General features: G+C 42.0%; 1 protein-coding gene and 1 long non-coding RNA gene across 2 annotated transcripts; both read left to right on the top strand.

Moving 5' to 3' along the window:
• Positions 1 to 40,444: 40,444 nt before the first annotated feature.
• LOC144328009 (uncharacterized) lies at positions 40,445 to 125,178 on the top strand. Its single transcript, XR_013393215.1, has 2 exons — positions 40,445 to 40,529; positions 125,024 to 125,178. It is a non-coding gene; the product is annotated as an uncharacterized LOC144328009 (long non-coding RNA).
• On the top strand, positions 54,727 to 125,178 carry CPXM2 (carboxypeptidase X, M14 family member 2). The gene is made up of 14 exons (XM_028730011.2): positions 54,727 to 55,374; positions 64,278 to 64,379; positions 81,648 to 81,757; positions 86,283 to 86,422; positions 99,219 to 99,303; positions 100,368 to 100,518; positions 102,249 to 102,337; positions 106,803 to 106,926; positions 109,204 to 109,400; positions 110,841 to 111,020; positions 111,348 to 111,645; positions 116,138 to 116,277; positions 118,487 to 118,586; positions 123,042 to 125,178. Exons 1-14 carry the CDS (start codon positions 55,050 to 55,052, stop codon positions 123,311 to 123,313), a joined length of 2,313 nt encoding a protein of 770 aa, XP_028585844.2. The 5' UTR covers positions 54,727 to 55,049; the 3' UTR covers positions 123,314 to 125,178.
• Positions 125,179 to 144,179: the final 19,001 nt, after the last annotated feature.

The following is a 144,179-nucleotide window of genomic DNA, read 5'->3' as shown; positions in this document are numbered from 1 at the left end:
AGTTAAAGTTGTAAGCTAGAAGAAGCATATGGCTAATTGTAGAAGATGTTTACAGCTCACATGACATTAAAGTTAAGGTCTTTACTTGCTGTTTCCATATTCTTTGGAGCATGAATGATCACGTTCTTTTGCTCTTCTCTGAAGAGCTTTTGAATTTTAGAATAATACTAATGCAAACATGCTCGATCTTTTCTACAATTAATTCAGAGTGGAAGAGTTGCAATGTGTATACAGCTCCTGCAGTCAATATATTAGTAGTGGGAATTCCCCCCCCCCCCCCCCCCCGTTGAAGGCCACATTCAGGCAGTAAGTGGGATCACAGCTGACTGTGTGTGTGAAACTACTAAGCAAAGATTACAAAACCCATACCATTGGAGATGGTACTTGGAAGCATCTCAGCAATTTCTCCATATTTGAGGACTTCCACATTCCCAGGTTAGTATGACTGATATCCCTTTTTGCTTGTTTAAACTTTGGGCACATGTGGCCTGGTTTCATCTATGCAGCAATTTTTATTTTATTTTATTTATTTTACTTTAAATGAAACTTGCTTGGGGCATAGTACGCTTTGCTTGTTCCTACTTACACTGAATGATATCACCTACACTGAATACAGGAGTGCAGTAGGGAAATAGACAGGATGGTTAAAAATTCTCCTGGACCCTAGGAATAAATGAATGGTAAGCACACTTCCAAAGCTAGAATTTAAAGGAAAAACGCAGCACTTTTCTTAGGACTTAAGGAAACTATTTTCTTGAAGTTCAGAGACTGGAGATCAAATCTGGGGCAGCGATAACCGCTGCAAGCTAGGTATCCAGTTTTGACACTCTGCAGCCACACTTTAATTGCCTGCCATAAGTTGCTGTCACCTGCTGCCATGTCGATTACCAGGGAGCAAAAAACATGTGCGTGACAGCACAATGTGCCATTCTGTTGCCGCGTTCCTCCTTCCCACCTCCATTCTCACCTACCTAAGACCAAGATAATTACGTGCAGAACAGTTTTGGTTTGCTGTGGAAAGTTCGGGTGATACAGATGGCAATGTTTTTTTAAAAATGATTCCATTCAGTCCCGTGAAAGATATTTCTTTTGCACTCATCCTTTGGTGAATTCGTTTAATGGTTCAAGTAATTTCCTCTCAGTGAGGATAAGCTGTCAGACTCAGAGTATCCCTAACACAAGTTTGGCGCCAATGAAAAGATTATTTGATCACCCAGGCAAGATGGTTGTTTTATAGATTCTCAAAAGGAAGCCACAGTGGACTGTCCTCATGCTGCACATACCCCCCCAAACAACAACAACAACAACAACAACAACAACAACAACAGGCATACAAAAACTGCCTTAGAATGGAATAGTAGTTGTGATGTTCTAGTCAAGCACTTTTGTACTTGAATAATGTATCCCTTGAATCAAGCAGGCCTCCCTGCCTTAGGGAACCTTTCTAGCTTTCGCTTTATAATACACCATGCTCATCATGAGGTGGAATGGGAACGTCCAAGAATGTTTGGAGGAATCTGCCTGAGGGAAGAGGTTGCGTTAAACAATCTTCGGGGACCTTCCTGGCCTGTGAACCGTTCCATAGCATTGACAGGATAATTTGAGAGGAAGCGAAAGATCTTCAAGGAGCTGACCAAAATCGCAAGGAAATATCAGCCCTGTGTATTTGGGATTTCAGAGTGCTATAGCCGACTACAGCATCTTTGTGACAAATTGGTTTTAATTTAGCATGAGATTTCATGGGCAACAGCCGACACAAGCAGTTTTGTCTTCAAAGCATCTAAGCAAGAAAGTTAACCTTGTTCTGTTTGCTTCCCCAAGGGACTGCGCTACTGCTTTAAGGAGCTTCTTAACTAATGCTGCCGTGTTTAGAATGTGCCCAAGGAACAAAATTCATAATTTACTTATGGTCTGCAACTTACAGAAGTGGAAAAAAACCATCACCTCTAAAAGAGATTGCCAAATCTTGATTTCTGCTTATGCGCATTTTGTTCATGATACTTTTCTCCTAATTTTCTTCAAAGAGTCCAGAGATAAAACCTGCTCTTACTATTTTTTAGGTTTTTAGATTTCAAAGTACATTGCGTTATCTTGGAAAGATCCTTCACACTGACCTAAGGCTAATGAGCAAAACACATCCAGATAACAAACTGTCAGGCTTACAAAAACAGGCTTGCAAACAGTTGCAGAGCAGAGTGTTAATCAATAGTTCTCTCTGGTTGAACTCAGAAATTGCTCAGTTAAAGAACCTGGAAAACTTTGGTTAAGCCACACTTTTTAAATGTATTTCCCGGTGCTTCCAGGTGGGTGTTTCTTGTGGGATAGGCACACCTCATGCAAATTTTTTTTGTAGGCTTCACATGACATCATTGTCATCAAAATGCCAGCCTGGATTTCTCCCATTTAATCTGGATTTACTCTTTCTGCAGATAATGCAACGCTAACACCACACCCCTCTAGCTACTGTTGTGATGACATTTGAACAACCCATTTGCAATATGAAACCCCCACCTGGAAATGCCCTGGGACAGATGACATAGGTATAGTCATATTTCCACCAGGCCTTTGATCAGGGCACAGCCTGACCCCCTCCTCTGGCAATCTGCACAGAATGTTGCTTAATGGTTGCCATTAATTTGATTTTAATTAATTTTATAATGAATGTTTTTAGAATGTTGGATTATTTTGATTGTTGTTAGCCGCCCTGAGCCCAGCTTCGGCTGGGGAGGGCGGGATATAAATAAAAATTTATTATTATTATTATTATTTTCAAATTTATTGAACATTTAACATTTCTGTTTTGGTTTTCGTGTATTTCATAAGGCTAGTCGCCTGGGGAAAAACGGGATAGGTATATATATATATATATATATATATATATATATATATATATATATGTAACTAGCTGAGGGCAAGAGAGTTCTGGGCAGTCATGGCAACTGTTGCCAAGGGAATCAGAATGTTGGGAAAGTGACAATGGGGCAGTTAGGCAGGGGAAGGGGGAAGAGAAGAGAAGAGCAGGAAGGGTGGGCTAGGAAGGAAGAAGAAAGTGTTGCTGTGAGTTTGTGAAGCACATTCAGTGAGGGGACCCTGCAGCCAAGTGGTAGATAGAGGCAGGGAGGAAAAATAATGACGAGAGAGAGAAGAGCTGTAAGGTGAATTGGGATTTGGCTAGCAGCAATGCCAAGGAGCAACATAACATTCACAGGAACAGCCAGGGAACTTCTCAACATCCTAAGGAATTGGACTGGGGGAAATGACTGCAGTATTAGTTTATTGCACACGACAGGATTTGGTATTGTAAGGGCATTTTATGCTGGAGAAAAGTTATTCTGTTCCTCCTTTATAATAAAAGTCATTTTAACAGAAGTGGCTTTCGTCGGCTTCCAAACGCCTTTCTCCGAGTGTGAATTTGGAGCGTGGTCTCCCACTCACCATCTCTTCCTGTCAGATTCTGACAATGAGATGAACGCTTGCTCTCTCACACTCATTCACACATGATTGGACCAGGCTCCCCATTGATAGGAGAAATAAAATATATTGCAGTAAAGTCATGCCTTTACCTCAGTGATGGCCAAACTTGGCCCTCCAGCTGTTTCGGGACTACAACTCCCATCATCCCTAGCTAACAGGACCAGTGGTCAGGGATGATGGGAATTGTAGTCCCAAAACACCTAGTTTAAAAAGGTGTCTATTTTAGAGGTGTGGACTTTGAAAGACGCATCTTTTGCTGTTTTGACAATGTGCTGTACACAGGCTAGTGTACCAATATGGCAAGAAGCACAATAAAAATGAATTTATAAATATTTGGGGTTTGAAACTTGAAATAACAATCATAGAATGAGTCAAGCATTATTTTGAGAGAGATCATATTTGCCAGATTGCTATTTCTAGTTCATCTGGTCTGCATGTGAAAGCTATAAATTTCAGTGGAACATACATTTTATCAAAGAAGTCTACCTTTCAAACATATAAACGTATCATCATCTTGTAGGCATTAGCAAAGAAAAGGATGCTGGTAGAAGGGGAGCTTATTTCCAGCTGTCCAGCTGCAAATAATCTGATTTACACTTTCACCCTGAGCAAGGTGGAAAATGCAACCCCAAATAATCAGCTTTTTTCATTTGCAGACTTACAACACTTGTTCAGCTTGGAAACAACTTTGCAGAGAAATGATGTTTGGAAGGGACAAGCTTCTTCTCTATAGGATCTTTGATGAGTCAACTGACAGCACATTCTTTGCCATAATCTCCAAGGACCCTAAGAAACCTGTCTGGTTGCATGACAATATTCATGTGACTTGATTAACCAAGATCTATTGGATTCAAGAAGTCTGCTCAAGAACATAGAACATATAATAACTTTCAGCATAAATGGTCAAGGTCACACCAGTAAGTCCTAAAACTGATCCATTACATGCATGCCCTAGTGCAGTGCTTGGGAACCTGTTGTCGCCAGTCTAATTTAATGCAGTTCTCTGGGACATTGCAGGTTCACTATAGCTGCCCAGTTCACCTCCTTGGGGTCATTTCTTCTCCTGTTTTGTGAATGTGAGAGATAGGGGTAGAGAGGTAGAGAAGATGTTGCTGCTACAGAATAAGGCTGGGCGAAAAAAACTTGGCAGGAAACTGGAGGGTTGGGGAAGCCTGGGGTGGGGAGGGGGGCAGTAGAGAGGGGGAAATGGAAATGGACGAAACAATGGAAGGAAAGCCAACTGCAAGCAGTCACTTGTAATCTGTGTTAGTGGAGGAGGGCAAGGCAGTATGAGAATGCAAACTGGATGGAGAGAGGGAGGGGGAGCAGAGAAAGGAGGAGAGATATGGGGTGTCAGTGAGCAAGTTTGCTATGCAATCCTGCAAACTGCCCACTTTGGGCTCTCATCCTGTACAAGTGGCATGTGGCCTTTGACAGATTACTTCTGAAGGAATAGGTGACCAGTAATATAAGACCAACCATGAGCAGCTACCTCTGACTCTCTGGGAAGTAACTGGGATCAAGCCTGGATCTTCCAGGATCAGATCCTGATAACCTAGTTTTCAAGTAGTGCACAAACTACAGTTTCTTGGTTCAGACCTCACAAGGTACTGCAACTTAACAAACCACAATATAGATGTCAACATCAAGCAGCTTGAATAGAAAATATTTTCATGAAACACCTTGATTGAAGACACAGCACGGTTGGCCAAAACTTCTATTTATAAGTTACTGTTTTTCAGACTTCTGTTTTAAAGGTGAACTGTGGAATCATTTTACTCCCATGGGCTCACAAAACCTCATAAAATGTTAATATAGCCTTGGGAGACTGGTATTTCTAACAACAACAACAAAATCACTTGGTTGCAGCCACACAAATGGCATCAGAGAGAGAAAGAGGTAAAATATAATGGGAAGTACAGTATGAAGATCTGAAAAAGCATATTCCACAGAAACTGAGAAGCACACAATTTTTTTTTTTTTTGCTATTGATCTTCACCCTGCTGCAGCTGTCCTTTTGATTCCTGCTTTCTTCTTGTCGTCCAGGAATGTATCATGTGGTGGTGTGTTTACAGAATACTTTTGCCCTTTTGTATTGGTTCAGATAAGTGCTGCACAAACAATTCTTCATAGTTACACCAGTATTACAACATAATGCTAGAACTCTGACTTCTCAGAAAATTTTCGTGCAACTTTTGTTCATTAGTGATATATTGCAACACCTTCCATTTTGAACAAAGAGTTATGGGACACATTAAAGATCTTTTTATTATTATTGTGGCATAAGCCAGAGGTAGTCAATGTGATGCCCTCCAGATATTTTTGGGACTCCCACCATCCCCAACACTGACCATAGTGACTGAGGCTGATGGGAATTATAGTCTACTGCTAGCATAAGCTTTCATGGATGAGATTTCTTGGCACCAGATGGACTCAAGCCTACAAAATCTTGTATCATTTAAAATAGTTGGTCTTTAAGGTGCCAAAATATCCTTTATTGATTTTGTTGTAACTAGGGATGGACAAATATGTCAATTTTGGTTCCCCCAGTTTCACATTTTTCCAATCTTAAATTCTGTTTTAAGGGATGCAGTTCCCTTTCCCCTTGGGCAGGAATTTAGTGCTTAGGTGCAGTGAGTCAGACATGGAATCACTAGGATCTTATCAGTGCTGTTGGCACTTCTGTTTGTATTCAGATGAACACAAGTATTGGTTCTCCTGAGAAGATAGCTGCTAAGGTGGCTGCGCTAACAAGCTTGCCCTTCATTAATGCTCAAAACAAATCTGAAGCCCTTGTTCCTCTCATGGTGCCCTAGTTGACCTGAGTGTGGCAATGAATTCTGTGACTTGCAGGCTGATGAAGATAGCTAAAGACATCCGTTTTCTGGGTTCTGGACCATGGTCTGGTCTAGGGCATCTAATATTGCCTGAAAATGAAACTGGAAGCGGCATTATGCCAGAAAAAGTGAACCCTACTCAATGTGAAGCCATAACCATGGTGGCATCTCAGGTAGAAGAAGAAGAAGAAGAGTTTGGATTTGATATCCCGCCTTTCACTCCCCTTCAGGAGTCTCAAAGCGGCTAACAATCTCCTTTCCCTTCCTCCCCCACAACAAACACTCTGTGAGGTGAGTGGGGCTGAGAGACTTCAAAGAAGTGTGACTGGCCCAAGGTCACCCAGCAGCTGCATGTGGAGGAGCGGGGACACGAACCCGGTTCCCCAGATTACGTGACTACTGCTCTTAACCACTACACCACACTGATGGGAAATCATGTTGCTGTTACAGTAGAGGCAGCTCTGGCCACCTTGAGTTGCATATCTTTAAGCCCATGATTAGTGTTGCTCTTTTAGAGGCATATGCTGTTGCAGCCCTGCCTCAGCTTGACTTGTTATGCTTGATTTGTTTTGCATGTTGATTATTGATGTGGCTCCCCCTCAGATGAACCGATTTAGAGATCTCTGACTGTCCTGCTGGATGAATGCATCACAATTGGCAGCCTTCTTCGATGCTTTTCATTAAGTTCCTTCTTGCTGTGCTTTTCAAGGATAGGCCGTGCCAGCTTCCAGCAACACAGGCCCACCTAAGGCACATTATCATAAGGATGGTCTTGTAATCAAATCAGAACTTCCCCAAGTCAATTTACACAAATCAGAAGAAAAGAAGGATACAAAAACTTGCCAAGTTTTCTCAAATGAGCATGCCATATTTTTTGTTCCAAATTTCTATATGTAGCAATCAGTGGGTTTCAGTACACTTTGATTCCCTGCAATAAACAATATATTCAGTACTATTAACAGTTCCTGGAAGCAGAAAACTTGTTTTGGCCACGGTATCTCCTAAGTGAGCTATAGAAAATAGATCTCTTTCAAAAAGGCCTGTCAGATATTAAACCAGAAATAGGACAGAGGGAGGGAAAAAGAAAAAAAAAAACATTTGACATCCTTTGGATTTTGATCCAAAGCTTTTGGCCTATGAAAAGATTTCTAGGATTTTGTCTAGACTAGGAGTTAGAGACACATTCTTAGAGATATGCAGTTCCAGATGCTAAGTAATATGTTCTAAAAGAACAATATATGAAATGTGATCTTTTACATTTTGTATAAAACATACTAATGTTCTCTTTCCAAAAACAGTAGAGGCCAAAGCAGACATAAGAGATAAAGCAGATCAAGGGGAGCATGATTGGTGAGGTGGGTGCAGAGCTTCTGGAATGCCACAGGGGGCGTCGCAATTGTGACATCAAATGGTAGGTGAGAGCTGAGGCATGGGGTGCTGGTTTTGAGCATCACACAGGGCACCACTGAAATTTGAGACGTCAACGTCCACCACTGATGACAATGTGGAAATGTGTGAACATCTATTGAAAACAAGCTAGTTTTTCAAGATACGTGTGTCATGGTATATGAGTATTTTTTTTAAAAAAAACACATTTTTGGTTTTTTTTTTTTTTAAGGATCACAAAAAACCTTCTGGCAGCCATATGTAGCCCATGGGTCCCAAATTAGTCACCTCTGTTATAAATTATTGCTCTTTCTGAGAAACAGTTTCCTGAAAATCACATTTTAATTTTAGAATGGTTAAAGCTCCATAACACGCAGTATGTTTTCCAGACCCTGCTGACTAACTTTACATTGCTATAAAAAGTTTAGAGACAGATGAACTAGAAAAATCTAGATGAGCCTAGAAAATCATGGCCACACTACATGTTATGGTAGCTATATAGCTCTGTCTTTAATATTTCACCTCCCAAGAAAATCCTCTCCCCAAAGATTTTGCAATTTATCATTAAAAATGACAGTGTATTATTGCTTTTGGCTTTTCGTTCCTTTACCCATTCCTATGATGCCATTCTGCACTGTGATGCCAAAAGGGTTTTTGTGTAAATAAATAAAATAAAAACCTAAAAACACAACAATTCAAATAGGATACACACAGATAATAAAAAAGCAGGACTATAAATCTCACTCCTTTAAAATAGGCCACAATATCTTTCAGAAGAAGGCCAAAATCCTGGGGGGGGGACTGAAGTTTTTGTCTGGTACTTATAACAGGATAAAAATGGTTCTGGGCATGCCTCCCTGGTGAGAGCATTCTACAAGCTGTGGTAGGGAGCACCAATGAAAAGGCCTCTTCTCATCTGTCACCCTCCAAACCTCTCATGGAGTGGGTGGATGAAGAAGGGCCTCAGATGAAGAACACAGGATCCAGGCTGGTTCATGTGGAGAGAGGTGGTCCTTGAGGTACAGGGTTCCTGAGCAGCTTAAGGCTTTATAGGCCAAATCCAACTCTTTGACCTGAGCCTGGAAACTAATTGGTATCCAATGCAGTCTTGCCACAATTGGCGTTATAGGTTCTGATCATCTGACCCCGATCAACAATCTGACTGCCGAATTCTGCACCAGCGGCAGTTTCCAAACAGCCTTCAAAGGCCAACATATGACCTATTAAAGGATAATTGTCTTCCACCAAATAGTTGAAATGTTATTATCTAGAGTTCTAGACGTACAGTGGTACCTCGGGTTACATACACTTCAGGTTACATATGCTTCAGGTTACAGACTCCGCTAACCCAGAAATAGTGCTTCAAGTTAAGAACTTTGCTTCAGGATAAGAACAGAAATTGTGCTCCGGCGGCGCAGTGGCAGCAGGAGGCCCCATTAGCTAAAGTGGTGCTTCAGGTTATGAACAGCTTCAGGTTAAATACGGACCTCCAGAACGAATTAAGTACTTAACATGAGGTACCACTGTACTTACTGTACTTAACCCGAGGTACCACTGTATTTATAATTTCAAGTTGTTTATTTAGTTGGGGTATTTTTTTAATCATCCACAAAACACCATCTTTTCTTTGCTAGGAAGAAGCTGCATTTTCCACTTTTGCTTCAGCGAAAGTGTCTGTTGCTGCTTATAGCGTATATGGTCGTTTTCCTCCTAGGGTTATACTTTCCATACTGCAACACCATGCTGAGAGGCTGATTGAAGATCCAGCCTCTAACTTTATCACCCCCAGATGATAGAAAATGGAAGTAGAATTTTAAACAGTTGAGGCAATTTTTTCCTCGGCTCTTTCTTGCACAAAAGATCACCCTTGTTCAATGCCTCATCCTCTTTCCTATTGTGCACTGCAGCCCCCTTTGCACACAGTTATCACAGTTACCCCCTTCATCCTCTCTCCTTTTTTCAACTTTCCCTTGCACTCAGATCACCCCCATTTCCATGCATCCTTCTCTCTCCTATTCTGCAGTCCCCTTTGCGCACGCGCACCCCCCATACTGATAAATGTTGCTGTATATTTAAGATGAATAGAGTCTGAAGAGCAACGTTGCCAGTTAGCTTAGAGAAGGTTAAGTTCAGCTTATGTGTATTTTACAGTGTTCCATATTGTTCCATATTGTAACCATGGAAAAATTGCAAATAAATAAATAAATCCTAACCTCATGTTGAGAAATATCAATAAAATTGAACAAATTAACTCAAGTTTTATAAATAAATAAATAAATAAATAAATAAATATCTTATTTCTATGCCAGCAACTTAATTTGGAAATAATTTGTATATACTGCATATATTGTTTACATTTTTAGTTTTGTGCTGTTGTTAGAAGCTGGCTAGTGATTCTGGTGTTTTATGTGTTTGTTTCTGCAAAATGGGTCATACTAAATCTTGCATTCTATACAGTATTTCTTTGCCATTTGTTTATATCTACAGTTCCCTCACAGTGGGCTGCATCTGATTAAGCCATAGCCGGAGCAGATTCATTGAAATCAATGGACTTAATGGTCCACTCTTGATTATGACTTATGATGGTCTGATTTGCAATTCAAAATATACATATTCTGCTAGCTTGAACAATGAAGGCTCAAAAACCACAGTTAATCAACATATATCAAATAAATGAGCCTCAAAAGATAGTATTCTGGCATATTTTAATTTAATATATTTACCACATTTATATTTTGTTGTAGTAGATATATCTGCATGGTCCAGAATTGCAGAATGAGCATTTTGTGGCAATACCAGACAGCTAAGTTTTCCTTAGGACATCCCTCATTGGATAAATGTTGGAGGGTATGGTAGGACGTCCCAGGAAATTTTTGGAAGGTATGAAGGTATGAAGTTATGTGACCTCTGAGCCAAGCAGATAAGACAAGACACAACCTTTAGAAGACCTTTGAAGGCAGACCTGTATAGGGAAGTTTTTAAATGATTAATGTCTTACTATGTTTTGTATATGTTGGAAGCCACCCAGAGTGGTTGGGGCAACCCATCAGATGGGTTGTTGTTGTTGTTCATAGAAATGTTGGAGGGTATGCAAGTTTGCAGTTTTGTTTACATGGAGGGAATTCTCTCTAGAGTTTACAGAGATCTCTCAGGGCTCAGTGAAGTACAAGGCGATGTACTCGGCTATTCTTGTTTGGGCCTCTCCTGCACCAAACATCCTGCTGTTTCCCTGGCCCCAGGTGCAGAGGTTGCACCTCAGAGAATTGCACATATGCTGCACACCAGGGGCTTGGAAAGAATCAGGCTGATGGATAGCTATAAGAGAGAACTGTCAGAGGCCTGAGGAGAGCACATTGCGTTGCATACAATGATGTGCTCTCAAGATAATTCATGCATAGTCATTCTTGAACTGCAAAGCGTTAGTCTGCGATGACATTCATCTGAAAACCCTTTTGACCAATTCAGATGGGCCTTACACAGTAAGTTTTGCTTCTTGGGCTCACACTATGTGCAATGCATCAAGCTTTGGAAGCTGCGCAGTCAGGAAATGCTTTAAACTTTACTGCGGTTCTGAGTCTTTGTGGCACCGTGTGAGAGAACCGGAGCTTGCAGCTGTGTTTTTGTTCCTCTTTTATCTCTTTCCAAATGGCGTTATGTCTCTTCCCAGCTGCTCAGTGAGGGACAGTTTGAGGAAAGATGACAGCCATTACTAAAGGCTCTGGCAACAGTTGAAAAATGAATTGAGATAGATCTTCAGAGCCCAACTACAAGCTTATATGATTCTCTTCCGGAAGGCTTTAGTTGCAGTGGCACTAACACTGGCATGAGACACTGACTGGAGAAGGGCTGTAGCTTAGTGGTCCCAACTAGCAGGTCCCAGGTTCAAGTATGAGAGCTGCCTGTCTGAAACACTGAAAAGTCACTACCAACCAGTGTAGACCAGGCATAGGCAAACTCAGCCCTGCAGATGTTTTGGGACTACAACTCCCATCATCCCTAGCTAAGAGGACCAGTGGTCAGGGATGATGGGAGTTGTAGTCCCAAAACATCTGGAGGGTGGAGTTTGCCTATGCCTGGTGTAGACAATACTGAGCTAGATGGACCAAGGGTCTAACTTGGTAGAAAGCAGCTTTCTATGTTCCTATGACTTGCAGGTAGGGTAAACCTCTCTAGCTGCACCCTACTTGCCAGAAAACCACATCCCCAGCGGCATAGCGTGGGGGGCATAGCCCTGGATACACAATTTTGAGGGGGCATGAACCAGACACCCCGACACAGGGATGCCCACAAACAAACATAGAATGGGACAAAACGGGACAGAACAGCACCCAATGGATTGATGATTAAAGGCCAGTGAGACTGAAATGGGAAAGAATGAGCTCCTTAGCCCATCTCTCCTTTTCCACCACTATAACTGTCGTATTTACTGCCAAATCATGTAGTTTAGTAAGACACTGTTAGAGATTTATAGTCCCCCGCTCCCTGAATTGCAGCTCAAGGTATTCTCTGCAGAAAGGGAATCTCCCCTGTATTAGTTAATGCCTGTGGTGTGGATCTTCCCAAAGTCATTTTCCCCCTTTAAATATTTTAATATCACAATGGCTTAAAAGGACCCACTGAAATTACCGGTAATTAGGCAAAGTTGTGCACTGTAGACCCATAGATTCCAAGGGGACATAAAAACAGTCAAGGTCCCCTAGATCCCATTGTGTAAATAAAGAGGGCGAAATGTCTTGACCAGATTCTCTCATATGGCTAGAATCTACTCCAAACAATTTGCTGCAGAAAATAATCTCAACCTCATGTCAACACAATTAAGACAGAGAACATATATACTTCTACTTGTATTCAAGCTTTCACTTTTTATTACAGTATTTGTTACCAGTACAATAAATAGCCCTATAGACCCAGGTTATAAAAATATTACTGCAGAGGGCTGAGAATTGAAACTGTAGGCATTATCATTACCCTTGCTTGTTCTAATAATTACCATGTTACTGATGTGGTAATTACTTTTTAAGTAAGATAAATCTCATGTTCTTGACACTGAAACAGCTATAAAATTCCACAGCCTGTTCACACTGTATAATGTAAAAAGAAAATAATTCCATTAGATCTTGGGAATATAGATTCTGGGCTCCTAGTTAACTCTTCCTCAATTGAAATCAATGAAACATAGTGCTTAACTTTTACTGGATCATGCCCTTTATTTGATCCACATATAGTCAATTTACCACTCACACATCTCAGAAAATTGTTTTCTTGATGAAGTCATCCAACCTAGTATCAATGAGTCCAGGTATATATGCATTTTTCTGATGTGAAAGCATACTATTTTCCTCCATTGGATATAATATTATGCCTTATACTGCAAGGCTATATGTCTGTACTCAAAAGGAAGCAGCACTTTGTTTAATGGGACTTACTCCCAGGCAAGTGGTTATAGGATTGCACCTTTAATCTTCCCTTCTAGATTGTACAACATCTGCTGACTGCCAGTAAGTTTAAACTTTAGATTTATGTAGCACATTTCAAGTGTTTAAAGTATTTCACATCTAGTGATTTATTACACCAAATTTCAAAGCAAATGCTTGGTTCTGTTACTGCTGTTGTTTATCTGGTTGCCCAATGCATGGATCTATAAAAGTGTTCTGATGCAGATCACTAAAGTTCAATTCTGTTTAGTATCAGCAAAAAGGAACAAAGAAAAAATTGCTTGAAATGAACATATGCCTGGAACTCTTAGGAACAGGAATCTAGATGAAGAATAGTTATTTACCATTTAATAGTTATTTAATAGTTATTTTCCCCACTCTTCAGTCAAAGGGGAAAAAAAGGTCTCCCAGACACTGGCGGAAGAACAGGGGTGTGGGGGGAGCGCACCGCCCCCCCGGCGGCATGATCTTGGTGGTGTGCCATTGCGGCTGCCCCCCGCACTGGGCACCACACCCCCGCAGGTGGCCCACTACGCCCCCAGGACACATACCATGCCCCTGTGGGTGGCGCCCCATGCCCCGCCTACTCTCCGCCCCCCCCAGAGCTTGAAGCTCCGCCACTGCTCCCAGAGTGTCTTCCGAAAGTCAGTAATAAGACCATCTCTGTCCTGAAGCTTACACAAAAGGAGAAGGGTTTGGGAGGGAGGACAAAACAAACCAACCAAACAAACATGCAAAGGCAATCATTAGTTCTTTGCTACAGAGTTCTTGTAATGATCAGCTGGAATAGGCTTAGTAGATGTCTAATTTAACATTCAAGTTCTAACTCTGCATATACTTTGTTCCTCCTCCTAGAATGCTCTCCTCATTCTAATGTAAGTTTTGGAACAGATTGACATAACTCAAACATTTTGGATCAAGGAATGGCTCTGCTACAAACATTCATTCACACACTATCCTCTTAATGATGGAGCACATATATCTAAGCCCTTCCTTCACCTACATCATTCTCCAAAAGAAGTAAGACTATTTCCAGAATTCAGTTATTCTCTTTCCACTTCCCACACATCCAGCCAATATTGCTACCATTCCTCCCATCTGCGCATAGCTGCCTTCAGTTAGCTGCAGATTTGGTGTAAGAGACAGAAAGGAAAAAATAAAACAGGGCTGAGTGAAAATAGCCTTCTAAAATTCTCCACACAATCTGTGGGTGGTGGCAAAATTGGAAGCAGCAGGGCGGGGGCATCATGCTAAATATTTTCAGCAGTGGGAGGTGAAATTCTTTCAAACATTTCCTCCAGAAAGTATCCTTATGAGAAATGATTGGCTCACTCGATGCTGAATAAAGCTCTCTTCTTAGTTAATATTTGGTGGCTTAAAAAAGCAATGGGCTAAAAGAGGAGGATTGCAAGACGAAGAGCCCATGGTTTTCTTGCAATGATAACAAATAATATTAGACAGTGTTAAACGTTGACCCACAATGATCAGCTTTTGCCCAAAATTCATGGGTGGTGAAACTGAGGGTGCCATTTCACTGAATATTCTCCAAGGGAGAACTGAGATTCTCCAGAAGTTTAGCTAGTTTAGACCTTTAAAATATTTTTTTAATGATCAGAAGATTATTTACCGAACAATTTCAGCTCAGCCCTAGAATAAAGTTAATGTTACAGTAATGTGACACACACTGTTTGTTTAGCTGCTGTATTAGGCAGTAAAGGAATGTGGGGAACTGGGAGTCCGCTCCTTTCTGCAAGCCAGTATCGGCAAGACAAAGCTTGAGAACATGCATTTCTTCATTAAGAGGTTCAGATGGCTTTATGAAAATTGGATGACTGTGGTTTCAATTTGCTGCAGCCACTGAACATTTTGTTTTGTTTTGTTTTGTTTTACTCAGGAAATATTCGGGTCACTTGAGGGAAGCACAAGATGGTTTTTGTTGAGATGGATCCTTCTGGCCCTCAAAGACAAATGGGCAAATCATTCTTTTTGAAACGGAGACGCTAAAGACTCTAAATTTAATATGGTTTGGGTTGTTTCTCACTAGGGGTCCTCAAGGGTTGCTGTTGTTGTTTTTCTTCCCCCAATGGTTGTTTATTTATATACTGTCAGGGACCAGGCAGAGGAGGAATGGTGGAGAACGCCTCCCCAGCCTGACCCTTCCAGAGAAGAAGAAGACAGTTCAGAATTACAACAGGGGTTTGAGGGAGATCACAGCTCAGAGGAAGATGAGGGGGAAAACTGGGAGATAATGGGAGAGGAGGAAGAAGCACCGGGGGAGGGGCAACAGCTGGTGGACACAGTGTCTTTAGAAAGCATTCCAGACCCCCCCTCCCAGAATCCAGCGAGCCTTAAAAGTAGGAGAGCAAAGAGCTCAAAGGCAGAGGGCCCTTCTCAGCACCCATAACGATGATGCATGAGGAAGAGACAGAGTGGGTGGAGAGTCACTCAGGACAACACAATCATTCCAAGAGGCTGCATTCCCAAGCATCTCTCTGTGACTATTGAATAAAAAGCAGATGGTAAGGCCTTTTCCTTGTCTTGTCCATTCCTGGCAAGCTGTTGTGGGGGTTGGCTCCTCTGCTGCCTAACATACACTGACCTCTCGGGGAAGTATACAACAACATATATGCAATCAGATGTAAAAAACCATTAAAACAGAACAAACTAATTATTTGGAGGGGTAGGCAGGGGTCGGGGTGGTGACCAAAGCAAGCAGGGGTGTCGGCCCCTACTAATGTCATATGGAGAGCAGGAACTTTCCACTGCAGCTGCACCCAGGCATGGTGCAGGAGTGCTGATGCTCCTCCCTCTGATGGCCTTAGCAGTGGCAGCCAGTAGATAGAAACGGGAGGCAACCTGCTTATGATATATTCCTGCTACTGGATTAGAGTTATACTTGCTAGGACATCTTGTTTCTTTTTGTGAAGGAAGTTCTTTTAGCTCACAGTAACTCAACCGGGGGTGTCCCTCCTCCCCGCCTGGCCGGCAATTGTACTCCTTCAGTCTCCCTTCTAGCCAAAGACAAACTTGTGGCTCTCCTTTGGTTTCTTGTTTAGTTTGCTGGAGTGAACTGAAAGGAATGAAGAATGTTTGGCAGTCAGTGGGAGAAATATAAGCTCAAATGCTAGATTTTATAGCTTCAGTCAAACTGTTCTCTCTGCCAAATGCATGCATAACTATAAAAGGACTTTGGGGGATAGAGATATATTCTTCCCTCTCACTGGGTACTCTGTAAGGAGCTGTCAGATGACGCTAAAAGCGTTCTGTACAAATAACACCTATTTGTACAAGTCTGAGCCTGTGGCAGCGGCTTTCTTTTGTCTATCCTTGATGACTTCCAACTAGGGATGAGTGAACTGCCATGGTTCTGTTACTTTATCTTCTTGCGCATTTGTTATGCCCTGTGTTTTTACTTGTCTTGGATTTTGGACCATGTCTCATTAGTTCTGGAACTGGAGTATATATAGCTTCCTATAGCTTTCAGTTCTTTGGGCTAATTTGCATCTATTCTGTACCTTTAGAGTACCAAAAAGGCATATATTTTAGCATGCCTTGCTAAAATATTGCCAGGGTGTGAGGGGGAAGCAATCTTGGTACATGTGATCACGCGCATCATGGCATACAAATTTTGTATGTGTAGCATTTTACTAATGAGTAGATGTGAATTTGTGAAATGCCATAAAAAAGAATCGTAACAGTATGGAGTAAAGAACAGAATCGTTTTGGACCCTAAAGCACAGTTGTGAAGGGTTTGAGAAGTGGTCCTTTGGAATCAGTCATCCAAGGAGGAGTGGAGCCATCTCCAAGTAGTGTCACTGCCTACAACACCCAGCTTAGATAACCTCCAGGAGGACACCATGGTCAATGGTATTGAAAACTGCCATCAGCTCAGATAATCAACAGGGTCATACTCCCCTCATCTCTTTCAGCAGTGGTTATCTCACAGAGAGGCCAAGGCGATATCTGCTACAGAACAAGGTCTGAAGCCCAACTGAACAGAATCTAGAAAGGAAGTTCATCTAGTAGCAGCTGGAGTTGGCCAGCTAGTATTCTCTTGAGCACCTTGCTCAAAAAGCAGGTGTTGACCACCAACCTGAAATTATTGATGTCTCTCAGGTCCAAAACAAGTTTCTCCAAGACCAGTGAAATGAATACTCCCCCCCCCCCAAAGCTGGGGTTGCTGCATCTATCAACAGGGTATTTACAGCCTCTTGGACCCAATCAGATATCCTTTCCCTGTACAGTTTAATAAGCCATGGGGCCAAGGGTTGAGCATAAGAATAGTTGATGGGAACAAGGAGCTTGATCAAATCCAATCTTCAGACATCAATAGCTGGAAATGTTCCAACATAGCTGGACCAGATATTGCTCTGGACACCTCTGACAATGACATTGCATTGAACAGAGAGTCCAAGCCAGGATGGATGTGAGGGACTTTATCCTCAAAGTTTCTTGCAAACATTTCACAACAGGCTATATAAAGCCTGCAACATACTGCTGTTTGGTCATGCTGGCCCACTCCACAAAAGTTTTCCCAGGGCTTTCTGGTACTATTATATCTGATGAAGTCCTGATACTTAGATTATTAATGTCTGGCGATTATTCCCATATGGATGGACTGGCAGATAGACAGACAGGGAGACTGACAGAATCTGCCTGCAGGAGAGAAAGCAATGAAACCAGTTTGTGGGACTCTCTCGGCTGCTCAGTGCCTTTAGCTTTCTCTGGTGTTGGGATAAATGGGAGATTGTCAGCAGCCCCTGGAGGACACACTATATTTTGAAGAAACTAAACTAAACAAGGGGGGCGGGAGGGAGAGAGAGACCCGCTGGTTAAAAAACAAGTGATATGCTCCATTAAACAGCTTTATGGAAGAAAAGTTTATTACAAATGTATTGAAGTTAGCTTTTTTAAAAAAAAATTCCAGGTTTGTTCTCTCTCTCCCAATTAAAACAACTTTCTCCCCCATCTAAGATATTTCAGACCCCTGCAAAAGGAAAGACTAGACAATGCCCCAGGTAGTGTCAAGGAGCAGCATGTGCAGTGCTCTTGAAGAATTTTGTCTGAGCCAGACCCAAAGCCCAAGAGTCTAAGCAGTGTTTACTGACAGGAGTCTTTATTAGAGCACTCTCTGCTCTTGTGGTTTCCACTAACTGGTACTCAGAAGCACACTGCCTTTCTCTAATGCTTAAAAACCCCCCAATCAGTTTACAATTTCATTTTAGGGTTTCAAAGCTGTCAGAGAAAGTCCAACAGGTAGAAAGTCTCAGATTCATTCCAAGGTACCTGCAGTTAAAAGGCTTTTAGGTAGCATGGATAGTCATAAGGTTGTGCAATAGGGATTATAAGTGTTCAGTGCATTTGTTCTATTCTATCATTCTATTTATGATACGATAATCTTTATTGTCATTGTCCCATACAGAACAACGAAACATGTTACCAACATGTTTTTTTGGCAGGACTTCATTTCCACTTCGATTTCAAGGGAGACCAGTGTCAGATTAAGGAGACTGGGGACTCCGGTACAGTTCACAAAATAGGACCCCCCCTCCAAAAAAAGGGTTTGCAGAAAATAAGATACCAGTAAATATAACTTGAGATATCTTACAAATGAACATATTTATTATTTCATAAGCTAAAAAACAAAACACTGAATATTCTGAGCATGTGCAGTTGTACAACTCTTAACCAAATTACAAACCAGAAACATGTTGGCAACCTTAAGAAAACAAAAAAGAAAATGATTTAAGCACGTGCAGTTTCCTCTTTTAAACTAACTTCTAATTGATTTTGCTCACTTCCAAATTTGGGTCAGTCATCAACTCTCTGCTGTTTTTCCCCACCAGGTGACTCCTCTTCTGAAGAGGATCTGGTGGACAAGAATAAGGCTCCAGCAGAAATTTGGAAACAGAACATCAGCCGGGGGAGACTGGCAGGGTTCCCTCCCCATAGAAGGGGAACTTGGCCTCTGAAGCAGAGGTAGAACAACACATGCCTCTAGGAACAACAGCACCTCGAGAGGCAGGTCGAGACTCTCACAGTCAGGAGGAGTGTTCAGTTGCAGAAGTGGACTCTTCATGAATAAAAGATTATTTAGGAGTAAAGGTAAAGGCGACCCCTGACCATTAGGTCCAGTCGTGACCGACTCTGGGGTTTGCGGCACTCATCTCGCTTTACAGTGGTACCTCCAGTTACATACGCTTCAGGTTACATACGATTCAGGTTGCAGACTCCGCTAACCCAGAAATATTGCTTCAGGTTAAGAACTTTGCTTCAGGATGAGAACAGAAATTGTGGTCTGGCGGCGCGGCAGCAGCAGGAGGCCCCATTAGCTAAAGTGGTGCTTCAGGTTAAGAACAGTTTCAGGTTAAATACGGACCTCCGGAATGAATTAAGTATTTAACCTGAGGTACCACTGTATTGGCCAAGGGAGCCAGTGTACAGCTTCTGGGTCATGTGGCCAACATGACTAAGCCACTTCTGGTGAACTAGAGCAGCACACGGAAATGCCGTTCACCTTCCCGCTGAAGCGGTACCTATTTATCTACTTGCACTTTGACGTGCTTTCGAACTGCTAGGTTGGCAGGAGCTGGGACCGAGCAGCGGGAGCTCACCCCATCACGGGGATTCGAACTGCCAACCTTCTGATCAGCAAGTCCTAGGCTCTGTGGTTTAACCCACAGCGCTACCTGCGTCCCATCTGGGAGTACGGCCCTTCTAATGAGGAGGACATTCTGCAGAAATATCTGGGAAGCTGCAACTGAGGCCAGTGTGGGGTTTTGGCAGCTCTGGCTTAAAAACCTAATTCCAAGACTGAGGAACTAGCTGGAACAATGTGTCACATTTGAACCCGAGTGTGTGTTTACTTGGAGTTTGGCATACTCCTTAACCTGACTTCTGCTGGAACTTCTTCTGACCTGGAGTGCCTCTTGACTGAGACTGAGCCCTTGTTGGAACTGCTGCTTCCCTGGGACTGGACCTTGGATGGACTTGGATGTTGTTGTTACCAATGTTCAAGAATAGCCAGGCTGGTTTAACCGACAGAAATTCCTAAGAAGTCTGCTTCCTTTTCTTAAAATGAAAGCTCAGAGTCTGGCCCCTTAGCAGGCATTGGCCCTGGTGCAACTGAACCATTTGCACCATTATAAATCCATCCAGGAGGGAGACTCCTCTGGTTGTCTACTCTCTGTAATGCTGGCATTTTCATCCAAACGGCGTGACATTTGCACACTTCATCTTATTCCCTGAGGGGATAATGCCTGGCAACTTTCAGGCATGCTTGACATACAAAGGATGTGACAAAAGAAGACCAACATGAAAACCAAAGTGCCCACCTTTGTTTTTCACATTGGTTGCTATTACATTAAAACAAATGTCTATTTAATTTTTCAGTCACTTCAGACTATTTGTGTGTGGAGCCTATGTACACAGAGCAGGTTTCCAGACCTTTTGGCACCAGTGTGTGAAAAGCAGCCAGGCTGGACATCAGGGACATGATATATGTGTGTGGGAGGGGATGTATGTATGATGTATGTATGTATGTATGTATGTATGTATGTATGTATGTATTATTTGCATATCTATAAACCACTTCACAACCAAAAGCCACCAAAGTGGTGTAAACAAGATAAAATATAAAAGATTACTCAATAAATCAAAAACAATAAAACAAATTCTACAGCTGTGCAATTAATATTCTATAAGATAACTGGGTCACACTTCAGGAAACACCTTCTTAAACATAAATGTCTTTAATGGTTACTGAAATGTCAGTTGATAACCGATTCCAGAGGGCTGGAGCTGCAACGCTAAAATCCCAATTTATAGCACATAATAAAGCATACCTCTGGGGCCTGCAATTATCTCAACAAGGCCCGCTCTGAGGAGTGCAATTGTCAGGCAGTAATACCTAGAACAAGGTGGTTCCTGAATAACAACAGGATTCTGATAAGTAGATGAGTGGTTTTAAACTTAGGGAATGCCATTGCTAACAGGTTGCATGTACGCAACACAATGAAAACATTAGGCGATGAATTATGTACTCAGAATTTTTATTTTAAAAATCAACGATTTTATGGTGTTTTCTGTCAAATCACATTTATTAATAACGTATGTTTACTATTTTCCCTTGGTTATTTCCCATTATGATATATAATGAAATTTTAATACGAATTGGTGGAAGAATCTCCTAATTTAAAACACATTGAATATCTCACCCACCCTAAAAATCCATTAATTTGAAATGTTTGGCAGTACTGGGAATTCATTCCAAAGAATTAACCTCTAGTTTAAACGCTGTCACACATGACAAGAGCAAATCCAGCCCGTTCATTATTTGCTTTAGAAATGTAAATTCAAACAGTTGAGGTGATTACAGTTTAGAACAATTCAAAATGCTTTTCTTTTTAAAAAAGGTTGACTCCCACATGTTGGGCAATAGTGCTAATATAGTTCACAGAGATTCTGTAATGTGTTTTCATTCTGAGAGTGACTCTTACAAAGGAAGGAAGTCTCCAGCTTCTGTGAAGAACTTAGGAGCACATTTCAAAAGGATAAAAGGTTTTCCTGGGGCATATGATCAGCTGGAAGTGATTTTTTTGCTTCTTCTTAAACTTCGTGCACAGATCAAGGAGAGGCAAGAGAAGGTGCAGGCCCCAGGTTTCAGGTTAGGGGTGGCAGCGCAACATCAGATAAAAGATGCAGCCACAAAGGAAAAAGGAAAAGCTTTGAGTGAGCGCCCCACTGGGGAGTTGGCTCACTTTATCCATTTAGAAGAAGCATTTTAGATTCAGCTGATTGGTGGTTACACTAACCTTTCTGACACATGTGCCAATCACTTGGTGTCAGTATGGATTGCCCCACCCACCTGTCAAAGTTGGCCCATGGGGTTATGTACATGAAACAACTAGGGGTCGAGTTTCCTGCCCATTTTCCCACCTCTGGCAGAGAAAAGTGGCTCCCAGGATTTCAGACAAGATTTCTTTCAACAAAGGATGGAGAATAAATTTGATTCAGTATGCATTTAGAGCTGAAACTATCACATCTGCATTTTCCAAAACAAAATGTGAACCAAAACACAGTTATCCTTAGCTGAATTTTGCAATGCAGTTCTCTAACCAAACCATGCTTACAAAAATGCAGATATTAAGTTAAAAAGTGCATGGAAATAAAGATATTAGTGAAACAAACAAACAAAAATGAGTTGAATTAGGGGGAAATGCTTGCAAAAATGTGTACTTGAGTCAAAATGGTATATAAAATGTGTTTAGGGGAAATTCACACTAAAATGCTTATGAATTTTCATGTGTTGTTTTTTTAAAAATCACAAATTTCTGCAAAATGTGGGGAACTGAATTTAAGATTGGAAAAATGAGAAACAGGGGGAACTGCAATCGACAGATTCTTGCAACCCTAGCTGGAAAGTAGCAAACTTAAGTTTGATCCTTCATGTCATGTTGCAGCACAGTATATTTTGATACCCTTTACAACAGGACAGGTAGAAATACTTTCTGTCTAAGATGAGCTTTGACTATAAAGCAAAGTAACTTTAAAACTGTAAGAAAAAAATTACACATTCAAAAACATCATGTGGTACAATCCCTCCTGGGATCTTTGAGGTACAGAAGTATGCAATCATGTTTTGTTCCTTCGTGTCAAAAACACCTTCCTTGAGCCAAATTAGCACAATAGGGAGATTTTTTTTCTAGGTGTCGCTTTTGCCCTGACACTGTTGTTGTGGATATGCAGTGAGGTTGTTTTAACTGGTGTGGCCATTCAAGCATACAACATCAAGTCTGCATTTTGAAGCATTCTGATCCCAGGAGATGGGTTGCTATTATTTGTTATATAGCAAGTTATTGCAGAGTTTCTTTTCTATCTCAAAATTGAAGATAAACTGAGGTTTCTGTTAATATGCAATGAATCATTTAAACAATCAGATGTTTGCAAACTAAGGCTGGAATCCTAACTTTTCTTCTTGTTGTTGTTTAGTCATTTAGTAGTGTCCAACTCTTCGTGACCCCATGAACCAGAGCATGCCAGGCACTCCTGTCTTCCACTGCCTCCCGCAGTTTGGTCAAACTCATGTTAGTAGCTTCAAGAACACTGTCCAACCATCTTGTCCTCTGTCGTCCCCTTCTCCTTGTGCCCTCAATCTTTCCAACATCAGGGTCTTTTCCAGGGAGTCTTCTCTTCTCATGAGGTAGCCAAAGTATTGGAGCCTAAGCTTCAGGATCTGTCCTTCCAGTGAGCACTCAGGGCTGATTTCCTTCAGAATGGATAGGTTTGATCTTCTTGCAGTCCATGAGACTCTCAAAAGCATGAATTCTTCGACGATCAGCCTTCTTTATGGTCCAGCTCTCACTTCCATACATCACTACTGGGAAAACCATAGCTTTAATTATATGGACCTTTGTTGGCAAGGTGATGTCTCTGCTTACCTGTAAATAAGCCCCACTGAACTCAATGGAGCTTACATTTGGGTAGGCATGGTTAGCATTAGGAATATTGAGGTCTTGTGATAGGGCAACTCTTACCAGGGACTGAGCTATTAGTGTGGCTGGCCTTAACCTTTGACACTCGTTGTGGGAGTCACTCTTTCTTGTGTTTAGATCAGTGTTTCCCAACCTTGGGCCTCCAGCTGTTTTTGGACTACAACTCCCATCATCCCTAGCTAGCAAGACCAGTGGTCAGGGATGATGGGAATTGTAGTTCAAAAACAGCTGGAGGCCCAAGGTTGGGAAACACTGGTTTAGATGTCTCCTAAAATTTATCATTCAGACAGACCTTTCACACCTGAGATTCTTCGTGGACCAGCTTTTACTCGTTTGAAATTTTAAAATTGAGTTTCCCGGGGGAATGGTTGGGCTGTAATGCCAACTTGTGGCATTTCAAACAAAAGAACAATTTATAAATATTCATTTGAATAAATAATGCCATAATTCACCTAATCAGCCTTGCACAACAGAACAAGGGATTGTGTTGAAATGGATACAGGCTGGATCTTGACACATCAAAGAAGCTTTCAGTTTAAAGTAATGTAAATTTAAACAGGGAAAACAGGTAGAGAAAAACGGGACTCCACATCGCCATCTGGTAGTACAATGTTATACCACACATACAATGTCTATAAATCGCTTTTTCTTTACCAGTCTAGCTGAGTTATACAATCTAATACAAATCTGTGCATTTAAAAGCGGCAGTCAGTGCATTCACCTGCACACCTGATGAAAACCAATGCAAATACAAATTGTTGAAATGTGCAATTAAGGAAAAACAGAAGGATATGGAAATGCTGCAAAACATCAAGGTTTGTTATAATGATTTGGGGTGAGGGTGCCAGAGAGCAGAATTACTACTGGATGAGGCTAAAAATATCATCACATTATTTCTGGAGGTTTAGACTTCACTTTCGTACAAAATCCCATACAAGAAACAAACTGTAATTGCTTTTGACGTTTCCCTTGGTATGTGAAGTGGAAATTCACAAGGAACTGCCAAAAGACAGAAATGATAAGGAGCCAATCTTTGTAGATTCTCTCCTTCAGTAACCTAGTTTACCGCCTCCTCCCCCCTTTTTAAATGACCTGGAGGAAGGAGGCAGACAGAGAGCTAATTTTATTAGAAGAAGGCACAACAGTGGGAGACTTCAGATTATTGAGTGAATGGACTGTGGACTATCTCAGCCTTCTGCTTGCACAAGTGAGAAGAGAGATCAGGGATAAGCATGCTAACTCTGCCACCCATCACTAACCCCATTGCCCTCCAACTTGTGGATTTGGATTTAGAAAGATGCATAACTGGGATTCAAAATCACACGTGGAGCCTTCACAATTAGAGGCTCCTTGCTTCAGACCTTCACCCTCTACGTGCTGGAGGGCAATAGGGTGGTGCTGATAACTGGGGTGTGTGGGAAGGGGAAATCAGTCCTTCAGTCCCCAGCCACAGGCTCTCCAGCCAAGGTTCCCAAGCCATAAATAGGCTTGCATGTGTGGGTTTGTAAAGGGGGAGGGGAGTATTACACTGCCTCCAATGGAAGGATTTTGTTCAGATCTAATTGCAGCAGGGGAAGAGTGGGCCAAGGAATCCAGATGTGGAGGCCCAAGGCTTACATCTCACCCAGTTTCCTATCTCTGAGGTAAAAAAAGGGAAAGCTAAACCCAAACAGGATCTGCTGCAGCAAGAGTTTATGCATGTCTGAAGCGTGAGTGGACAATTCCACTAGCGCTTGCACAAGCATTTCTGGAACAGCAGCACAAGTGGCCATTTACCAGATTATTTATTCAAAACACTCAGTTTTTACATGGAAAATCTCTTTCATCTTACATTTGAAAAGACTGTATAATTATATTGAAAATGCTTCTAATTAATTTCTTCCCTTTTGTTTCTTTCAGTTGCATCTGTGGTTAATATAACACATAGCCACAGATGATGAAAGAAGATTAAAAAACATAACATAATGCATTAGAAACAAAATTTATTGGGCCTGTTGCTCATAAAAAGGCTTATGCTTTTACGAAGTGTAAAAATATGACAGGAAATATAGTAATACCACATGTTATCGGTAAAAAGGCAACAGCTGTATTTTAAGCCAGTTTTGCTTTGGGATCCAGATGGAAATCCAAAGATCTAGGCTTGTTTATGGGTTTGTGTGTGTGTGTGTGTACGCACGCACGCATGTGTGTGAGAATGAGAATAAGAATGTATTTCTTAAAGGGGAAGCAATTATATGACCTTAGTCTTTTGCAGATCCATCTGGATAATTTTAATCACTCAGACAGCATGAACGAGTCTAGTCAAATCTTTTTACAGTCAACCAGCCCCTTAAGAGTATATGTAGTTTCTTCACTCAGCCTGAGCTGCTTAAGAAGACATACTGAGAGAAGCCATAATTGCATATGCTCAGGTTGTTATTAGCATAATTTTGATTTGAATTCCTACTTCTTTTTCTTCCTTGTTCAGAGAGCTGGAGGAGTCGCAAGTCTAAGCTGCAGGTGGGCACCACAATAAACCCTTTTCACAAAAGTAGAAATTGTTGATACTGATAACCTCCCCCCTCCCAAAAAAAAACCCAGGCAAGGTTCTTACACCTCTAAAAAATTGATTAAAAAATGTAAACTACCCCCCCAACCATGCATCCCTCAGCCAAATTACATGCCCCCTCAGAACTCAATTTAAATAAAAATAAAAATGGGATGGGCAGGTGCCAAAGGTTCTGAGGGAGTCATGGCGCCTACCTGAACCATGGTGTGAAGACTAGAGGCCTAATAGCTGAAGGTGAGCTGCTGCTGCTGCTGTTAGCCTGATGGCTGCATATTTAAACTTTTGATGCACACCCGTTTGGGTTTTTTTGGGGGGGGGGGTCGTATGCCTTGGTATTCTCTCTCATTCACAGGCACTCTCAATGGCTCTGACACTTTCCTCAGCTAACTAGCAAACCTCTACAGGGGACTCCCATCTTACAGGTAGGGGAAAGAGAATGTGACTTCCAGGTCCATGTAAAATTGTTCCACCAATCATTCTCCTGAAAAGCTCTTTATACCAGCTTATTCTGCCTTGGCAACCACTATAGTCACTCGAGAGTATTGAATCCTAGTGGGAATCCTATTATAGAACAGGAAAGGTGTCTCCTGTGATCCTAGAGATTTCCTTTCTTTCTGTGTTCTGTGCTGTTTGTGTTATAGAGGAACCGGAACAAAAGGTGTCTTAAGGTAAATTGTCAGCATAGATGTTTTGCCAGGAGTATCGTTGATTTAAGTAGCACAGGAACAGGGGCTCCCTTGCTGAATTTGGTGGGAGTGACAATGCACAGAGAGATGCAAATTCAAAATGTAGAGGAACGTAGTGTAATTGAATGAGTATTTTTTTTTAAAATGACAAAATAAAATAATAAACTGATGCCATTATAGCACGGGCAATTTACTGCAGAGGTAAGCATACATAAGCCCCTTTATTTCAGTGAGATTCAAACATTCCTAACAGTGCGCTGGATTGAGCCATTGGATATGTACTTTAGCTTCTCCCTGAAACTCTAAATACATCAACTGAACCTACTGATCTTCTCAACAAACCCCCTCACCCTACACACCTCTTTGGATTCGGCTTCATAGATTCTTCCCAAGAGCTTCTTCAGCCATCTTTCTTTTTTTTTTTTTTTTTTTTTTTTTTTTTTGCTTTATTTACGAAGAAATACACAGTTTACATATTACAGACATATACATATACGTATACAAATACATGTTACAAACATATACATATACAAATAAAGAAAAAAGAAAAAGAAAAACAGAAACAAAAAATAGAAGAAACAAACAAGACATATACAGTTACGAATAACAAAAACTTCAGTCCAGCTTAGTCTTGGAATTATCAATTCTTATATTATTTCTACAGTATTTCTAAAACAGTCTACTTCGATGATATTAATTATCGTCTACTGATAAATTATTTATTCCCTGGATCGACTCAAAATAAATTAAAAATTTGTTCCATTCATCTTTATGTTTAACTGTATTGTTTGGACTTATTTTCCGTGTTAATCTCGCTAATTCAATATATTGATATAGCCTTATTTGCCAATCTCCGATTGTGGGTAGGTCCGGGGTTTTCCATTTTTGGGCGATTTGGATTCTTGCCGCGGCCATAGCATACTGAACAAAGGTTTGATCTATTCTCTTTATTTCTTTTCCAATCATGCCTAACAGAAACAGCTCGGGATTCTTGGGAAAATTATACTTCAAAATTTTTTTCAGTTCCTCGTAGATTTGTGTCCAGAATTCCTTCACTATTTCGCAAGTCCACCAAGTATGAAAAAAAGTCCCGACCTTGTCCCTGCATCTCCAACATATATTATCCACACTTTTATACATCTTTGCTAGCTTTGCCGGAGTTAAATACCAGCGATATGCCATTTTCTCTAGGTTTTCACGAAGGGCTACACAGGCTGTGAATTTTACACCTTTCATCCAGAGTGTCTGCCACTTATTATACTCTATATTATAACCAAGATCTTTTTCCCATTTTAACATCGCTCCCTTCACCAGATCTTCTTTGGTGTCCCACTCTAATAATTGTTTATACATTTTCGACAGGATTTTGTCATTGCTTTCCAGAATTTCTACCTGATACCTTGATTTTTTCTCACTCATCCCCACTCTCTTATGTTCCCCCCATAAGGCATTGATCTGGTGAAAACGTAACCATTCTTTTATTTTATTTTTCAATTCCTCATAGGGCTTCAACTTCCATCCTTCCTCAGTCTTCACCAGAAGGTCCTCATATGTGTATCTTTCCTCATTCATATTAATTTTCTTTATTTCAGTTATTTCCGTTGGGGAGAGCCACCATGGAATACCTCTTTCAATCAGATTTCTATACCTCTTCCACACTTCTAGTAGTGGGCCTCTAATTATATGACTGGAAAAGCCTCTGTGAATCTCCCCTTTTTCTTGCCAGAGATAGGCGTGCCACCCGAATCTAATATTAAATCCCTCCAAATCCAAAAGGTCTGTATTTCTGAGGGTGGCCCACTCCTTTAGCCAACACAAACAGGCTGCTTCATAATAGAGCCTGATGTTCGGGACCGCGAATCCAAACCTGTCTCTTGAGTCTGTTAGATATTTAAACTTAATTCTGGCTTTCTTTCCCTGCCAGATAAACCTGGACAGGGTTTTTTGCCAGTTCTTAAAGAGGGAGGTATTCTTCAGCCATCTTTCTGTCATTTCCTTTCTTAAATTAGGTAAGGGTATTGTCTCAGGTTTTTCGTTCTATAATTTATACTCTGTTTTCAACATATTGACAGTATTGCTTCTACCAATAAACCCTCAAATGCACTTGAGTAATCCCCCCATTCTGTTGACACTCCTTGTGATTTTTCTAATCTCTCTCTCTCTCCCTCCCCCATTTTCTCCTATTTTTGCCCGCCCCCAAGTGCTCAACTGCTTGACTGCATTGCAAAGAAAGATAATTTAATCCCTGGGCAGTTAATGAATTTTTGATTTGTCTCCTAAGTAATGTATTGTTTCACATACATATTTTCTCCCAGTATAATTACACTCTGTGATTTTTCTAATCTGTCCTTTTTTCAACACCCCCTCCACCAATCCTGCTCCAACACTTAATAGCGCAATCCTATATGTACATACCAACTGAATAGTAACTTGTACTAAATCCAAAGGGATTTAAGGTGGTATTCAACTAATTTTTACTTAGAGTAGACCCACTGAAATTAATGGATCTAAATTAGTCATGGCTATTCACACGATAGCAAGGTTATGCTTAAAATTCTACAAGGAAGGCTCAAGCAGTATGTGGACCGAGAACTCCCAGAAGTGCATGCTGGATTTAGAAGAGGCAGAGAAACCAGAGACCAAATTGCAAACATGCGTTGGATTATGGAGAAGGCTAGAGAGTTCCAGAAAGACATCTACTTCTGCTTCATTGACTATGCAAAAGACTTTGACTGTGTCAACCACAGCAAACTATGGCAAGTTCTTAAAGAAATGGGAGTGCCTGATCACCTCATCTGTCTCCTGAGAAATCTCTATGTGGGACAAGAAGCTACAGTTAGAACTGGATATGGAACAACTGATTGGTTCAAAATTGGGAAAGGGGTACGACAAGGCTGTATATTGTCCCCCTGCTTATTTAACTTATATACACAATTCATCATGTGAATGGCTGGGCTGGATGAATCCCTAGCCGGAATTAAGATTGACCGAAGAAATATCAACAACTTCAGATATGGAGATGACACAACCTTGATGGCAGAAAGTGAGGAGGAATTAGAGAACCTTTTATTGAGGGTGAAAGAGGAGAGTGCAAAATATGGTCTGAAGCTCAACATCAAAAAAACGAAGATCATGGCCACTGGTCCCATCACCTCTTGGCAAATAGAAGAGGAAGAAATGGAGGCAGTGAGAGATTTTACTTTCTTGGGCTCCATGATCACTGCAGATGGTGACAGCAGCCACGAAATTAAAAGACCACTGCAGATGGTGACAGCAGCCACGAAATTAAAAGACGCCTGCTTCTTGGGAGAAAAGTGATGACAACCCTAGACAGCATCTTAAAAAGCAGAGACATCACCTTGCCAACAAAGGTCCATCTAGTAAAAGCTATGGTTTTCCCAGTAGTGAAGTATAGAAGTGAGAGCTGGACCATAAAGAAGGCTGATTGCCGAAGAATTGATGCTTTTGAATTATGGTGCTGGAGGAGACTCTTGAGAGTCCCATGGACTGCAAGAAGATCAAACCTATCTATTCTGAAGGAAATCAGCCCTCAGTGCTCACTGGAAGGACAGATAATGAAGCTGAGGCTCCAATACTTTGGCCACCTCATGAGAAGAGAAGACTCCCTGGAAAAGACCCTGATGTTGGGAAAGATGGAGGGCACAAGGAGAAGGGGACGGCAAAGGACAAGATGGTTGGACAGTGTTCTCGAAGCTACCAGCATGAATTTGACCAAACTGCGGGAGGCGGTGGAAGACAGGAGTGCCTGGCGTGCTCTGGTCCATGGGGTCACGAAGAGTCGGACACGACTAAACGACTAAACAACAACAAAAAATTCATTTCAGTGGCTCAACTCTGAACAAATGACAGTTGACTACAAACCTTAATTTCAAGTAAATGTGCATAGTTGCATCTTTAAGCTACTATAAGAAGATAGAATTTAAAAGTGAACATCTGTTTATTGTTTTCACATTCACATCTGTTGGAACTCCAAGTGGTTATTGGTATTTTCAGAGTGTTGACACTGAAATACAATAGGGGTTTTATGACATGTTTTAGAACAATAAATTCTGCTTCGATATATAGGGAGCGAGGAAATAGTTCTTGCCAACACAAATGCTTATCCAAACATATTTTCAAGGGTGCACTGAAATAAAGTTAGTGGCCCCTGAATTATTGGTGTGTTTCCTTTAAGATCAGCAGCATAACATTTTGCCCTGGGGAGAACTGTGCTTTGGGGTCAGTGTCCCCCATTTGTGTAAAAATGGTAGTGATATTTTAAGTTGGCTGTCCTCCAAACTAGATTCCCTCTGAACGTTTTACAAGTCACTTCCACTTAGGAACAGAGAATGTGTCTCTGCTGTAGCATTTGTGATGCAATTCATCATAACACACAACCTAACTTTAGTATCTTTGCTTTTGAGTTTTCTTGTTTGGTAGACAATATAAATCTGAGATTGGCATTCCCAGGGCTAATGCTAAGAATGAGTGCACTGAAAGGATGAGGCCATGATGCTTTCTTTTTCATTCTGTGCTGTCATGTCGTTAAACAACGTTTGGAACAATGTCCAGTGTAAAATGCTGCCTTTTGGTGGGGGAAGGATTCAGGGAGAAGCCATGATACCAGTTGTAGCTCACCTGTACTTATCTTGACCTTTAAAGGACAATATAGGGCTGGTTGTGACTTTTAAAAATGCAACAGGCCTAAATGGCCTGCACCCACCATCACACGGAAAGGAGATCCTCTAAAGTGGCTATGTGGAATATTCCATTATCACTGAGTGATGAAACTATTGACTACTATTGACTACATACGCTGTGGAAGTAGTACCACCACTGTGGAATATCCTCTCCCTAAAGAATCCCTGGGATCATCTCTTTTTATTATTAGATGCCAAGTTAAAACCTGTTTTTAATTTTTACACTTTCAGACATTTCATTGCATTCCCTTTTGTGCATTTTTTAAACACTGTGGGGGATATGACAGGCAGAACCGTGGTAAAAAAAGGTAAAGGTAAAGGACCCCTGGACGGTTAAGTCCATTCAAAGGCGACTATGGGGTTGCAGCACTCATCTCACTTCAGGTCAAGAGAGCCGGTGTTTGTCCACAGACAGCTTTCTGGGTCATGTGGTCAGCATGACTAAACCATTTCTGGCGCACGGAACACCATGACAGAAACCAGAGTGCACAAAAACACTGTTTACCTTCCCACCACAGCGGTACCTATTTATCTACTTGCACTTTGACGTGCTTTCAAACTGCTAGGTTGGCAGGAGCTGGGAAAGAGCAATAGGAGCTCACCCCATCACGGGGATTCAAACCACCAACCTTCTGACTGGCAAGCCCAAGAGGCTCAATGGTTAGACCACAGCACCACCAGGGTAAGAGGGAGTAAAACCCTTGCCCTTTCCCATCAAATATCACCCACCTGAAGCTGCTGTTAGCCCTCAAGGGAAGCTCCTGTTGGTGCCCTCAAGAGCAGCTGGTGTGGTTTGGTGGTTCCATTGAGCTTCTCTCCCAGCTGCAGCATTACTGCTGCTTCCCTGGATGATACATGGGCGGGTCAGAGCAGGAACGAGGACAGAGCTGCAGGGGTGCAAAGATGGGAGTGAGCCCCCATAGCCCTGGCCTTGCCTCTGCCCTTCCCTGCCCCTGCATCAGCTAGGTAAAAGGCAGCAAAGCCACAGTCAGGAGGGCAGCTCTACAGCATCTCCTTCTAGCTGCTGCTTGGTGGGAGGAACAGAGCTGAACCTGCACACCATGTTCCTGATTGGGTTTTCCCACTGTAGCTACTTTTTTTTTAAAAAACAACAACATGTTAATTGCTTTTAAATTAACATCACATATAGTTTGACCCCATGACCTCAGCTGAAGGGGCACTTTATGATATTCCAATACATGGATCTCATGTGTGTGTGGTTTTGTGTGAAGTGCTCAGCTGCTGATATCAGAAAGGCACTAAAGAAAACTCAAAAATGCACATAGAGAAAAGTTAACCGAAGACACTCTGAGAGGAGACCCAGATGGCAACTGTCTATAGTCTACAGTACTGCCTGGGGCAGTGTCATAATTTCCTTGAGGGCATTCTTGCACATGAAGCAGCAACACAGCAGACAACACATAGCCTTTGCTGGGGTTGCAATGTTAAACACATGGCTCCTCAGTATACAAAATAAAATAAAAACATGCATAATTCCTGGCCCACCTTGAGTTTACCCAGGGCATTGTATGTATTATGTGTTTTATCTATCTATCATCTATCCATCAATCCACACACACAACTTTTCACCACGTAGGCTTCAAAGCAGCTTACAACAACAAAACATAGAAATTTAAAACACAGACCTCCAAAATGCTAAGGGTAAAATATTAAAAGAGCCCACTGGATCATCCTCTTCTCACAATGGCCAACCACATGCCTATGGGAAGCCAACCCCACAAGCAGGACCCTCAAGTACAAGAGCTCTCTCCCCTTCTGTGTAAGCCAGGAGCTCCATATCATGAATCAAACTGATAGGAATATGCCCAAAAAGTACCTATTCCACCCTCAAATGCCAGTTGATAATTATTATTTAAAACTTGGAGGGGGGGAGGGTTGATGAAAGAAATAATGTGACAGATGGCTGATCAAAGAGCTGTCACTGAATAATGTAGCCCAGGAAATTGCTATGAAGGCCCTTCATTTGATCATAGGAGGTCAAATGCATTATTAAATGCTATGATGAAAGAACCACCTGATTGGTACCTAAGAGCAAGTACCATGAAATCATTTAATGACAAACTGGTCTTTGTTCTTTTAGCTTAAATAAAAAGCAGGCACACCATGTTTGACCTGTAATATTTCCCACTGGAATTCTTTCAGGTCACCTACCCAGGTGCTTGCTATTTTGTTCAGATTTCATTCCTAACACATGTTAACGGGAAGTGAATAGTGACCATGTGTACAGGACTGTGGGTTTAATTCTTAGTGGCCTGATCTTGTGTAGTTTCTTCGCTATCTTAAATAACCATAAACTCTGATTCGTTTTTGTTTTAAGAATTCCAAAAGTTCTACCTTGGAAAGCTACTACTAACTGTAGTAAGGTGCTTGGCTTCTGAATAAATCCATGAATGTGATTAATAACACATTGTTTCTTGTGTCAAATAACTTGATTGGATTCCATTTAAAAGCACAACAAAGGCTCAATGGCCTCTGGCTGCTAATACATAATCACACACATTTAAAAGCCTAAGGGATTTCCTATAAAGTGCCTTATGTTTCAAATGGCCTAGTCCTATAAAGAGAAATGCTGATTGCTGAAGCTCCCTGAAATCGCGGAATTTCTGTATGCCTAGGTCAGTGTCAGATTGGTCTGTAAATATACAATCTATTATTGTCTCATCCTCAGTACAAATAATACACATATTTCTTTAACAACTGTAAAGTCCATGGGGGCTGGTGCCCATTGAGACTGATAGGGAAGACTCAGGGAGACCAACAGAGCCAAGAACAGAGCCTAATAATTCTGGTTTTGTTCCACCACTGCCACCCCAACCATCTTCCTCTTTGCTGAGTTCTAGAAGGGGTACAGGCATTGATGGCCCCTAGAATGGTTGTAAGTAAGAAGACAGCTGGTGGGGACAGGGTGAAGAACAGCCTCCATTGCAGCAGCAGCTTTTCTCCAGGGCCAGCCCAAGATGCCATTAAAACTCAGCACTTCCAGGCCACAAACTGCATCTGGCACATGGAGAACCTTTCAGATAAGTTTAAAATTAATCACCATTCAGCTGAGACAGGGAAACATCTGGACAACATTTATGATCACTTACCTCATGTTGTATGAATGGCATTTGGCAAAGGGATGCACACCAGGCAACAGCTGAAACTTTAAATATGTTTGTTCAACTATTTTTTGATTTTTACAAAATTGTCTTATTTTGTCACAAAGTGTATGTTGACATGGTTATCCATTTGGAAAGCTGTGTTCACTGGAAGATCAGCGCACAAGACTTGGACAACTTCCTGAAATTAATTGAGAAAGTACATCTTTCCTCAGATGCAATGGCTGCTGAAAAATGCACTAGAATGAAAATAAATGTATTTTTCCTGCAATTTCATTGCCACTTTTCTGCCAGAAGATGCCCAAAGCAGTGTACAACCACAGCTCCCTTGAGAAATCATATGCTTGTAATAGGAATATGAAACACAGTAATATTAGATCATAAAGAATGCATCGGACAAGGAGCTCAGGGAACAACTTTAATGTATTAATTTGGAATTAATTGGTATTGTATCGTTGGGTTACAATTGAAAAACTAATAAAAGGAGTTACTGAGTGTGGCCATTTGGCAAAGAGAGTGAGAGAGAAATCATATCCTTGAAGAAAGACTTGGCACACAACAAGGTTCATGGTCCCTGCCCACAAAACCACATGGGTGGCATATCCTCTACCCACCCTGATGCCCACACACTGAGCTGCTCATAGGTAGAGGTTCAGACATGTCATCAGCATCTACTACTTCATGTGTGGGCTAGGGCTACCTAATTCCCACTTCTCAAACCAACGCACAAGCTGAAACACAGCTATTCTTCAAAACTCACACCCCTCTGAATTTTGCAATGCTGTTCTCCGACCAAAAAATGTCTACAAAAGTGCATATAAAAGTGCACAGAATGCAGATATAGCCCAAACAAACAAACAAACAAACAAACAAACAAAAACACATTATATTAGGGGGAATTGCTTGCAAAATAATGCATCATTGTCAATGCTGCATACAAAAAAATTGTTTATTGGGAGAAATTCGCTCTGAAATGCTGACAGATTCTCATCAAGATTTAAAAAAAAAAGATTCACAAGTTGAGGAAATCTGAATTTAAGATTGGAAAAATGAGAAATGGGGAGAACCGAAATTGTCTGATTTGTCCATCTGTATTGTAGACCCCCTTCACCCATGTAATGCACAATGGGGGCTTAAACTTTAAACAGTGAAAATATTGGGATAATAATAAATAATAATCCGTGGGGTAAAAGGTTTTGCAAGTTTTCTAAATTGTAAAATGGAAGCTTCCCTGGGGAGGAGTGTATTCTACAACTGCCCTGTTGTCGTGGAAAAGATCCTGACAGGATGACAAGGCCTTTTGCTCTTCCCTGCTAAGTGGCACTCTGAGTGAAATAGGACTCCGCTGCAAGAACTTTCCCTCATCAACCTGGCAACTATTGGGTTCTGACCTCCATGTCACTGCTAGAACCTGACAAAGTTGACTGGCAATTATAACCTTCCCAATTGCACATCCTCTCATATCAACCGCTCTGTGAATATGAGAAGCCTCCCTTTTCCCCTGCTGCAAGAGAAGATTGTCTGAGCAATCAAGCGTCTCAGTCCTATCACTGTCAGCATACTGTCATCTTTTGTGTTCTGTACTAAAATACTCTTCTGACAGGATATAACCCTGAATTGAGCAGCATTCAAGCATTTGCCTGAATGTGGGAGCTATAAAACTAGGGGACACTAGCCCCCCCAATTTCCCTGGGTGTGCAGTCTGCTCTTTAGACCTTCACAGGACTAGCATGAAGGCCTGAAGAAGGCTTTTAAGGGTGCTTGACTGAATGCAAGAAACCCTCCACTGAGAATCCTTGGTGCTCTAAAGAGCACATTCAAGAGTTTAAATTGTATTTGAAGTTATGTAAGTAGAGGCTCCCTTATTTACATAGTCCTCTCACTCAGGAAGAGCAGAAGAATGGCTAAAGTAGACATGCCAGAGGCTTGCCAGCATCCCTTTCTCACTGTAGCATGTATGTTTACATGTGAGTAGTATAAGACCTTATCCATACCACACTATACATTTTAAGCAGCATCATGTCACTTTAACAGTACAGGATTCCTATTGGTGTACCGACCTCCCCGCTGCACCAAGGATTCCCTGCCCGAGCTGCTTCAGGTCGTGGCGGATATGCTCCTGGAGACACCTAGCTTGGTTGTCCTGGGGGATTTTAACATCCATGCCGACACGACCTTACAAGGGGCCGCTCGGGACTTCGTGGAAAGCATGGCCTCCATGGGGCTGTCCCTGAATAAGTTTGGCCCAACTCATAGCCGCGGACATGCCTTAGACTTGGTGTTTACCTCTACAGATGTTGGTGATCCGACATTATCTAAAAGCGAAACAAAAGAAGTGCCATGGTCAGATCACTTCCTGGTGCAACTGGACTTCTCCGCGACCCTTCCCCTCTGCAGGGAGGTGGGACCGATTCGGATGGTCCGCCCCCGCCACTTAATGGATCCAATTGGCTTCCAGAGAGTGGTAGGGGATGTTTTATCCCAAGTTGATGGCCTTTCAGCTGATTCCCTGGTGGCCCGCTGGAATGCGGAGTTAACCAGGGCTATTGACTGTCTGGCTCCGAAGCGCCCTCTCCGATTGCATGGAGCCCGGACAGCCCCGTGGTTTTCCCCGGAGCTGAGGGTGATGAAACAATCGTTGAGACGGCTAGAGCGCCGGTGGCGGAAAACTCATTCTGAATCAGACCGGACACGGGCTAGAGCTCAACGTCGAGCCTACCAAGTGGCAATGGCGACGGCGAAGAGGGCCTTCTTCACCGCCTCCATTGCATCTGCAGAAAACAGCAGCAGGAGACTTTTTCAGGTAGTTCGCAATCTATCGGAACCACCTGCACCACCGGGGCCTGGTAGGGACCCCAAGATCTCCTGCAATGCTTTTGCAAAGTTTTTTGCAGATAAAGTCGCTCAGATTCAGAAGGAGGTAGACTCCACCGTGGGAGCAGGGCCAGGGTGGGAAAGTGCTAGAGTTCTGTCTGGTCCTGTTACATGGGATCAATTCCAATCTGTTACCTCCGAGGATGTGGACAGGCTGCTTGGACAAGTGAAACCGACCACCTGTCTCCTGGATCCTTGCCCATCCTGGCTGATAAAAGCGAGCCGGGAAGGGCTGGGCGATGGGCTCTGCGGGGTGGTGAATGCTTCCCTCTATGAGGGAGCCTTCCCAGACCCGCTGAAAGAGGCGGTCATTAAACCGCTTCTTAAAAAAACATCTTTAGACCCAGCCAATTTGGCCAACTATCGCCCAGTCTCAAATTTACCATTCTTGGGCAAGGTGATTGAGCGGGTGGTTGCCAGACAACTCCAAGCACGCCTGGAGGATGCGGACCATTTGGATCCCTTCCAATCGGGATTCAGGCCTCACCATGGGACTGAAACTGCCTTGGTCGCGCTGGTTGATGATCTCCGGCGGGCTAGGGACAAAGGTGAGAGCTGTTTCCTAGTTCTGCTGGATCTCTCAGCGGCCTTTGACACCATCGACCATAACATCCTTCTGGACCGTCTAGACGGGCTGGGAGCTGGGGGCACTGTTATACGGTGGTTCCGCTCCTTTCTCCTGGGCCGTGTCCAGAAAGTGGTGTGGGGGATGAGTGTTCAGACCCCTGGGCTCTCACTTGTGGGGTGCCTCAGGGTTCCGTCCTCTCCCCCATGCTTTTTAATATCTATATGAAGCCACTGGGAGAGATCATCAGGGGGTTTGGGCTGGGTGTTCATCAGTATGCAGATGACACCCAGCTCTACCTCTCCTTTAAATCAGAACCAGTGAAGGTGGTGAAGGTCCTGTGTGAGTGCCTGGAGGCTGTTGGAGGATGGATGGCGGCTAACAGATTGAGGCTGAATCCTGACAAGACAGAAGTACTGTTTTTGGGGGACAGGGGGCGGGCAGGTGTGGGGGATTCCCTGGTCCTGAATGGGGTAACTGTGCCCCTGAAGGACCAGGTGCGCAGCCTGGGAGTCATTTTGGACTCACAGCTGTCCATGGAGGCACAGGTTAATTCTGTGTCCAGGGCAGCTGTTTACCAGCTCCACCTGGTACGCAGGCTAAGACCCTACCTGCCCGCAGACTGTCTTGCCAGAGTGGTGCATGCTCTAGTTATCTCCCGCTTGGACTACTGCAACGCGCTCTACGTGGGGCTACCTTTGAAGGTGACCCGGAAACTGCAATTAATCCAGAATGCGGCCGCTAGACTGGTGACTGGGAGTGGCCGCTGGGACCACATAACACCAGTTCTGAGAGATCTGCATTGGCTCCCAGTACGTTTCCGAGCACAATTCAAAGTGTTGGTGCTGACCTTTAAAGCCCTAAACGGCCTCGGTCCAGTATACCTGAAGGAGCGTCTCCACCCCCATCGTTCAGCCCGGACACTGAGATCCAGCGCCGAGGGCCTTCTGGCGGTTCCCTCATTGCGAGAAGTAAGGTTACAGGGAACCAGGCAGAGGGCCTTCTCGGTAGTGGCTCCTGCCCTGTGGAACGCCCTCCCAGCAGATGTCAAAGCAATAAACAACTATTTTACTTTTAAAAGTCATCTGAAGGCAGCCCTCTTTAGGGAAGTTTTTAATGTTTGATGCTGTACTGTTTTTAATATTCAGTTGGAAGCCGCCCAGAGTGGCTGGGGAAACCCAGCCAGATGGGCGGGGTATAAATAATAAATTATTATTATTATTATTATTAAACAGTCAGGGCTTCCCTCAAAGAATCCTGGGATCTGTGGGATAAATCAGCTTCCTATAACCAACATGCTTAACTTAATGCATGAAGGGGTTAAGACAGTGGTGGCCAAACTCGGCCCTCCAAGTGTTTTGGGACAACAATTCCCATCATCCCTGAGTACTGGTTCTGTTAGCTAGGAATGATGAGAGTTGTAGGCCCAAAACATCTGGAGGGCCAAGTTTGGCCACCACTGGGTTAAGACTTACTTTGGAGTAAGCCGTTCTACTAGGCTTCACTTGGTCACACCCCCTCACCTTGGGAGGAAGGGTTACTAAACTTGTTCTCTCTGCTTCTACTATGTCAGTGATGGCCAAACTTGACCCTCCAGCTGTTTTGCGACTACAACGCCCATCATCCCTAGCTAACAGGACCAGTGGTCAGGGATGATGGGAACTGTAGTCCCAAAACAGCTGGAGGACGAAGTTTGGCCATCACTGTACTATGTGAACCTTGCCAGTAAGGATGTCTAAACTGGATGCTCCAAGCTTAGACCATAAGGCTTTAGCAAGCCATCTCTGTATAATTTAGAAACTTACCATTTTTGAAACTAAGTTGCACCACCTGTCCTTTCTTGCTTCTGTATGGAAAAGCACATGAATCTGACCTTTGAAGAGTTTGTAAGTAAACCATTTTTCACTTATCAAATGTGTAGTCTCTTTCTATGCTAAGGGAAGTGGAGAAATTCAGAAGTCACTTAGGGGATATTTTAAAGGTCTAACAGCCTATATTTCCATGCTTTTCTTTGCTGCATGTTTTGTGATTTTAAATCTCTGCTGGGGCTCTTTCACCAAAGAGTACTTGCCCCAAACCTGGATCGAGGCATCAAGGGAATTCTCCATTTATTTTACCATATCTAATATTTATTCTTTTAACCAAACCAAAATATTTAAACTAACAGGAACAGTATTTTGTTCAGGGTACAGTGGTACCTCGGGTTAAGAACTTAATTCATTCTGGAGGTCCGTTCTTAACCTGAAACTGTTCTTAACCTGAAGCACCACTTTAGCTAATGGGGCCTCTCGCTGCCGCCCTGCGGCGGGGGCGGCGAGATTTCTGTTCTCATCCTGAAGCAAAGTTCTTAACCTGAGGTACTATTTCTGGGTTAGCGGAGTCTGTAACCTGAAGCGTCTGTAACCCGAGGTACCACTGTACTGAGAAGTGTTCAAAGACCCTGTTCCCCTCACAGAGCTGCATTTGCCAAAGTGGTCAAACAATCCACCCTCTTCCTCAGGGAAACTCTAGAAGTTGTAGCTTTCTGAGCAGAACAGACATCTAACAACTCTCAGCACACTTAGCAAACAATATTTCCCAGAATTCCCTGTGGTCCAGATGTGTCCGAAGTGACCAAAGAGGACTTCTGTGGTCATTAATGTATCTGGCTTTGACCTAGACTGGTGTAGTCCTCTAGTCCTGGCTTATGTGCCCATTCCCAGACTGTGACAGTGAGCTGGCTTCATCTAACAGTATCTTCAGAACATCTCTCTAACCTTAAACAACTGTTGTCCCTTGAATTCTGCAAAGATCTGCTCGGCCCTAATTCTGATGTGCATCTCAGTGAGATTAATCTCATTACTATGGACAAACCTTGGAAGTTCATAACTTTTGAAAGGCAATTATTATTTATCAGTTATTTCAAATGCACACAGAACTCAAGGTGTTTACTGACATTCAGTAATAAATGTGGGATCCCTCCAGACAGAAGTATAAATTAACATTTATCTAAAGTGCAATTATAATTTATTATGAAGGCAGCTGCATGGCATGTTCGTGTGTTCAGTTACCCAGGATACAGCATAGTTCATGCTGGGAACCACCATTTGAGATACATAAGCCCAGACAGCATGCTGCTTTAAATTAATTAGTCCAATATGTGATACACTCTCATCAGTAAAATAACAGGAAGCAGAAAAATGCAACAGAAAGCTGCTCTTTTTCACATTGTGTTTTACAGAAGGATCTTTTATTGCATATTATATATTTTGTATGCTATTGGCCTTGTTATACTCATAGGAACCCTGTGAGGTAGCCTAGGCTGAGATACAGTGACTAGCCCAAGGACACTGTGAGCTTCATGACTAGGTGGTGATTTTGTCCCTAAACTCCCTGGTCCTAGTCCACTTAATATCCCTCCAACTTATTCCACATTACTAAAAGGCAACATGGAAGTGAATAAGCTGGGAAGAGAGAATAATCTTTTCCCATCCTCTGGAAATTGTTGGGGTCCCTTGTTAACAGTCCTGCGTGGCACTTTTAAGACTAACCAGTTAGGCTGCAATCCTGTACATAATAATCAGGACGAAATCCTAGTGGAATTCAGTGGAAGTCACCTCTGAAGAACAAATGGTTACATTGGAATGAATCCGCACTAGAAATCATGACAGCAGGGACTCCTTCTGAACCAAAATAGGACACTTAAACATTGCACTTTTATTAAAGTTTATCATTTCAGTGTCCACTGTTTCTTTGCAAAATAGGAGGGCAGTAAGAGAACCAGAACAGGTTGAGGACACACACACACACACACACACACACACACACACACACACACACACCTTTTCTCCCACCAGAGTTGCAGCAGTGACAGTAGAGACCCCATCTGAACCAATGTAAAGATACTTCTCAATTGGTTTCGGTGCTAAGTATTTGTACAACTGCAATCTCAAGTGTCCACGATATCTTTGCAAGGGAGGAGAATGAAGAGAAAGCCAGAACTAGGGGCGTAGGAAGGGGGGTGGGCCACCCCGGGTGTCATCCCTGAGAGGGTGACAAAATGGCACACAATGGGGGCCAGAACTTACCATGGGGCCTGGCCTGCAACGTGCCCGAACCACGCGTCTCTCTTGGGAGTGACGCGGTGGCTTGGGGCCACGCACTGCCCGAAACGGCACCTTGGGGCTTGTGTCTGCCAGGTGGACTCCATGGGCAGATCGCCATGGCGCCCCCCTGGGCAGATCACCCGACCCCCATGGGCGGATCTCCCCGCCCCCGCCGCTCTGGGTGCCGGAACAGCTAGCTACGCCCCTGGCCAGAACAACTTGGCTACACCTCTGGGACCTCCTAGCAGCCCTACAAGGTCTAGTGGGCACCAACTGTCACTGGATATATTGAAATTGTACACAGATATGCTCCAGCTTTACCAGAACATAAACAGATTCCTACAACAATGCATATACAGTGGTACCTCTACCTGTGTTCACCCCCAGTTACGTATCCTTCGGGATACATACGAGGCAAACCCGAAAGTATTTTTCCGGGTTTCATCATACGCACATGCGCAGAAGCGCTAAACCGCACCACGCGCATGCGCAGAAGCAGCACCTCCGGATACACACACCTCGGGATCCAACTGGAGCTCTGGAACAGATTCCGTGCGCAACCAGAGGTACCACTGTAACTGTATAAAAAGACATAGGTGCTAATTCTTACAAAATTGTGCCACAGAAATACAGCATTGCATAGGACTTGACTTTTAAAATTCTTATTATGCATATAATATACATATTTTGTATTTAGACTTTTTTAAAAAAGAAAATCAATAATGTGAAAGTGGCTTAGACAGAAGCTGGCGCTCAGTGCAAGAGCTGCTCCGATGTAGGCAAGGCTCAGTTGGGTCAGAACAGCTACATTTTGTCCATAAATCCATTTGAAACTGATTCTTCCCTCATTTTCACTAACTTTGTCACTATATGCTCATATGGCATACAGATACTTTTTTGTGTGTGATCTTTCTTCAGTGCCAGCAGGTGTTCAACCATGCTGGAGCAACTGAGCTATCTCTTGGGGTGCATGGTCTAAAGTTTCTCTGTCAATTGCCTTCTTCAGTTCAGGGGAACACAAGGACAGAATCGGCTCTCTTGAGGTTCCCTCTCCAGGTATCAGCTGTCATGGCCACGTTCCAAGACGAATGCTAGGGCATATTTTGGTGTGGTGAAATGTAATCCCTTTTTGATTTGACAGCTTTTAGTAAACTATCTGAGGAATTATGCTTATTAGATCCATGCTTCTGCAAATACAGCAGAAATTAATGCACTGGAAGCCACAATGGCAAACATGTCTTTAAGAAGAATGTTTCAGGTTGTGTATTTTCTGGGCTTTTTAATGATATGCTCATTATTTTGGCAAATGGAGCTTTGAAAAAGAGTATATGCAGTTAAGGCATGCTCTGTGTTGCAGTTGTGATTCCAGGTTCTCAAGATCCCCATAGATAGGATCACTGAGGAGTACAAGAGTAGTCTAAACGACGCTTCATTAGACTGTTAGAAAGTTAATCCTTGCAATTTAAGGTTTAGAATTTCATGACTTCAGTGTTTACAGATGATGGTGCCAATGGATGACATTGCATTGGCTGCTAAAGCTCCCATGAATGCAGGATAGCCACAAATTGCATTCTACCAATTCTTTCTTCCCTAGCGCCTCCTGCAAAAACTGCTCTGTGGGGTTGGGGGACCCTCTGGAGACGTGGGGGAGGTAGTATGGGGCTGTGGGGAAAGTTGGGGGGGGGGAGAATCAGCAAAAATCACTTTCCCCCTCCCTCCAATGGGAGCTTTTTGCTGGATCAGAGTCCCTTCTGCAAATGGAAAAACTTCTGTTCACAGGATGGCATGTCTGGCTGAATCTCATGACACCTTAAAGACTGTGGTCTGGAGTACACAAAATCTGATAAAAGTGGCCTGCAATCCTCCTTAAATCTTTAAGGTGCCACAATATTCTTGTGTTGCCTTTGCCATTGTGGCTGCTGCTCTGGAAGCTCATCTGAAGCTTGTGACACCGCTCCCCAGGACTGCTATGTCAATATGACTGTCAGTACACCAGCCGTTTTAGTTGCTACCAAACCAGGAAAGTTTACAGGGCTTCTGCATAATAACAATTGAGTGTGCAGCAGTTTAATCCACCCCACTGCTTGTTCAGTTCAGAAGAAGAAGAAGAAGAAGAAGAAGAAGAAGAAGAAGAAGAAGAAGAAGAAGAAGAAGAAGAAGAAACCTATCTAGGGAAGGCTTAATTTGCCTTCACTTTCTGGATAGCATGAATTCTGATACTCAGTGACCCAGAGTAAGATCTGGGGAATAAAATAAGAAAGGAAAAGGTTTAAACAGAAAGAGACAAATGGAAGACCTAGCAATTTGCTGCACTACCCCTGCCAGCATTATTGAATGCTTTCCCCCTTTCCCACAGTTCAACTCCCTCATCTTATATCTGAAATTAAGACATTGTGCGGGAAAGTGGAAAGATTTTCTCTGCTACCTAAATTGAACTTGCAGGGAGGTGGGAAGTCTACTGAATCAAGCAATATATCTGTAGCTGCCTTCCCCTCTCAACAATTAAGCGTAAAAGAAAGAGTCCTTGACAACTGCACAGGGACTGCAGAGGCTAGTGGCTCACAAACCACAAGGAAAGTATTATTGTTGAGCAAAGGCCCTTACGTTCATTGTAGAACCCTTAAATCAGTTGTATAACCTGATGGCAGGAGTATTAAAACCACATGGGCCATTATCCAACACAATTAAGTGACAAGCACAATTAATTAAAGCTAAGAGCACATTAAATTGAAATCAATTGTATTAAGCTCATACATTTCTATTCTAGACAATGGCTGTGGACTTGTTTATTGATTGATTAATTTCTATACAGCTTAATATATTAAAATCTCTAAGTGGAATACTAAACAAAACAAAACAAAAAAACCTGAAGCAAAAACAGACAACTTAAAATATTATAAAAATACACAGTTACATATAATTTTTGGGGTGTGTGTGTTCACTTTCCTTCTGACATACCCTCTCTCTGTGTTCTCATCCAGGCTTCAAACAAACACTCAGCTCATCGACAAAAGTCTCACAATGAGAAGAATTTCTGGAAACAGCAGACATCAGCCTAGTCCAGGCACCCCCAAACTCGGTCCTCCAGATGTTTTCAGGCTACAATTCCCACCATCCCTAGCTAACAGGACCAGTGGTCAGGGATGATGGGAATTGTAGTCCCAAAACATCTGGCGGGCCAAGTTTGGGGGTGCCTGGCCTAGTCTCTCACCCTAGATTGTTTTTTTTTATTTATGGGCAGGCTCAAGGTGGTTGGTACTTCCTCAGGCTGCCTACAGCTGTGTCCCATTCAGCTGAACTCTCCATGCTCATTTGCAGAGATATCCAGTTAAACATTAGGAACATTCAGATATTGGATTTTAGTAGCAGGTACAGCAGAGCCATCAATCATTTGTGCCTCTGCACAGCCACAAAAAACAGGAGGTTCAAATGTACAATGGGAAAGTGGGTTTTCATGGGTTTGTACCTTTCTGCCACAATGCCAGCTGGCCTTATGTTTTTCATTGGTGAAAATGGAACATCCCGATTGTCCCAGGACTTCCTTTGTGGAGGAGCCCTACACAGACACCTAAGAATGGACACTGGTGCAAATATGTGGCTTGCACATTGATCCTGAACATGTGGTTGATGGGGCTTGTGCAAGGGGCATGGCCGACAGCCCAAACCCTTGCTTCCCTGACATGAATTTGTGAATGCATGAATGGGGGTCATGTGAACCCTCTCATGTGACACCACAATCAGTGACACAATGATCTCAGCTGTGGTCAGGTTCATGCACTCCACATCATAGCTGTCAACTTTTCCCTTTTCTTGTGAGGAATCCTATTCGGAATAAGGGAATTTCCTTTTAAAAAAAGGAAAATGTTGACAGCTATGCTCTACATTGATCTGCCCATGAGCAAGTTCTGTGACTTGGTCCTTGACAGATAAAAATAAATCGTTCAAGGTTTTCTAGCTCTACATGAAACCATTTTTTTTAAAAAAACAAACCCAACCTTAACCACATCTGCATTTTCTTCTTGGTCATGCTTTGTTCCTCCCATGTTCCTCTGGTTTTTCTCACTATGGTATTTCTGGACTTTTATCTACAACTCTTTAAGCTTTGGAAAATGTGATCCAATGTCTCCTGTGGAATCTTGCTACCTCCTTGATGTTCACAGAAACAGCAATCTGACTGTCTTCCAGTGGGTAAATAACAAATAACTGTCAAATTTAGTCCACTAATGGCCTGCATCTGTCACTTAGATGGGCCTGCAATGTTTTTGTGTAATTCCTTCTGTATTAAGCATCAAATAATACATTAGGAAATATTTTGTCTTTAACGGACTGAATACATGTCTGCAATTTCACCTTTTTTAAAACAACTTCATCTGACATGCTGGCACAGGCCCATGTTTAATGATTCTTAAGTCAGGTCTGAGCACATTTGTTACACAGCTGGAAAATTAAATTGTCATATAATTTATTTTGTTGTATGACATGCAAAAGCCTAATTCCCCAACTCCCTCCTACACGGATCACTTGAAAATTTCTGAGGGTCTTGGTGGAACACTTATTATTTTTTTCTGCCTGTTGTAGCAATTGAAATGTGCTGTGCTCAATGTTGGGCGGTTTTAAATTGTATTTTTATTGCTTCTTTTATTTTTATATAGTATTTTATTGTATTACAATTTGAATTCCATAGAATTCAGATTATTGTATTCTTCACAGAGACTCCATGAAGCTCATGGACCATTGATGGTCTGTGAATTACTGTTTGGGAACTTCTGCCCTAATTTGCACTCCCTGGAACAATACATAAATGGAAATGCATCTAGCCTTCAAAATTTGTTCTCTGAATTTTGCTATGCAGTTCTACCAACCCCCCAAAAAGTGTTACAAAAATGTCTACATTAGGGGTGCAGTCAAATGCATGTATTGAAAATAGCATACAAGTTGCATTCTATCAAGAAAAGTTACTTGCAAAAATCTGTATATTAGACATTAGGCAGCTGATGATTTTTTGAAAGCTGTGCTGAGATGTAGACAACCTTATCCAACTCAAGGGCCACATTCCCTTCTAAACACCCACCCAAGGGCCACTTGCCAGTGGTCAGCACAGCCAGAGGCAAAAGTGGTAGAGCAATGAATGCAGATTTTACCTTTAGTACAGTAGTCTAGTTCCTTCACACTCACATATCCCTCTCTATCCTCCATCTAGGCAAGAAGCCTTATCAGAATTCAGACACACATAAGCCAGACAAAAGCACTCAAGGAGGTTGTCAAGGCGGGAGCTGGGAGCTGGTCAGCAACAACTTGCAAGGTGTCAGTGAAGTTAACTCTTTATTCAAAGAAATCGAACAGCTCAAGCCTAGTGAGCACAGCTACTCTTCCCAGTAGGCCTGGGGGGGGGGGCAAATCAGCCCTCCAGTGAGGCAGTTGTGGGGACTCAAGTTCCCCACCTTCCCACAGCTCTCTAAGTCTCCTCCTAGCCCAGTTCCATTACAAGCAATCTGAGGCTCTGTCATCTTGCCTGACTCTGCTCCACCCTCTTCATACCTCTGTGGGTTCCGAGACCCCAGAGGGGAGGGGAGCTGGTTGCAGCAGGAGGGGAACTTCTTCAGAAGTCTGTCTCATCTCTGCCTCTTGAGACCCCTCCTCTCCAGCCTCTGCCTCTGGACTGCCCTGTTCCTTGTTCCCCAGCCTCTTCCTGCTTCCTAAACCCTGTTACTTCTGCAGCTTCTGACAACTCCTCCTCCTGGCCTGCTGCTCTTCTCCCTCTGGCCACTCATCGTCATCCCACCACCAACCCCCTGGGCTCTGAACCTTCTTCCATTGGGGGTTCCCCAGCCGATGCCTTCTACCACTCATCTGCATCCAGCCAGTCCATGACACAGGTTGCATAGTGGGGCTTGATAATGAACGTGGCTTGATCATGGCTTGTCTGTGACCAGATAGTGAGCCTGGAGGGCTGATGTGGCCCCCAAGTCTAAGGATCCCCACTCCTGTTTGAAAGGGAGTGGGATAAAAATGAAATAAATGTCCAAATGCTTCTAAAGGTATGTTTGCTGTAGGCATATGTATACACTACTGTACCACAGGTTTTCCCTCCCTCGCGCCTTGCATTGTGGAAGGAGGTTTTCCCAGGCATTCATTAAGACAGGTCAATTGATTGAGCAGCATTCAATCTGTGAAGCATACCATTCCATGGAGGAATTTGCTTTTCTCAGGATCCTAAAATAGAAACACTAGATCCCTTCAAATATGCCAGAAGAAATGTTAACTGTGTTCACAGCCTTTGTGAGGTCATCACAGGCACAGTGAGCGGTATAATGTTCCCACTCCCTTAAATGGTTGTTTTTCCTACACAGTTTGTCTAGAATAGTGTGGAATAATTAAATATAAAAATACAGTAGGGCTGTGCTGTGAAATATTCATTCCTGCTCTCCCCCAGATGCTTGCTGCAGAGAATGACTCAACATCATCTATTAGGGGCCTCTCCATCAGGCCTTCTGGTGTATGAAAAATAATAGCTTAAATTATACAACCCAAACTATCTCTTCAAGAAAGTTTAAAAGTCAGATGGTGATGGCATCCTTGCCTAGGGTGGAGATAAAAGTACCAGGAAGTTTTTTGTTGCCATGGCAATAGGTGCTCCTTCATTATATGAAAGGAGAAAGGCAATATAATGAATTATTTTGTGGGGAAAGGTAAAGACAATGCTATATTTTTACCCAATCCGGAGTTGTGTGTCTCCTTGAATAATTTAAACAAGCTTCAGTATTAACCTAGAGGCTTAATTAAAGCAACATATGCTGCATTTCCCCCCTCAAAGAGTCAGAATTTTAAAAATAGGACTTTTTCACATCTCCTTGATTCAAAAAGAGCAAACTTGATTCATGAAATGTTGGAGGATATGGAGTTATGTGATCCCTGAGCCAAGGAGACCTTGGCTCCTTTAGAAGACATTTGAAGTCAGCCCTGTATAAGGATTTTTTATGTTGAATATTTTATTATGTTTTATATATGTTGGAAGCTGCCCAGAGTGGCTGGGGCAACCTAGTCAGATGATGGGGTATAAGTAAAATTATTATTATTATTGAATAGCATGTCCCTATTTTCACCAGAGAAATGTTGGAGGATATGAACCCTGCTCCCTTCACTCACCCATCCCAACCCTCTTCACCAAGCCCACAATCTCCTCTCTCTTTACCCCTTGCTGAAACCTCCTTCTCCTTCTGCCAACCTTCTGTGGCTTGCCTGGACCATGCTCACCTGGGACAGGCCTGCCAACATCCCCTCCCCCACAAACCTTTGCACCTTATCTCTGCAGGCCCCCAAATCCAGCCCCCACCATTCTCCAGGGCCTTGCTAAAACTTTCCCTCCCTCCTACCAAACCTCTGTTGGTGGCCAAAGCACCGTCTTCTGCTGGAGTTTTCAAAAAATACCGTCCCCATCACAATACCCCATTGGCTGGCCTGCTTTGGCTGCTTAAGCACCTCTGCTTGATTCCTAACTTCTATTGGCCTGTTCACATACTGATAAAACTGTTTCCTCCACTGGCTTGCTCATTCACTTACTTCCCCCTGATGTCCCCCCCACCCCCAGCGCTCTTCAGTGTATTCATATGCTGTAAAACCTGCACTTTGGTAAAACAGTTCCACTTCAGAAACCAGATCAGATCATGCAAACTCCAAAATCCAATGTAAAAAGTTTGGAAGCATCCCTAACATCAGGGATGAGGGAGCAGTGACATTCCAGATGTTGTTGAATTCCAACTCCAACAGGCAACAGTCAGAGTTAATGGGAGCTTTAGTCCAAACATATCCGGAAGTCCATCTCTGTCTAACATGGATTTTATATTATGTTTGTAAAAACTGATTAACTCAGTGATTTTTTTCAGACAATTGCCCCCCTAAACCCACTTTATATTAAAAATTCTGTTTCAGTTATATTATGACAGCCTCCTGCTATAGGACGTGAGTGAAAGCAACTTGTTAAAGTTTTAACTAATATAACAGCTGAAGGCAGGATCTGAGATGCTCAAAATGAAGGAGATGCTCAAAATGAAAAAGTACTTAATGTCATTTGGATTTTATTTATTAAAAAGTATGGTCCCAGTGTTTAAACAGATTGTTTTGTATTTTTCAAAAGCACCTTCAAGATTTCCTGGCCTTGTGGTTGGTTGTAAATTCTGTTGCCATAGACAGCAGGTATACTGTAAATGGTTATTGTGAAGGAAAAAGGGGAGTGTGTTTTTTAAAAAAATGTAATTCCATTTTCCTGCTCCATTTTATGGTCCACAATTTATCCCAGATCTTAAGTATTGAGAGACAAAACCCTCCCTGTTTCTTCATGGGTGGCGTGGGGTGGGGATAGGCTACATTTAGTAATACTTTATTGCTAAAACGTATAGAAACCATATGTGTTCTCTCAAAGAGTTAATGTAGCCACTCTCTCTTTCTAAATCCAGACTTCATCAACTGTACATTTTCGGAACTAAGCTAATCACTGCGATTTTAAATACTTTGGCATTCTATAAGGAAATTAATCATAAACTGTATCAGTAATTTTATTCAGGCATTCATTTTCTGAACCGAAGCTGGCTTTGGGGGACACAATTAATTTATTTTTGGCAAGGAGGGAGTGAATGTTTGAACAACCTTCAGCTATGAATGGGCTACGCATTGCTGAGAGATGTGGATAGTTGGCTCTCATTGAGTGGCCCACCACGTGAGTTTCATCCTTGTATAGCTCACCAACAAACAAGGCATCAACACAAAGCCCAGGTATGGCTTCAGCATCCAAAGCTAAAATCTGGTAGAACTCACTTAAATGCACACAAACAGCATGCACTTCTTGGATAACATGATTTTAGATTGCACATGGGGGAAGAAAGGGAAATCCTCACCCTACATGTATAGAAAACTCCATGTATGTAGAAAACTACTGTACCAGAATTTTTCTCCCTATGATATAGCACTCTAACAGTGGGGTGGAGAGACTGTGCTAGCTTCATAGCAGTGTTGGTCCTCCACTGCTGGAGAGGAGGAGGGTCAGGAACACTGGATTAGCTCCATCAGCATGCCCACACAGCCACAATCTCCAGGCCACCTCCTACCATGCCCCTTCTACTTCCTGGTACACAGTAGCAACACTGCTGTTGAGAAGCTCCACCCCATTGGGTGAGCTACTGCTGCATATAACCGTCTATATTGGTACAGGTTTTGGGAGGATTTAATTTCTGTTAAACCACAGAGCCTAGGGCTTGCCGATCAGAAGGTCGGCGGTACGAATCCCCGCAAGGGGGTGAGATCCCGTTGCTCGGTTCCTGCTCCTGCCAACCTAGCAGTTCGAAAGCACGTCAAAGTGCAAGTAGATAAATAGGTAGTGGGAAGGTAAACAGTGTTTCTGTGCGCTGCTCTGGTTCGCCAGAAACGGCTCAGTCATGCTGGCCACATGACCTGGAAGCTGTATGCCGGCTCCCTCGGCCAATAAAGCGAGATGAGCGCTGCAACCCCAGAGTCGGCCACGACTGGACCTAATGGTCAGGGGTCCCTTTACCTTTAATTTCTGTATATCTGATTTATACTCAATGCAGATTATCAATAAATCCAAAAGAAAAGCTGCACAGACACTTAAGTGCCTTGCAAACTTGTCATAGCAGGGGTTTAAGTGTTCCAGCTTCCCATTGGCTGGGGCTGATAGCAACAAGCCCTTCACCGTTTGAACCAGTTCTAAGGGACAGCTACTTGAGAGTGGGGTAGAAGCAGAAAAGGAAGCCCTCTTTGCTGTCTTCCCCACCATGTGATAGTGTTCTAACCCATGTCCAATCATCTGATGGATGAGCTATCTGCCATTTGTGATCTGACCGTTATCCAGGTTGCTTCATTGTCCAAAGTTCCATAGAAAACCAGGTGGAATTCTGGGCTTGGCAATGTGGGAGGGAGCACTCAGGAGTGACTGTGCTGGTGCCCTTTTCATCGCACTGTTCCACAGTGAGATCTCCAGCACCCCAACAGGATGGCCACCTTTGTCCAACAGAAACTCACCATAGCATTCAGGAATTTCAGATTTCATAGGTTTCTGGGGGGGGGGGGTCATCATACTGGGGAACAAAGCTCCCACCACTCCAAACCTCATGAGAAAATGATCTGACTATGATAATGGGGTTGCATCTCTTCCCCCCCCCACCCCCATCCATGATGGTTTCAACTGGGCTGTCTCTACCACCCTCCCCTCTGGCATCATCCAATATCAAACAAACATCTCTTACTAGCTGTAAGAGCATCGCAAAGTCTTTGTGACAATTAAGGTGCTATTAGTAGCAAGCAAATAATGTACCAGTACCATGATAAAGTGTTCTAGTGCCAGAATATTGCTGAAGAGCTGCTATATTTAGAAGTAGAGTGGTACCTCAGGTTACAGACGCTTCAGGTTACAGACTGTGCTAACCCAGAAATAGTACCTTGGATTAAGAACTTTGCTTCAGGATGAGAACAGAAATCGTGCGGCGGCAGCAGCAGCAGGAGGTCCAATTAGCTAAAGTGATACCTCAGGTTAAGAACAGCTTCAGGTTAAGAACGGACCTCCAGAACGAATTAAGTTCTTAACCCGAGGTACCACTGTATAGCTAGTTAGAGATAAGGGATGGGTGCATGCATGTCCCCCTTGTTGCATTTTGTAACAAGGCATTGCAAGATGCAATCTTTCACAGATCAGCTGCAAAAAAACATTTTAGGTCCCATTAGATTCATATCTGTATGCTTTCACAGTTGTGCAACTTCTTGTATGATTTACCTGCTGTTGATATAGATTGATAGAGACCGTGAACCTGACAGACCAACCCTGTTACATTCAATTTGGTGGTTATTTTAATGACTGCTGTAAAGAATTTGCTGTCCAAGGTGGAGGTTAAACATGCCTGGAGGAAGGTATGTGTGTCCAGATACAGGCAGGATGAGCCAACCACTGACATTTTTTGTGCCTACAGCTGAGCTCTGTTATGAAAGCAAGTTATATTCACAATGCGCTCAGTTCAAGGCAATGAATGCATGGACCAGAAATTGAATTAATCTATGTACAGAAATATGCACTTTATCGCCTTTTATGGTTTTCTGGCTCCAGCTGCTGACACACCCTTTTGGCAAGGTGTTTGCTGAATCTTTGTACCTTTAAGTACCTTTAAGCAGTAGCTTTATCATTGTGCTCATTTTCCAGTTGTAGAGTGGATTGATATACTATTTATAATCTCTATTGTTTGTTTGTTTATTATGCTGCTGCAATGGAGAGCAAGTAATAAAGGGTTTAAGTACATCAACATCTGCATCATATGAAATCATACCAAAATGCATATCCATGAAATTCTGTTCTACAAGAGAGCTGATTGGTGAATTACTGGTTCCATTTTACATTTCTAGATAAATTCAGGAGCACCCCTGAATTAAAGCTCTTTCCCATGCTGTGTGTGACATAGCACAGCCTACTCCCATCACTGACATCTGGTAAGAAGCAAGAGCAAATTTGGGACGTTGAAAGTTGTCTGTGATTATGCAATTAAAAGCTGATGTCACTTAATTTCTTTGCAAGACCATTTATACAAATTCCATCTGGACATAGGTGGGGAGGCAGGGGGAAAGCTGAGAATAGTACTTGATTTCTTTTTATTTTGCAACTGATGAAAATGAATGTGAAAATGGTCTTGTCATTTTGGCTCGGGATTAGCAATGACACTGACTTGTGCATGGCAAAAAGTTACCTGGGATTTGTAGTACCTTTCTATTATATTGGTACAGATACAGAACTCCAGTAAAGAGAAATGCCAACATTTTATATTTGCTGTTGAAATGTGTTTTGGAAGGTGAGGTATCTTTCTGATGCTTTTAACTCATTCCTGTTTTGAAAAACCTTCAAGTGGAACTGTTTTACATACTTGAAGGAGAATTCAGGCTTTCGGTAACTAATCTCTTATCCAAGGCCACCTGATTGAGTGGGGTTCAGAAAAATAATAATGCCTGAAATAAAATAAAGTAAAGCTGAAAATCTGCAAAAGAAAGAATCCTGATTATTAACCTTTTAGTCTATCAAGGGATTATAAATGTAAAATGTAAACTTTCTATGCTGTTGATGGTCTGCACCTGTTTTTTATCAAGAGCTGGAGGAGTAGAAGGAATTTTCACGAGCATGTTTTCCTTTCTGTTCCATAGAATCTGAATGCAATCTTAATATTCTGGAAGGGGGAGCAGGAACCCCTAAACCACAGGAGAAAACATTTTCCCCTTCCAAGTTTTCATCCAAACACACCCCACTGCACATAGTCCTGGCAAGAGAATAGAGATACATTTTTTTTGTACAGTGATTTTGAGAGCGAGGCTCATGGCCAGTTTTTCATTTCTTTGAATATACAGTATTTAGACTCTGTGTTAATATCAGTTCTCAAAACACAGCATCTTAGGTGCCAAGAGTTGGATTAAAGTTTTTAATTGCCTGGGGAACGGGGTGGAGCAGGAGGGAAGAGAAAGCAGAGAAAGGAGCAAAGATCTGTAAAGGATTCACAGAGTCCAACACCTGCCAAATGCCAGCTCTCTCTTCTCCCGTATGTCTGCATGTGTGTCTGGCTGGCTGGTGAGCCCCGACGATCACATGGACCTCAGGCAACCACCTCCCTCCCTCTGATTCCAGTCCTCACTCTCACTTCATTACTTGCAACTTTTGCAAACTACTCCAAAGCTGAAGTGCTTATCCCAGACTCTGCTCTTGGTTCTGGGGTTTGCTAACTGCCAAGATCTGTTTTTCCCTCTCTGCTGATCCTACATTGGATATTCACAGAGGAGCATTCTACTGCAAAAAAGCAAAAAAATAATAATGACCTCCTTTGTCGAGAAAGCTTCTTTTGCTCAGCTCTGCCTCGCGCTGTGTGCTTTTGATCTGACACTGCTTGGGGATATAACCTGGGCTCTACCTATGGAAGAGCAGGATTACTATCTGCAGGAAATCATCAACAGGGATCATTATTATTCCTTTCCAGATCCTGAAGAGGAGTATTCACCTTTCACAGAACAGCCAAGGGAGGAAGAAACCGAGCCCCCTTTGGAGACAGAAGAACCCCAAAGATTCAAGCTGGGCAAGAAGGAGTTAAAAATGAAGAAAGCCAACAAAAAAGACAAATCCACTCTCGAGACCCCGCCAGGTAACTTTCCTCTTTCACTTCCGAAATTTTGAGATTCCAGATGGGTCTCAAAGGATTTCGCCCCCATAAGTTAATATCCGAAGCAGAAAAGCAGAAATAGTAACTGCACTGCTAATGACGTTAAACACCCTCGTACTAATCACAGCTGTTATACTAACAGAATTAGTGATCATGCTGGTCTGAAAGTCTAATTTTAACCCCTTCCTTCACTCTTTTGGGAAGACTAAAATTTGCTTCCACTTCCTTTTCTCTCTTGCTCTAAAGGTTTTCAGGAAAAGTTTTCTTGAAGTCACACATCCTGTGTGCATCTTTCTTTTTTTCTTAGTAAAATGGTCATGCTACCAACAAGGGTAGAGATGGGCGGAATTTTGTTCGCAGGTTGCCCAGGTTCATATTGGGGTTCTGGGATTTGCTTCTAGGAAGTGTGAACTTCTGATTTCATAACAAAGCCCTCCCTGGCATAAGCCAGATCTCAGTGGATATAAACTAAAATCAAGATTTAGCATAACCCAGTGATTAAAGTCTGGGCCTTGGGGTCAGGCCACTGAGGCTGCAGTCCTAAATCCACTTCCCTGTGAGTAAGCCATGCTGGATTCAACAGGACTTACTTCTAAGTAGACATGGTTATGATTGCAAATCTGACCTCAGCAAACAATACTATGATTATATTATTATTACTATTACTTTAATTATTTTATAGCACATTATGTAACATAAGTTGCTTATTATTCCTGCATCAACACTTTAAGTGTAGTAAGCTATGGCAGCTGAAATATGGCCCAGAATATTGAAATATGGTCCAAATATTTCTCCAGAACTGCTCAAGGCATTTCATGGCTGAGAGAGAATTTGCACCTGGATTTGTTGCTTTAAAGGTCCAGATTTTGGGAACTGTATCAGTTGTGCCTGTTTATTTGCATTCAAGACATAAGCATAGGTATCCCCCCCCCCCTCTTTTTAGGACCATAAAGTGTTTGAATGTTGGACAGGAAACATATTAAGGACCTGTGCAGTTATGATATGGCTTTATGAGATAGAGGGATGTGCTCTGGGAGGAATATGCTGATACAGTATACTCTGCTAGGGAACCCTTGCACCTTAAAGATGTGTGCCTGCACCAGTCTCACTTCACTGAAATGTAGCAACATGACGACTGCCTTTCCGCATGTCTTTTGATATACGGGACTTTTAGATAGACCTTTGTGAGATTCTTCTATGCAGATTAATTACACAGCGTGCCTAGACAAACAACTATTTTCCTAAGGGGAGGACGGCATAGGGCAATACCAATAGGAGATAAGGAACCTTAATTTACAGCTGTGAATCTGCCTGCAGGAACAACAGCCTGCCTATGTAAAATGGGATTTGAGAAAACAGATTGTGTACAGAAGATGAAAATTGAACTGGCTAGCGTTAAAACCACCTTTTGTCTTCAGTTCGGCAGAACTAAAGGCATGTGGGATTAATTAGGTGTTTGTAGCAAGCAATCAGCTGGGTCTGCACTGGAATGAAGCAAAGCTGACGGACAGGAATTAGGAACATGTGATGTGCCCTTTGGCTGAGCAGCTGGTACCAATCAGTAGTTCCTTTGAATCAGAGTAGGGCTAAAATTCATTGCAGTCTGAATGCTACAAACACTTATACACACGTTTGCTTAATGTAAACTAATGGGGATAGAAAATTCCAATGCAGCTGTTTCAAACACTGTGCTAGATAGCTTGCCTTCCATTTCCATTGTTTTAAATCAGTTGCATTGGACCAATTCTAAGTTTCACTTAACTACAATGCATAATATGAATTGACAGAACTATTCTTCACCTTCCCACCAATGACACATCATGGATCACATCATATTTGAAGTGATAAATGCCATACAGCCCCTGCTTCACACACTTCTTATAGTGCCTTCCTCATATTTATACCCTATAATTCACTTCTGGGAATTATACAGATGCAGATACTATAGCAGCCAATGGATTGACCTGGGAAGTTTCAGCTCAGATATTCTCGCTACCATGAACTAAGTAGGTGTCCTTCACTAACTGTGTATCTTTCCGCTTCAACACTCCATGATTTATACAGGATGCATGGAGAATCATTTGGTCCATAAGCAGGCAATCTTATTACAGCACCAGCAATTGATGGCTTCAGATAGGTGTAGGTAGGTAGGGGTAGGGGTAGGGGTAGGGGTGTGTGTGTGTGTGTGAGAGAGAGAGAGAGAGAGAGAGAGAGAGAGAGACCAGATAGACAAGGAATAGACAAGGAATAGACAAGGAATAGTCTGTATATATCAGGTCTTTTTAACCACACATTGCATATGTAGTGCAGAGGTTGAAAGATAGTAGGTTACCTACTAAATTCAGGGTAGATGAAAAATCTACCCTGGGGGGCGGTGCCTGGAACCCTGGCCCTGACCACAACTCAGCTGGCAGCAAGAAAGGTCCCCAAGTGGCAGACAACATCTTTCTCAACCACAACAAAGCAGGCCAGTGCCCAAGTGGCAAGCCAGTGTTGCTACTATCAAAGCAAGAGTAGGTAGCAAGTCAGTAACTAAAGACAGGATGACAAATGCTATGTTGCAATGGCTTTGACAGGTTTGGCACAACCACCTTCCCAAGCCAGGATGTCTTGTGAGAGCCTGCAGGACTTCTGGTGACATGCTGTGCAACAGTGGTTCCCAAACTCCAACCCCATAGGCCACCTGAAAATTGTTGAGGGTCCTGGAAGGGCACTTAATTATTTTTCTGCTCATTGCAGCAACTGTGCTAAATGTCTGACTTGCAATTGTTTTTTTTTCTTTTTATTTATTTTTATCCCCCTCCCTGCTCCATCTTTCTGGCCTCCTCCTACCCATTAGTGGTCTATCCTGCTCACTTTGTAGGTTCTTTGACTAATGGAGCAGCTGACATGCCTGCTGCTCCCACTGTTTTTCACAGACATGCTGTGGACAACCTGAGTGAAGCTTGAGGACCACTGGTGATCCATGCTAGCTCAGCTGGTTAGAGTGTAGTGCTGAAAATGCCAAGGTTGCAGGTTCGATCCCCATATTCCTGCTTTGCAGGGGAATGAACTAGATGATTCTCATGGTCATCTACAATTCTATGTCCTACAGGGGAAATAGGGCCAGTACTGGCAAGTACTGTGGTGGGAGAAGCCCTATGGGAATTGGGGTGAGTCAGGGTGTACACAGCCCACTCTCTTCACTGCATCCTGAAAGGAGACTTTCTAGTTCACAGCAGCTGTGTGTGCAAATTATATACCATAGCTCAGGCTTCCTCAAACCTGGTACTCCAGATGTTTTGAGACTACAGTTCCCATCATCCCTGACCACTGGTCCTGCTAGCTAGGGAGCATGAGAGTTGTAGGCCAAAAACATCTGGAGGGCCGAGTTTGAGGAAGCCTGCCATAGCTGCATGCATCATAAATCTATAGGCAGTACAATATAGGATTTGAATATGAGGAGCTTGTAACGTATGTGCTTCAGTGGGTGCATGACACTTTTTGCAAACATGCACAGGATAAGCATTTAATTGGTGGACCCCCTCCACCAACTGTTTCTGATTCCTGTATAAATCAAGTATAAATCAGGTAGCTGCAAGTAGGACTGCGATAATACATGTGAAGCAGCCTTCGCCAACCTGATGGCCCCCAGAAGTTTTGGACTACAACTCCCATCATCAGCAGTCAGGACATCTGGGCTAGCTGAGGCTGCTAGGAATTGTAGTCCAAAACATCTGGAGGGCACCAGGTTGGTGAAGGCTGATGCAAGGCATTAAAGAAAGGCTAAGCATTATTTTTCAAATAAATAAATCCTTGTTGCACCAGACGAGAAGTAGCCAACAAAATTGTATTCCCTCTACCCCTAATATAAAGATTTTATTGGCAGGGAAAGATTGCATAGAAAGGCTTTTAGGATGACTATGTTTTCCATCTAAGTAAATCTAGGATAAAAATATCTTGCCGGAGTTGCCAGATGTAATTTATTTAAGGGAACATTCCTTATTCCGAAATGCCTCCATGCCAAACGTCTCTTCTCCATAGCATTCCTGTGAAACACAAGCCTTTCAAACTGCATTATGTTTCTAATTTCTGAAATCTTGATGTGCCAAACCAACAAATCCTGACTGTTCTGCATTTTGTATATACATCAGGAAAAGTTCCTTGGGAATGTATTCATCTTTAAGATAGTTCTGAAAGTGCTTACCTAGTCTTGTGCGCGTTTCCATGAGTGTCAACACGTGCCTCCATTTCTGAGGATGAATGTTGAGGATAAATGCTGAGGATGAAATGTACATTTAAGCATTTCAGTGATTGCTTGGAATAGGAATCTGCCATGCACCTAATGCACTGTCACCACCACACACAAGTTATGCAGTCACCTCCCCTCCAACTAGTGCAGATATTCCACCTCATACGTATCTTGGATTCTGGTCTGCAACGCTTTGTAACTAGACTTTGAAACAGACCCACAATACATTGAGTTACCCCATCTTGCTACATTATCTGCTCAATCACTCCTCTGCCTTGCAATGCAAAGCAATTATTTTCAGGGCTATCCCAGGACATTTTGCTGGCTGAGTGGGAGCAGCAAATGGTGTCCCCTTCCTGGTCCAAGTCATGTTGGGTAGCATCCAAGGCTGGTCAAATTATGTTATTTCCTCAGGCAGGAAATCCTGCAAGCACCTCCCCCCACTCCGCCACCTCAAAGGAAAAACATATCATTGATAACAATGATTTCATGACACCCAAAATCTGCTGTCTGAGGCAGCTACCTCCTTATGCCTAAAGGTAAGGCTGACCTTGATAACACTGCATACAAGGCAAGCATTTTTGTCAGTTTAACCTCTCACTGCTCGCACAGCTATAACTTTTTTCTTTTGACAAAACTGGATGTTTCTCCAAGCACGATACCCTCTAAAACGTCTTGAATCAAATTTGGCTGTTTTCTGAAGCACTGAGTCAGGTTCTGAACTGAATCTTGTGGTTGGTGTACACTGTCAGTATTTTCTGCTGCTGTGGTACTCTTTTGCTTTGCTGAATGAGTGTGTGTGCGTGTGTGTGTGCGCACGCACACACTGTTCTTTTACTTCCTCTCTCTTCCCCGTCTTGCTTTGAACTAAAGTGTCTGGCTCTGAATCAGGGCTTCCTCCTGCATCTTTTCTTGTCTCACTTTCTTCTTTTTCAGGCTTGCTCAGTGAGAACAGCTGCAGCAATACAGCAAGTGGGGATCTCTTTTCCCTTTCTTGTCTCTTGCTATCTCCCTGCTGCATGTTATGTGTGCGGTTGGTAGCAGCAGTGCTTTCGAGCATAAACCTCACTACAAACCTACATGATGGCAATCTAGGATTGCTGCAGTGGAAAGTATTAGCAGGGAGGCAATAAGACTTTCTAACTTTCCTAATATGGTACAAATGACTAAAGAGAGGGACTCCATTCAGAGGAGAGAGCTTAAACTATACATAAGCTCATTTATGCTCATTTAAGCTCATTCCAGCCCTGTGGGGGGGAAATGGGGGAAGGGGAGCTGACGATGTTCTTCAAAAAGAATGTCAATTGGTTCACATGTGATACAAAAACCACAGGAAACTTGAAAACTGATTGCAAATGCACCTCCCTGCATGATAATAATTTTTAAGTCTTTTACACACAAGCTGCAGCAGAAAGTGAGGGGCTTCAAAGAGTCTACTGAAAATTGGGCTGAGAGGTGTGATGAAAGTTCACATTCTCAAATTTTTGACTCAGAATTTGAAAGGGGGACAAAAAAGAGGGGTGTTTTCAGGAAGCACAAAATAAGACTAAGAGTAGGTGGACTTACAAGTGGCAAAACGGCATATTGCAGTCTTTCCTCTTTTCTGCCACTGTTATCAGCTGCATATCTACATTCTAGTAGCATGTGTGAAATCAGTATAAATTATTCGAATAGTGGGTAGTCACGAGGATCCAGAGAAATGGTCCTTGATTCAATCTCCACATTTGTTTCTTATTCATTTAAATATTTATATCCTGGTGTTCCAACCTGTCATCAGGATGCCTAATATGGCTAAGAACGTGGGATTGATAGACCAGTTAAAATCAGGCCCATCCTATTTCTTGGTTACAGAGCGAAGTCTGTCCTGACCTCCTTTGATGCAGATTGTTAATGAAAAAGCCTTTTAAAAATACCCAGAAACACACTTAAAACACAAGCACACCTTTAAAAGTACTTAAGAGGTGGTACAAGGGTTGTGAGCTGCCTTTGTTCACTCCCAGGTCTTTCCCTTTAAAACATTTGAAATAGTGTATCCAATTGCCCAAAACTTGTGGGGCTAGCGTTACTTGCCGCTACATGAAGTACATGAAGAAAGATCCCATGAGAATGATGGGATTTGGAGATGTTCTATCCCTTCCCTGGGGAATTATACGAAAAAATGGCTAGCTTCTGGAGCAGACATAGCCTGCCCGGTGGAGTGGAGCCATTACACCAGCTATCAAACACATGGGTTGTTGTTGCTTATTAGGAGGAAGCAGTCCTTTTCCTAAAAAAAATGTTTAGGGGCACTCTCATTTTTCTACTCATATTGAAATACTGCCCCTCAATGATGCCAAACTTAGATTCACAAAATGTTTAGGGGTGTGTGTACCCCTGCGACACCCCCCCCCCCAAAAAAAAGGACTGGGAGGAAGAGAGACAAGGCATCAGGGACATCTGCATGGGGCAAGTGGCAACTGGGAAGGCAACATGGGACTGCCACTTCTGCACTGGGACTGCCATGCTTTCTTCTGCACAATTGCCCCTTGTAGCAATAGAATGCTACCATGTTCTATGAGCACCTATTTCAGAGGTTTTAAAGGGGGGGGGGGAATTGGCAGGGGAGCAGTGTGCTATCTTCTGATCACCTGATAAAAATACACCAAACTGTGGATTCTGAAGCTGACCACTAATCTCATCTGGGTCAAGATCTATCTTGACTGGATCTGATGAGTCTGCTCTGGAATCCAAGTACTGTGGAGTCCTCCTCCCTACAAGCAGCATAATTTAAAAACAAAAATATCAAGATCAATGGGATTTACTCCCAGCTAAGTGTTTACAAGCCAAAACCTCCTTGAGATCTTTAGATGTGAATCATATGCCTGTTCTGAAACTCTGTATTAGGTCGTAAGAACTTTAAAAGGACCCAAACTAGATAAGGCCAAGGGCTCATCTCATCTAGCATTTGGTTCTCAGTCTCCAAACAAATGCTTATAGGAAACTCACAAGCAGCTCATGAGCACAATTGCACTCTCCCAAATATAGTCAAGCTCCAATACTTTGGTGAAGGCCAGGATCTAAATTTGCACCTTAATTTGTCTATGGATAATGCATAACATGTGAAAGACACTGCCTCTTTGTTTTCTGCCCCTGATGGAATTTAAACCAATTCACTAGTTGTGTCTGGAAGATAAAATAGGAAGCCTGCCATGTTCCTTTACTTGCCAGTGATGGAAGAGTGTTTCCAGCTCACAGCTTGTTCCACTCTTACAGCCTTTATTAATGCTACTCCCCGAGACTCAAGTAGTCGGTACCTTCATATTAAGATTTACAGCATACTTATGGGAATTTGGGTCATGAACTTCTGCAGGAAATTGTCTGCTCTCTATGAGTCATGTCATGAGTACCAAAATATAAGGCCTACAAAAACATACTGTAGGTCACAATCAACCCATTGGTCTGTACGGCTCTTAACTTTGCATCCTCACTGATACAGATAGACTTGAAGTCTGGAAACTGAGATTGTCACTGTTAAGAATCCCGATTTCATATAGGAACCGGGTCCTGACATCTGTTGGTAAAACTGCCACATAAGTTAAGCAATTGCACACCACTTTGATTTTCAGGGAGAAACAATTAAGTGTGTGTTTCTTAAATCTTCAGCTGAAAGTAGACTTAAAATGCTTGACTTGGGCTAGATTGTGCACTGTGCCATTAATCTGTCTATGTAGATGTTTAGACTACTGGTTGGAGAAACTGTGCATGCTTCCCAGGGAGCAAGTCCTATTGCAATCTGTGAAATTCACTTCCAAATAAACACACACAGGATTGCATTGCATGCCCCATGGGAATTCATAAGACATATCTCACTTTTTTCGGAAGTGTATCCAATATTAGGAACTTAGCAAACAGCTTTAAATTGAGTCAGAACATTGGTCCATCTAGCAGAGTATACTTTATACTGACCAGCAGTAGCTCTCTAGTGTTTCCAATAGGAATGGGGGAGAAATTCCATTAAGATTGCTTCAAAAGGCAAACTCACCAAATTCGCACTTTTCAGAAAAAATATATACAAATCACCCTTCAGACTTCTCTGAATTTTGCAGCCCAGTTTGACAGCCAAGAAACGGGTACAAAAATGCAAAAACAACCTACAGATATGAATTATATGAGGGTGAAGTACTTTGCAGGAAATGTGTATATTAGGCAAATCTGCATACAAAAAATATGTTTGTTAGGATAAATCTACAATGCTCACAATTTGCGAACTGGTTTAAGGTTTCTCTTACAACCAAGTGGTATATGAATTTTATGAAATAGTAAATAAATATGCATGAATTTTCAAGAGGATATTCCCGCCCAAATAAATAAATGTGTGGAGAACTGAATTTAAGAGTAGGAAAATGAGAAAGTGAGAAGCCTGTAACTAACAGGCCCATCTACCCCTACATGCAAGGAAGACGCTGTAGCACTGAGCAATGGCCCTTTCCTCCCCAGTCATGTGATTTTGGGGGCCATTGAAAAAGGCACCGGAACGATTTTTTGCTGTTAGCAGAAAGAGGAAGGGATTAAAATATGGGGGTCCCCCCTTCATTTAGTGGATTTTGTCTTTTATGTTTCAATAGTCTATATTTGGGGGAAAACAATACACCATATTTTTCTTTTCTCCTTACAGTTAAAAATGGGAACAAGAAAGGTGAGAAAAACAAGAAAAGCAACGAAAGGACACCAGATGGCGACTATGAAAGACGAAGCACTTATGAGGAGAGCTGGGAAAGTAAGCTTGAATCTTCTCAGATGGCATCTTACTTTTTTTTCATTCTTTGGTGAACAATTTTCCGAGAGAAATAACGAGGTGAAATGGTACCTCCTCAAGAGAGCCTAGCTCATTACTAAACACTCATCAGTTCCAGATGTGTGTTCTGGAACCTTCTTATTAGCTGCTGACTAAAACTACAGGCTCGAAACCTGCAGCACCTCAGGCCATGTTGATCAGTCTTGGGAGGGATGGGAAACTTCTTTCAGCCCGAAAGCCACATTCCCTTCTGGCAACCTTCCAAGAGCCACATGGAAGTGGTGGGGAGAGCCAAGATGTTAAAGTGGGTGGAGGGGGGGGAGCACTAACCCAGCCCTCTCCATATCACATCCAGACAAGCAACATGAATTACAGTATCAGAATTCAAGGACAGATTCCAGCCAGGCAAAAAAAAAGGGGGGGTAGAGCTAGTGAGGGTTGTGGCCTGGGGAAATGGTGAAGGTGGTCTAGGGAGAGTTCTGTGGGTCAGGTAAAGAGGGGTGGAGATCCACATTTAACCCTTGAGACTGAGTTTGCCCACAGTTTTCCCCCATTGAACTCACAGAAAGGGAAAGGGTGGATGAATAAACTGCCTAGTTATTAGCAACAGTCCTCATTCCTATGAGAGATTTTGTTCAACAAAACTAGTTTTCCATGAATATAGTAAAGGTACTTGATTGGTGGGTTTCTGAAACAGTAGTAGGACTGAATGTTGTCTCCATTGGTCAGCATGGGACAGATGTAGGTGGTAGCTTTCTGAACTGAACCACTTCATTCAGCAAAGGGAAGGCATAATATTTTTGAATGATTAAATGAAAAAAAAATTACCTGCTTGTAATAATCCAGCATATCAGGGAGACAGAAATCATATTGTAAGGGAAGATCATATTTTTGACTGTATTAAAAGAAGCACCCTGCAGGTAGTGAACTGCCACACAACAGAGAATAACTTTCTTCCCAAAGCACTTATTTATTATCAGCAGGGAGGTTCTTCTTATGATGGGAGGGCATTCAAAAATATGGTCCTTCTTGCTGTAGGAAGGAGTCAGGATCAAAATTACCTCAGTCTCGCACCTCACTCTGCATTATGCACAGAATGGCCCCCAGAAACTAGACAAACTTAAAAAAATAATTCAAGTTGTACTTTACAACATGACACTTGACATGTATTTTTTCACATTCTCTTTAGACACCTGTAGAAAATTTGCAGAAGCACTTCTGCAGCAATAAAGTTTACTTTTGCATTAAGCAGTTCCATCAAATCTATAGAGTCTTCAAAATAAATGCCACTAGCCCACCCCACAATATAGAGTTGAACTATCTCAAAAGGTAAATTCCAATGGATGTTGTATAACCCTAGGAAAAAATATTATTTAAGTGCCATAGAACAGATGAAAATGAATCATGAAGAAATGATAGGCCACACCAGACCAATTTCAAACTATTCTCCAGAGATTTACACCGTACTGAGCAAACACTACACACTTGTGGCTTCTGAACATTTCCTGGTTGGTTCCCCCTAGGGAGCTGTGCAAAGTTCATCTTTACACAATTGTACATCTGCAGTAAAAATAGGATGAAAAAACACTCCCCCCCATATGCCATAGTATTTAAGTGCATGCTTAGTACAATGCAATCTTATGTAAGTTTATTCAGAAATAAGGCTAATGAACTCCATGGGACTTACTTGCATGTATGTGTGTGGGATTGCAACCATTATCTTAAATATAGGTCGGTCTGTTGTATCAATATACTTAGACCTACACTTATGTATTTTGATGCTTTTGAATCTCATCAGGAAATGATTGGGAATTAATGTATTGCTAGGAGGCTGAACCTAAACATTTGCACCATCATGAATATAGTAATTGTGGCTAGCAGCCAGTGCTTTTTTCTGTCCCCTTTTTTGTGGGGGGAGGAGGAGGAGGAGGGGGGGCTCTTGGACCCTGTCAGAGCATCGTGCCTCCTTCCCAAAACTGGGCAAATGCTTCCCAGGCTTGGGGAAGGAGGTGTAAGCCTGTTTTCTGGCAGCACGTTGAACAGCATGACCCTGTGGTGGGAATAGGCATGCACAGGTGTTGGGTTACCACTCCATCATCCCTGACCAGTGGCTATGCTGGCCAAGGCTGATGGGAAATGGAGTCCAACAACACCTGGAGGCCCACATGTTTTCCAACCCTGGTTTAATCCTTACCTCAATTTAGGTCAGGTCATACAAACCCAAAAATTCTTAGCGCCTTTGTTCAGGAGCTTCCTTGGTTAACTTGGGATGCATGGCTCCCTAGAGCTTGAATGGCTGCTTGGTTATGTTCCTTCTAGTATCCAGGACAATTTTGAAGGATCATTTGAAACAGATGTTAAGGCTCGTTTGTTTGGCAATAGTGAAAGCGAAATCAAATCTGAGTGGTTTGCATTTGTTCCACTCTAGCCAAAACACCATCACTGTTTACGTTTAAAAATCTGGCAAGAGATTCAAATTATTGCATCCACATGGAAACCAATAAATCAATCAATAATACAGACTTAAAAATAGCCAAACATATTTTGACAGTCAGACGTCAAATTCTGAAACATGCTTCTATTTGTCACACTTCCCGGGACTATGGAGTGGGGGGAAGGACACGCTGCCCCCATCCATCACCTAGGGGACCAAGGGCCACAGAGAAGTGGTATCTCTTGCCTTCTAGGAAGAATATCCACACAAGGGGGGCGGGGAGGCAACTTGGCCTCATCCCTCATCCAGAGCAGGAAGAGTCATGGCAGATTTCCTTTCCCTCTCCCTGTCAGAAATCATATTTGGTTCTAACTGTCAGTTGCTCTGAGATAACAAAGTAGAAGGGAATCAAGCTGTGGCCCAACCATTGGCCAGGACAATCAGGGTTTTTTGGGTTCAGTTACAATCCCTCCTGACTAAGCAAGAGCACCAGCTAGGAAATACTATGCTCGTCCCAGTTTGTTTACATCTCACTGTTTTGTTCTAGCCATGTCAAACCAATCAGCCTGAAGGTCCCAGGCTCAATCCCATGCATCTCCAATCAGGGCAGGCAGAGACTTGTCTACTATTCTGGCACTCCATTGGACACTCTGATCTTGTGACTCATGACCCCCCTCCCTCTGGGAGAGACCAAGTTGAGTGTCTTTCTATTGGGGGGGCAGGGGGGCAGGGGGGGAGGCAAATCTGCCACTACAGAGAGCAGGTACATCATTATCAAACAGTCTGATCTTTGGAATGAAGCATTGTAAAGTAGCTACATTATATATTAGGAATAAACCATCAAGGGTTGACTGGAAAAAAGCGTTGAAAAGCATGTTTAAACAAGTACAATGAAAAGGAAAAATGAATACTTTGTTGTTCTGGGCTCTGACATGTACCTTAAAAGAGACAGGGGTATTGCTTTATGATGGAGAAGGGAAATAAAGTAGAATCAGGTGAACTGGAAAGAAAGCTTTCATCTGAAATAATGTTTGACAAATACCTCTACAAAGTTTCTAAGCTTCCCGTTTCAATAACGTTGGCAGATTTTGAGTTAAGGCTATTCATTGCCCCATGAGATGTGAAATAGGATCAGAAGAGGTATTTTCAAAGAAAGCATTTGTTTTATAATGGAAGAAGCCAAACCATATATGACTAATAGTTTGGACTGGAGCTTTAAAGAATTTGGCCTGATAGGCATGTACTGGCACAACTACTGTTATGGAGCATTTTGGCTTTCCAAATTTCATCCTCTAGGGAATCACAAATCTTTGCCAAAGAAATCTCTCACCCAGTATAAAAAGGAATTTCAAAGCATCTGCTCTCTAGAAAGAAAAAAGGCCATTGTCTTTGGATACGTTGATTCATTTACATGTACTAACACTAGAAAAATAACCTAGCTTCAAGGCTTAGCTAGAGATTGACTGTTTCAGAGGCAAGGGGATTTGTCAGGTTCCTGCCTAACTGAAGTGGCAGACCTCTCACAGAGTGAGAGGTATGGTGCAGATCATGAGATTCACCCAGCTAGCTGACCTGTGGCTCTCCAAATGCTATTGCACTACAACTCATATAATTCACAATCATTGGCTGTGTTGGCTGGGAGTCCAACAACATAATCTCAGCTCTATTGCAAAGAGAACACTTAACGCTATTCTTCACTTATCCTGTGTCCTGAATCCCTGGCCTACCTGGTAGCAAGTCAGTAAGCCAAGTCCAAAGTTCATAGGGCAGGAGTCAAGCCACACAAAATCCAAAGCTCAGGAAATGCAGTCCAGGGTCAATCCAAGTAGCCAAGTCTGAAGTCCAGCAGTCAGGATACAGTCCAGTCAAACCCAAAACACAGTCCCATAGAGGTCCAGGAGGATTCGAGTCAAGGCCCCACAACACAAGCAGTTGTGCAGACACAGCACCTCAGCTCTGCTTCCCTTTTGTACTTTGCAAGCTGATTGCAGCATCTGGGCTTGATGAGGCAGGTGGGCCTCATCTGTTCTGAGCCTACTTCAGCTGAGGAATCACACATCTCATCCCAGAGCTAACAAGCCCCACCTGGCCAGCTAGAGAGCCCTTGCCTGCTTCAGCCTCCTGGAGCACCCTGACTGCTGTTCCCTGTGCCTCAGAGCTTGCCTTGTTTGTGGGGACAGGAGTCCCTCTGGCTCTGGTGATGGCTCCTGCTGCTCTGGATTCTGTGCATTGATCCTCATCCCCTTGCCATCCTCCACCATGCTGTGAGCACTTCATTCTCCACCCCCTGTTTGCCCTGGAATGTCCCAGTGTCAGCTGCCCCCCTCACTGGGATTCTTTTCCCTGCCATCCTGCCAGTTCATGAGATCCCGAGAGGCAAGTATACTAGTAGCTAAGAATCATGGGTGAGAAGAGTGCTTATACGCTCATGGACTGCTCACTGGTTTTCCACTGGCCTCTGGCTGGCCACCATGAGAGCAGGGTGCTGGACTAGATGGGCCATGGGCCCGGTCCACCAGGCTCATCTTATGTTCTTAAAGCAGAGCCAACTTGCAGAAGCCCAAGAGGCGTCGCCCCTGCAGCCTCCATCATTGGTGGAAAAGTGGCAATGAGATCTTCCCAAAATCTCATGAGATCTTGTGCGCTCTTTGAGATCTCACAAGAGCTCCACAAGAACTTGTGGGATCTCTTCCAGAACCCACCGTTGTTGCCACACAACTCAGGTAAGGAAGGCTTTGGCAGGGGTGGGGCGACGGCACAGTCCCACTTTGCCTCGGGTGGCAAAACAGGATGCACTGCCCCTGTCTTAAAGTTCAGGCTTTGATAAACTGACATTATTAGTTTCCCTCATTTCTTTGAAGAGGAACTTACAATTAAATCTTAAGATACAAATTGCATATTGCTTTCTAATTGAACTTGATTACTGAATGTAAATCATATTTAACTAGCTATAATAACTGTGTTGGAAAATAATAGACTCCATTCTGACCATGCTATACATGGGAAGACATGAGCCAAAATCTTTGAGCTGGCATAGATATGGGCCTATGCATTTTTATAAAACTTATATAAGTCTCATTTCCTACTCTACTCATGCGGAGGAGAGACACTATCATTCATGAGGGTTCTGTAGGAAATCAAGAATGGTTTTTTTCTTGTTGTGCCTGGCAGAATTGAAGATTTGTTAAAGCAACCTAAAAAAGAAAGCATTTGTTGGCAGAAAGCAAATGGAAATATTTTGGAAGAGGAGAAACGATCCAGTTTTTCAACTGATTGGTATATTGGTTACCTACTTTAAAAAGGCAATTTTCCTTTCCATCTTTTTCTTGCTCTGCCTCCTCATGCAGACCAGACTGTGCAAAAATCTGCTTATTTTGCTCTCCCTATATGTGTGTGATTCCTTTTGTCTACTGATATTTATTTTTCTTCAAGAGGATCTTGACTTGTAAACCATTCCATCATTGATTCCATTATGAAAAATGAATATTTGGTGGATTGTTGTATGGAGATTATTATAGTCTTGGCAGGAAAAGAAAACCATATTGTCAGAGCTGCCCGAGGTCCCAGCTCACAAAGGACCAACGCCAGTTCGTTGTTATATACAAAAGTCTTTATTGAAGTTCAGTTTCGCTTTCACAGCCGCGGCGCGCAGCTCTACGTCTCAAACTCTAGACCGCTGAAGCTCCGTCTGAATCTCCTCCCCCCAGACACCAGTTTAAGACTCTAGCCTTGCTCCACCTCTTCCTTTGCTCTTTCCTCCTCTGGTTCCGCCTGTCCACTGGGGTCTTGCCCTTCCTAGACTCTTCTGACGCTGAGTCCCCTGAGTCTTCCCCCTGCCTCCGGCGGGCTTTAGGACCTGGTTCCCAATCCGGGTTTTCTGCTGTCCCGCGCGCCTGTACATTCGAACTTGGCGCGCGCGCCCAGCCGGCAACCTTCCTCCTGACCGTTACACTGCTCCTGTCACTGCTTCCCCCTTCGGTGAGGCTAGCTGGACCTGACCTCCCCTCGTTCCCCCACTCTCCGATAGAGGCGTGGTCAGCCCTGACTCATCTTCTCTCCCTGCTGGAGGAGACGCTGGCCCTGACACATGGGACTCTTCCCCCCCACTATGCTCTGGTGGGGAAGCTGGTCCTGATCTCCCGCTGCTGCTTTGGGAGTCCCCGCTGGCCCCTTGTTTCTGGTGCGTCCCCCCTGGGACCCCCCTTGCCCTGACCATCGGCGCCCCCTTCTGGGAATATTCTGATTCGCTGGAGAAGCTCATGGAATCTCTCGGGTCACTGTTATACTCCCCTACGCTGCCCTCAGATTCTTCTCCTTCGCTCTCCATTTCCTCTCTCCCCTGTGCCTCTGCTCCTGAGCCCCTGACACATATATTTAGCAATATGTATATACCGCTAAATAAATCATTAACTGGTTTACATGAATGGTGACTCATTTAAAAAGCAATAAAAACATAACTTTTTTTAAAAAAAAAGTTGACATGATAAAATTATCAACATAGAGATAACGATGGAAGATTTTTTAATAATAGAAAAGCAAAAACATATGCATCTAATAAAGATAGCATGCCTGAGTAGATCTGTATTGTGAAAACAATACAATGATGGTACCTACCTAATACTAGTAGTTGCATAGCTTATTACCCCCGGACAGAGGTGCCAGCTTCTCCAGAGGATAGGCGGAGGGGGCGGGAATGAGGTTGCACAATGTCATGTGACTTCCCCTGAATATTGAGGGGGCCTGGCCGCCTTATAATTTTTTTTGGGGGGTAGACAAAACTGCCTCAGTCCCTAGGAGTCAGTGCCTATGTCCCTGGAATAACCCATGTGGTGTCCTCTAATGTTATTTATTTATTAAATGTATAATCTATCTTTGATACCAAGGGAACCCATGGTGGCAAACACATCCGTGTTAAAACAATGCATTTTAAAATAAAATAACATATTGAAAATGTCTAAAAACAAAGTCATACACTCTCACAGCTAGTGGTTACCAGGACTACAGTGCCAATCAGCAGCAGCCAGCATGGCCAATGGAAAGGGATTGTGGGAATTGTAGTCCAGCAATGTCTGGAGGGCACCATTTTGGTTAACCCTGGCTTAACCCACGATTGATCTGATATTTGTCTTTCCTTGGCAAGGATCCAAAGTTCTGGTTTAGGCATGGTTGGATGCACCCAGTGGATTTTTTTTTAAAAAAAATCTTTATCATTTGAGCTGTGGGCAAGAAATAATTTCTAAGGTGATGAACCACACTACAAGCACATATGGATTTTTGTTTGTTTGTTAATTGTGGAACTGCTCTTAGTCTTCTAACCTGTCCTTGGTCACTAGTGCTAAATGCTTTCTTTTCCAGTTGTATCTCTGGGATGTCCAGGGATTCTCCTAAGGTTAGGCTGCATATATGAACTCTCTTTGTATGAGGGTGTTCCTAGGGATGTCCTCTGTCCCTCTGCTCCACAGGATCAGATTGCACTGTAGTCCTTTTGTGTTGCATTCCAGTATGGAAACGCAGAATGATTGTGCTGGAAATGTTGTCAAGTTCACACTGATCGAAAGCATTTCCCATCTCTGGTTCTACAAGGGCTAGAGACTGGGATTTTTTTTCAAAAACTGGAAGCTGGAAATTTAGGTCAGCTGTGAGGTCCCAACCCAGGAAGGTCTCAAGAGCTCCTATTGCATTATTATAACCAGGGCCTTGTTAGTGGCATAGCTATTGCTGTCAATTTGTTCCAAGGATTAAATCCTGAAATACATGCACTAGGGAGTGAGCCACAACAAAACCAGACTTACTTCCTACTGTTGACTTAAGAGCAAATGGCTTCCTAGTGAGGAGGACATAGGGGCTCTTATATCAGAATTCTAGCTTTGGTGATAGAATTCCTTCAAGCATAGAGATTTCAGAAAAGAATTCTAAATAACAGTACATGAAAAGATTTGTAGTGGAGGGCTTGTACTTTATTTTGAAAGCAAAACAGTTTCAAGTGTGGGCTTCTTTTTAAACAAGAAAAGTTATTAGGGAAGGGGCTGCGTATTACCCCATCCTTTCCTAACATTTCTCTACTCCATATTTATCATTTAGTCAGTGGTGGCCAAACTCAGCCCCCCCAGCTGTTTTGGGACTACAACTCCCATCATCCCTAGCTAACAGGACCAGTGGTCAGGCGTGATGGGAAATGTAGTCCCAATACAGCTGGAGGGCCGAGTTTGGCCACCACTGAAGGTGTTCTGCTCCTCCAAGGAGCTCATAGTGGTGTACCTGGTTCTTCTCCTCCCCATTTTATCTTTACAACAATCCTGTGAGGTAGGTTAGTGTGAGATCATGACTGGCCCAAGGTCTCCCAGTGAATTTAATGGTTGATGGGCATTTGAACCCTGGTCACCCAGATCCTAGTCTAGCACTGTAACTACTCAGCCACACATAGCATCTACCCTCAGTGTCTTTCTTACCACCTGCAATTTCTCTGCTCAAAGAATCCCTTCTGATTCTTGGTTTTTTAATAAATATATTGATGCTCCATTACATTACTGCTTTAGAGATACACATCACAGCAATATACTTGGAGGAACATGATAATAATTTACCTGCATTTTGGTATTGGGTTACCGTGCGTGCAAACAGGAAAGCAACCTCTTTTCAAGCTATGTTTTTAATCATTAGAACAGTTTGAAAACAGGATGTCCACAGGGTCTTTGATATATATATACAGCATTCATTTTATGAGCATCATAAAATTATATTGTTTAAGACAAGATAAGGCAGCAGCAGTAGTTTCAAACATACCCGTTTCAAAGATATACTGTTGTATGTTATCTAAAGCTTAACTGAACCTCTTCAGTCTGAAAACTTGGAGAGGAAATCTCATGAGAACAGATTTACTGGAAATTCCCACTTTCAACCCTGCCAAAATAACAGAAGCTCGACGTTAAATGTGCTTTTTAAAAACAAAAAAAGTTGGCAGCCACACAGCCAGCTGGAACCCAGAAGTGCAAAGGAGCACTCCTTTGGAGACTGATGAATAAACAATTCAGCCTTTCTAAATATCCAAAATGTTTGGTTCAACAATTCCATGTTTGGAGTAGAGGGACCACAGTGATAATTATCTCCCTGTTCTTTTGCTATCATGCAAAGAATGACGAAATGTTCAGTGGGAGGAGAGGGCATTACCCCCAATACTGATACTGAACTCCAAAAATAATTACAACAAGCTGAAGCATTCTGATCTGTCTCTGTGAACGCAACATGATGCAGCTGGTTTCAGAAAAGGGAACGATATCATTAAGCTCTTAAAAGGCATTAGTGAAGACCTATGAAATTCTACAGACAATGGAGAGCTGAGGGGGCCCCATCCTGCTTTTGAAAATCCACATTTGTGCTTTTCTAGGGAAAGGCTTCCAGAGTGTGGCTGTTTCAGAAATATTTTTATTTAATTTTATTTATTTCAGCAATTTATACATGCCACTTACACCATTGTTGTACACTGAGGTCACTAAAGAGATACAAAGGAAAAAATCAATTTAAACCATGGGTGGGCAAACTAAGGCCCACTAAGGAACTACGGCAAACTAAGGATCCTGCCCGATTGCCTTCTAAATCTGGCCCGTAGACGGTCCAGGAATCAGCGTGTTTTTACAGGTGTAGAATGTGTGCTTTTATTTAAAATGCATCTCTGGGTTATTTGTGGGGCATAGGAATTTGTTCATTATTTTTTTTCAAAATATAGTCCAGCCCCCCCCCCCCCCACAAGGTCTGAGGGACAGTGGACCAGCCCCCTGCTGAAAGTTTGCTGACCCCTGGTTTAAACTAACCATAAAATCAGGAAAATTTAGCAAAAATGTCTGCGATAATAAAAAGGTCTTCACCAAGCACCTGAAGTTCAACAGGGAGGGGGCCTTTCTGATCTCAGCTGGGAGTTCCAAAGAAGTTAGCCTACAACACTAAACACATGGCTGCTGGTTGATGTGAGCCGTAAACTGAAAGCTGTTGAGCTTTTTCTTATGAAGCCACCACCAAAGTTGTCGAGCTTTTCTCCCCCCCCCCAAAAAAATTCTCCCCATACCTCAATTCCGCCTTTGAAATCCCAGCAATGTCTGGGAAAATCTGGACGTATGGCAGCCCTACCATAAACCTGAGCCAAAGGAATCCACGAATAATGACTTCCCAAGGCCCTCAGTGATCAGGCAGGGACAAAAGGTATCAGCCAGTACTTAAGGCTATGAGTCCTGGAAAACCTTGCAGGTTTAGGAGGGCAGGGCCCTGACTGACTACAGCCACAAAAGCTGCTGCTGAACACACTCTTGGGCTAGGGTATTGTTTGGTGTTGTTGCTGTTTTTTGTTGGGAGGGGGTCGTTGCTGTTGGGTTTTTTCTTTTGGCATCTTTGTATTTTTATTTTAAATCTTGCTGTGATTTATGTGGAAATAGTTCAGTTTGGTTGTGTGTTTTCTAATGATTGTTTACGGCTACTTTTGTTATGTTGCCAATTTATGTATTATTTTCATGTTGTGACCCTCCTTGAGCATGGTTTGAACTATGGAAAGGTGGCATACAAACTTAGGTATGTATGTATGAATGTATTCGTTCAACTCTTAGAAAGAAACTGCAGGCAGCTCATTCTGGATGTCATTAAGGCTAGCAAATGGTTTGTTGCTGTTGTTGCATTTTTCTTCCAGGAAAAAGAAAAAACGGTTTTTTTTACTCCCAGGGAGAGGCACTTGTCTTAGATACCAAAATAATTTGGCTGGCCTTGGGTATTATGAACCTTGACCTGTGTGTGGTGGTGGGCAGCAAGACTGTCATTTGTTGTTCTGCCTCAGGTAGCAAATGTCTTAGGCCAGCCCTGCTTACCTCAAGAGTCTCAGAGGTTTCAATTTTCTCAAGTACTTTTCACACTTTTGTGGTTGTTTTAAATTTCTTCACCATAAGGTCCCAGGGCAGATTACAACATTTTAGGGGCTTTCACAGAGAATGCCCTCTCCCAAACTTCTGATGGTGAAGGAGGGCCTCCTCACCTAATCTTCACCCAAGAAGGGTCTGTAGGGAAGGAGGTTATTTTTCCGTGGTGTGCCATGTCCGCTCACCTAACTTAAAGGCAAAAGTTAGGATTAGGCCAAATTGAGGGTGTTCTAATGAGGATATGTTAAACAGGGTCTCCTTGTGGCTTAAGAAAGATAAAACTGCACACAGAGATCAATTTCTATTTCTTTCCAATGCTGATATTTGGCTGTTGCTTTAAAAATATAAGAAACACATTAAGTGTTTAACTCTGGCCCATAATACACAAAACATCATTCCAAAAGTCAACAATGGCTTAGTGTGAAAATGTTAGAACTTGATTCTTTGCTGGTGACTTGTAAGGGGTATTCAAGATGCCCAAACTTCCATATTCGGAATTTAAGCCCTCAGAACTCTAATATACCAAGCATCTGATATAAATTAGGGACAAATGTGGAAATATCATATGAGTGGATCCATCCTCAAGGTGGCAGAATATAGCTGCAATTTATCCTCCGCCCCCTATCAATTGTCTGTAGCTATAAATAAAACAGATTTATTTCAATTGTATGAAGTATGTTGTTCAGTCTCATCCAACCTCCACAAAGCCTGTCCACGGCAATGTTTAACAACACCAAGTGATCAAACCATATTTTCAACTCAAAAAAGCTTCGTGGCAGAAAACGGTGCATCTATTGTTTTCTATACCGAGAAAATCCTGTGGGTCACATGGCAAGATTCAGATGCATTGCAAGTCAACCTTTAGAGTCCATCACTTTTACCAATATTACCTCCCTGATGCCTGAGGAAAGGAGATGAGGGCTAAGTCTATAGACTTTTGTTGACATTGAACCATCTGGGGTTCCTGGGGGTTGTATTAGTGGAGAGTTAAGGCTAGCAGGCCTGCAGGTTCCTTAAGCCTGTTTGGTTGTGGTTCTTCCTTGAATAGGGCTAAGAGGCAATGTGCATGGCAATATATTCTCTTGGGGCCCTGAGTCAAGTTCAAAACAACTAAAACAGAAAAGAAAGGAATACAGCAGGGATGGGGAACCTCTGGTCTTCCAGATGTTGTTGTAGTCCAACTCCCATGAGTCCCAGACAGCATGGCTAATGGCCAGGAATGAGAGGAATGTAGTATAACAACATATGGAGGACCACAGGTCCTCCATACCTGGAATACAAGGAGAAGGGTAGGGCAGGGCAGGAGGGGAGCCAAACCTAACTAAGGGGAAGGGATGGAAACATTTGAGGGTCCCACAAAGAAATTCTCTGGCAAAGTAATCCACATGAAATGAAGCCCTTGATATTTTATCCAAGACAATGCCAGCTCATGACTGCGGATCCTTCTCATAGGTTGATTTATACCTGGAGAATCCTGCCTACCACACACAACAAATTGAAGCAGGGGTCTTGAAGGGCACTGAAAAGTGTGGAACAAACAGAGAGGGTGACTTCCTGCATATACCTCCTGTGGAAGGTTGACCATCAACTATTCTTAAGATGTGCTAATGGGCGGGTCATCAGTAACAGTGCTTAATTTACCAAAACCGGGTTTTCAGAAGACCAAATTAATTTATTTTTAAAATCATTATTACTATTAAATTTTGCAAGATTCCATAACAGCATGATTATGAACAATTTGATAATTAAGACAAAGAAAGAAAGAAAGAAAGAAAGAAAGAAAGAAAGAAAGAAAGCCAGCTAGACACCCATAAAAAAGGTAAAGGTAAAGGACCCCTGACAGTTAAGTCCAGTCGCAAACGACTCTAGGGTTGCAGCGCTCATCTCGCTTTACTGGCCGAGGGAGCTGACGTTTGTCCACAGACAGTTTTTCCTGGTCATGTGGCTAGCATGACTAAGGCGCTTCTGGTAAAACCAGAGCAGCGCACAGAAACGCCATTTACCTTCCCACTGGAGCGGTACCTATTTATCTACTTGCACTTTGACGTGCTTTCGAACTGCTAGGTTAGCAGGAGCTGGGACCGAGCAATGGGAGCTCACCCCATCACGGGGATTCAAACCACGACCTTCTGATCGGCAAGCTCTAGGCTCAGTGGTTTAGACCACAGCGCCACCCGCAACCCAGACACCCATAGCTCTGTTAAATAAATCAACAAAGAAGAAAACATTTCTCAGTAAGTCCCATGTATGTTAATCTTTCATATGTAGCCCAGTTCAAAGGTTGTTGGTTACAAGACAAGGATAACAAGAAGAAAAACAACAATGATGATCATCATTATACTTATATCTCAAGCTATTTACTAATTATTGATTGATCATCAAAAGTGTAAATCCATAACTCAATTCTGGTAATGAACCCTATCTTTTAGTATAGTCAATAATGTTCTGTTAACTTTATCAAGAATTCTTGTCTATGTTTTCCTTCCTAATATCTATGAAAATATGTCAGCTTAGCCATGCCTGCAAAAACTAAATTTGGACCATATTTTAGCATAAGGCTGGAAGAAAAGCCTAAAAACTCAGATATTATTCAACTCTATCTGCAGTATTCGTATGTTTATATATTTTCTGCTCTGAATCAGAGCCATGCCTCCAAATCTAAATCCAGTCCCCCCCCTCTTTTTTTAATTTGTAAATTTGGTAACAATCAAATTTAGATCAATGAATATGGCACATTTCTGCACATCTACAAATCCAAAGTTTGGCTTCATGCTTGAGAACAGAAGGCTGAACACTGTGTTGTATTTTTTTCTAGATATGATACTACATTCAGACCTCTCCTGTCAAAAACAATGCATTCTATTAAAACTTCACATCTGTACTTAGCAGAGATGGCCAATATTAGATTTTCCTCACTCTCTGTAACTTGTTCACATCTTTACTCGCTGCTGTTAATGTCAATTGCATTTTCTTCTGTCCAGTATCAAAGATCAAGTAGTTAATTACATCAGTGTAAAAGCTTTACTAACATTGGATTTAATATTGGCAGACCTAGTCAGATATTCATAATGAAGTTCTTGCAGAGAGTAAGAAATGTCACTGAAATGCAAAGGTGACTTTTGAATTTCTATCACTTTATGCATGTGAAAGACACTGGATAGCAGAAATCTGCAAAAAAAGAAGGAAAAAGATACTCATCATTTTTCTGGCACCATCCAGCCTCTATCCCTTGTGTGGCATTGCATATTTTTACTGAGCAGGTCAAATCAATGCTGTTTTTCTTATCTGAACAGCTTACAGAGCAATTATAAGTTAACTGTTTTTTTTTTAATTTTGTTTGTCTTTGTTTGGGCAGGAAGGGCGGACTAGTAAACAAACAAACAAACAAACAAACAAACAAATTCCCTGTTGTGCTATCTAAATCTAGTCAGGGCAGGAGTTGAGGTGGTGATTTTGCTGCTTATTTATCTCAGCTGGTATTTTTTTTAACCCAATAATTTCCCATCCGATTGACACCAGTGGGAGAGAAGCTAAGTATTGCCAGCAGCAGGCTAGGTTACTGAGGGTCCAATCTGTGAGCACAGGGGACTTTTGATCTAGGGCTGGTAACAGCATGGCCATGGAATGCCTTGTTTCGGCCATTATCTCATGTGGGAACATCATTGGCAACAGATTTATTCCCATAGAGCTGTTCTGGAGAGGGGCACTTCAGCCCCATCATATTGCTCTGATAGGGGTAGAAATCTTTAAATAATCATAACCCTGGGTTTATACTGCAGTTTGTTTTTAACGAGATTGTGTTAACAAGTTTTTCCTCAAAGAAGAGAGGGTCAGTGTGAACTCATTTTAGTAGATTTTTGGAAATATGAAGGAATATGAAGCCCCATCAGTATGCTGCCAGAGTTGCAGTGCTGGCTACAATCTCCCTCCACTGTTGGAGACAATATGGGAATTGCAAATGGGGAAGATGCTCTTGTGCTCAGGTCTTGCTTGTGGGCTTCCCATAGGCATCTGGTTGGCCAGGAGGGGAGCAAGATGCTGTATTGGATTGGATAGACCCTTAGCCTTATGCTCTTATGTACATTTGGAGGTCCAGTCCAACACCACTCTGGTAACATTCAGAATCATAAGCCATGTGCTTTCTTCTTACAGACAACGGTGGCATATGAAAGAGCCCAACATCATTACATATGCTACCAAAATAACATGGGAGGATCATATCACTGAGAAACATCTCTGACACTACTTCAGCGACATAACAGTTGAGTGCTCCCCACTTCTTTGAACAGTGAGGAGTCCAGAGGTCAGCGCTAGGGTCAGCGTTCCAACTGCTTTCTTTCTTCTCTTGCATCACTGTTTACAGAGTAGACTCTACCATACAGATAAATATTCAAGAAAACATCTCCAGTCATTTGTTACTTCTTAAAGGTAAAAGTAAAGGTACCCCTGCCCGTACGGGCCAGTCTTGCCAGACTCTAGGGTTGTGCACTCATCTCACTCTATAGGCCGGGAGCCAGCGCTGTCTGCAGACACTTCCGGGTCACGTGGCCAGCGTGACAAGCTGCATCTGGCGAGCCAGCGCAGCACACGGAACGCCGTTTACCTTCCCGCCGGTAAGCGGTCCCTATTTATCTACTTGCACCCGGGGGTGCTTTCAAACTGCTAGGTGGGCAGGCGCTGGGACCGAACGACGGGAGCGCACCCCACCGCGGGGATTCGAACCGCCGACCATGCGATCGGCAAGTCCTAGGCGCTGAGGTTTTACCCACAGCACCACCCGCATCCCTAATTGTTACTTCTTAGGAAACACCAATTCGGTTTCACGTGTTCAGTTATTTCAGGGGGGAAAACTGGTGATCCACCACACAATCCATTGTATATTGGATTTTACTTACACCAGAGCTATTCAGATATTAGTCCCCTGTGTGGACATCCTGGAGCACTGAAGGCAGGACAGGTGTGACAGGTGAGCAGGCAAGGCACTGCCTCCTCTGTCTCCTCCATGTGTATGACTCAGATGATAGTTGTTTTCTAAATCCAGCCAAATTAATACAAGTCATGCTGCAAGTGGTTTCATTTTGCAGAAGGGTGCAATAATGTGGCTGCAGTGATGCCATGAGACAATTGTGAATAAATTACGGATAATAAAATGGGAGAAAACCTCTGTTAGCATCACACCAACTTTGTTGAAAACTGTTTCAAACTGTGTCCTTTGTATCTCCAACATGTTTATATCTACTCAAGGGCTCAACCCTTTCTTTGGAAAACTTTGTGCTTTTCAAATGGACTGCTGAGAGGTCGGGTCCTCATATGGGACTAATAAAGACATTGCTGTGGATTTTAAATAGCTTTTTAGACTGAAGACAACACAGTTCTAAATCATTACTAACTCCTGGCGATTGACCTTAGAGGAATCAGGATGCCGTGGTTACTTTGAACACAGATATTATTCTACTGGTATGTTGACTAAATGCTAACTTAATAGTTGGAAGTGGATGAACTAGAAACAAAGATTAAAGAACTATGATTTGCAGTCTTGCTTTTCACTTCCTCAGTTGGCCCAAAAGCCCCAGGAAGGGAGATTGTGAATGGAAGAACTTGAAATGTTTGGGCTGTGGAAAACATTTTTCAGTCTAAATCTGGATAGATATGACTAAGTTCGTTTCAAAGGAAAAGGGAAAGAAGGATGAAGGACTTGATAATTGGTTTTAATTAAAAACAGTAACCTGGGATGTATGGCAGCTTGCTAAATTGAAATCAAAAAACAATATGAAGTTGTAGAACTAATTAATCTATCTCTGAGATGCATTTGTCAGAAACTGTGTTTATATTTATACACATATAACCTGTGCATATACACAATCAAATATAGTGGTTCATACACTGTTTTCTCAACTTAAGATATAAATCCTTGCTTTCCAGGTTGCCCTCCACTTGGTCTTGAAACATTAAAAATTACTGACTTCCAGCTCCATGCTTCTACTGTAAAGCGATATGGCCTTGGGGCCCACAGAGCACGGCTAAATATTCAGGTAAGTTCACCTTTCCAACGGGTCAAGAGGATGGGATTACTCTGCAATTTCCCCCAAAGGACACTTACAGATTTTGACCATACTGATGGCTAACATGTTTTGTTTGTTTTAAAGAATATATGCTAGTTAATTTTGTTTCTTTACTCTGAATGTTCTGGCATTAATGTCCAAAAGAAAATTTAACACAGATGATAAAAAATGACTTTGGGAACTATTGGCAGGGAGGTTTACAAAAGTTAAACAAGTAGCTCTTGGCTTCCTGTTTCCGGTGTGGTAAGAACAGAGTTTCTCCTGCCAACATGGGAGAGAGACAGACGGAGATAATCAGATAATGATAGGGTTGGAAGAGGAACCAGTCTCTCATCCGCAGTTTGCCTAGTGGTCTGGCACTCAATTCCCCATGGAATGAGGAATAAGGAATGAGGGCAGGCAAAGGCACTGGGTGCAAGGAGCCCTCTGGCTGCCACGACCCTCACCCCCAGCCTGCTCCCGTTCTTGGAAGCACAGGTCATCCTTTTAATTGGACTTTAATTGAAGTAAACTACAGGCACGTGCCAAAGACAATGAGATAAGAAACTGCAAAAACAACCCAGCTACAAGGATATGAAAGGTTTGGATTGAGAGCGGATTTCATTTGGTAAAAGAGACGATGTGGGGAGGGGAGCCCATGGTTTGCTTACTTAAGGTTTTTCTTGACATTTATGATATGACAGAATGCCCCCCAGAATGCAAGTTTTATTAAATAATATCTGCACAAGTGAGGATGGAGAAAATTGGAATATTGTATGGATTTTAACAAAACTGGAACTGTGTGTGAGAGAGAAAGGAACTGAGAGGGAAGGGGGGAAGAAATGCTATTCTTTGAAAATATAGAGCAAAATCCCTAACCTCCATTATCCACAAAGGAATGTGTTTCAGATAAATGGCCATAAATGAGCGGCAGGGAGGAAAGGAGTCTACCAGCTGTGAGAGTAAAGGATACAACATTATATATGGATGGGAAAACATCATGAAAAAAATTGTCACACACAGGAAAGAATAAGGATTACAGCTAAAGTTCCTCACTTGAAACTTCATAAATTACCTATTATACCAACATGAATTGAAATCACAAGATTGTAGCTGTTCCCATCTGAATGGAATGGAATGGAATGGAATTATTAAAATTTTGGAATGCAGAAAAATATAGAAGAATGAACTCATCAACTCTAGTATGTGAGGGGGTCAGTTAAATTAAATTGTATAATTTGACATTTGAATAATTGACTTTAATAATTATACTAATTGGATAAAAATGGTACTGTTATAATGAGGCTATTATTAGAATGATATTGGGGAATATTTTTTTTAAAAAATTGCTCTTGGCATGAGATTTAAAGTTATACAGGTTTTCTGGTTCCAAAGTGTACTCCCATAATAATGGCAATACCAATATAGCTACTGATAAAAACTCCGAGACTCTATGTAGCCCACATATGCTGTAATAAGCTACAGGTGGGTTAACTCCACCGTCATGTGGACGTCTCAGCTTTAAGTCACTTTTTAGAATGAGGATCCTCAAATCAAAGCCTACTGAAACATTCACATCCTAGACTTGACCTGTGTGTGGTCAAAATTCATGTGTCTTTTTGAAAGCCATTAGCCACAACACTATCATTTCCCATAGGATAGAGATTTCATCCAGTCTCTGTTCAGCAGTCTCTGTTGCTTCTGACTTCTAGTTTTATCAGTCTCTCTCTCCCTCTCTCTCTCTCTCTCTCTCTCTCTCTCTCTCTATATATATATATATTAAATCCCATCACTCAGGAGCAGTGTTTAATCCATGGCAGTGTTTAATCATTTGAGTTTATCTGTTTGGCTTTTCCTGTTCAAACATTGCCTATTTTCTGTGATATAACTTTATCTGCAATGGACATGCCTGGTAATGCTAGAGTCCCACTCTTCCTGCTATGTGGCAGCCAGATAACCAGGTGCTAATCTCATAATTCTGATCTCATAATTCATGTGGTGCACCATGACTGACAGTTTGTGTCAATGGGAGGTTTTTTGCTACTCTTTTCTTTATCCTTTCCATTTAAGATCATTCTGGCCTCAAATCAATCATTTCCAAGTCACTTCAAACTCGGGGGGGGGGGGGGGGGACATTTCTAGATTTTCCATTGCCTTAGGTTTGTCCTTGCCAGTTTTGCCACTTTATGATAGCTGCTATTTTAGAAGCTTAGGAAAAGTGTAATAATATTGCCCAAAGAAGAAATCACTCAAACTCATCGCATAAACATGATTACAATGTACAGGAAACTTGTGTACATAAAGGAAACCATCTTTAAGTCTTTCACTCTACGATTGTCAGCAAAATTTAAAATCAAATACACAGCATTTGTAAAAAGAACAAAGAGCCTGGTAGCACATTAAAGGCCAGCAAATGTATTGTGACACCAGCTTTCATGTGCTCCCAGAGCCCACTTAGCCATATGTATGGAGTGTTGTCCCCAGATGCCAGATACCCAATATACGTACGAAGAAGGGAGAGTGAGCCACTGAGTTGGCTAATTAGGAGGACCAGTTGCAGTATGCTGAGAGACATCCTTAGTTCTTCTTTGCTAATTATATTGACGATGACAGCAAGAAACGTGTAATTTTGCTGAGTGTTTGTGGAGCAAAGACATCTGGCTTGATTAGAAGCTTGGTAGCACCTGAAAACCCCTGCATCAAATCATCTGAGGAGCTAATTGGGATTGTTTCAATCATCACAATTCCATGCCATCAGAGATTGTGCAATGCTTTAAACTTCTCGCTTTAAGCTTCCTTTAGAACTGTCCTGCCTATCAGAGGAGCATTGTGGTTTTGATGACACCTTGAGCCATGCAGAAATGATGATGATGATGATGATGATGATGATGATAATAGACTGGGTTTCCCCAGTCACTCTGGGCGGCTTCCAACAGAATATTAAAATACAATAGTCTATTAAACATTAAAAGCTTCCCTAAACAGCGCTGCCTTCAGATGTCTTCTAAAGAAGAGTTTGGAAGAAGAGTTTGGATTTGATATCCCGCCTTTCACTCCCTTTAAGGAGTCTCAAAGCGGCTAACAATCTCCTTTCCCTTCCTCCCCCACAACAAACACTCTGTGAGGTGAGTGAGGCTGAGAGACTTAAGAGAAGTGTGACTGGCCCAAGGTCACCCAGCAGCTGCATGTGGAGGAGCGGAGACACGAACCCGGTTCCCCAGATTACGAGACTACCGCTCTTAACCACTACACCACACTGGCTCTCAAAGTCTGGTAGTTGTTTTTCTCTTTGACATCTGGTGGGAGGGTGTTCCACAGGGCGGGTGCCACTACCGAGAAGGACCTCTGCCTGGTTCCCTGTAACTTGGCTTCTCAGAATGAGGGTACTGCCAGAAGACCCTCAGTGGAGGACCTCAGTGTCCAGGCCGAACGATGGGGGTGAAGATGCTCCTTCAGGTATACTGGACCGAGGCCGTTTAGGGCTTTAAAAGTGAGCACCAACACTTTGAATTGTGCCCAAAAATGTACTGGAAGCCAATGTAGGTCTTTCAAGACCGATGTTATGTGGTCTCGGCGGCCTCTCCCAGTCACCAGTCTAGCTACGGCTAGACTGGGATTGTGGGTCAATGAAGACGTATTTTTTTTGGGGGGGCAGACTCTAGTTTATTGTTAAGAAAGCTCAGGATATTGCACAATGCATGGTAGCAACAGCTCTGCATGCTTTAGATTTGCAGGGATCCTCTAAGCACTCCAAAGATGCCTAGTTTTTTTGCATAATTGTCCAATACAACATTAGATTAAAAGAGCTCCAGGTAAACAGAGATGCACCATCCATAGTGCATGATAGCTGCCTGTGCCTCAGCCTTTTTCAACCTGGTGCCCTTTACTATGTGTTGTTGAACTATATCTTCCATCAGTCCCAGCCAGTATGGCCACTGGTCAGGGATGATGGAATTGTAGTCCAAGCCATCTGAAGAATGTATTGACCGGCTTACATAATTCTGTTCTCATTTCTGTTTTGCATCCCATAAATTTATTGTTGTTGTTCTGATTCTTTTAAGTCTAAGGGTATAGCATGGGGCTTTTACTGCTAACTCATTAACCGGAAAAGATAGGCAGAAATGTGTGTCTAGTTAAAGGAGAATTCTTGCAAAAATGTGTATAATGTGTACAAAAATGTGTTTATTGGGATAAATTAGCACTAAAATACTGGCAGATTTTAATCAGGATTTTTCTTCCCCCCCCCTTTTTTTAAAAAGCGAGTTGCTGAGAAAATACAGAAAACTGAATTTAACTTTGAAAAATGTGAGAAAAAGGCAGTTCTAACTCTCCAGTCTTGACAACTATCTTAAACATGGCTCCATGTTCCCAGCCTTGACTTATAAGTCTTGACAAAAAATGAAGTGAGAGTAAACAATATTTTCATGTTCTCATTGTTTGTGTATTTTTTTAAAAAAAACAACAATTCGAAATGTATCTATTCATATTTATAAAGACAGCTTTGCCTTCTTTTCAGGCAGGTGTTAATGAAAATGATTTTTATGATGGTGCTTGGTGTGCAGGACGAAATGATCCGTACCAGTGGATTGAAGTCGATGCTCGGAGGCTAACAAAGTTCACAGGAGTTATCACGCAAGGAAGGAATTCTCTCTGGCTGTAAGTGCATGGATTCTTTCTGACTTTCTACGGAAAACCCAGAAATTTGGGTGATAGTTTTGTGCTATATAAAAACAGGGCTGGAGGAGAAATTAGATTCAGAACCTATAAAGGCAAATCTACCACATTCATACTTTCTGGAGCAAGATGCAAATTGAAATACTGCCATCATTCGAAATTCACACTTCTCTGAATGTTGCAATGCAGTTCTCTCACCAAGTAATGTGTACAAAAATCCTTATACTGTATTAAGGTAAGGTTTGCATTAAAATGCATAAAGTGAAAATAACACAGAAAATGCATTGCTTTAGAAAGAACGGCTTTGCAAAAATGTGTGTATTAGGCAAAATTGCAAACAAAAATGTGGATATTAGGAGAAATGAAAATGCTGGTAAATATTCCCGAGGACTTTTTAAATGGGGGTGGGAGTGGGAATCACAAGATGATGCAGCAATAAACTGAGAGAAACTGAAATTGACAGATTCGCAAACCTAATAAAAAGTCAATAGCGTGCATAATAATGATACCAACATAATTAAACACAAGAGAAATAAGCCTTGTTCGTAATGTGCAAGGGAAAGACAATATTTTAAAACAACCAGCGCTACTTCCCATCATGTACAGAAGTTCCCCAACTCTGGCTTCTGGGATTTGTTAGCAAATGCTCTTGGCAGGTTGCTAAGTTGAGACTGATTATTCTCTTTCACTCATGTTGACTGGAGCTTAACTTGAGAGAAATAGGAAGGACAGACAGGGCTAATTTAGCCTGTTGGCTGGAGATTGCCCACCACTGCTCTGTTTTTTTGGGAAAGTACATTTAATTGATATTAATTAATATTCTGGCAATGTGGTTGTCACCATGATTTTGGGCTGCATTTGCAGTAAGTAAACTTTCATGGGCACCACAGAAACACAGCACCTTCACTCACTCAATCAATCAATCAATCAATCAATCAATCAATCAATCACACCTCTTTTGCTACTGGCTACAACAGAATGCCTCTTCCAGGTCTTATTTCAGTTGGCGAAGGGCAGAGGAAAGGTGTCTGTGGCTGCATGTGCAACCATGGGCCTCACATTGGTGACCCCTGTAGTGAAGCGCACCACTGTCAGGTGCTTCAAATGGGAGGAAGACAGTGTTGGCTCCATTGTAGGCATCTGACTTCAGGGCGCTGAACCTTTCCCTGTTGCTGTAGAAAGAGAAGGAGGAGGCAGCAGCAGGAGCGTTCGTAAGCAAAAGAGTAAGTAGAAAGATGGGCAGGGAAGGGCAAGATCTTTCTCTGAACCACTGTTCTATTGGCTGGTGAGTCTGTCCATCTGTTCAGTGGTGAACTGTGCTTACAGTTCACTGAGCCTACCTTTTATGATACAGCTGACTTCACCCTTAGTTAATCGAGTTTGTATACACAGAACAAGGGATTTCAATTCATGTTTAACTCTTTTTCTTCTGCAAACTTTTCTCTCATTACTTTTCTGATGTGGATAATTCAGGCCACACAATGAAGTTCCTACCTGCCATGTATTTATGGAACAAGCCTGGACTCCCGGTAAACGAAAGATCCTGAGTCTGTAGCCAAACTGCTTCTACCAGCCTGCTCTAGGCATGATCACGGCTTACTTTCCTGTTTTAGAAGGCAGGGCCTTTTTGCACTACTTGTAGCAATTGGGATACATTCCGCTTTTTGAGAAACATTTTCATAGCATGGTGTTTGTGTACAATCTTGTGGCTTTTAGGATAAGCCCTCAAGTGCTTATAGCACTATCTAGTTAGTATTTGCTAGCAAGCATCACACAGATCTTCCTGACTTTCTGCTAGGCCAAGAATCAGATTACCATTTTCATCTAATCTTATTACTATTAATGCTGTCAATGCACTTTCAAAGCTAGTTGGCCTTTGCTGTTGAGTTGAAGAGTCATGCACTATACCCTTATCTTGTGAGCCTGCTCCAGTGAAACTAAAACAAAGTCAAGAGAAAGGTCTGGATGATATATTCTAACCGTTTCCCCAGAGCAGATGTTGTTGCTTACTGTCAAGCAGAGCTGTTAAGATCTGTCATGTCAGTGCAAGTGGTTATTTATTATGACTCCTGCTCTGGAGCATGAGTACCAAAAAAGTGAAGACATCCATGATATTAAGTGCTCAGAAGTTGTTTTTGTTATCCTTCCACAAGAATTTGTTAGGGTTTGGTAACACAGACATTCCTGGGAATTGGTTATATTTTTTTCTCCGCCCCCAATGGCATTTTAAAAGAGACATTCATCTTGTGCAGAGGTGGGGAATGAATGTTTCTCTAGTGCAGGGACAGACCACAACTCCCATCATTCCTGGCATTGACTATGGCTGTCCTGAAGCACTACTTCTCATTGCCAGCTGGTGCAAGAGGATGTGGGAAGAGTGTGCCCTTTGGGTGCTGGAGCCCTTGTGCCCCTAAATACAGATCAACTCAACCAGTGGGGGACTCCTTTTGGTGAGTAAGTGATGAAAGGCATGGATTGGTACTCTTCTATCTGGCTCTTCTGAGCCAGGGCAGTATACTTCAGGCAGAAAGCAGGGAGGCTGTTCCTATGTCATCTTTCAGGATAGTTACATTTGTCAATGTTTGGTGCAGATCACCAAGTTAGTGTGCATGGCCCCTTTAGATTTATTTGAAATATGTACAAACCAGGAAATATTTAGAGATATCATAGCAACCAGTGCAGTTTCCTCAGTGCCAGTGTCGTGTGCTGACAGAAGGCAGTGCCAGCCACAAGTGGCATTGCCCAGTTCTGCACTAGCTGCAGCTTCTGGACATAAAGGTAGCCCAACTTTGTTGTTGTTTAGTCGTGGCCGACTCTTCGTGACCCCATGGACCAGAGCACGCCAGGCACTTCTGTCCTCCACTGCCTCCCGCAGTTTGGTCAAACTCCTGCTGGTAGCTTCGAGAACACCATCCAACCATCTCGTCCTCTGTCGTCCCCTTCTCCTTGTGCCCTCCATCTTACCCAACATCAGGGTCTTTTCCAGGGAGTCTTCTCTTCTCATGAGGTGACCAAAGTATTGGAGCCTCAGCTTCACGATCTGTCCTTCCAGTGGGCACTCAGGGCTGATTTCCTTCAGAAAGGAGAGGTTTGATCTTCTTGCAGTCCATGGGACTCTCAAGAGTCTCCTCCAGCACCATAATTCAAAAGCATCAATTCTTTTCAAGCCCAACATAGAGTACATTGAAATAATCCATTGTCAAGGCCGCCTGTGCATGGGCCACTGTAGACAAGCTATCTCTTTCCAGGAATGGTCATCGCTTGCATATCAGCTGAAGCTGGTAAAAAGCAGCTCTAGCCCCTGAGGCCACTTGAGCACCCAAGGAAAACAATGGGTTGTGAATTACTCCCAAACTATGTACTTATCCCTTTAGAGGGAGTGTAACCCCCTCCAGAATGGGTAATCGGCTTATATACTAGACTGTGGAACCACTCACCTACAGGGCCTCTTTCTTGACAGGATTTGGTTTCAGTTTATAGACCCTCATCCAGCCCACCACACAGTCAAGACACTTTATAATCATAACTCTGCCTCATGTCTTCACTCTAATGTGTGTGTTGGGCTGGGAGGAGCAAAACTATATATTTGGCTGGGGAAAGAAGCTTTGTTTCACATATTATAACTTTCCAAGCATAGATTAGAGCTTTCTTTCCTATTATTGCACTCACCCAAAACATATTTTCTCAGATGCAAGTTGCTGATTTCAGTTTTATTCCAAGTAAGTATGTTTAGCATTGTAGCCTCAATCAAAATACTAATTTAAGATGCTTAAACAAAAACACTTATGGTCTATAGAGTGCTGATTAAAATGAAGCTTTTTTTTATTCAGACTAATGAACAATAATGGGAAATCTTCCTGATTAGACCTGGAGAATTATGTTGTGTGCTGGTTTGCCTTCAACAGCCACATGTCAGGAGACATTTTCCCTGAGTTGTAGTTAAATGTCCTGTTAAAACACCATGCCTGGCATCCAGTTGTTTAAGGAGCTATTAGCCATTTAAGAGGCTATGTGCTGCCTCCATGGTCAGAAGCAGTATTCTTCTGAATACCAGTTTATGAGAAAGTTGGGGGGGGGGGGACTATTGACGTAACACAAATACCAGCTGACAGTTTTAATTAAGAGCTGACACTATTCATCACCACCTATGCTGGGGTTATTACCTAGGTAAGAAGAGCTTTTACTGGTCTTGTCTGTGTGGTGCTTCTGCTTTTCCCCTTTAGGGATGTATTTCTGCAACAGTAGACATAAAGAGGAGAGTGCAAAATATGGTCTGAAGCTCAACATCAAAAAAACTAAGATCATGGCCACTGGTCCCATCACCTCCTGGCAAATAGAAGGGGAAGAAATGGAGGCAGTGAGAGATTTTGCTTTCTTGGGTTCCATGATCACTGCAGATGGTGACAGCAGCCACGGAATTAAAAGACGCCTGCTCCTTGGGAGAAAGGCAATGGCAAACCTAGACAGCATCCTAAAAAGCAGAGACATCACCTTGCCAACAAAGGTCCGTATAGCTAAAGCTATGGTTTTCCCAGTAGGGATGTATGGAAGTGAGAGCTGAACCATAAAGAAGGCTGATGGCTGAAGAAATGATGGTTTTGAATTATGGTGCTGGAGGAGACCTAAGAGTCCAATGGACTGCAAGAAGATCAAACCTATCCATTCTGAAGGAAATCAGCCCTGAGTGCTCGCTGGAAGGACAGATCGTGAAGCTGAGGCTCCAATACTTTGGCCACCTCATGAGAAGAGAAGACACCCTGGAAAAGACCCTGATGTTGGGAAAGATGGAGGGCACAAGGAGAAGGGGACGACAGAGGACGAGATGGTTGGACAGTGTTCTTGAAGCTACCAGCATGAGTCTGACCAAACTGCGGGAGGCAGTGGAAGACAGAAGTGCCTGGCGTGCTCTGGTCCATGGGGTCACAAAGAGTCGGACATGACTAAACAGCAAGACATAAAGCATTGCAACAGCCAAAGTATTACTTCATTCAACTTGAATGCTGAGGCCTTTATTTTCACCATAATTCAGTGGTGGATTTAATTCAGTGCTCATATATTGCACACTGGCTGTTCTTTTTTTTTCTTTTCTTTTTTTGAAATCTGTCTGGAAGTGTCATGCCAGAGCTGGCAGAGGGGAGCTGCCTTTCCAGCAGCTACATCACTGCTGCTTATGGGGATGGAACAAAGGAAACTCCCTGTGTTGCAAGAACTGACTACCTATAAACAATCACAGGCATATTGCCTGTGATTGTTTATAGCTTATGGGGATGGTGCAGGATCAGGTCAAAGAATGGGCAAGGCATGGGACTGTGCAGTAGTACTGGACTGGCTCTGGCAATGTGCCTGCACAGCTCCAACCTTGACCCTCCCTTGGTTCTGCCCTGTCCAGGTAAGCATCCTGTTGTCAGAAGGACATTTGTGCAACCCTTCCCTCCCTTCCCATTGCCAGCCGCTCCTGAGCCTCAGAGATAATTGGACACTTATTGTTTAAATACTGACTACCTGGTTGGCTTTGGGATGAGGTTGTTCTGTAGGTTATTCAATACTGAAATATTGGAAAGAAAACTGGATGCCATCCAAATATTGTACATTTTGCAGCAATTTCTTTCTTTCTTTCTTTCTTTCTTTCTTTCTTTCTTTCTTTCTTTCTTTCTTTCTTTCTTTCTTCCCTTCCCTTCCCTTCCCTTCCCTTCCCTTCCCTTCCCTTCCCTTCCCTTCCCTTCCCTTCTTCCTTTTATTTCTTTCTTCAAATAAATGCGTTTACTTGAAAACTGAAGAAAGTGCATTTAAGAAATTCTATGTATGTGTGTGTGATTTTTTCCAGCAATGGCACTTTGCCAAAGGATAGCTACATTCTTTTATAAGAGGCATTCATTTCCCAGTCAGATACTCAATGCTTGCTGGTGGCTCCACGAAGCTGCTGACAGACATCAATACTGGCCACGTGCCAAAAAGCCTTTCCAGCAGGAGGTTAAACCTGAGGCTAGAAAAATAAAAAGAAGGCACCAATGAGAACCAGACATGCAACCTGGCTTCCAGAAATGAATGCATTTTAAACTTGGAAGGGATTACCAACCCTGCCTTGAAGATTTACAAAGTCTCAGGTCTCTAACATGGTGCCCTTGGGCACCATAGTGCCCTGAAGCGCCCTTTTTCTTAATTTTATGTGCAACTAGAAAAATAAGTTGAGTGTCCCCTTTCCTTTTTTTAAAAAAAATTACAAAGCAAAACACAATTGCCCAAGAGGACCAACTTCATTTCAGGCACAAATTTATTTAAGTCTCTCGGCCTATAGAGCAAGATGAGAGTGCAACCCCAGAGTCATCCACGACTGGACCTAACGGTCAGGGATACCTTTACCTGTACCTTTATACTATAGGGACGCGGGTGGCACTGTGGTTTAAATCACAGAGCCTAGGGCTTGCCAATCAGAAGGTTGGCGGTTCAAATCCCTGTGATGGGGTGAGCTCCCGTTGTTCGGTCCCAGCTCCTGCTCACCTAGCAGTTCAAAAGAACGTCAAAGTGCAAGTAGATAAATAGGTACCACTCCGGCGGGAAGGTAAACAGCGTTTCTGTGTGCTGCTCTGGTTTCACCAGAAGCGGCTTAGTCATGCTGGCCACATGACCAGGAAAAACTGTCTGTGGGCAAACGTCGGCTCCCTCGGCCAGTAAAGCGAGATGAGCGCCGCAACCCCAGAGTCGTCCGTGACTGGACCTAATGGTCAGGGGTACCTTTAGCATTATACTTTTTTCTTGTCATTTGGCTGTGCATAGGAGACAACTACCAAATTAAAGTATTAGAGAGAGAAAATCTCAACCTGGTCTTTGAGTGTGATTTGCTCCAAAGCGTTCTAGTTGTAAATGTTCGGAAGGTTATGATTAAGGTGAAAACCTGTTCTTTTGACTATTTAGAATTTCCATTCATTCTTTATGGCTTTGTGTAATGTAGTTAAATTGGGTTTCTGCGGCAATGAAAGGCGAATTCTATCTGCAGGTGCTGCATATATTGCGAAGAGCGTTTCCCTGAACTTCCCCAATGAATAATCTCCAATATTGCTATTCGAGACTTGACCCTCTGTTGAAGAGAAACTGCCAATCATGTTGAATTGCATTGAAGTATGAGGTTATGTGGTGATAGGGACAAATCCTTTAAGTACTTTGGGGATTAGAGCTAGTCTGACAAACTCATGAAGGCAGAAGCTTTGCTTGGGTATTCATCTCTGGAAATTCCAACATTGAAACTTCTCATGTTTTCAAATGAAGGCCCTGTTGAGAAGTTATTGTGAGCACACACAGAGGAACAAGAAGCAGGATCATGACCCCATGCATGCTCATCATAAGGTCTATAGGCATACAAACTATACAGGTGTGTGTTGTGCCTATGTGATCTGGAACCCCGCCTTTTCTAGGGGGTAGGCCAGTAGTGGATGTGATTGTGTTCGGAATATTGTTATCAAGTGCATGACAGCATTTAATGTGTTTGTTTCTTATTTTAAAAATAACAGCTGTGGGGAAAGGGGGCAACTGGGATGGGAACTGCAGTATGCAGGGAAAGGTATTAGTCCTCCTCTTGTGCATATCCTTGATTCTGACAACCCTCTCCACCAGAGCTGTTTTTCAGAAGGTATAAGAAGTTGCTGCATTTGACAGCCACAGCACTTGAGGCAACATGGAATTTAATGGCTTTATTGTCAAAGTGCCATGCAAACTGATCACAGCATGCCTGTGAGTACACCAGAGGCCCATCTACCACTGTGACCGCCCAAAACAACTCTTTGAGGCTGCAACACAATAGCAAAGTAGTTCTCCTTTGCCATCTTCCCTGTCATTTGGTAGGCAGAATTATGTAGCCTAACAAGTGTTCAGCCTGAGTTCCAGTTGTCTCCCAGTTTGCTTCATTGTCTGAAGTGTGGGTTCTGCGACACCAGAGAGGACCCTTGGGAATGATCATGTCAACAGCCCAGGTTCAATCCATGGGATCACCTGGTAGGGTGGAAACTCACTGCCAGTCTGTGTGGATATTACTCAGGTAGCTAGACCATTGGTATGACACAGTGTCAGGCAGGTCCTTTTGTTCCTATGTACTGAAGCTAAGCCAATTGACAAAAAAGGGACTCAAACGGAAAATAGAACATTATTCGTACCAAGTATCTGAATCAAACAGGATTCCAAAAGACCCCAATTGGTCAAATAGCTAAATATTTAAATATATTTTTCTTTTTAGATTCAGCTTTTTGTGCAGAATTATGAAAGTTCATGCTTGCACAAAATATATTTGTGACAACATTGTTTTTAAGCTTTTAAAAATTCAGATTTGAACTGTCTGTTCTATGCTCAAAAATAGCCTTGATAATGAATTCATTATACTTATGCAGATGGTTGATTTTCCCTCCTATATTTTTATATAGCCATAAATGGGATGCATATCCCTAATTTTGCATGCTACAGGCATATAGTAGTTTTGAACTAATTTAGTTCAGCCCCTCAGCATGTTTTCTGTGATTAAAAAAATCTTTCATTTTTGAAAATTACATGAAAAATCTCTTTCAGATTTTATTTATTGCAGCTTATTTACATAAACATGGGTGAGCTATTTTTGATATAGAAGACAATTGCAATCAGAGCTGGGTCAAAACCTCTCAAAATACATCCCACCCCCCTCAAAACATTTGAATGATTTATCTTTTTCTCCCTCCCCCTCAATAAAGAAAGAAATTTTTCTCTGAATATTCTCCACCATGTTTCTATGCAACGTCTCCCAAATGCCTATGGATGACATTAGGTCCTAGAGCATGGTGGAAGATCCAAGACATTGCTTATTATGGAGAATGCCAACACAGTACTTCTTGCTACCACTGTCAGAAGATGCAACACAAATGAACAGAAAATGAAAAACCAAGGAGGAGGCAAAAGCTGTCCTAATGGTAAATCCCACCCCTGATTAATTGTTGGAGAAACTATCTTCCCCCCTGAGAAAAATCAGTGAAATGGTCCTCACAATCTCTCTGCCCAAAAAAGGAAGGAGATCAGTACACAGTTTGATGTACTTTACTGTGTGTATATGTATATGTATTGTACTTCACAAACTACATTTTTAACCATAAGCCAAACCCAAGATCCACCAGGATGGGCAAGTTTGGAATAAGCAGATCTCTGGCTGAGCTGGACGAAGCTTGACTCGGCTGAGGCTATACCAGCTAAAGTCCCTCATCCTAGTTCAGCTGGATTTGTGCCATGGTAAATCTTCCACCCAAGCTCAGCCAACACTCTGGACTTGGCAGAAGCTGACTGAACTGAGGCTGGTGTAATTCCTGAAATGGGTGTTCTGGGGCCATGGGGGGAGCTCTCATTGCTGGAAACAGGACAAGGGCAGATTTACACCCAGTCCAACCACCTTTCAGCTCAGTTACATGATCTAGCAACCCAGCTATGTTCATATGAAAATGATGGTGTAAGTCAAAATAAAGACTTGTTTTCCCTCTGCCTGGCGCAGGCCTGATCAACCGGCAGTAGCCCCACTCCTGCTGGGAGTTTGGATCTGGGGCAACTTTTTCCAGCTTAACTTAAGACAACGAAACTTCTGCTAGCTTCCTATAGTTCGGATTTTTTTGCCTGCTGCGTACGTGACACATTTTACATTTTCTATGTGCTTTCCCAAAAGTATGTTTGGCCATACCCTGTGTGTGTTTGGGAACATGGAGATGCATCTGTTTTCTAATAGGTAAATCTGACCACAGATTTATAGGAAGAAGGGAGAAATAAATGAGAAGACAAAATAGTGCTTACTTTTCATTCCCAAATGCTTCACCGTGAAATATACTATCAATCTCATGCTTTATTCCTTATGGGATATTCAGACCTGCACTCTGATACGTACATCTATTTAGGAGTAAGGTAAAGGGACCCCTGACCATTAGGTCCAGTCCTGGCTGACTCTGGGGTTGCGGTGCTCATCTCGCTTTATTGGCCAAGGGAGCCGGCATACAGCTTCTGGGTCATGTGGCCAGCATGACTAAGCCGCTTCTGGCGAACCAGAGTAGTGCACGCAAACGCCGTTTACCTTCCCGCCAGAGTGGTACCTATTTATCTACTTGCATTTTGACATGCTTTCGAACTGCTAGGTTGGCAGGAGCAGGGACCGAGCAACGGGAGCTCACCCTGTTGTGGGGATTCGAACCGCCGACCTTCTGATCAGCAAGTCCTAGGCTCTGTGGTTTAACCCACAGCGTCACCCGCGTCCCATTTAGGAGTAGGTCCCATCAAACTCAGCAGGACTTCCTTCAGAACTATTATTCCGAGGATGCCTGACTCCAAAATAGAGACTGAGACTGATGAGCAACATGGCCAGATGCTTTTTACATGTTCCTTGTAGTTCTAAGTTGCATTTAACTGATACCATTGTGATGAATGCTTATATAAGGTAGCCTAAAAATCTGGACTGGCCACTGCTTATAGAGTTTTAAAAATTCCAGTTGCCCTGTTTTTAACTACTTAGGCAATTTCATTCATTAACAAATTCAGTAGTGCTGCATTAGTGGTGATATTTTGAATGTTTAGGATAAGGGATTTGTCTGCTTTTTCTTTTTTCCTTTGCACTCTTCTACTGGTTTTCTCTTTAATTGGCATTTGGCTTGGGTTCCTCTTCTCTAACACTGCTAGATGGAATATTGCCTCCAAAGCAATATTCACCTTTGCAGTAGGATCAGGTAGGACAATAATTTTCATTAATGTGGTTGGGGAGCAGGGAAGGAGAAACAAAGTGAGATTAGTTACTGAACTAGTATGAAGCTTTGAAATTGCTCGTACTTGCATTGTTTTGTATCACTTTACATCTAGAAAGACTTGAGACGCCACTCTGCCCCCCCCCCCGAGCTAATACCCTATCAAAATTCTGCCCTTAGAGATTTCTAAACAGATAGAAGATTAGGAAACTGTTTAAAGGGCTTTGGGGCTCTTGATGTCAAAAGATTGCGTGACAAGCATTAAACCAGTATATAAAAAGCCCTCGGATTCCAGCTTTTAAATACAAACATAACCCACAAATCTGTGCCCCCCCCCCGAGTATCTTCAGCAGATTTCTTTTTTAAATACTAGATTGTTGAAATAATGGTGAAGTTACCTATTCATTTAAGTGGGATCAATCTTGCTACGTTAGTCCAATGTGATCTATCAAGAACAAGACCAAATTCTGTCACACAATAGAAAACAGAGAACATTAGGAAGAACTTCCTGACAGTAAGAGCTGTTCGACAGTGGAATTTGCTGCCAAGGAGTGTGGTGGAGTCTCCTTCTTTGGAGGTCTTTAAGCAGAGGCTTGACAACCATATGTCAGGAGTGCTCTGATGGTGTTTCCTGCTTGGCAGGGGGTTGGACTCGATGGCCCTTGTGGTCTCTTCCAACTCTATGATTCTATGATTCTATATCTACGTTCAAAACTTAGATTAATTTTATATCATTTATCCTTACTACCTGCCCCTCAGGAACCTAAGGGTCGTAGTATAATGAGAGACAAATTAGATGGCATAGTTCTGTCCTTGAGTGAACAAGATTTTTTGCTTTTGTTTCCACAGACTGTCAGTGTGGGTGGGTTGTGGGTACACAATCGATAGGTAGGGGACTTTAACTCATTGCATCCTACTATGATTCCAAATGGCATCAGGGGCTCTACTGCCTGAAAATTGCATTGCAAAAAGGTTCACATTCATTTACGAGTGTAGGGCATTTTTTTTGTTAGTGATTCCTTTCCCGTAGAACTGCAAGGGGTGATATGGCTATGTGCTATCCAATTGTAAAATAGCAGCCAAACCATAGTAGCCCAGGACCATCTCACTTTTGCAGTGTAGATGACAGATGCACATATAAGTAAATGGCTTATCTGTTTGCTACCCAGGGCTCCTTGGGAAGGAATGACGGGATATAAATATGCCTATGGGCCTTTATTGGGTATGGGGCAATGTGTAAATGGGGATGATTGCATTGGCGGCTGCCCTCTATGAGTTGAAGTGTGATCTACACCATGTGGGGAATCTACTTATTTGTGGTCATAATGCCTGAATAGAGCTTTAACATAAGGGAAATGGTGGATGAAGGAAAGAGCGCTGATTCAGTTCAAACCCCACCCCACCCTTGTTGCTTTTATCTAAAGCAAAAGATTTTGGAAGACCTAATCATGGACCTTTCCCATTCCATTTGATTGGGAGCAGGGTGTTGTTCGAAAACAGAATGATGGACTTGATGCATTTTGATCTGATTTGGAAAAGCAATTTTGATCCTGTGGATCTTTAAATGTAGTTCATTTAGAGTTTAGCACCATTAAATTCAAATAGTGTGCAAGCAAGACCATGTTCTGGTGAACAACTCATTGAACACATCAACATTTCATCTGCAAGCCATTAGTATATAAGCAAGCAGAGTTATATACTTTATGTTGACATGCATAGTTTTTATTGCAGTAAAGATAAAGGAAAAGATGAGAAACAAGAATGGGCAAAAATTTCTCCAGGGAGTTCTCCCACTGAAATGAATTTAAACTCTGCAAGCACTCTTGTACAGCTCCCATTTATGTTGAAGGTGCTTCAGCATGAGAATTTCCTTGAGGGATTTGTTCACATTTACTTTTCTTACTCTATGCTTCTCATAAGCTTAGGTTTTCTTGCATTGTCTGCTAAATTTACATTTCTATAACTTCCCTTGTTTGGATTTATTTTACTAGAATATTGTGTGAGTCAGTAAATCAATATTCATTTTTTAACAAAGAAAACCTTTTGATTCTTTCTAGGAGTGACTGGGTAACGTCTTACAAAGTCATGGTGAGCAATGACAGCCATGCATGGATCACTGTCAAAAATGGTTCTGGAGACATGGTTAGTATTGCAAAACATAATATTCCCCCCCCCCATCGCACTTGTTTGTCACAGCTCCATTTTAATAAAATGTCTCAAGGGTAACACTCACTCCCTCAATTTCTGTGGAGGCTTTTCTTGTCAAGTTCTCATGAGCAAAATAACTGAAATTGGCAAAAGGCATATCTGATAGTTGATACTGGATTCCAGTTACATATCCTATGCTTCTGGTTTCTTCATTCTGTTTGGCCAGATTTAATGATAAGAACATAAGATGAGTCTGCTGGATCACGCCAATGGCCCTTCTAAGTCCAGCATCCTGTTTTAACAGTGGCCTGTGGGAAACCAGCAAGCAGGATTTGAGCACAAGAACACTCTCCCCTCCTGTGATTTCCATAGCTGACATTGAGAAGCATTACTGCCTCCATCTGTGGAAGCAGAACATAGCCATTGTGGTTAGTAGCCATCAATAGCTGCCTTCTCCAGGAATTTGTCTAATCCTACTTTAAAGCCGGGTGGCGGGTGGTGCTGTGGGTTAAACCACAGAGCCTAGGACTTGCTGATCAGAAGGTTGGCGGTTCAAATCCCCGCGACAGGGTGAGCTCCCGTTGCTCGGTCCCTGCTCCTGCCAACCTAGCAGTTCGAAAGCACGTCAAAGTAGATAAATAGGTACAGCTCCAGTGGGAAGGTAAACAGCGTTTCTATGCACTGCTCTGGTTCACCAGAAGCGGCTTTCTCATGCTGGCCACATGACCCGGAAGCTGTACACCAGCTCCCTTGGCCAATAAAGCGAGATGAGTGCCACAACCCCAGAGTCGGTCACGACTGGACCTAATGGTCAGGGGTCCCTTTACCTTTACCTTACTTTAAAGCCATCCAAATTGATGGTCATCACTGCCTGCCATGGGAGACAGTTTTATAGCTTAACTATGTGTTGTGTGAAGAAGTACTTCCTTTTATCCGTCCTGAAAATTCCAACACGCAGCTTCCTTGGATGTCCACGAGTCCCAGTGTTATGAAAGGGGGAGAAAACCTTTTGACTTATTCCAGGTGTTGTGACTAACGATGCTTGTATGCTGAAATAGATTTTTGAAGGCAACAGTGAAAAGGAGATCCCAGTCCTCAATGAGCTGCCAGTACCTCTTGTTGCACGTTACATTCGGATAAACCCTAGGACGTGGTATGAAGATGGAAGCATATGCATGAGGCTGGAAATCCTAGGCTGCCCTCTCCCAGGTAAGTGACAAGCTTAAGACCAGGCTTGGCATAATAGCAAATTCCTGGACCAGTTCCGGTGGGAATTGTCTGAATTATTTATTAAAACAACTGTGCCTGATGGCAGGCATCCTGCCCGTCTCCCTTGATTCAGGGGATGTGCTGGACATGTTTTTTCAGAGCACATAATAATTCTTCTGTATTACTCTGGGATAAAGTTAATGAAACATCCTTATTGAATAGCCCCAGAATCCCCAGAAAGTTTTCTGGAATTCCTCAGTGAATCACCGAGCTAGTTAAAAGTAGGCAATTAATGTTTGAGGTTTCTTGGGGGGCGGGGTGTGCTTCAACCAGTTCATAGTCCCAGCAGTGGAGAATCAGCAAAACGGTCTTCAAAAAGGAAAGAGGAAATATGACAGGAACAGACTGAAGAGGAAGATAATGAAGGCTCAGAGGAGGAAGACAAAGCTCTTCAGATTCTTCTCTGGTTTCCAGAATATTGCTGTGCAGATGGATACAGAATGACATACAGAGATTTGCAATTGCCTGAAAGGGATCAATGTACTTTTATTTCTAGTTCTCTCACAAATTGAACACAAAGGGAAAAAAGAGGGGGGAGGGAACCACCCGGAAATTACTTTCACAAAAGAAAGTATCTTGATATAAGCAGAGAAGGAAATGTCTTTGAGCACACACATTTATTTATTTATGAGTATGTCATTGAATTGGTAGCTTCAAGGCAGGATGACATTTTTTGCAGAATGAGAATCGTTATGCACCTGTAGGCACTTGATAATGTAGCAGATAGCAACGTAGATCCAGATCGTACTTTAGCTCAGGACTCGCTGGGTGGTCTTGGGCAAGCTGTGGTCTCCATAACAATATAGTCACACAGCCTGCTACTTGTCTGAATCAGAAGATCAGAAGATGACTACTAGCATCTGTTCCTCCTCCATAACCACATTGAAGTCCATAAGTGCCAACTCCCTGGGTGCCTGAGCACCCACAAAATTCCCCATGAAGGGGTCAGGCACCCACAGTTGCAGGGCCAAGCTGGCACTTCTTCTGAAATGGTACTTGGGGAATTCTCCAATACATGTGTTGACTGCTGCATTGGCTGAAGGTGCCTATTCACTCTTGGAAAGTCAATGCAGAATTCAACCTCCTCCCCACCCCCAAATCAGCAGTTATCATAAGTAATACCAGCTGATTAACAGGTGAGCCTATTCTGGAGGAAAAGGCCCTGCGGGTCAAATTGCTTGCTCCAAGGGGCCTATGGGCTACAGGTTCTCCATTTTTGTTTGTTGTTTTGTTTGTTTTTTGTTTTAAAAAAAACCCTCAACCTTTTTGGGCCTGGTACACATTTGGATTCAGGTACCCATTTCACAGAAAAGAAACTGATGATGCTCATATACCCCCCCCCAAAGCAGGCAAAACACTTATATCCCCATCAAAATAAGTACACCACAGACAATAAAGTAGGCAACCCTTCTCTGATACCCCCATTGGTATCTGCTATCAACTAACATCTCCTCAATCTAAAATGTCTGGATATTTTAAAAAAACAAAGAAACGGAAAGGGAGGGGGTTTTAGTGGGTTTCAAGGGTACCATGGTAGAGTTCAGTTTTAGAGGGAGTGGCAATATGGGTGTCTGAGAGTCGCATTGGGGACCCCAATTTTAGATTAAAAGTATTTTACTGTTAAATTGTTTCATGGTTCTTCATTGTATCCTCCTGTTTTTTTATCATAGACCCAAATAATTATTACCACAGAAGAAATGAAATGACAACAACAGACAACCTTGATTTTAAGCACCACAACTACAAAGAAATGAGGCAGGTAGGACACAACAAATAGAGGTTCTGGTGCAAATGTGTTTGTGTTTAAAATACTGGATCATTAGCACTTCAATAATAGGCCGCCACCACCTGAATCACTTTTCAAATCCAGCATGTTCTGAAACAATATGTGGGTTTCAGAGCATGCTACATAAAAACTATTTCTGCTGGATCTTATCCCACTGAAATTTACTTATATTCATATAAAGATTCATACTGCGTCTGTCCAAATAATTTAATTTTTTGCATTATGGCTGGAGTGTGAGGTAATTACTTGTTTAAGAAGAAAAAAGCTATGCTTGCTTGCAGATTCCTCAGTTGTGAACTTTGGGTTGGATACCTATGCATGGATCTAGACTTCCATGAGCAGAATGTGGGTTAAAGGACCCTCCAGAATGCCACGCATCTTAGTGTATGTGAACGAGAGAGAAAGGCAGAGATTGAACTGGGCCGAGGCACTTTGCGTAAGTGGTTGAATACAAGAACACAAGTCCTCACCTCCACAAGTGGAGAACTCTCCTCACTCCATAATTTTTTTGAAACTGTTCTATCTGAAAGACTTTTGTCAGGTTGGTTCTGTACATGTGAATGGGGGATATTCATCCCACTTGTATGAGATAAAAGGAAAGTCTGCTGGCGCCAAAACCACATAGATGTAGACCCTTGTGCTCCACACAAGTCCATGAAGAACATTTGCTCCACTGATGAGTATTAAAGAAGAGAAGGGCCTACAATCAGAAGTATCATTTTGGAGTGGATGGGACTTCCTGTATGTCCCACACCCCAAGAACATAGCTATCCATTGGACTTCACACTACCCAAATGTTCTGATGTAGTTATTGGCTCCAAAAATAAATAAACAAACAAATAAATAAAAATCAACGTATGAGAGAAATATATACATTAACACCTGTATTTTCATGTAGTTCTTTTAAGTAGCAAATTAATGCAGAAATGTGATGGAACATACTTTGGATGAACACATGAAATAGATCAGAAAAGGACTGATTCCTGCATCCCTTCTCTCCTTGTAATACAACACAATGTTGACCATTTATGTGAATTTGTGGCAGGGATTTGGGTTAATGTGTGGAGCATCTTAGGCAAATGTACTTCAGGAAGGTCCCAGCCTTACAGTTCTATAGCTATAATTTTATACCAGTATTTCATCCAGAGTTGACAGGTACTGTGACTGGCAACAGAAGGCTTGTGCCACACAAATGACCAAGATTCACATAGGCATTAATCCCTGCCAGTCTAAGTTTAGACCTACCAGCTATAATTATGCTCCTTTAGCTTCAAGCACATGGCACTGTGGACAGATTTATATCACCACAGATGTAGGTGTAGAATGTGTTAAAGATATTTCTTCCTATCTTTTTCTTCAAATATATAAAGGTAATATGTTTGGACAAGAAGTATGTGAATCATTTTTAGTGTGCTGAATCTTCAGCGTATTTATACTGAATGAGTCATCATTCATTTTTTATTGAGCAATTGTGTACTGAGTCACATACTGCGCTCACAAGAGATTTCATGGCCTATATTTTCAGCAGACAGATTAGATGAGTAGAAATGCAATTGGCATAATTAGTGTCAAGAACAATAAAGTTAAATGCATTTTAGATCCTAATTGTGCAAAGACAGGTTGGTCAGGTTTGAAATATATTTGGGGAAAACTAATATCTTAAAGCAGGAGAAAATTATTTCCTCTGGTCTTATATAATGAGCAAAAAGATATGTGATTAAATGATAGCAGCAGCTTAACTGGTCAGTGGAGAACAAAATCCTTCATCAGAGCCTTCCACATTCTCTGCTTCTCTGATCACTGAGCCTTTGGAGAGTATTATTATAATTGGGCCATTAAGCAGCATTTAGTTGTCTCTTTTCACTGATATTGATTCTGCACAATCCAAATATTAGCTACGGTGTAATCAAAAAGTGATTCGCTAATTCTAAGAAATGTGTGTGTTTAGAGGTAATATTTGCTTGTTTTGATTTTTAGGGCAGAACTAGATATCTCAAAGGGGCTAAAATATGTCCCACAATTGACTTAATGTTGACCTTTGTCACTTGCTAGCATTGATTTTCCTTTTGCTGATGTCTAGATGCCATTCCCACTGCCACCTCTCAAAAAAGAAAGAAAATAATTGGGTCCTTTTCTTCCTTCTTTGATCACATGGGTGATACCAGCCATTCTAGGATCATATACTCAATATGATGCAAGATTAATGCTACATAATCACTTTTGGCTATGTGATATTTTATTTTACTTATTATATTAGTTATTATCAAAATGTCTCAACCAGCCTTCAAAAACTACCTTACAGTGCAATCCTATCCATCAGGGATAGAGAACCTGTGGCTCTCCAGATGTTGTCGGACCACAGCTGCCATCATCCCTGACCATGCTGGCTGGGGTTGATGGATGTGGGAGTCCAACAACATTTGGAGGGCCAGAGATTTCTTCAAATGTGTGCTCGGAAGCAAACTCAATAGTTTGCTATTGTTCAATGTACTTAGTAAAGGTAAAGGGACCCCTGACCATTAGGTCCAGTCATGACTGACTCTGGGGTTGCGGCGCTCATCTCGCTTTATCGGCTGAGGGAGCCGGCGTACAGCTTCCGGGTCATGTGGCCAGCATGACTAAGCCGCTTCTGGCGAACCAGAGCAGCGCACGGAAACGCCGTTTACCTTCCCGCCAGAGTGATACCTATTTATCTACTTGCACTTTGAGGTGCTTTTGAACTGCTAGCTTGGCAGGAGCAGGGACTGAGCAACGGGAGCTCACCCCGTTGTGGGGATTCGAACTGCCGACCTTCTGATCGGCAACTCCTAGGCTCTGTGGTTTAACCCACAGCTACTTACTTCCAGGCAATTGTGAATATAGGTTTAGTAGGTCTGTTTCATAGACTTGTTATAGTCTGTGTGCAGGTTCCAGGAAGCAATGCAATGTGGGGGGTGGACACCAAACAGTTTCCCACTGTTTATCTAAATAAATTGTCATAACAAAAATGAAAAAGAAACCCTGAGCCAAGAGAAGCCGTCTTGTGTTTTGCGACCACAATTGAATGTCAGCATGTGCTGCATGTTGCAGGGAAGAGATGTTGAAATGATCTCTGCATTAGTCTCATATGGTTTGTAACAGATAATGTTGGGCTTCTTGAAAGAGAAAGAGATAAATATATGGAATGAGTCTGGCTAAGGACCTAGTCAACAACCTGAAAGAGAATTCGTCATAAATTGGCCCCACAGCACTACATTCTCCTCAAAGGTTGCGACAACTGGCTTAGATTTGCTCTCAAAATCCTTCTGCAGCCTTGGGCACCGCATGAGCTGAGATTGAAACTAATGGGTTCTCTGAGGGAATTTATGCAGCTTTTTTGCCAGAAAGTTAATAGAAGAAATAATTGCTGCATACAACTCATAATAATTGTCTATTAGCAAATTTACTCTGGGCATGATTTATAGTCTTCTGGTTGTTAATAGCTTTGACTGCATATTATCAGAGGCTTCTCTCTTTCTGCAAACACAAGCAAAAGGTGGAGGGGGGAGGCAGGCATTAACATACCACATTGCCAAATATGCAATTTGTACTGCACAGCTTTGAAAACGAGAGGGAAATAAGGCAAAAAAATTGCTTTCTCTTATTTACTGCATTTCGGGGGGGGGGGGGAGGAAAAGTCATTTTACCATAAGACCAAACAATTGCTATTGTCATTTAATTTAAACATCATATATCTATATATCACCCATGTCAAAATGTCACCCACATTTTGGCCCTGTGGGTACATTTTCAAACTGGAGAAATTGTTCTATGGAGTACACACATGGTGGAAACTGTTGTATATACTATACACACAGCCCAACCAACCCCATATTTAGTCTATTAGCTAAGAATCAACCCAGAAAAAGTGGTAAGAGAACATGAGAAGAGCTGGCTGGATCAGGCCAATAGCCCATCTAGTCCAGAATTCTGTTATCACAGTGGCCAACCAGATGCTTATGGGAAGCCCCAAAGCAGCACCTGTATGATTAATCAACGAAGCACAAAGTTTCTTGAATAATGTTAAAAACCCTGCATCCTTCTTATTAGACTATTCCTCCCTTTTACATAATTATTTCATTTTCATAGACATTAAACACAATCCTACACCAGAGGGCGATTTTTTAAATTGCATACTGCCTCAAGCTCTGGGGAACCCGCACCCCTCTCAGATTAAGTTGAATTCCCGCTCCCATCAGCCTCAGCCAACATGGCTTATAGTCAAGGATGTTGGGCAACAGAGTCTCTCAGCATCTGTAGGGCTACTAGTTCCCCATCCCTGTTGAGTGCTATCTGTGATACTCATTGTCCCCACGTCTTACAACATGGAAACAATCATGGGGTGAGGTACACGCTTTTATCTATATCACACCTCTCGTTAATTTGTACAAATGTCTTTCTTTCTTTGATTATTTTACAGCTGATGAAAGTGGTGAATGAGATGTGTCCAAATATCACAAGAATTTACAATATTGGGAAAAGCCACCAAGGGCTAAAGCTGTATGCTGTTGAAATCTCAGACAACCCAGGAGAGCACGAAGTTGGTTAGGACGATATATTCTGACCAGATAAAATCCCGGCTGGCGGACTGGTGGATGAAGTGGTTTAGAATGTTTAAATTTTTAACATTCCACATGTCTGCAGCACTTCGCAGTGGAGGCATGTGCCTACAAGCAGTCATGGTGTTGAGTACATGTGGGAGGAATTTTGATTATACTTCTTCTAATTAGAGAAGAAGAGGAATATAAATAGAAGCCATCCAAAGAGTGGGATCAAACTCCTTTATGCTAATCATATATTCTTCTTTTGCAATAATAAAAAAATGGAGCCAACTTTAATGATGAAAAGTATGCACTGACAGTCATTGTCAGAATAGACAGCAAGAGCTAGAAGACAATCTGGTTAACAATTTCTGTGTATCCGAGGGCCTTCGTAATGTTACACTTTTATGCTGCATGGTCCCAATGGAAGCTTCCCTCTAATTGCATATAGCAAATATGGGGCTGCCAGATTTTGATCAGAACCATGGTGTTAAACACCATCCTACCAGGTTATGGTTCTGAGCCACCCCACCCCAATTTCTGCTTTTGATTGAAAACAGATCAGCATAGAAGGGCTATTTTTTTTAATAACATCATGTTTCGTTCTGCCTTTGAACAAAGGTATATCAAATATGTGAAAAGTAGTAATGTTGGTGTATTTGTCTCCTGTGTAGACAACAAATGTAGGTCAGTCCTGTAACAAGGAAATGACTTGTGGTTCCACTCTTGGAAGCAAAAGCATTTACCTGTGTTCTCTCTCCCAGCCTAGCCAAAACAGAATTACCATTGACAGGATTGATATTTCAAATATGGCTACACCAACTGATTAAAGTATCCTAGCCTTTCCTTGCCCCTCCAAATATTTTTCATAGAGAACTTGTATCATCAGAGAGAGAGAGAAAAGAGAGAGATGATTGCTTAATGTGATTTTTTTCAAGTTTAGCGCTCTGAACTGAGAAATTCTATTATATATGCACATACATATATTCATGAATATGGTTGACTTCATGGTTCGAGATAATCACATATTTTAATGAATTTTCTGTGCATATATACAGACATACACACACACTGTATAAGGTAACTTGGCAGTTTTGTAGACTAATAAATAAAATCTAGATTATGAATGTTTGCTGGTCATATTGTACGATAGTTAAAAAAGTATTAATGATAATAAGGTAGTTATTAGTTACCAAATTGTTAAGTGATGTAAGAAGAAAACATTTGCCCCAGTATTTGTGTACTTTGTGGTGGTTCAAACTGCATAATCATGTAGGGGGAATACATAAATGTGGAGAGAAAGAGTTTGTGGTCCTAGTCAGCAACAATTTTGACTGTGCAAGGCAGCAACACTGTCTGCCAATTGACTTACCAACAAACAGCCTTTAGCCTGTTCCTCCATGTGAAGAGCAGCGGAGGCTTTAGTGGGCTCAATTTTTACCACACAGAAATTTCCCTGTCTTGTGCACAGGGGTGGGTGAGAAACCTGATTCTGCTTGCATTTAAAGCTGAACCCACCTAATTTGCCCTTTGTGAAACAATATGCCAACCAAAACACAGCCAGCCTTTGAAATTTGCTATTCTCTGAATTTTGCAGTGCAGTCCTCTAGCCAAGTAATGTGTACAAAAGTGCACAGACTAAAAGTGTGCATAAAAATGCATATATTTAGGAAAATAACACACACAAAAAGCATTATATTGGGAGAAAATGTTTTGCAAAAAATTGCATATTGGGGACAAATGTATACAGAGACAATTCCATTAGAAGAAATTCGTGCTAATTTGCGCTGAAATTTGCAATAATAATCGCAAACCGATAGGGAAATATGGAGAACTGAGTTTAAGATTGAGAAAATGTGAAGCTGAGGGAAATCAAAATTGACAGATCTCTCCTTATGCATTGGAAATAGCAGCTGATATATGTAATAAGGGATGACTCTTCTAAAGGTTATCTCCTGCTGTCCAAAGCGCAGGAGAGGGAATTAAAGAGACCCCTTTGCCTCCATTGCACATTTAGAGAAAAGTCACCGAGATACGCTTGGGAGATGATGTTTCCTTGGAAACATAGCTTTGCTGGTTATAAAACTATTAGGGACTGGATTTGTTTCTTGGCCATGAAGTTTCCTGCCCCTATCATATGGTATTGAAGAGGCATGAATGATATGCTGGAATATACCAAGTTTTATTGTGTCTTCCTTCTGTGCCAGACCCTCCAAATCCCATTACCTTAGTTGGATTCTGTTTTTGGTGTGCTCACATCTTCCTTTGTTTTTTGAACAGGTGAGCCAGAATTTCGGTACATGGCAGGGGCTCATGGGAATGAGGTGCTGGGACGCGAGTTACTGCTTTTGTTAATGCAATTTATGTGCCAGGAATATCTGGCTGGGAACCCACGTATTGTACGCCTCATTAAGGATACCAGAATCCACCTTCTTCCTTCAATCAACCCAGATGGATATGAAAAGGCCTACGAAGTGGTAAGGAAGAACTGCGCTGGGATGCAGCTGATCGATTAATAGAAAAGACACATGCTGCCTTTTGAGGCATAGAAACATGGGCATCGTAGAACTTTCAGTTGGAGTTTTAAGTCAGAAGATTGTTTCCTGCTATTTGGTGGCTTCCTCTTTAGCCGCGCGCAGCCTCTCCCGGGCAAGGGGAGCCTTCATCCCCTGCCTGGGAGAGGCTGCGCACCGCTAAGGCTCCCCCAAGAGCCGCACTCCCTTTAAAGAGCATGCAGAGCATGTGTGCGGCTCTTGGGGGCTTTTCCCCGAGGAGGGAGAAGGGCAGCTCCAAGCGGCTCTTTAAAGGGAGCGCTGACAGAGCCTCCCGTCTGCATTCGCTCCATAAGACGCACACACATTTCCCCTTACTTTTTAGGAGGGGAAAAGTGCATCTTATAGAGCGAAAAATGTTGATACAGTTTCAAGAAGTATGAGATTATAGATACTACAAGAATACACGATAGTGGTCATAAACAGGGTTGAGTTGAAATGTTCCCCACCCTACCTTTCTTCATCCTGTTCATGGGCAGGCAAATACAATGCCATTCTGATAATGTTTTAAGGGAGTGCAATGCAGGGGAAAATACTGGCATCAGCACCTTACAATATTTGATAGGTGGCATGCAACAGAATTTGGTTAATGTTATATTATGACTTTATTTAAATAAGCAGAATGTGTGATTTCTGGTGCCAAATTTAGAACCCGAATTTCCAGCGTCATATTTTAAGGTAGAATGTCCACACCAAAATTCAGTTTTCAAAATACGAACACCCTGAAACTTTGAGAGACTTTGTTTCGGCTCTGATTTGATATTACCTCCTCGACTTGCCTTTCTTCCAGTAATTCACTTAATGTGACATCTCGATCAAAGCACCAACATTTCTTAAGACCTAAAAGTGCCTTGGTGGCATATTGTGCAATTTAAAAGAGTGGTCAGGAGAAGCAATAAAGAGAGTCTTTAGATAGATTTTTGCAGTTAAGTGATATTGAATTTATTTCTTCTCTTGCTTGTAATTAAGTTAATAACTGAAGCTGTATATAAACAATGCTTTATTGCACCAGAGTAATTTTTTTAAAAAATTATGGCTCAGCACTGATTCTTTCTACAAATTAATTAGTGTTTTCTCTGAATATTATTCAGCTTCAGCTTTTATAAATCTCCACTCAGCAAACCACAATCTTTAGCCATAAGCCATGTAGTGAGATACATTTTACAAAGGAAACAGGAGTGCCATAAAAATTGTTTTAGAGGAATGTGAGCTTTCTAGAAAAGGGGAATACAACTTCATCACCAAGGTCCTGAAAACGCAGCAGCGTCTGCCATAATCGTAGGCATTCAGGAGGCTTGTTTTATTACTATAAGAAAGGCACACAGAATTTGTCACTATAACACAACCTAACCTAATTTGTTACAGGGTTCAGAATTAGGAGGCTGGTCTTTAGGAAGATGGACTCAAGATGGCATTGACATCAACAATAACTTCCCTGACTTAAATACTCTGCTTTGGGAATCTGAAGATCGTAAAAGGGTTATGAGAAAGGTCCCAAATCATCACATACCAATACCAGAATGGTACCTGTCTGAAAACGCTACAGTGAGTAGGATCAGTGCTACTGGGAAGGAAACTCACCTTCTGTGTTTGAAATGGTTTAAAGCAGGTCAAATGCAGCCATCCATGTTTCCCTATCTGGCCCTTGGGACTCTCTCCCATCCATACCTCTCCCATTTACACCCCTCAATGGGCCAAGAAACTACAGTGTTTAAACTGGGACTACTTTCTTCTTCTGTAGATGTGCTAGAAATGGCTGCCATTTGTTTTAAAATGCCTTTGGTTTAAAAAATAAATAAATGTGGCAATTGTTCCAAGATGAGTTTCTCATACCTCTTGAACTGATTTTATTTTTCTTCCTTCACTTCCCAGGTAGCAGTTGAAACACGAGCAGTGATTGCCTGGATGGAGAAAAACCCTTTTGTGCTTGGGGGCAACTTACAAGGTGGAGAACTTGTTGTTGCCTACCCCTATGATATGGTCCGGTCGACGTGGAAAACCCAGGAGCACACGCCTACCCCAGATGACCATGTTTTTAGGTGGCTGGCATATTCTTATGCCTCCACCCATCGGCTGATGACAGACGCTCGCCGGAGAGTGTGCCATACGGAGGACTTCCAGAAGGAAGACGGGACTGTAAATGGAGCTTCATGGCATACTGTTGCAGGAAGTAAGTGTCTGTAAAGCAGAACACCCCTAAACTTTCAAAAATAAAGAAGGCCGCCTATACTATTTGTTCTAGCACCTTAACTTAAATTGAATGGCTGTCACCCACCTACGCAGCGCAGAAACAATACTTTACTAACTTTTCCTCTTTGTGTTTCACAATGCATCCTGGATTGATGCAGAGCTGTCAGATTTCCACCACGGAGGTTTTGGTTTCTGTTGCTGATCTCCACAGCTGTGCATACTACTCTGCCTTTATAGTGCAATGAATTTAAATGGTACCTGTCAAAGCGATTTAATAGAGTAGGAACTATGCATCTGTTTAAACAACCGGCAATTGATATGAAACTAAGGGCTTGGCTACATGTTAACCATGTGACTTGCAACCAAGTCGCAAGGTTCATTCAAGGTGCGGGGGCTCATTTTGCATCACAACTGCCATGTAGAGAGGGTGATGTTTAATCCTTTTCTCCTTAACCACAATCCCAATGGAATCTTTCCCCCATTTACAGTGGCAAATGCTGCAATTATCTCTATAAAAAAGGTCCCATTTGCGACAGTGGGAAGTTGTTGATGTTTTTCAACCACTACTTACGGTGTGGGACTAATTTCCAACTGAATCATTGTGGGAGATGGAAGAGTCAAATCTCCCATCATTACTTGCTCCAGTCCTGATAGAAATCAAGGAGGAGGAATGCACCTAGGATGATGATGATTGATGATGATGATGATGATTTTAAAAAAGGTTCCTACATATGGCCACAAACCTTGCAATTAATGTAATATATAGCTAAGCCCTAAAGTACCTAGTTGATAAGCCATATATTCAGGGATCAGTAGCTATTTGCCTTAGGTGTACACTACTGCAGTTTATTTCTTCTCTAATTACAGTCGTATCTTGGAAGTTGAACGGAATCCGTTCTGGAAGTCTGTTTCAACTTCCAAAATGTTTGAAAACCAAATTGCAGCTTCTGATTGGCTGCAGGAAGCTCCTGCAGCCATTCAGAAGCTGCAGAAGCCCCGTCAGATGTTCGGGTTTCAAAAGAATGTTCACAAACTGGAACAATCACTTCCAGGTTTGGGCCATATGGGAGCCAAAACGTCCAAGTTCCAGGGCGTTTGGGATCCAAAGTGCAAGTGCATTATAGAATCATAGAATTGTAGAGTTGGAAGGGACCCCGAGGGTCACCAATCTAAACCCTGCAATGCAGGAATCTTTTGCCCAATATAATCTTGCCTTGCAGTGGAGGAATTTGGTGTTTAAAGCATTAAATGCTATAACTAACACATACAAGTCTGGGAAGAAAACTCTCTTCTTGAAACCTGACAATACATTGAAAATCATGCACCCAACAACTAGCTGCACATATGCACCTGCTTTTGCTATCAGTAAATAAATATTCAGTTATCTTATATTAAGAAAAGAATAATATATTGATGAATTCTAACTGCATCATCATTCTGGAAGGCATTTAATATATTTTGGGATATGAGTGGGAGAAGAATGCTTCTGTGTTGGGTATAAAGGCCTCTCCATCCCTTGTGCTCTCCTGGAGTGTCCTTGTGATGTACTCAGAGACCAGAAATGATCAGTCACATCCAACTCTCTTGTTTCCGCCTAACAGCGAAAGAGAGAAGAGATGTTCTGTTATGCCTTTACCTATAGATCAGTTGGGTACCCAATTAGAAGCACATGAGACTGCTAACTGCCTTCCATGGATATTGTGTGCAAAGTAGAGGATTCAGGGTGGGCAAGATCTCAGTTGCTTTCAAAGCTCCTGCTTGAACATTTGCTTGGCATGAATCTCATCAAGATGAACCTTGGTAAAAAACAAGCTAATAACACCTCAAGCGAATTATGTGTGTTGGGCACAGAGTAATGAATGGCTCCATAGCATTGTACCTTTAGCAGTAATAAGGATAACAGTTCCTGCAGTCCTTTGGTTGGCCTGTTTCGTTGCTACAAGCTGCGCTTTCACTGAACAAACAGTGTACAACTTGGAAGCTAATTTTATAATATTTGCATTGGACCACATGAAGTTAATCTTGGCCTGGACATAACGATTCACATGCCAGCATGCAGAATATTTCTTTTGCTGTCTGCAAAAACTCTTTGAACTCAGGAAATGGAGATAGTTTCATATGTTTGTGGTACAGGATAAAAAAAACACATTTGAATAAGTTGGCCCAATACATGTCCTATTCCCCCCCTCATACAATATGCATTTTAAATTCAGAATTGACTACTTCATTAATTTATGACTTTCATTTTTTTAAGTGCTGTGCAAACTTGATAATGAATTGATCCAGCATGCTAGGGCTTTAACCACAAAAATAAGTACTACCTGGTTTCTTAGCAGCAATTATTGCTTTGGATTTAGTTCATCAAATTCATTTTTTACAGCTATATTATACTCTGATTTTTTTTAATAATAATAATAATAATAATAATAATAATAATAAAAATACGCATCCTAATGCAATGATAAGTTTTGGATCATTGTGTGATGATGATCCTCAAATATTGACTTAAAATTCCATCTACTTACTCTTGACATACAAGAGGAATTGTCTCAGATTAATGAACATAAAGTGGAATTAGCTAAAAGGTGTTAATTGAATGAGAGCAGCTTTTACACAGCATGTGTTCAATAAATATCTGACTCTATTACAGTACTTCACAGAATTCCTGCTACATTTTACTTATGATCTTCTTAGCAGTAACGTTTATCCAAGCTGCCCATGCAGCTTGCTCTGCCACTGGATCAGGTTTCCCAAACTTGGGTCTCCCTCTGTTTTGGACTACAGTTCCCATCATCCCTGACCACTGGTCCTGCTGGGTAGGGATGATGGGAGTTGTAGTCCAAAACAGCTGGAAACTGAGGTTTGGGGAACCCTGCTCTAGATGATGCTAGACTTCAACTCCCATCAGGTTGAGAAGGATGGTCAGGGATGATAGGGGATGTAGTCCAACAACACTGGGAGGGTCAGAGGTACCCCATCTCTGGGTTAAAGAAAGGTAAAGGGACCCCTGACCATTAGGTCCAGTTGTGAGGTTGTGGCACTCATCTCGCTTTATTGGCCAAGGGTGCCGGCGTACAGCTTCTGGGTCATGTGGCCAGCATGACTAAGCCGCTTCTGGCAAACCAGAGCAGTGCATGGAAATGCCGTTTATCTTCCCACCTGAGCGGTACCTATTTATCTACTTGCACTTTGACATGCTTTCGAACTGCTAGGTTGGGAGGAGCAGGGACCGCGCAACAGGAGCTCACCCCGTCGTGGGGATTCGAACTGCCAACCTTTTGATCGGCAAGTCCTAGGCTCTGTGATTTAACCCACAGCGCCACCCGCGTCCCTATCTCCGGGTTAGGACAGTCTAAAAAACTGAATGAAACTTTGTAGATAAAGCATCTTTGGAAAAATATTAATTCAGACTGAGTAAAAATGTTTCTTACTCTTAATTGGGAAGGAGAAAAGCTTTAGCATAGCAGCAGAACCCGACACTGTGATATTTTAATCTTTCCCTATCGACAAGCTTAACATCTGCATTACATAATCCTCCTACAGAGAAACAAGAAGGTGTTTTCAGGCTCATTAAGTGCTCGGTAGCAGCTGTATAGTAATATTTTCCTGCCCCCCACCTTCTCTTCACTTAGTTCCATCCATGTTCCTCTATATTTGGTCATTATAAAGTAAATGAATTAAAACAATTAAAATTCATCTATAAGCTTAAAACTTGCCATATAATTTGAAATTCAGTTTGCTCACGAACAAAGTATTCCTATTCCTGGTAAGAAAAATAGAGACAAAACTACATATATATATATGCATGCAAAATCATAATAATAAATGAATTTCCCAGATATAGTAACAACTGTTTAAAGAATAGTGCACATACCTATGTCATCAGCAATTTAGTTGCATTTTTGTGAATAATATTTATAAATTAATTTCAGTTTGAGAGTAACAAGTGTTCTGCAACAATGTACTTTTTTTTAACCAACCATTTAACATCCTGAAGACCTGCAGACTAAGTTGTGGTGGCCTGACAGTATCCTCTTTGGATGAGAAAGTAATAATATTTACAATTTAATCACATGCATGTCAAGACTTTTGAAACGGAAGACTTTTGTAACATTGCCATCTTAAAATTCATGACTTTCTAAAAAGTTCCTGGAAGTCCATCCAGATTCTGAAGCCCCGACAGAATACAAGGCCAGGCTAAATTTCAAGATGTCTGTTATATTTTAAAAAATGAATATAAATCTTCACATTTTACTGGCAGAATGTTTTATGAGTTCATTTTAATTAAATTATTGATATCATTACAAAATGCATGCATTTCCATAAAAGCTTTTTTATCGAATCTATTTTAACACAACTATTAGGGAAATTTAATTATTTAAAATGATTGTGTCTGGTTCCTAGATTAAATAAAACCTGTATTTTATTTTTTATTACATTATTTTTATTTGTTCTTTTCATTGCATTGACAGGTATAAATGACTTCAGCTACCTACATACAAATTGTTTTGAACTATCCATATATGTTGGCTGTGATAAATATCCCCACGAAAGTGAATTACCTGAAGAGTGGGAAAATAACAGGGAGTCCCTTATTGTTTTCATGGAGCAGGTATGAAATAAGAACACTTGGGCTGATTCAAATCTAGATCTGTTCCAAGTGAATTCCTTTTCTTTAATTGGGGTGTTTTACATCTGGTTACCACAACTCACTGTTTTCTATTACTTGCCTATAAGATTATCAAGGGGGAGAGCAGAATGCAAAGTCTTTCCAAAGACACTGGCAGTTGAGTCAAAATCTAGGTCAGGCTCCACTAACTCAGAACAGAAAGGTATACATCTGGCACATCACGTTCCGAAAAGTCAAAACAAATCACTTCCCTGGGGCCTGCCCTGTGAAACTTGAGGTTGTGTCCAGTGATGTGCAAATGGAGCTCCACTCATGCAATGGGAATTCCACTTCCTCTCCACCCCTGGTGTGTCCCCAGAATCAGCTTCAGAGCATATTTAGAAGGTGTTCGGAGGCTGCAGGGGAGAAGAGGAAGTTACATTGCACAAGCAGAAGTCTGATACGTGAGCAAGATGGCAGCACTGGATCCAAGACTTAGAGCTTTCACCGTTGCTTTTGAAAAACATGGGTCACCATTTCCCTATCTTAGAACAGAAATAACTGCAATATAGTATTGGTAATGTATGTGTCTCTTTCTGAGAGAAGTAGACATAGACATACATACATGTCAGAAATAGACATACGTACATGTTGCCATCTCCATGAATCTCATGCCACCAGAACATGTTTCTAAATGTAAACAAAATACAGGGTCTTTGATTTTCTCCTTATGCTATTAAAGGTGGATTTGGATGAGATGCAAAGTACATTTGGATAAGCAATGACTGCTGAAAATTCTAGTTACAGATAGGTAGCCATATAGGTCTGCCATAGTCAAAACAAAAAAAATCCTTCCAGTAGCACCTTAAAGACCAACTAAGTTAGTTCTTGGTATGAGCTTTCGTGGTATCTGAAGTGTGCATGCACACGAAAGCTCATACCAAGAACTAACTTAGTTGGTCTTTAAGGTGCTACTGGAAGGAATTTTTTTGTGCTGAAAATTCTGTGAGACTCTACTTACCTATGCATGTGTCCTCAACATTAACTTTGCCTTCCTCTTTTTCTACACATCAGCAACTCTTTCCCCCACTTGACGTACCTGCACTGCTTTTATCTTTGCTGCCCATCTACATATAACCTTCACCCTTCTTATATAAATTATATAAATACCAATGGCCACCAGGTGCACAGGTCATGTTGGGTGCTTGAATTATTTAATGCAATCTTGCTAGAGCCATCTCCTATCCATCCGACAGCATGCTCAAGAGGCCATGGGAAGGTTCTTGAACGATATGCATATCATGCAAACCAAGTCGCTGTGTGCAGGTGCTAAATGCTTTGCGGCATTTTGCCTGTCATAAAGAGTGGTCATGTCGTGCCATGTGAGATCTCCAGGGGAGGAGGACTGTGTGAAAGAAGGAAACACTGTCTTTTGGGTCATGGTACCAAGGCTGTGGAGCAACTTGCCTATCCCGTTCCATCTGAGCCCTTCGCTGAAGGTTTTAAAACAAAGCTTTAATGGGCATTCAAGGTGATGTAATTCCTTGCTATGGGAGGAGTTTAGGAACATAGGAAGTTGGCTTACATCAAGTCAGTCCATTGGCAGCAGCTCTTTGGGATTTTGGTTGGGGATGGGCCTTCCCAGCCCTACTGGGAGATGCCATGGATTGTATCTGAGAGCTTCTGCATGCAAAGCAATTGCTCTGTTTCTGAGCTATGGTCTTTTTCCAAGTTTGTGTGTGCTTGTGCTAAATACACTTTTGGGAATGATTTTTATGTGCTTTAGTAGATATCATTTTAATAACATTTGTAGTGTGTCATATTTTGAAGGAGAAAAAAGCATAAACACACGCAGTCAATAAATACCAACTGAATCTACCCCACAAGATCCATGTCATGTTTGATGCTGGAAATATGGCACCACCCAATACTGGTAGAAAATGATCTCATTCATAAACGTCCAGTAAAATATCATTCATGGGCACCTCTGACATTCATTGCTTTATTTGTTTCTTTTTTCTAAGAGCATATGTTTCTTTTCAAGCTTTTGGCCTGACGTGAATTACATAGTTTTGGAACAGCATATATATCATGCAAAAATACCATTCTCTATGATTTAGTTGACATCATTTGGTTCATCATGACTGGCATGTCTTCTCTTTTTCTATCAGTGCCTAATTTTTCACTTCCATGTACTTACTTCTACTGACAGGTGCACCGAGGCATTAAAGGCATGGTGAGGGATCTACATGGCAAGGGGATTCCAAATGCTATTATTTCTGTAGAAGGCGTTAACCACGACATTCGCACAGGTAATTGCATGCCTCTGTGTCACAAGAGAAGGGTGAAAGGAGGACTGGAACACACAATGCCAAGTTAATTAGCTGGCAACTTTATTAATGAGGCACTTTGTTGAGTTGAGCATGGGCTTTGGTACAACATCTGCACAGCATTGTTGTGGTCTAAATTTGTCATGTTGGTGGAGCTGCCCACCTAACATCGCAATGGGGGGAGGTATTGGTTTATTCTAGTTCCTATTTTTGTTATGGATTTTGTTTTGTTTTTATCTTGTATTTTTATGTTGGGAACCACCCTGAGAACTATGGATGAAGGGTGGTATACAATTATTATTATTATTATTATTATTATTATTATTATTATTATTATTATTACCTTGCCCATTTGACTGGGTTGCCCCAACCACTCTGGGCAGCTTCCAACATAATAAAAGCACAGCAAAACATCAAGCATCAAAGAACAGGGATTCCTGCAGATGTGTTCAGAAAGTGGTGTAGTTGTTAATCTCCTTTACATCTGATTGGGAAGCTGGTGGGTGCCAGTGCTGAGAAGGCTCTCTGCCTGGGTCCCTGTAACTTCACTTCTTGCAGTGAGGGAACCACCTGAAGACCCTTGGAGCTGGACCTCAGTGTCTGGGCAGAATGATGTGGGTGGAGACACTCCTTCAAGTATACAGGGCCAAGGCTGCTGCATGATGGAGCCATATTTTGTGCCATATGGCATAAAATAACTTGTCTAAGTATGCATGTCAGTTATCTACTGTCTGGAAAAATCAGGTTTTGCTTTGTTGTTGTTGATTTTAAAAATGAAGCATATCTTTACAGTTCAATCCTATGCATGTCTACTCAGAAGTAGAACCCATTGAATTCAGTGAACAGCAAAACCAGGCTTTCTTGACACCCTCCTTTCGACAGTGTAGAGTTTGTGACACCATAGCAAGGGAGGAAGTCGAGCATTCCCTGAGGCAGCCTATATTTACAGTTGCTATGTATATCACTATCTCAGAAGCATCACTGTTGCCCAGAAAGCAAAGTCTCTTCCTGAAGCCCAGACTAGAAAAATAAAAGAGGGCAGGATAACTAACCTACTGAGAGAAATTGGGGGTGGAGGCAGAACGTTTGCCAGTTGCTGCAGATCAAAAAAATACCTAGATTATTTTCCAAGTGGAAGACTGGCATGTGCCTCCAGTTTTAATCTGGAAACAAAACCCTTGTGCTTCAGGTATCAAATCTTTCGGCAAGCTTTGTTTGGAATGTTTACCTGCTTGCTGTATGCCATTCTTAAGCAAATAGGTTTTGAGGGTCAGTATGAAAAGTGAGGCGAGCTGAATACCAATCAGCCTGCTCTGTGTGTTCTATCGCATTTCAACAATTTAGTATAATTTGCCAAGGTGTTTCAGGTTCACTGCTATAGTATAGATGGTTTAGTCTCAACTCTCAGCTGCTCACAGGAAGTGGTGGAGAAGTTACCTTGGATATTTGCTGGTTAAAGGTACCCCTGCCCCTTTTTCGGGCCAGTCGTGTCCAACTCTAGGGTTGTGCGCCCATCTCATTTAAGAGGCCGGGGGCCAGCGCTGTCCGGAGACACTTCCGGGTCACGTGGCCAGCGTGACGAAGCTGCTCTGGCGAGCCGGCATCAGCTCAGCACACGGAAACGCCGTTTACCTTCCCGCTATAAAGCGGTACCTATTTATCTACTTGCACTTAGGGGTGCTTTCGAACTGCTAGGTGGGCAGGAGCTGGGACCGAACGACGGGAGCTCACCCCGCCGCAGGGATTCGAACCGATGGCGATAGGATCGGCAAGTCCTAGGCACTGAGGTTTTACCCACAGCGCCACTCGCGTCCCCATTTGCTGGTTAGGTTAGGCTTAAGCTTTTTGTGTGTGTGTGTGTGCTACTCATGACCCACTTATCTTCTGGGGCACAAATCATATCCTCTTAAATATGAGCAGAACCAGTCCAACAATGATCAACATGCATTCCATTAATGTAACTTGTCTTTTTAGTATAGTATTTCAGGGCATTGTAAGTTACCCACGGGCAAGACAAATAATAGTAATGGTGTCATTTTGCATTAGTGTGAAAACAGGGAGCTGTTTTGTGTATTTATGTTTTTATGTAGCATTACATGCTCAGAAACATGGAGAAAGGCTCTCAGCGGGCTACAGGTAATCTGCAGGAGAAGTCACTGGCTTCACAGGGAATAACCCAGATTCAGCATGTTGACAATACTTCAAAACAAAGTGCAGGCAATTTACCTTTCGAAATGCCCTGCATCGTGCAAGAAATGTCAACTGCAAGAGACTTTCTACATTCTTTATAGGAATTGTTTATAGGAAACTTGAAAATATGTTCAAATATTTGCCTACCTCTTTCCCTTGTAAGCTAGTATTTTGATGGCAACCCCTCCAGAAGAAGTGCAGCTTGTATTAAGTGTTGGGAGAAAAGGCAGCTCAGTAGTAGCGAACTTGACTTTTATGCAGAATGTCAAAGGTTTGATCCCTGGCATCTTCAGACCATGGAAGCCTAAAACCATGGAAAGCCACTGCCAGACTGTAGACAATACTTAGATAGCTGAACCCACGGTCGGACCCAGTATAAGGTAGCTTCCTGTGTTCCTATTATGCACTCAGAAAAATAAAGGAGACTCTGCAGGATGCACAGATAAGGTCCTCATATGCAATAATTTATCTTATTTTCTAACAGTTAACATTCTCTTAAATGAGCAAAGCTCATGGTAGTTAAATCATGCATATACTGTACTAAGTCCACCCCAAAAGAACCCCTGTGTGTGTATGTGTGTTGCTGTGACCCACAACAGGTTCCCAGCCTGCTAATTAGCAGCCCAGTTCACAATATTTAGATTTCAGCCAATTGAGTCTCATTGGAATCAATGGGTTTGAAACAAAGTTTAATCATGCGCTTTCATTTCCCAGGCAGAAGAATCACTATTGTGGAAGGATAGAATGAGACATAAACACTGTACTGGTGGCTATGTTCACATCAGTGGCTTAAAAGACAGCAAAGTCCCCCCCCCCCCCCCCGCTGAATTTGAAGCTGCATTTGCATGGTGTTGCTTACATCAAAGAGGGGGCAGGGATGTCTTCTCCTGATGCACCTGACCTTTTTGGCTTCCCTGCCCCTGCAACCCCCCCTTGAACTCCTATTCGTGAAGCTGCTCTTTGTGCATGTGTGGCAGCTGTCAATATAAAGCGAATGCAGCTTAAGTTTTCTAGTCAGATTGAATCTGGTTTGAGAGGAAAAGTGCATCAGACAGCAGTAGTTGTTGATAAACTACAGGGTCCATATGATTGTGGCTAAAGTTGTGTGAATGCAGCTTTAAAAACTAGCAGTGGGAGTGCACTGGATGTGGAATAAGTGGTAATGTGAACGCACCCAGTGTTACATGTTTCTTGTAATTCACATTTTTACTAATCATACAGAGTCTTCTTCTACATTTCCTATTGAAGGATGCTAGAATCTATTATCAGATGAAATGCAGTGCAGAGCATTGGATCTTTCCTTTTTTTCTTCGGATTCTTCAAACAGAACCCGTTTTTTTCTTGACTTTTGGAAAAACGAATCTCCAGAACTACTGATCAGTGACATCCAGTTCTATCTACCTACTCCTCCATTGCTAACAGTGGAGTAGGAAATGATTTATTATTATTATTATTATTATTATTATTATTATTATTATTATTAAAGCTTGTACACTCCTCTTCATCCTTTCTGTTGCATTGTGGAGGTTGATTTTGAGGGAATGATGTTGCTGTTTTCCTCACACTACCTGTGTGTTAGTATCTGCAAGCCTTAAGTTATTCTTCAACCTGTATATTTTCAGGTTATTACAAAGATGCCATAAGTCTCCAGTGTTCTTTCCATCAGATGAAAATGGCTCCTAAAGGCTAGTTAGAACTTCCTTGGGGAAGGAAAACTATTGGAAGATGTAGTCTTGACACAAAGGACGGTGACCAAAATTATTTATTTAGAACAAACTCAAACAAACATGAGGAAAACCACACCAGAGATCCATGTCCCCAGCTGCCCCAGTCTTGGTTCTAAAGCTATTGGGTGAAACTTTGACTGCAGCTGTTGCAAACCTAGGTGGACTGGTACAAAATATAGACTGGACTCCCCAGCATTACAAATTTGAAACAATAAATTGAATAACTCAAGCCTATATAACTAGAACATGAAAATGGTAGCTAAATCCCCAAGGTTACAATAAATTGAATAAATTGAATAACTCAAACCTATATAACTAGAACATGAAAATGGTAGCTAAATCCCCAAGGTTACAAGCGACCAGTCTTGGAGATAATTAAGGTTTTTCCTATACCAATCCCCATCCTAGAGCAATAATTTCACATGCAAGGATGGATAAGCTCCTTGATACTAAATAGAAAGATGGAAGTTAAGGCTAAACAAAAATGTATCACAATATTTGTTATTTCCTTCTTCAACAGCAAGTGATGGAGATTACTGGCGCCTTCTAAACCCTGGAGAATACGTCGTCACTGCAAAAGCAGAGGGCTATACTGCTGCCACCAAAAACTGTGCTGTGGGTTATGACATGGGTGCGACCCGGTGTGACTTCACCATCAGCAAAACCAACTTGGCCCGAATCAAAGAGATCATGGAGAAATTTGGGAAACAGCCCATTAGCCTGTCACTTCGGCGGAACAGACAGCGAGCAAGGCAGAGGCGCCAGCAGTATAGACAACTTTCTACAGTGTAACAAATTATGTTATCATGCTCTGCATCTAAACTGAGACCTACTCCCATAGTAGAACGAATATATATATATATATATATATATATATATATATATATATATAATATCAACCCTGTCTGACAGTATTCTAATTAGGGATCTTTTATTATAGAATATCTTGGGATTCCACTACTTAATGTTAGATTTATATGCTCATCTGAAAAATGTGGAATAAAATATTGTCTTCTAAAAAGATCTGATGCGTAACAATTGCATGTGGCACTGGTATTCTCTGACCCAGAGGAGAGGCTTTATAACCAGAAGAAATTCCACACATATACAGCTGCAGACCATGTACTTCCTTGAAACCATTTAACTAAAGATTCTGCAAATACAGGCATTGGGTTTGGGGGTTGGAAATGAGATTTCAAGATTCAGCACTGAAATACTTTTGAGCTGGGAGACAGAATTCAGATTCTGTCCACTATCTGTGGCACCTGTTCTGTCATTAATCCAACAAACAAAATGCAAAAGTGAACAAAGATGTCTACAGCAAAAGCAATTAAAATGGTGTCCATTTTTCATGGAGGAATGAAATATTAGATCGAGAGGTTCTTTCCAGAGTTATTTCAGATACCACCTTTGTGGTGCCAGATCAGTCCAACTTGGGGCCACGTTGGAACAGATTTCAGCATGATGTCATGAAGGCAACAGCTTGGTGGGCAAATAGCTCTGCAAAAGTGACCACTGAGCTTCACCTCTTACCCATTTTCAGTCACCATATTGTTGCTGAATGTTCAACAAATGCACCACCCTTGCAAATGTGTTAAAAGTGACCTCAATATTTGGTCTCACTATAAAGTTAACATCATCTTTAAACTAGTGTTCCATATTCTTGCTACTTCCAGGTTCACTGGACAAGTGACAGGGAGAAACCCCTGGATAGAATACCAGGGAAACTTCCATTCTCTAACATTAATAGTAGCTTGATTTGCAGGACATAAACTAGTTCAAATTATTGAAAAGCAGGCTTCTTTATAGTTAGATTGTGATGGGCCAGAAAGATGAGGAGGTTTGGACCACAGCAGCTGGGCCCTGAATCAAGACATCGCTGCCATGAACTCAACAGGTGAGCTTAGAAAATTGATTCTCTTTCAGCTCTGCGTCACACCTGCAACACAGAAATAACAGTATTTACCTGCCTTGCAGAGATATAAGGATAATGTATGTGAAAACTACAGATGTGATATATAAACGGTGTGTTGCTACTGTCTTTATAAATGAATGAGATCAGCTTGTAAAACAACCAACCAGGCAATACCGGACATTTTCTTCAACTTGTGTAACATGATGTAAGCTCGTATCAGTTATATAGGGTTTGAACATTATTATGCCATTCAATGGCAGAATCTCAACTCTTCTCTTATGTCTGAAAATAAGCCAATTGTGTCACATATAGAATCATGCATGACAACAAGACTTTACTGAGCCCTCCTAAGTACAGTGGTACCTCGGGTTAAGAACTTAATTCATTCTGGAGGTCCGTTCTTAACCTGAAACTGTTCTTAACCTGAGGTACCACTTTAGCTAATGGGGCCTCCCGCTGCTGCTGCGCCGCCTCCATGTGATTTTGGTTCTCATCCTGAAGCAAAGTTCTTAACCCGAGGTACTATTTCTGGGTTAGCGGAGTCTGTAACCTGAAGCGTCTGTAACCTGAAGCGTCTGTAACCCGAGGTACTACTGTACACTGTTTGTTAACCGTTATGATTTTTAATTGCAGTGGTTGTCTTACTCAGTATATACTTGTGAGACGTGTAAAAAACAAATAATGATTGTCTCAGTCACATTCAGAACTAAAGAAAATAAAACTGCTGCAAGTAGGAAATTGACAGTGGATGTGCAACATACTTGTTATATTCAATTTATTAACACTAACCAACATATCCTCTGTGATGAACAGAAGCCACAAAATGTGCAGAGTGACTAAGTCTCATTAAAAGCAAGCAGCACGTACATTCCAACCACTGCAAATCTTCACGCTGCATCCATCTGATGATAGTGCTTGTTTACAGGTAATGAGGCTGAAGAATGTGTGCATGTATGTCATAGAATCTCAAAATTGTAGAGGTGGAAGGGATCCTAAGGAGCATCTATTCAACCCCTCGCCATGCAGGAATCTCAATGAAAGCATCTATGACAGATGAGCATCCAACCTCTGCTCTGTGTGTGCGCGCGCGTGCATCATGACACCAACACAAAGCATTGATTATGAAGGGCACATATATACAAATTCCATTTCTTTCCCTTTAGATTACAAGGAAATGGGAAGCTTAAAAAAGGATTGTCTTCCCTTTCATAAATTACTGCATAGTGGACATACCTTATACCAGGTGAGTATTTTTGTCAATCAACACCAATGTTGTCTACTGCTGACTAGTTGTGGCTTTGCAGGACTTCACACCACCAGATACCTACCCCTGTTAACTGAAGATACCATGGATTGAATCTGGGACTAGTGCTGGATATTGGGTTGTGTGGGGAAGGGGGTACAAAATTGAGAAGATCCATAATGGAGAAAATCCATTTGGGTTGCCAAATTTTAGCCTTGCTCAGGGCACCATATTACCAAAGGTTACCAAACTACACCCCTGCTGGGACCTTGTGTATGTGCTGGACCACTGAGTGACGATGCCATACAAAATAACTGTGCTCTCCATAATAGATGGCATCTATTAGGGCTGTGCATGGGAGCCAACTGGATCCCAGATCCCAAATGAAATCAGGCAGATTTGGGTCAACCCATGGTTTGGCTGGATCAGGTTGAGACAGCCTTGGATCACATCAGGTCCACCTGGGGAGATCTCCTTCTCCCCCAGCCTTATCAATAGCAACTCATTATATGCATGAAACCTCCCCTAGTCCCACTGACTTCTCACTGGGGTTGCCAGCTTTTCAACTGGCATCAATAGCTGTGCCTTTAATGAGAGTGTAACATAATCCCCTGGCCATATCAGGGTACTATTAAGCACTGTTCCTATCCCTTGGTCAGTTGTCAATCCTAACTTCCAGTAGTGCATATAGTGAAAATGTTCCCATCACCCCATATCTCTCTCCCTAAGCCCTCTGCATGTCTGAGAAAGCACGCTCACATGACTGACACAGAGCAGAACTGCCACCTTCTAATGAGGCAGCAGGACAGAAAAAATGGCGTGTTGCTAAGGAACAGCCAGCACGCTCTCCCAGAAGACTGTTCATGATGGCTTAATTTTAATCTCTCCTCTAACAACCAAGTAGCAAGTGGCATGTCCTGTGAACCAGAAGAGATTTGGCACAGGAGGAGCAGATAGAGGAACTGCTGGGCACTGACCAATGAATTGCAGAAGACTGGAATGGTTGCTGTGGTAATTAAACATGTGGTCAGAAGTGGGAAGTACATCTACCCCCCCCCCCAATTTGACTGCATGACTGTGCAAAATCCCTCAAATTTGTTTGGGTCTTGGATCTCTCCTGCATCGCCATTATTATTATTTATTAAATTTGTATATCGCCCTTCATCCGAAGATCACAGCGCAGTTCACAACTGAAAAAACAAACAAAATGGGAATACAAAATACACAATAAAATAAAAACAAACCGATAAACCCATTCCCACAAGCACATTTACAAGGACATAGAATGTTAATCAGCCAAAGGCCTGGTTATAGAGAAACATTTTCTCCTGGCACCTAAGATATGTAATGAAGGTGCCAGAATCCCCAGAATTTCCCAGATATACCCAGAATACTGCAGTTGGAAGCAGTGTCTTGTTGGAAATCGGCAAAATGTTTTGGAAAATCCAGATATATGGCAACCCATGTCGGTAATGTCATTTTGGCCCTCCCCACCCCCAATAGCTGAAAAACATAATTTTTGTGATTTTGCCAAGAAAGCTCAACAACCTCTGTGTCTGGTTTTTCGTTTCTTGAGATATGGCAACCCTAATGTAGACCAAAGCATGGAGTTTAAATCTTTTAAGTACAATACTGTCTCATGAAGTACCCATGTGGGTAGGTGCTTTTTGTGTAGTTTTTGTCATATATGAATCATTCTGAAGCCCTGGCAGAATAAGACAATGCTTTTGTTAAATGGATCTCAGTTCTCAGGATTAGGGACTTAAGGCACAGTCTTGTTCTGAACATAATGTAAATTATTGTATTGATATTTCATGAAAAGGCTGGAATCTGGAATAGGATTGTTCCACTTTGCTTTTACACAGCAAGAGAGTTTCTGAGCAATAAAACTGCGCCCAGAGGCAGTGAATCCATCATGTTTAATGCAATCTTGTGGCGGTTCAGCTATGAGTCAAAAATTCAAAATGTCCAAAGACTTGCTCTCATTCAGGCATATACTTCATCACCTGAATTGACTAGCATTTGTCAGAATGTATTATTGCTTGACGTCACTCTAGGTTTTGAATTAGATATTTATAGAAGAGTGTGGTGTGCGAATTTTGATTTATCTACAAGTGGCTGCTTAATCCACTTCTGCTTGTTGCTCTGATCTGCTAGAATGGATAGATCTACTGTGAATCTGTTGACGGCTCTTGCTGAAGGAAAGGTATGTTTGCGTTCTGTAAATCTAAGACTGTTTTCAGTTTTGCCTCATCCGCTGACTCAAGATAAGCAGGGGGAATTGAAAACTGGGACTCTAGAGGATGACACCCTATTTACACTAATGGGTGAACTTTCAATAATTATTTTTACTGGCATCCCTTTTGCTACATAGGCCAAACCTCAGAGGCTCTTTCAATTTTTCACCTCACAAAAGGGGCCTTTTCATCCTTTTCTTACTCCTACATACAAAATAAGTCTATATTTGCTCTCTCTGCCTAGTGCCACTTTGTGGAGTACTTTAGGAACAACTTTCTGATGGTAAGAGTTGTTTGACAGTGGAACAGGTAGTGGACTTTCATTCACTGGAGCTTTTTAAACAGAGGTTGAATGACCACCTGTCAGGGATTATTTAGCTGTGATTCCTGCATTGCAGGGGGTTGGACTAGATGACCCTTGGGGGTCCCTTTCCAACCATACAATTCTATGATTCTATTATAAGAAGCAATGCAAATACAATAAAAACCATCCAGCATCCAGCCCAATGCACAACAATTTCTACAACAATTTTCAAGTGCTCTATGGTAAAAAAATCTTTAGAAGCTGGCTCATGAGTGCACATAAAATTTCTTCCTAGCCCCATCAGCCAAATCATGCAGCCACACAGTGTCTAGAGGATCACTGAGTGCTGGGAGGGGTGCAGAGAGCACAACTGGATGCCTTCATCTGCCACAACTGCAGCAAAACATGTCTCTCACATATCGGTCTCTACAGCCACAGCAGGTACTGTAGCTCTTCAACAGTTTGACTTCAGCCCTGAAGGAGCACTTTACCATTGTCTCCCAAAACTGATGGGTGGCAACCAAAGTCCCACCAACCAGTGGTGCTAACCTTTGTCCATAGAATTGACAAACATGTTTGTGTGGAGAAGTCAATTACTCCAGTGCTGGAGTTCTAGATAAGACCAGTAGTGGACAGCATGGTGGGGTGGTGGGACTTACCTGACCTCCAGGTGGCTGAATTTCTGCTGCTTATCAGGAAAGAGAGGGGAGGGGATGGGCATTGGCAAGATTAGCACAGTGCAAACACAGCAGCAGAAACACTGATTGGGTGCCACATGTGTGTGCGCACTGCACGGACCTCCCTACCAACTTGGTCCTCTGCTTCTTCTCAGTAAGTGGCAGCAATTCTGTGCCCTGGAGGTCGGGTGAGGGCAGCCCCATCACACCATCTGCTACTAGGTAAGGCCTCAATGATAGCCTGGGAGTGAATCTTAAGAAAGAAGTTGCATCCACTCCAATGTCTCACCCCTAGAGGCCTTCCTGCACAGCCAATTTGCTCTGGAGGAGAGGTTTGACTTGGCAACAGATACCCTAGTTCATCACCAGCAGCGCCAGGGACAGGATTATCTCCTCACTCTTTTCCTCAACTGCCTCCCATGGTGAACACAATAAGGAACCCCTGAAAAGCCAGGACCAATGGTTTGATGTAAGTCAAGAAGTTCAGTTTGTGAATGTGCTTAAACCCCAGGCATTAAAGTCAAATTATCTGTAAAGTACTTAACATTCCAATTTTTAAAGTGGAATATTCCTTTCAAATTGCTAGTAATTTCCAGAATCTTTTTCTGTGGATGAATTGCCTGCATTTTATTCCTGCACTTTGACTGCATACATTAAGCTCTGATTCAAAACAGATCTGCTATATTTGCAGGTAATCTAGATTCTAGACTACGGTTTGAGAATCAGTTAACGTGAACTGCCAGTGTAAGGACTATAGGGAATCCACAAAACATTTAGATGTGACCGCTGTGGCATCTCGTCTAATCTTGCTTACGTTGTTATGCTTCATTAAACCCATCAGTATACTTGGAGCCAATAGGTTTGAGTGAGTCATAGGAAGCCTGAGGTATTATATAATTGGAATGTGCTGTGTTCTTCTCTTAATTGAATTTTTTTGCTGAGAATAAACAATATTAGTACTTCTAATACAGTCTTGGGAAAACATTTTTTATATAATTGCATCAGGGTCAGAACTAATCAACTCAGATTTAATGAGAAGCACAGTAAGTCTTTTCTGGAGAAATTTGCATATTTGAACCCACCTGAACCCTAGGCATTTGGAAACAGTGACACTTACTTCCTAGTAAACATGTTTTGCACTGGGAAGGACTGATCCTGAAGAGAGCATACCCAGTGTTCATGGAACAGAAGCTCTGGCCCCACCCCCCATTTCCTTATCTTTATCCAACCTTCCCCTTAGCTGTGATTCCTGCATTGCAGGCAGTTGAGGTAGCCCTTGAGGTCCCTTCCAACTCTACAGTTCTATGATTTCATATTGTGTGGAAAGATATGAAGGAAGATTCTAACAGTTTGTGGGAACACACATAGAAGCCTCCCCACAATTGGAAATCCTCCATTATCAGGCTTACTTGTGGGAGTCCTGAAAGTACATTTACTCAAATGCACCCCTTCAGATCTTCCTAGTTGGGGGGTGGAACAGGCAGTGGGGATATTTGGGGCAGGGCTGGCTTTCATGACCCCTCATCCTCTGTTCACGGTGAGATACATTGACTTGTGGCCAATGGTGGTCTTACTCAAAGTAGGGCCATGAAGTTTAGAGGCATGGTCTAGATGGGCTACCTTCCCTGGTTGATAAGTCCCATCTGACACCCACTTACCTCTACAGCACATGCAGAAACCGCCTTCTTGACCATTGGACCTACTATTGGTTTCGTCTGCTCAATCTGCCAGAGCATATCTTTGCATGCAGGGGAAGTCCTTAACTCAACGAGGGCTTGACACCCATCGGCTCTCCTCACCAGGTTTAGTCGTTCAGTCAAAGCAGGTCCTGGGTGTGGCCGCTGTTGCATGGTAACAGCTTCTAGGAGCCACAGATGGGAGCCAAGTGCAGGGTGAGTGGAATAGGGGCAGTGCTCTTGGGCCCATTACATTATCACAAGCAGATGAAACTTAATTAAAAGCAAATGGTGTTTGTGGTTTGGCCAACAAGTAGTATATTCATAAAGCAACAGTGATATTTCATGTTCAGTAATGTAAAGGACAATGGGATGATAATAACCCGAATCTTTGTTTCTCAAAAATGACAGTGGGTAATGGGTATTTTTCTCTCTCAGTTATTACTTATGCTGAATGTTGCAGAACATCTAGGCAGTCTGATGGTGACTTACATCTTACTTGACACCTGGTTATCTGAAACTTCCTGTTAGATGTGGTAAAGAAACTATCCAACTATGAGATACGGGTGGAAATTGCCACTGTTAATTAAGTCAGTAGCTAAAATAATTAATGAGCTGTGTGAAATATGAAATAGATTATGAAAAAAATCCTTCTTCATCCATGCCTAAATATAAACTCCCAACACTTACTTTTCCACAGAATAAAAATGTAATCAGGGACAAAACTGTTGATTGTGTGAAAATAGCTATTATCTGGGAAGACAAAATGACTGCACAACTAGAGTAGATATTGCTTATTCCGTATATTAAACAAGAAAAATATCAAGGATTTATTTTTTTCAGTGGCATGTGGATATATATATATATATATATATATATATATATATATATATATATATATAACAGACAACAGTTACACTGGGGAAATATAACTTTAAACATTATTTTCTCAATAAACCTTGATGTATCACTTCTTGGATTTCATCATGGCGACCTCACTTTACTGCAAGGCTGGGGAATCTGCATCAGCTAAGAAAATGGGGCAGGGATGAGATCATGTGACGGGCTGTGCTTTTGGGGAGTGAGGTGCAAAGGAAGAAGAGAGGATTTTCAGCAAGGTGGTAAATGGCTTGGGTGAGGTGATAAGACAGGTTCTTTTGAGTGAGGTATCAAGGGAGGGAGGTTTGGCCAGGCATAAAGGGAGACAGCTAGGCAAGGGGTTGGTGGGTAGATGGGGTTGGTGAGTGAACAGGGGCAGCAGCCTCTAGTGTAATAATAACATGTGCCCATGCATAGTCTCTTCTTTTCAGATGTGGGTGAAGCTGGTAGGCAAAGTTGGAGGTGTGGCCAGAAGGTGCAGTCTTCCTTCCCCTCCATGCGCACTGTGCGCAGTGAAGCAACATGCAAGGCTAATGTACTCTGCTAGTTATTCGCAGATAACAACTCTCTATTCAAAGAGGGGAAACAGAAGATGTTGTGGATATTAGCGACTTGGCTCTTCCCTCACCTCTGCCATCATTGGGAGGTGAAAAGTATGGCTTTGACAGCAGCGTTGCTATCTCTGATTTGTGGACTATTGTTCATTGAGAAACACAGCAGATAATCAGAAATAACTGCTAAGAGGTTATAACCAAAACACCCTGGAATGACCTGTTTGCATAGCTGTCTCTAAATCATGATTACTGAAAATAAACTCAAGCCTATATTGGGCTTAAATGAAATTGCATTGGCCAGGATGATCAGAAGGCAACTAATCAATACAGCATTGTGAGATGATTGTCATTGGTAAATAACAGCCCTTTGTATATTGTTTGGGATACTCCATGGGAAGTAATTCATACATGAAATTAATAATGATGACAACAGCAGCAGCAGCAGCAACAGCAACATGAAATGTGTGGTGTAACTGTTGGCAAATCTCAAGTACAGCATCTGTTTCTTCATATTTCATGTTGTATTTAGAAGTACACTTTCAGCCTGAAGAAACTTAGTCTTTATTATTAACGATACCTGAAAAGTTCATTGAAAATACAGTGGTGCCCTATGCTATGTTCTAGACGAAGTCTAACATGAAATATTTTAAATCTGGGCTGTAAATTTGATCGGCTCCCTTGAAAGCCATTCCTTTACAGAGAAGCTGGGGTATGTTGTGCTGGGGTGCTTAAGCAGAGCAGTGAAGAAGAAAACCTCAGAGATGTGCACCAGTGTCAGGGATAAACCATCTTCAGTGGAATGTTATAGAATTGCCCCATTAAGGAACTTTATTTATTCATTAATTTCTACCCCATTTTCTACAAATCTAACTAAACCAGAATGCAATATAAACAACAATAATATATTAATATACAAGAACAGTACAAATCAAAGTAGAAATATATATAGCGGGAGGGGGCTCATTCATACTTTCTCTTTGCCTATGCTTTGTAGGTACAGGTCAGCTCTGTGTCTGAGCCCCCCCCCTTTTTGGCCACACCACTTTCCCCCACGAAAACCCACTCTTTAAGACTGAATCGGAACAAAGAGCAATTCAAGTTTTATGTGGTTTGCCGTTTACTCCAATTCTGTGATAGCAGGTTTTCATAGGAAAAGCACCAAAAAAAGGTGATGGGCTCAGATACAGAGATTTAAAGTGCTGACCTGTGACTAGAATATTAAGTATAATTGTTTAATTGACACTGAAATGGAGAATGGCTAAATGTGTATTGCTAACACTGGGGTTTTTCCATGGCAGCATACTAAAGGGCTCTGAGCTTTAATTGGTTGATAATGAACTGTAAATGTTATCTACTCTAAAACTGAATGTTTACCTTTGAACATATGATGTGGGTATTTGGTTGCAAATCTCCATTTCGAAAGGGAGCTGTCTTTACACTGTGAGAGTAAGAATGTGTAAAAGACCCCCCTCTCCAGAGAGTGAATACAGCTCCAGGCAAAATGGAGGCTGTAAGGAGAGACAGACCTTTGCTTCAAGGTCTGTTCAAAGGTCTGTTTCTTATAAGATGCCGAGCCTGTGCTGGACATGCACAATATATTGTATGGAATTATTTGGCTGTATCTTTGATGTTTTTGTTCTGATTTGAAGGAAGTTCTGCAAGTAAAGTTTTGAATAACAATCTATGGGTCTGGACGATGCTTTATTCCAGAAGGAGTCAGTTTTTATGCCTCCAGTTGCTTTAAGGTGCAATATAGAAACATGAAACAAAAGAAAGTATGTATAAGCCCAGAGAGAGGCATTGAAACTAGTGTCAAACTATTTTAACCACGAGAGAAATCTCCAACACCAAATACCTATGGCAATAAAAGTTTCAAAACCTGACCAAAAGCAGGGAATTCCTTAACTGCAGCATTAGAAATCAGAAGGTCCCGCTCCTTGAGTCTGCTAATTCTGGGGAGGTGGGAGGAGAATCTCTGGCCTGCCAACTGAATGTGGCTTCCATAGAGCTCTCTCTGCCCATCTCTGAACACTCCCCAGACCACTGCCATTTCCTACACTCTCTTTCAAGGTTTTTGCCTGACTGCAGCAGAGGCTTTATATAGATATAGCATCTACCTAGCTAGCTATACGGGAAACTGTTCAGATGATACAATTTTCCTCTTGCAGGATGAAGTGGCAAAGTCCAATTTACCCAATTATCCACTGTCTGTGTAGTTCAGGTTCAGACGTTTATCCTCTGCTGAATAGGACTGGAAGCAAGAGCAGGTTTGTAGCCTATTAAATAGAGAAGACAGAGCAAAGGGAATTTACTGGATTTTTTAAAAAAAATCCTCTGTCACAGTGCTTCTTGTTGTTGTTTAGTCATTTAGTCGTGTCCGACTCTTTGTGACCCCATGGAGCAGAGCACGCCAGGAACTCTTCTCTTCCACTGCCTCCCAGAGTTTGCAGGAGTGCTTCTTACAAACCTGCAAAAATGTTTGTGGAGTCAGAGCAGACTCCTCCCCTCCATTCACTACCCTAATTTCTACAGCGATGCCAGTGCAATGATCTTGTGTATGTAATCATTTCCACCTCTTTGTGCCCTTTAGAAAGCCTTTGTTGCCCTGTAGAACCATGGTTTATGGATTTTTTTTGTTTTTTAAAAATATCATAATTTCCTTTTCTATTGTCTGCATTTGTCCACGTCGTATTTTCTTTTAGATGTCGACACCATCTGCTGCTCTGTTTCACTTTGCCTGCCTTTAGAGGGATGCGATTACCATACTCCCACTCATTTCCCCCCTTGTTCCTTTTCACTGCATGCTTAATTCTTGCGAAAGTTGATGTCTCCAGCTTGCTTAAAACCTGCAATTATTAGAAGACACCAAATGAGATCAGCAGTGATATTCCATGCTGGGCAGAGAAGAGGCTCCCCCCCCCTCCGCCCTTTCCCCCCTTTTTTTCTTTAATGGAATAAACAAAGGCAAATGATAGCTAAAGTACTGAAAGCAAATCTCCACATCACACAACTGGAAGGAAAGGTCAATCTTCTAAAAATGAACATGCAATCAATTATTATGCAGTCTGCTCCTTCCAAGGGGTTTAAACAGGCTATTTTTATTTGTCGCTTTCAAACTTTAATTGTTAAAGATCCTGTGTCGATTTTCAAGTGGTGATTACAGGTGATTTCAGTGTTGGTTTTCTGCTTCCCTGCCCTACATTCAAAGCAAGCTCACACCACACGATGAGGTGCAGAATGCTGTCGTGTTTTATCACTAGCTTCTAATTGAAACATACAGCTCTATTTTTAGAAGGTCACAAGCAAGGGGGGGGGGGGGCTTTCTGCAGATTGTGCAGTGAAATCCAGTGACTTTTCTGCTTTCTATAATATGGTATTGTAGGATGACCTGGAAATCTGAAAAGTGCATTTATTTCTGGGAATCCCTTTGGAATATATTTCTAAAACTGCCTTTGCCAATTAGGACCACTTGCACCACACCATATAATGTCAAGAGTTTGGCAGCTTTTGACACCAGCATAAAGCAACGGGCAGTCTTTATATATGTAAGTTACGAAAAGCTTCAAACGTTTAAGCATCCAATATCTGTGGCATGAAAGGTGGGTTTGAAGGAACTGAAATGTGCATTCCAGACTCCCTTCTCTTTATCTTGATTGCCATTGTTTATGAAGCTCTCCATCTCTCTTGGTGGCAATTTTGGTGCTGCCTTTTGGCAGGGATGGTTCTTCTGTATAAGCCTTCATGGATGAACATTGCAACCCCCTTTGCTCTTTCACAAGAGGCCTACATTGGCACTGGGGCACACCGTCAACTTTAGAAGCTGCCTCTACCCTATGCCTGGCCTCTTCTTTTGCACTTTCATGACAAATTATAGCGTCAGAGCCATGCACAATAGTCATACAGGAAACTCACAGTATACTTCCTACCTGGATGCAGTAGGGTGATGACAGGTTGCAGCTGCACAGTTGGAGTGAGTGCTGGATTGGTGCCAAGAGTGCACCTGTGCTGCCCCAACCTTATCACTGCCTAGCCTTGGCCCATCCAGGTGAGCAACAGTGACACCTCTGCTGGAATGGAGACTCCACCTCACCACACACACCACTACAGGGGATGATATCACTAACATCACGAAGGCAATCAGATATGGGTATATGACGAAAACACAAAGTCAGTTCAAAGTGGGAGCAAGGCTTGCAGCTCTCATTCTGAACTGGCTTTGTGGTAACACTATATTGCCAGACATTTTTGGCTACATTAAATAACAAAGCCAGTTCAGAAATGGAAGGTGTTGTTCTTCTCACTCTCAGAAGCTATTTGAAGGGAACCATGTTGCTAAGACTTTTACCCTTCCTTTTAACGTACCTACATCATTTTATCTGTACACTGCCTTTCCATCGTTATATAGCCTTGCTCAAGGCGGCTTACAATATGACAAAATACATATTTACAGCATAACCAATAGTAATAAACAATAAAACATCAAAAAGTTCATAACCAAATCAAACAATTTCCAAATATATCATTATAAAATCTAAAATAAAGATATTAAAAATTAAAACAACAGCCCCCCCCCCCCGCATACAAAACCCTCTAAACAAAACCCTAGCCCCAAAGCCTCAGCTTTTGCAGCTGGAGTCAGTCAGGGCTCTGCTTTCCCAACCCTAGTAGAAAAAGGCCTCCCAAATGAATTGCAGAAAGGGGTGGCTTTCAAAGGTGGTGTAAATGTTTTCAAAAAGCATCCTGTCTTCAGTCTGCTCAGCCCTAATGGAAGCCTTATCTCTAAAGAGTATATGCATATGTAGATGGATATTTAGATTTCAACCTTGCCTGGGATTTTATTTTTTTTAAAGAAACATTGCATGCTGAGCCATGTTGACAGCAAACCCCGTCCCCCCCAATTGTGAAACTTTTTTAAACACTTGGGATGCTGAGGGCTACACTTTCAATTACCCTCTGATTTGTTTAAACTTTCAAGAGGTGAATCAGAGGTTGAAATTAAATATGTTGAAAGACCATCAACAACTGCTGGCAGATCAAGGGCTCTTGACTTAGCTTTACTGAAGTAAGTAATCATGTAAATGTGAACAAGGCTTTTATCTGTGGTGGGTGGAATTCACTGTTTTACAAAGATGCGAAAACTGCAGAATAAACAACTCGAGGTTCCTGCTAGTGTATTCTATCCAAAACAGTGTGCAGTTCAAAATTTAGGGTACAACAAAACAGAAAAATGACTTACCACAGGTTGTCTTACCCAAACTGGTGTTATTTTGGACTGTGTGCTGCATTTTCAGCAGTATTCTGTTATTGGTACCAACTCATTCCTGTGATACCTTTATTCTCCTGATATGTCAACCCCTAAATATCCCGAAGAGACCACTTCCTATAAGGATACATTGATGAGAAATATTAACAGCTTGTGATTTTTGTAGCCCCAACATTACAAAACCAACAATGCATTGCAACTGTGTAACATTACCGTCACCTGAAAGAAAGCCAGGTCTTATCACAGACCACAGATGAGATCAGAAATGTACCAGGATGATTTGAAGTACTCATGTGCGTATGCTGAGTTAGGAAGAAAAAGAAACAAGGCTCTATTGAGCCTTAGAGGATATTTCCATGCACAACCTGCCTGCCTCAGTAAGGTGCACCCCATTATTTTTGAAAGGAACAGTAAAAACAAGAAGGCAAAGATTGTGTTTGTCTGGAAGTCCAGGTTGTGATTGGTGTTAACATTTTCAGTGGCAGAAAAGGGTTATGCAAAAGCTACATGACACAAAAGCAAGACTGTGATTTTGACTGAATAGTACCTAACAAAGTGATTATTCTCAACAAGTTTTCGAGCTTCAGATTATTATAATCACACACCTAGGAGGCAGGTGTCTAAAGAGAAAGTGACTCACCAGTAGCCATAGCAAAATGACAAATGATGCCCTAAAGAGCATAATTGCACCTTTTAAAAATAAAACAAAGCAATATAATGTCCCAGAAATACACACAAGGACGGTTCAGAGTGCCTGCCGAATGCATGTGCAGCATGTGGCATAATTTCCAGGTTAACCACAGAAAAACTTTAATTAACAATGTACATTCACAACATTTCAGAAGGAAATGGGCAACCAAAGAGCTTGGATAAATGTATTTTTCCTTCCTTAGATCTCAGGTTATCATAATTCTCACAATTTATCAATCACATTTGGATGCTGCTCTTTTAATGGAAGTCCAGGACAACCTACAAATGTTATTAATGAATATTGAAAATTAAGATAGAGTGAAAGCCTTCTCCCTCCAACTGCCTATGTGAGAGATGGGTGGTACCTAGAGACAGGGCTTGCTCTGGCATGATGCTTCAGCTATTATTGTCCTCACATCATCTTTCTTATCTTTTTGATGCCAAAGATGTGATATTTGTTGTTGTTCAGGTTATGATGCTGTTCACTTCATCTGCCATGCTCACATAAGCCCTTGCTCAGCACAGTCATCTGCCAAGCAGAGCTTCAGGAGTCTAGGCACTGTCTTTACATCTGCATAGTATTCCAAGCATCCTGATGACTGCGCAAAGAGGATGGAGGTGGTCACATGTGGATAAGATCTTGTGCCCCACCATACTAGGGTTCAACATAATGTTTAAATAAAAGGCATGCAGTTTTGAGAGTACACTCTTTAGGTCCCTTGAAAGTCGCACCATCTGAAATCTCAAGGCTTTGCCGTTTGATCATGATCATGGCCATACATGAAGTGGCTTGCTTCCATTCAAAGTTGGTTTTATTCAAAGCCATGGATGTGGTTAATACACATCCCCAAGCATGGCACTGAAAATGTTCACACTGTTAATGATTGCAGATGTTCATGGCTGCGAGCCTGTTTACCTAACTTGATTGGCTACATCTCCTTTCCTTTCCAGTTTGGGAAAAGTGAAAAGTTTAAAAGATCTAGCTCTCACTGGCAAAGAGAAAAATTTAAAGAGCCTTATTAAACATGGCTCTCTGTAGAGTAAAATCAAAGCTTAGCTAAAGTCCCTGCAGATTTGCCATTGCTTTCATTAGAGATTGGATTACAGCCAGATGATAGTGTGATCTGCTATAAAAGCCAGAAGATGTAATCTTTAGCACTGAATAGAAATTAGATATAATACAGAAAAGAAAAATATCACCCCAAGGCAGAAACTGAAGAATACTTTGGAATAGCAGCTTTAATTAGGAAGGAATGGGATCCATCATAACTAAATGCATTACATGCAAATGCAAATGGGGGAAAAACCAAAACCCTCTGCAGAATTAATTTGCAAAAGCTTAAGTACGCTTTAATGATGGCATCTATATGAATATTCACCAGGAAATCCTTTGTCAGTATTGAAATTTACATAAGCGATGGCAGGTTCAGTGACAGTAATGTTTTACCAGGAAGATACAAAAGGCAAAATGAAATGAAAAGGGGAGATGTTATCTCTATCAAGTGACAGACTGAGAATTAAAGAAGATTCAATTAGGTAAAATATATTGAAAACGAACAGTTTGGAAGTCTTCCAATTAAATTGTTCAAGATTGGTCAAATCGGATGTCAGACTTCATAACAAAGCTGGAATTTGGACCTTTCCTCCCCACATCCAGAACCAGCACTCCAGTAACAGCCACTCTAGAACACAGTTTTTCAATGCTGGGTCCCCAAATGTTGTTGGACCACATCTCCCATCAGGGATGATGAGAGTGGTAGTTCAAGAACAAAAACAATGGAAATCCTTGCCCAATGATATTGGGCTGGCACATTCACTGTACTCTTTTGGGCACCTGCTAGAAATAATAATGATGATGATGATAATAATAATAATAATAATAATAATAATAATAATAATAATAATAATATATTTGTACCCCGCCCATCTGGCTGGGTTTCCCCCAGCCACTCTGGGCGGCTTCCACAAAGACCAAAAATACACTAATATGTCATACATTAAAAACTTCCCTGAACAGGGCTGCCTTTGTCCAGACAAGCCTATCCAGATATTTAGAAAGTTTAGGGAAGTTTCAATCTATATTGAATTTATCATTATTTTAACTTTTTGAAGTCTTATTGGTGTTAATTTTTCTTATTGAAATTTTTATTGTTTTACCTTTTGTAAACTGCTTTGAGGTTTTCTCACAATCAAGGGGTATATAATTTTTTTTATGAAATAAACAAAAAATGTATATTTTGGCAACCACCCTTCCAAGGAGCATAGGATAGCTCCCTTCACCTATTAACACTGAATCAGCATGGTTGTGGGCCATGTGAGGATTTATTTGCCTCTTCAAAGGCCTCCTCTGTCTTCCAGTGCGGCCATTCTTTTATCATATTTCGTTAGGAAACACCTCCTGAATGTCTCTCACTTGTCAAAGGCACTTATATTTTGTGACAAGCAGAATGGTTAATATATTTTAATCCTGTTTTCCTCTCAAGCATCATTTCTGTCTGCTGACAAAGTGCTAAACATGAATAAGCTTTTGTTTACTGCCACATAATTAATTTTGATTTCCTTCCTCTAATGTTCTCTGTCGTTACAGCTTGGCTGCCAAGAAAATATGAATAAATGAAAAGAAATACAAATGGTTTTGAACTGGGGTGGGGGGATGCAGAACTGTGTGTGAGAGTGTGTGTTTGGGGTGGCGGTTAATCTCTCCTTCCCTTCAGTCTGATTTCCAGTCAAGTTGCGCATAAATCTGATTGTTGTGGCTAAGTTTCTTTCTTAACTTATTGCACTATTCTTGACATTGCGAGCTTTGGATTTTTAAAGACTCTGGAATATTCATTGGACAGCTATATCAGTGTTCTTCAACCTTGCTTGCTCAAGATGTTGTTAGACTGCAGCTCCCATCACCCCCAAGCATTGGCTAAAATGGCTAGAGTTTATGAGATTTATAGTCCAATGACATCTGGAGACCCAAGTTTGGAGAACAGTGGTTTAGATGCTGCTAATTGGGGGAAAGTTGGCTGCTTTCAAGAATGAGCAGCTGCCTGTGCTACCTAGATAGGGATGGGAGAAACATCATGATGAATGGATTCCTTGATAGACATAGTAAAAGGTAAAGGTACCCCTGCCCGTACGGGCCAGTCTTGCCAGACTCTAGGGTTGTGCGCTCATCTCACTCTATAGGCCGGGAGCCAGCGCTGTCCGCAGACACTTCCGGGTCACGTGGCCAGCGTGACAAGCTGCATCTGGCGAGCCAGCGCAGCACACGGAACGCCGTTTACCTTCCCGCTAGTAAGCGGTCCCTATTTATCTACTTGCACCCGGGGGTGCTTTCGAACTCTAGGTCGGCAGGCGCTGGGACCGAACGACGGGAGCGCACCCCGCCGCGGGGATTCGAACCGCCGACCATGCGATTGGCAAGTCCTAGGCTCTGTGGTTTAACCCACAGCCCCACCCGCGTCCCCCTTGATAGACATACTGGATGCATAAATTGAAAGCTTTGGCAAGAGATGTAGACATATAAACAGGTAGCAAGAGCAAACAGGAGGAGCAATAGGGGCCTAGGTGTGTGGGGGGAGTGGTCTGTTGTGGGCCCCATGCAGAGAGGTGGGACTTAAGAGGTGCCCAGTGATGCCAACCTCTGACACCATCCCTTATCTAAATGACATGGCAAGCAGAAGCAGGAGAAGGAGACACTGGTCCCCATGGTGAGCAATCTGATGTGAATGCGACCACTCTCTCCCAGGTAATGAACTCTGGTGGGGGAAAAACCTTCTTCAGTTTACACAGTATCAGAGAGCTTCATATGCCAGCCACTTTGCTTTTAGAGTTGTGACATTTGGGAGATATTTGGTGAAAGCCAGCTGTTTAGTGTTCTGCCCACAGTAATTGGAAGCTGTTTTGTTTGCTTACTACAGTGAAATGAGAAAATAAACAAAGTGTGGAAAGATGCTTGTTAATGATCTTCTCCCATAGATGCTGATGGTTCCCAAGGTGCCAGCTACCAATTAGTCATTTTGCAATTAGTCATTTCATCTACCTCAAATAGTAGCTGGAGAGGAAAATATTAACCATGCCCTCCCTTCTGCTGCCATCCCAATTTGAATTAGGTTCCCCCAGTTTAGTATTGCATTTTTTATACCAAAGGGAGAGTAAAAAAATAAAAAAGAGTTCCACTTCCTGTGCCAGATCTCACACAGCAAGAGATACTCAGGAGGATGTGGTTCTCTATAGGGTGGAGAAATAAATAATAGTTCACAGTTTCAACACAAGTGGTGTTAGTAGAACCTGAGATAAGAGCTAAAATGAACAGGCACTATTCCTCTCGTTTTGAGTGAGAAACTAACTGAGGAGATTTCACCCCTCCCATATCCAAGAATCTGCTGATGTTCTCTGCTGATTCTCCAGAGAGGAGGGGACAGTTTCTGCTCTCTACTTATTCCGCTCCAGCTTCACATCAAAGAGAGAGAGAGAGAGAGAGACCGAGTGTTAGAGAGAGATCGTGTGTATAGATAAGGTTGCTGCTAAGAGCAGCTGGAGACAGTGCAGTTCAGCATTTTTCGTTTAGACCTCATTTAGCTCTGTACATAGTTGTGTATTATAGTTGTAGATAGAATAAAAGAAGATATTATACAGAGCTGCTCTCCGAGTCGTTTTTGCTCTGCTATACTCTGCTATACTCTGCTGTGCGATGACTGTCTTCTTGTTGGAGTGAATCCAGTGCTCACAACTCTAAGCTGTGAGTCCATAGCACTTTGACCTGTTCCTGTGCAGAAGGTGGTCTCTAGAAGTGCTACCCAGCTCGCCTAGCCCAGTCGGGGCTGAAGTGGATGAGTCCAGTTCATGGCACTGGCTCAAGGGTGATGCTAACACTAACCCCCCCCTTTTCAGTATTTTATTCCACCCACCCCCAGAAAAATTGCTACAAGTGCCCCTTGCAGGCTTATCACCCATGAAAAATTCTTATAAATGTATTCCACCACCACTTTGCAAACCACTGAAGGCACCTTAGATAGTGGGATTACAGGAGAGCAAATGATCACATGAAAATGAAGGTGGGATTTTGGTCTACCACTAGTTTCCAGCCCAGAATCAACCCCACCCCCCTGCTGAGCTGTTCTTTGCTCATGAAGGTTTTGTCTGTAGTGAACAGTGCCACATTCCCCCCCCCCCCCCGAGTCTGTATTTATTTATTCAAAACAAAAGAGGCCAGTTTTAAGCACAGTGGCTGCTTAAAAAACAAATGCCAAGGGCTAATTATGTGCTTGATCTCACATTGCGTCTGGCCCTTAATATGACATCGGTGATGATTGCCAGTCCCCACACAGGTCTGATCTATCAATCATTTCATATTTGCATTTGTGTTCTAATGCTTAATTAATAATGATATAAACTGAGCCAGCATGGTTGTTGGTTTTTAATGTAAACTTTTATGATAAAAATTTATCACAGAAGTTCATGTAGTTAGAACCACATTTTTATACCAGTAGAGTTTAACAAAATCCTAACACACACACATACATTTATATGGTCTTTTCAGCGTGAATTTTACATAAGAAAAATATCATACGACAGTTGATATGCCTTCACACAACACAAGCCATTGTAAACAGAACAGGCAACACAGGCCCCTTATTGATTTATTTTTTAAAAAAATACATAATCAGGTAAATGTACAAAACAATTACTTCTTATCGTTATGGAATCCAAGAATGACTGGAAATCAAAATAAGGATGATAATGAAAATCTATTTATGCAGAAGATTCTATATATCTGAAATACAGAAGAATAGGAGAAATAAGGTTGGCATAAGCTGTTTGGCCAATACCTGAAAATGAGTTGCATCTAGACTTTTCTTCCTCCAAGAGCAGCATCTCCAGAGCAGAATTCAACTCAGACAGACTCTTCAACTGGTGCAGGGTGGTGAGAGAAACTCTACTACAGTCCACACCGCTACCTCCCGCACAGCTCCAGACCATTGGTCCTGCTGGCTCATAACCTGTTTCATTGATGGAAGGAATCTTTCTGCCTGAAGAAGGCAAAGTCTGATTCCAACCCATAACTTTAGTTCTGCAACCAGAATTTTCTTATCATGTGAGGTAGGCTCCCATAAATGTGGTTCCCTTGATATGCAGAACTATGCCAAATAGTTATGGTTTCCCAAACTTTATAGGTTTGTAGGTTTAAATGTAAGAATGGAACTGAGAAATGTAATCTCATGGGATT

The sequence above is a fragment of the Podarcis muralis genome, chromosome 6, assembly GCF_964188315.1.
Source record: "Podarcis muralis chromosome 6, rPodMur119.hap1.1, whole genome shotgun sequence".
NCBI classification, from domain to species: Eukaryota; Metazoa; Chordata; class Lepidosauria; order Squamata; family Lacertidae; genus Podarcis; species Podarcis muralis.
The sequence above is the reverse complement of the archived record's forward strand: the minus strand, read 5'-3'. Positions and strand labels throughout refer to the sequence as shown.

Bases quoted from the DNA above. Each gene is read 5' to 3' on its own strand.
- CPXM2 (XM_028730011.2), top strand. From the start codon at position 55,050: ATGACCTCCTTTGTCGAGAAAGCTTCTTTTGCTCAGCTCTGCCTCGCG. The intron at 55,375-64,277 runs GTAACTTTCCTC...TTCTCCTTACAG, and splicing joins CACTCTCGAGACCCCGCCAG to TTAAAAATGGGAACAAGAAA. The intron at 106,927-109,203 runs GTTAGGACGATA...TTTTTTGAACAG, and splicing joins CCCAGGAGAGCACGAAGTTG to GTGAGCCAGAATTTCGGTAC.